General features: G+C 41.2%; 3 protein-coding genes and 1 long non-coding RNA gene across 7 annotated transcripts; 3 read left to right on the forward strand and 1 right to left on the reverse strand.

The window, feature by feature from the left end:
* The first annotated feature begins 16,982 nt into the window (after positions 1-16,982).
* LOC116334537 (GTPase IMAP family member 8-like) lies at positions 16,983-37,584 on the forward strand. Its single transcript, XM_039621085.1, has 5 exons — positions 16,983-17,132; positions 18,405-18,478; positions 18,600-18,646; positions 33,560-34,726; positions 34,846-37,584. Exons 3-5 carry the CDS (start codon positions 18,628-18,630, stop codon positions 36,402-36,404), a joined length of 2,745 nt encoding a protein of 914 aa, XP_039477019.1. The 5' UTR covers positions 16,983-17,132; positions 18,405-18,478; positions 18,600-18,627; the 3' UTR covers positions 36,405-37,584.
* Positions 37,585-63,222: 25,638 nt separating this feature from the next.
* Positions 63,223-83,570, reverse strand: LOC120443064. Of its 2 annotated transcripts, none has more exons than XR_005615113.1 (6): positions 80,321-83,570; positions 79,175-79,948; positions 78,818-79,036; positions 65,363-65,520; positions 64,870-64,925; positions 63,223-63,917 (listed from the first exon to the last, which is right to left on the reverse strand). It is a non-coding gene; the product is annotated as an uncharacterized LOC120443064 (long non-coding RNA). The 2 variants fall into 2 exon arrangements; XR_005615112.1 differs by having other exon boundaries at positions 64,870-64,928.
* A 179-nt stretch (positions 83,571-83,749) lies between these two features.
* On the forward strand, positions 83,750-96,575 carry LOC116314360 (GTPase IMAP family member 8-like). Of its 2 annotated transcripts, none has more exons than XM_039620765.1 (7): positions 83,750-83,864; positions 85,158-85,231; positions 85,353-85,399; positions 87,999-88,040; positions 88,364-88,957; positions 93,239-94,411; positions 94,531-96,575. In XM_039620765.1, the coding sequence occupies exons 3-7, from the start codon at positions 85,381-85,383 to the stop codon at positions 96,102-96,104; spliced, it is 3,402 nt and encodes a 1,133-aa protein (XP_039476699.1). In that variant the 5' UTR covers positions 83,750-83,864; positions 85,158-85,231; positions 85,353-85,380; the 3' UTR covers positions 96,105-96,575. The 2 variants fall into 2 exon arrangements, with proteins under 2 accessions (XP_039476699.1, XP_039476700.1); XM_039620766.1 differs by having other exon boundaries at positions 87,999-88,031.
* A 16,215-nt stretch (positions 96,576-112,790) lies between these two features.
* Positions 112,791-123,051, forward strand: LOC116314362 (GTPase IMAP family member 8-like). 2 transcript variants are annotated; one of them, XM_031732348.2, is made up of 6 exons: positions 112,791-112,832; positions 114,559-114,611; positions 116,236-116,283; positions 117,108-117,722; positions 120,063-121,223; positions 121,312-123,051. In XM_031732348.2, the coding sequence occupies exons 2-6, from the start codon at positions 114,593-114,595 to the stop codon at positions 122,871-122,873; spliced, it is 3,405 nt and encodes a 1,134-aa protein (XP_031588208.2). In that variant the 5' UTR covers positions 112,791-112,832; positions 114,559-114,592; the 3' UTR covers positions 122,874-123,051. The 2 variants fall into 2 exon arrangements, with proteins under 2 accessions (XP_031588208.2, XP_039476358.1); XM_039620424.1 differs by having other exon boundaries at positions 112,815-112,832; positions 114,559-114,632.
* Positions 123,052-131,131: the final 8,080 nt, after the last annotated feature.

Here is a 131,131-nt window from a genome sequence, read left to right on the forward strand (position 1 = left end):
CTTAGTTTTGTTATTTTCAGGAGCAAAGCAGACCCGGACCAACTCTCCAGATCCAGCAGTCGGAAGGAAATTGTAGGTTAACATCAATGGATATGTTAAGGCAAGTTTCTGGTTGAATTGTTCACACCTGAAAAGCAAGCCCTAACTCCTGGCTGAAGACCAGGAGTGATTTTATTCAAGGTGGGAAATTAAAAGTTTGGGCTAGTAATTCGGGGAAACAGAAAACTGATTGCTTAACTGGGGAGTTGGGAAGGAGTCTGAGAGACTGCGAAGCCATAGATGCAAAATACCACACACAAACAGAATGCATTAACCTTACAAAGACAAGCTCATGAAGCTTAATGCATAGAGATTGAAAACCTGGCTAAGAACACAAGCATATGCAATGAAGATCAGCTTGCTGCTTGTATGAGTGAGAGAATGGTGTGAATGTTTAATATAATAGATGGGAAAAAAACAAAAGAAAAGTGATTAAAGTAGTGTTTATAAGAGTGACTTAGGAGTGCTCTCGTACTGAGTGATCAAACCAGTGATTAGTATAGAAAGAAAATGAAAATAATTCAATAATGTGATAAGGTTTAAACATGTATTTCTCTTGTCAAGTTGGCTGTTGAGCTGTGAGTCACTATGCAAATTAGCTGGAGTGAGTGAGCGACAAAGACACTTCCCGTGTGTGTGTCTCGGAGGCTTTCAGCTTAAGAGAGCGGTGGTGTGGAGGATCATTTGGCAAAATATATAATGGTAAAGTATCAGGATATTTGATTACGGTGGTCAGGTCTGTTCAGAGGTGCAGATTTGGACAGGAAATTTATAATTTAGTGATGGTACGTTGTTGAAATCGGTTTATATTTTATGCTGAATGAAAACATGGCAAAGTGAGGAAGGGTGACATTGTGCAAACGGTCTTTGATCTTTTGACGAGGTTTTTGGTGTGTTGAAAGGGTGAACTTTGAGATTGTTTCAGATTTTGGAGGCTGTTGTTTTATTGTAAGAGAGGGAGTTTGATTAAGACATGGATATGTCTGAGAGGGGCCCCAAAATTTTTTGTAATAGTGCACTCAGGAAAAACCTGTCAGGTGATTTTGTTTTGTACTTTGAGGAGCTAATAATCAGCTCTCTTTTTTTTTTTCATTTTTGTTCTAAGCAGGCCTGGAAGAGAGTGAACTGACGGCGCTGACAAAATTACCAAGTACGAAAATCAGGTGGGCTTTACAGATTATAATTGATTACAATCAGAGACTGATTGGCGGCGAGTCTCTGTCTACAAGGATTGCAGCGAGTCAATCCAGTCAAAAGTATAGAGAACTATTTTCCGAAAAAGGAAAACGAAATAAAATAAATGATTGAGCTCTGCTTGCACTCTTATTCTCTCCTGCCCCTGATCAACTTTAGGCTCGCTGATACTTTGGTGTGATTAACCTCAAGCATGAGTGTTCTCAAGTGGGAGCGGGCCTTTTATTATTAAGACCATCTAGATGACATGGGGTTGTCTGGTTCGCTAAGTCACAGAATGCCAAGAGAGGGTCAGAGCTAAGAACAGTGATCCTAATGTCCATGACGTCAGGGGTGGACAGGGAGGCAGCTGAATGGGCCAAGGAGTGACCCAACATAATGTATGGCGACCTCTGGTGTGCCAGAGGTCGAGAGTGGGAGTATCGAGAATAGAAATATTTCACTGCTATTATTTGCTGCTATTTTTATAATCATCATTACCATTTCATGTTAATAGTGATTCAGCAGGAGCATTCAGATGTTCAAATATATGGTTATAGTCTTTATTACAGGTTCAGTTATAACCACTTCAAACTATGGAGTTGAATCTATAATTTAAAGGTTTTTGAATGTTTTTGTATTCTTATACTGAAGTCTTCAGTGGGTGAGAAACTGACTGCAGGGACAGGAAATACACGCTGTGCCAAAATGAGACAGGAAACACGTCTGCAGGGCATGCTTTTGCAGAAGTGAAACCGAAAGCGGAGTGAGTGCAAGCCAAAGAGTAGGGTGTTTATTATGCATTTATCTTTGATTTAAGCTTTAAGTAGTTGTATTAGATTGAAACATTTGTTTTATACATTTTACATAGAAGTTAAGATCATTACACACAGGATGGCTTTAGCCTGGTTGCTTGAGTTGAGGTCAACTAAGGTGCAGAGAGCATCTGCGCACAGACAGACGAGACATACACACACATACAGACACATATAGTAAGAGAGGTCATGACATGTACGCAGTACACAGCACGCACGCGCCCCCGCACGTGCACGCACACACAAATTAGATAGACTCATTTAGTAGGCAAGAGTTGAAATACGTTTTGCTTATGGCTGCAAAGTCGAGGCATATGTGGTAGTCTGTTCCAGGAAGTGCACCAGATGTCCCAGAGAGAAGCGACAGCGAAGACGAGCTGAGGGGAAGCACCGACCCGAAGACAATGTTCTTTTAAAACTATGTTAAAGGTTGTTGACAGAACATTTGTGGTTTTGAGTTGACGTATGCTGTATTGTGTCTGAGAGGGGGGGGGAGCAGTATCACCCCCAACCCTATAAAACCTTTGTTTGACGATTGTAAGGTAGTTCGACGCTGAAATCTGCACAGCGGTCGGACTCACACGTGTTCATTAAAATCCCGTCTAATTGCACCCGGCTGGATCTGTGCTTAATTTTGAATTCCTCCTCAACATTTTTGAACCTTGACATGGTATATATGTATCAATCTAATAAACTCAAACCTACACCATCCTCTCTATTCCGGTATTCTAAACAGTACTTACCCAAACCCAAAGACTGCTTGGTCGAGTTAACCTCCTGAACTATCTACAGCACATGGTGGAAACCTGAAATCAAGACAGAGAAGACTAGAGGTGAGATATGATCATTACTAAATATTAAAAATAATAAATGACAGATTTAGTGATATTTTCATAAACGATTTATCTACCACATCAATTAATAGCATGGCAGGGCAAAATATTTTTTCTAACATGGAAAAAGTGAAAGGAGACAGAAAGACAGGTGAGACTTAAATAGTCTCTTGGCTCTCGGAGGAGACACATCTTTCACCCTCTCCTTCCCTTATCTTCCCTGCTTGCTGCTTCTATCTCCTTATCTGGTCTCGTCTGACTCTAACCCTGAGAAAGCCTCTATCTCCCTCTTGTTCTCTAAAACCTAAAGAAGAATTATGGATAATATCAACTGGTCCCTTAATGCAATTGACACTCTATTCTTGACGAGAAGCCGAGGTTTGGGGGAGTGTCCTGGAGGGACGTTCCGTGCTGGATACACGATGGACAGGTGGCAGAAGTGCCACGTCGTGTGCCTTGCAGGACTGTCTACTGAGGACATTAAGGACATCTACCTTTGGAACCATAATAACGGGGCTCTTGCTGATCGTAGCTGGCTCGGCCCTGGCTTATCTGAAATTGGAGAAAGCGGTGACTGCTGTTCAAAGCTGGCAGGTATGATCGAAACTGTGGGAAGAGCTGTGAGTACTCAGACTGTTCTTACTGAACGCAATATGGAAAACATCTTGGACGAGCTCACGGCTCTTAAACAGATGATACAACAGGAGACCAGTGATGACATTAAGAAAAACTGTAAAACTGAGGCAGTTTTAAACAACATTTACAGCATCTCTCATGCGGCTACCCCCACACCTGCGTAGGCTGCGGACTGTTGATCTTCGCCTAATAGGCGAAAGGACACTCTCTCAGGCTGAACACAGGATATACATCCCGACACGCATGTACACTGATACTGATACGGCCACACCACCACCCTCCCTTGCCCGAATCCAACGCCTCCTTCCATGCTTTCCTCCCATCCAATATGGACAGCGGCTCAGCCGGAAGCGCAATCACGAGATTGCACTGCCCCAGATGCAGCTGTTCCACCATACCCTTCATCATGACACTATTGTGCTATGGTATCATGATGAAGGGTATGGTGGCGCATGTGTTTGGCTCTGCCGCTGCCGGGTGCAGTTTGCTCCACTACTTTTGTGTTATTTTTTTCTGCTCTGCTGTTGTCATTTAGTTTTAATGATGTATTGGCTGCCTTGGTGTATGATCGTCTGGCTTTGCTATCTAGCCGATCTTCTATGATGCCTCATGATGTCTCTTCGTCCTGGTAAGTGACTGGTAAGTCCTTTGACTGGTAAGTGACATCAAGGGTGCCTTGTCTCCTGTGCTCAGAGAAGCTCCATGGAGGGGGACTTGTTTTCCACGTCCCTGTTTGGATACGCTGGGCCCAGCTCTTTGAGACCGGCCTGCCTGAGGAGGGTTTATCCAGACTCTTCTGCTGGCTGGCTTTTTCTTCCATCGGATTCTAAGAGCATGATGGTTCAAACCCTGAGTATCTATGTCCTTTAACTCGAGCCTCCGCAAATACAGAGGCTTCTACTTTGCTGAATATGGCGCTTTTTAACGCTCAATCTCTGTCTAATAAATCATTCTTGAATGATTTTATATTATCTAAAAAACTGGATTTTTTATTCCTGACTGAGACCTGGCAGCGGGATGTAGACTGTCATTTGTTGAACTCTGCCCGGATGGCTATACTTTTATTACCCAGCCTAGGGTTTTTGGTTATTCAACCAATCTGTTGAATAATTATTGCCTTTCTATTTTAGATCAAATTTGTCCGGTTAAAACGAGGATTCCTGCCTCCAAATCTCCTCCTTGGCTAAATGACAGTATTTGTTGTCTAAAACGTGATTGTCGTAAAGCAGAGCGCAGGTGGAGGAAAAACTCACCTAAATGTTCATCTCCTCTATCTAAAGGACCTTTTAGCTTCTTTTAATAATGCTATCAGAGATGCGAGGGCTGCCTATTTCTCACACTTGGTTACAGAGAGCAGAAGTAATCCTAAGGTGCTATTTAACACCATTAGTGGCATTGTTACTCCTGCTCTACCTGTGGCCCCTATTTCATCTAATGAGGACTGTGACAGTTTTCTTTCTTTTCTGCTTGCAAAGATTAATAACATAAGAATGAATTTTTCTCATTTAGCACCTGTTATATCAATCTTCACTCCATCTTGCCCTGTCATTTTGGATACTTTCTCTCCCGTTTCACTACCTGAGCTGGTAAAACTAGTGAATTCAGAGAAAGCATCCTATTGTATGGGCTCAAAATGTGGTCATAAATATTTTGTACTTGTAAATCAGTTTTGTACTTGTAAATCAGGATTTGTATGTGTAAAAAGAATTTGTGCGTGCGTAAAAAAGATTTGTATGTGTAAAAAAGATTTGTGTGTGTGTAAAAAAGATTTGTATGCGTAAAAAGAATTTGTGCGTGCGTAACAAAGATTTGTATGTGTAAAAAGAATTTGTGCGTGCGTAAAAAAGATTTGTATGTGTAAAAAAGATTTGTGCGTGCGTAAAAAAGATTTGTATGTGTAAAAAAAGAATTTGTGCGTGCGTAAAAAAGATTGTATGTGTAAAAAGATTTTGTGTGTGTAAAAAGATTTGTATGCGTAAAAAGAATTTGTGCGTATGTAACAAAGATTTGTATGTGTAAAAAGAATTTGTGCGTGCGTAAAAAAAGATTTGTATGTGTAAAAAGATTTGTGCGTGCGTAAAAAGATTTGTATGTGTAAAAAGATTTGTGTGTGGACTTAGCCAAAAACCCCCTGCAAGTTACAAGTACAATTTTGACCCTATTTTTCTTCCTGTCATCTGATTGGTCAATGTCATGTCAATCACAAATGTAACAATCCAATCAGAGAACAGATGGGTTTGGCTGTCGGAGGGCACTTTTTGAACTGCAGGTCCTTGAAGGGTAATACAGTTTGAAGCTGGAGGATCTCTATATAAATATCCGATAGCAGCTAGGTCCCCTTACTTTCAGCAGCTGTTGAAAGGATAAAGTTGTGGTATATCAGTGGTTAGAAATACCATTATTACTTTAGGATTAGTTTAACACAAAGTCAGGGCTGACCGGGACCATTGCTGTGAGTCACAGTGCGCAGCATAAAGGTCCTTTCACATCGGACGCAGGATGTGCTGCTAATGCTAACTGCTAACTAAAAGCCAAGGATCCAGAATTTGTTGCGCTGGCTGCTGAGCTCTGTGGGTTTTGCAGCAGCTCTACCTGTACTAGATGCACCTGCTCCTTGTCGTTTCTATCTCTGACTTTATGTCCTCTACAACAGTTTCTGTTTTTTTGCTAGTTCTTCAAATGTTCAATAAAAACATGTATGCTAATTCATAACGAAGAAAGCTTTGTAATGAAGACTGTCATTTCCAAAACACTGCCCCCCGCGGTCCGCAGCGCTGTTGAAAAGGCTGTGGAAGTCCCTGTATAAAGCACGTAGACCTGTGACACAAAAATCACCAAACTCAGGCGACCACAGACTGTTTTCCTTCGTGGTGATGAAGGAAAAGCGCTGGGTTGGCATATAAAGGGCATTTATTCCCTTCAAGGGAATGCAGTTCAAAAAGTGCCCTCCGACAGCCAAACCCATCTGTTCTCTGATTGGATTGTTACATTTGTGATTGACATGACATTGACCAATCAGATGACAGGAAGAAAAATAGGGTCAAAATTCGTACTTGTAACTTGCAGGGGGTTTTTGGCTAAGTCCACACACAAATCTTTTTACACATACAAATTTTTTTACGCACGCACAAATCTTTTTACACATACAAATCTTTTTTACGCACGCACAAATTTTTTTTACACATACAAATCTTTTTTACGCACGCACAAATCTTTTTTACACATACAAATCTTTTTTACGCACGCACAAATTCTTTTTACACATACAAATCTTTGTTACGCACGCACAAATTCTTTTTACGCATACAAATCTTTTTTACACACACACAAATCTTTTTTACACATACAAATCTTTTTTACGCACGCACAAATTCTTTTTACACATACAAATCCTGATTTACAAGTACAAAATATTTATGACCACATTTTGAGCCCATACTATTGTCCTCTTGACATTGTACCTGCATCATTATTCAAAAATGTCTTCCAGTCTATTGGCCCATGTGTGCTCACTCTAATCAAGTCTTCACTGGCGTCTGGTATAGTTCCGGTTTATTTTAAAAATGCTGCTATTCTCCCACTTTTAAAAACACCTCAGCTAGACTCCTCTTTTTGGAGCAGCTACAGACCTATCTCTAAATTACCGTTAATTGCTAAGCTTCTAGAAAAGGTTGTGGCTAAGCAACTTATGGCAGCTCTGGAAAAACATAGCATTTGCGATAAGTTTCAGTCCAGCTTTCACAGAGCTCACTCCACAGAAACAGCCCTTCTTAGGGTCTCAAGGGACATTTTGATGAGTAATGATCCAGGAAAATGCTCTATCCTCCTTATGTTGGACCTCACATCGGCTTTTGACACTGTTGACCACCGCATCCTCCTCGAAAGGCTTAAAGACTGGGTTGGTGTATCGGGTACTGCCTTACAGTGGTTCTCCTCACATCTACATCACCATTACTTATGGTGTCCCTCAAGGTTCGGTTTTGGGGCCTTTATTGTTCTTAATATATCTTCTCCCCCTCCAGCATATAATGGGCTCTTTTGAGGACATTTCTTATCACTGTTATGCTGATGATATTCAGTTGTACATCTCTTTTAAGCCCCAGGATTTATCTAAGCTTCAGCTTCTGAATGACTGCTTAGATTCCATCAAACGTTGGATGGCTGTAAATTTCCTCCAACTCAATGAGGGCAAAACCAAAGTCCTCATATGCGCTCCGGACAGATTTTTATCCCAGATAGTGAAAGCCCTTGGTCCTCTCTCAGTGTATGTTAAATTCTCTATCAGGAATTTAGGTGTCACTTTTGACTTGACTCACACATTGGATGGGCATGTGAAATCTCTGGTTTGGTCTTGTTTTTATTATTTAAGAAATGTGGCTAAGTTAAGCCCTATTTTATCTCGCCCTGAGCTGGAGATAGCTATGCATGCATTTATTTCCTCACGCTTGGACTATTGTAACTCTTTGTTTATGTGTCTAAGCAAAGGTTCTGTGGATCGTCTGCAGGTTGTGCAAAACGCTGAAGCTAGATGTTGACAAAATCCTCCAAGTACTCACATGTGACACCATTGCTATTTCAGGTACACTGGCTTCCTGTTGAATTTAGAGTGCATTTTAAGATCCTGGTCTTGACATTTAGAGCCTTGCATGGACTGACACCACCCTACATCTCCGATCTGCTACAGCCCTATGTCCCTAGCAGGTCCTTGAGGTCATCTGATCAGGGCTTACTTGCTATAAAACAGACTAAGATGAGAACTAAGGGTGACAGAGCTTTTGCCACTGTGGCCCTGAGACTGTGGAACTCTCTCCCTCATACATTAAGAACTTTGGACTCAGTCGTTGTTTTTAAAAAACAACTCAAAACTCACCTTTTTAAAACTGTTTTTGGTTTAATGTCTGCCTGTTTTATATTGTCTGTTTTACCCTTTTATTATTTGTTATCTTATTCAGATTCACATTCAGATTCAGAAGACTTTATTTATCCCCAAGGGGCAGTTAAGAGACTTATGTGCAGCACTTTGTGATTCTGTCTAGAAAGGTGCTATATAAATAAATTTTTATTTATTTATGATAACTGTGCTTTCTTTATGTGCTCTGGAGTTTTTGTTTTTCTCCTCGTACTGACTCCCTTTTGGGGACCAGTATGAGTGGAATTTCTTTTTTTCTCCTAGATTGCCCTTCTGTGTTACACATTTAATTTGTTTTTCCTTTTTGCTACCTAGCCTGACCTGTTTCCCCAATGTGATGTTTGTGTATTATATTTAGGGGCAGCTGGGTCTATCAGCTCAGTTGTGGGCAACTGCAACTGACAAATAAAAGCACTTCTCAATCTCAATCAATCAATCAATCAATCAATCAATCAATCAATCAATCAATAAGTGTCACCAATTTAGAAGATCATCGTCTAGCCTGAAGAAATAGTTGCTGCTTTCTAAAAAAAACCCCTGCATGAAGCCAAATGAAAGAAAATATGAACAACCCCAGGTTTCTCTTCTGTAGCCAGGCTCAAGGTCTTTATGTCTTTAAGACATTCCTGCAGTTTAACTAATTGGTGTGTGTTACCTGGCTTCATGGACAGATAGAGTTGGGTGTCATCTGCATAGCAGTGAAAATTTATGCTATGTCTTCTAATGATGCTGCCTAAGGGAAGCATGTATAATGTAAATAGAATTGATCCTAGCACTGAACCCTGTGGAACTCCATAATTGACCTTAGTGGGTGAAGAGGACTCTCCATTTACAAAAAATTAAATTAAATAATTAATGGCAGGACTTCTTTGAGCAGTCTTGAAGGAATGGGGTCTAAAAGTCACATTGATGGTTCGGAGGAAGTCATTACTGAAGCTAACTCAGAAAGATCAATTACCCCCTTTGGTGGTCCTCCTTGGGTCCTCATACTCTGGGGCCTCTGGATGTCTGGGGCCTGGATCTCCTCCATACCTGCTTCATGCCCTGGGGGACGGGGCTATGGCTCCCCTCACTCCCTAGCAGATCGTTACATGGAGAAACCTTTGGAATACAAGCATGCTTATCCACACAGGTGTGCACACGGGTGTTCACAGACACAAGCTACACCTTTCTTGGCTGCTACCTCAAAGCACATTGTGCGCTGTCTATCTTGCGTGCTGCACAATAACATTTAATATTTAGTATCTACTGTTATCTACTGCTAGCTAGTTTATTGTGATGGTGCTGTATTTATTATGTTGCTGTTTTTTTTTTTTTTGTTTGTTTTCTCTTCTGTTTTTTTTCTCCATACAGGTGATCCAGGTGTTTTGTTTGTTTTCTTTCTTTCTTCTCCCCTTTCTCACCATCTCTTCTCCCCTCCATTTTTCTTTCTCTTCCTCTCTTTCTTTCATTCTTTCTCCCTGTCCTATTCACCAATCATGTCTGTCCCGACTGTAACAACTGAAAATAAAATAAATACATAATTATAATAAAGGTCAATCAAATGACACCAGCCTATTAATCAACGAAAGACCCAGACAGACTTTTAATTCATTTGAAAGCCTGATGCTTAGCCTCGTCCACCCCAGCTGTAAAACTCAGAAACCAGTCTTACTTGTTATCATCTATCGTCCACCTGGGCCTTACACAGAGTTTCTCTCTGATTTCTCAGACTTTTTATCTGATTTAGTGCTCAGCTCAGATAAAATAATTATTGTGGGTGATTTTAACATCCATGTAGATGCTAAAAATGACAGCCTCAACATGGCATTTAATCTGTTATTAGACTCAATTGGCTTCTCTCAAAATGTAAAAGAACCCACCCACCACTTTAATCACACTCTAGATCTTGTTTTAACGTATGGCATAGAAACTGAACATTTAACAGTGTTTCCTGAAAACCCTCTGCTGTCTGATCATTTCCTGATAACATTTACATTTACAATAATTGATTACACAGCAGCGGAGGGTAGACTTTATCAAAGTAGATGTCTTTCTGAAAGTGCTGTAACTAAGTTTAAGAATATAATCCACCCACTGTTATCATCTTCAATGCCCTGTACCAACATAGAGCACAGCAGCTATCTGAACGCTACTCCAACAGAGGTCGATTATCTTGTTAATAATTTTACCTCCTCTCACTACGTGCGACTCTGGATACTGTAGCTCCTGTGAAAACTAAAGCCTCAAATCCAAGTACCTGACTCTGTGGTATAATTCTCAAACACGTAGCCCAAAGCAGATAACTCGTAAGCTGGAGAGGAAATGGCGTGTCACAAATTTAGAGGATCATCATTTAGCCTGGAGAAATAGTTTGCTGCTTTATAAGAAAGCCCTCCCGCAAAGCCAGAACATCTTACTATTCGTCACTGATTGAAGAAAATAAGAACAACCCCAGGTTTCTCTTCAGCACTGTAGCCAGGCTGACAAAAGTCAGAGCTCTACTGAGCCAACAATCCCTTTAACGTTAACTAGTAATGACTTCATGAACTTCTTCACAAATAAAATTTTTATCATTAGAGAAAAAATTACCAATAATCATCCCACAGATGTAATATTATCTACAGCTACTTTTAGTACCATTGATGTTAAGTTAGACTCTTTTCTCCAATTGATCTTTCTGAGTTAACTTCAATAATTAATTCCTCCAAACCATCAACGTGTCTTTTAGACCCCATTCCTACAAAACTGCTCAAAGAAGTCCTGCCATTAATTAATTCTTCGATCTTAAATATGATCAACCTATCTCTAATAATCGGCTATGTACCACAGGCCTTCAAGGTGGCTGTAGTTAAACCTTTACTTAAAAAGCATCTCTAGACCCAGCTGTCTTAGCTAATTATAGGCCAATCTCCAACCTTCCTTTCATATCAAACATCCTTGAAAGAGTAGTTGTCAAACAGCTAACAGATCATCTGCAGAGGAATGGCTTATTTGAAGAGTTTCAGTCAGGTTTCAGAGCTCATCACAGCACAGAAACAGCTTTAGTGAAGGTTACAAATGATCTTCTTATGGCCTCTGACAGTGGACTCATCTCTGTGCTTGTCCTGCTAGACCTCAGTGCTGCGTTCGATACTGTTGACCATAATATCCTATTAGAGCGATTAGAACATGCTGTAGGTATTACAGGTACTGCACTGCAGTGGTTTGTATCATATCTATCTAATAGACTCCAATTTGCTCAAGTAAATGGAGAGTCCTCTTCACACACTAAGGTTAAATATGGTGTTCCACAGGGTTCAGTGCTAGGACCAATTCTATTTACATTATACATGCTTCCCTTAGGCAGCATCATTAGAAGACATAGCATAAATTTTCACTGCTATGCAGATGACACGCAGCTCTATCTATCCATGAAGCCAGGTAACACACACCAATTAGTTAAACTGCAGGAATGTCTTAAAGACATAAAGACCTGGATGGCCGCTAACTTTCTGCTTCTTAATTCAGATCAAACTGAGGTTATTGTACTCGGCCCTGAAAATCTTAGAAATATGGTATCTAAGCAGATTCTTACTCTGGATGGCATTACCTTGGCCTCCAGTAACACTGTGAGGAACCTTGGAGTCATTTTTGACCAGGACATGTCCTTCAACGCACATATTAAACAAATATGTAAGACTGCTTTCTTCCATTTGTGCAACATCTCTAAAATTAGAAATATCCTGTCTCAGAGTGATGCTGAAGAACTAGTTCATGCATTTATTACTTCCAGGCTGGACTACTGTAATTCTTTATTACCAGGATGTCCTAAAAACTCACTGAAAAGTCTTCAGCTGATCCAAAATGCTGCAGCAAGGGTACTGACAGGGACTAGAAAGAGAGAGCATATTTCTCCTGTTTTGGCTTCCCTTCATTGGCTTCCTGTTAAATCCAGAATTGAATTCAAAATCCTGCTCCTCACATACAAAGTCTTAAATAATCAGGCCCCATCTTATCTTAATGACCTTGTAATACCATATCACCCCATTAGAGCACTTCGCTCTCGCTCTGCAGGCTTACTTGTTGTTCCTAGAGTATTTAAAAGTAGAATGGGAGGCAGAGCCTTCAGTTTTCAGGCCCCTCTTCTGTGGAACCAGCTTCCAGTTTGGATTCGGGAGACAGACACTATCTCTACTTTCAAGATTAGGCTTAAAACTTTCCTTTTTGCTAAAGCATATAGTTAGGGCTGGACCAGGTGACCCTGAATCCTCCCTTAGTTATGCTGCAATAGACGTAGGCTGCCGGGGATTCCCATGATGCATTGAGTTTTTCCTTTCCAGTCACCTTTCTCACTCACTATGTGTTAATAGACCTCTCTGCATCGAATCATATCTGTTATTAATCTCTGTCTCTCTTCCACAGCATGTCTTTATCCTGTTTTTTTTCTTTCACCCCAACCGGTTGCAGCAGATGGCCCCGCCCCTCCCTGAGCCTGGTTCTGCTGGAGGTTTCTTCCTGTTAAAAGGGAGTTTTTCCTTCCCACTGTCGCCAAAGTGCTTGCTCATAGGGGGTCATATGATTGTCGGGTTTTTCTCCGTATTTATTATTGTGCTATCTACTGTACAATATAAAGCGCCTTGAGGCGACTTTTGTTGTGATTTGGCGCTATATAAATAAAATTGAATTGAATTGAATTGAATTGAATTGAAATGGACCAATATGGCAAGGCCATGATGATCCACTTGGTACAGTAAATCCGCTTGGCATCTCTCTTAGCCTTAAGACAACAATTCTGATGGCTAAAGATCCAAACGGGACAGGGGAAAAAGAAAAAAAAAGAAAAAAGAAAAAAAAGAAAGATCAATTAAAGAGAAAGAGCCCAAGGAAATATTAATAGTATTGAAAGTAGCTGTACATAATGTTTCATCTGTGAGATTGTTATGAGTATCGTTTTTGGCAAGAAGAAGAAGAAGGATGTCCTTGGTTTGAAGCCAGTGTGGGCCTTTTTGTTTGGAGTTTGCATGTTCTGCCCAAGTCCACATAGGTTCTCTCTAGGTATGCTGGGATATTCATACATACCAAAGACATGCTGGTGAGTGTGAATGGTTGTCTGTCTCTATGTGTCTGGGATAGGCTCCAGCCCACAGTATGGCACATCCCCATGACGTTGAAGTGGACAAGTGGAAGGAATTGGCTGGATGGATATTATATAAAACATTTCTGTGACCACCACCAGAACTTATTATTCCAGGTTGATTTTTGGATGTTTTGACCTTCAGTCTTTATTGCTTCCAAGCAGTACACATGTTGTGTGCCCATCTACAGGTGTACAATGGACAGCCCTGGCATTCTGTTTGATTTAGTGAAGATTGTATTGCCTGATATGCTCATGTCATATTTTGCATAAGAGGAAGAGTCTCACTTCTAACAAAATCACAAATGCATGTTGCATCCAAGTAAAGTGAACAAGCTTTTTAGTTTTTTAACAAAAATGTCCAAATTTTGAGTAACATTTGAGCAACACATCAAGACATCATACAGAACAACACAGCCAAATGAGAGGAAGTGGAATAAGATTCAAGATACTGTTCTTGATGCATGAAACAGGCCTGTTTCATGCATTTGTTTTTAAAATAATTCAGTTGAAGCATGGTTGAAAAGCAATGTCTGACTTTCATTGGTTAAGATTTATAGAATTTTTATTTATTATTACTTTTGTCAGATGAAAGTTATTTCTGTGACCATTGTGGGTTTTTCTTTCATTGACCAAAGGGTACCAACAATTTTGTCCACGTCTGTATACATAGTTAGAATACATATACAAAGAAGTTGCCCACCTGTGGTAAACAGGAAGCTGTGGGTGGAAAGATTGCTGTATGTATGTACCACATGTATTATGTTCTGTCTGCAGAGTGTGCTGCCTGCAGGAAATGAGACATAGTCAGACGTGGGAACGGTGGGTGAAGCAAGCAGTCTAGCTTTCAAAAATTCTGTTTCTGGCTCATTCTGTGTGATGTGCACTTTGTTTTCTAGATAGATTTAAATAAACAAAATTCAACAGCACTGTGTTTTAGTGTTAGTTAAGCTGGATCATTTTAACATTTTCAACTGTACACAGTGGAGAGAACTGACTTTAAAATAGTTGTAAATGTGTACTGCATGATCAGTGGAGGAATAACAAAAACTGTATGTAAATGAAACTCACAAATCCATGTTCCCCTTCACACAAACATTAAACTTTTTGGACACAAATGTGCACAAGTTGAATACATTTTGATTCATACACAGATTTAGAAAGTCACTGATCCAGAAAACCACAACAACATGAAACATGACTGTGAGGATTACTCAGATGAGCTTTTCAACAGTAATGTGAAAATGGCAGGTGCTCTATCAGTCATACACACCAACAGTAGAAGGATGCAGAAACTGCACAAAACAGGAATATTTATATCAGTTCACAGAGTTGAATGTTTGTGCTGTATCTGAGACTAATAACAAAGACTATGATGTGGGACTAGATGGATTTGAGTAGTTTAAAGTAGAGATGGACCGATCCGATATTAGGTATCGGTATCGGTCCGATACTGACGTAAATTACTGGATCGGATATCGGCGAGAAATAAAAAATATAATCCGATCCATTAAATATCAAAAAAGCACCTCACAAAACTTGCGACACGGTGTAACTCGGCTCATAACCGTAGCAGTCGGAGCAGTGTGCATCACGTGATTGAGCGGCTGTGTGTATTTGTAGCATGGCTAGCAATCCAGCATTTCATCTCCGAGGAAGTTATCCCAGAGAGAAGTAAAGCAAGTGTGTAAGTTCATCTCTGAATGTTTGTAAAGCGTACCTGCGTTAAGCTTAACCACCGATATGTGGAGCGTCTGCCTCTTCTCTCTCCCTCTCCTGCCTACTTCATGAAACTCCTTAATGATCAGCTGATCGGCTTTTCTGTTGCAAGTCCGTCTCTCTTCTTTGTTTTTGGCCCACTTTGCACCACAAGGAGGAAAACAGCAGCTGAACAACAGCAGCACGTTTAACCTTGATAAGCTGTTGTTAGAATTTATTTAATATTACTTTCTACACCAGGATCCTTTTCTACGTAGCTGACGGCTGGTAACTGTGCAGGGGCGGATCTAGCAAAGTGTAGCCAGGGGGGCCGATAGGGCATGAACAGGGAAAAGGGGGCACAAAGACATACTTTTCTTTCTTATTCTCATTTAAAATGTCGAGCTTTTAATAAATAATTATCTGAATCTTACACCCAAAGTTTTAATCTGATGTAAAATGTATAGAAGTCCATTGCTGTATATAGTAACTGTTAAATGTCTAATATACCCCAGTAAGCTATAGTACTTTTTCCTTTGGGAAGGTACCATCTGTGCAGTCTGCAATTCTGTAGAAGAAAGATGTTGAATCTATTTAATTATTCTTGAAAAATAATTTATTTCTGTGCATTTTTTTTACACACTGCATCAAATTAAAGTTGATTATGTCGATTAAGCATCATGAGGTGGAGGGTGGGGGTGGTTCCTTTTTTTTTTTTTTTTTTTGCTGGGGTTTGCAACCCTATTAGTTTGGTTGTTGCTTAATATTTCTGCTAAGTACTCTTTAAAATACCAGAATAGGGAGGATGGAGTAGGTTTAAGTTTATTAGATTGATCAGTGTTGCTGAACTATGAAATATTTTGGGTGCAGTGTATTTTTTTACATACAGGTATAACAGAATAGCTTTAGCGTTGTTGTTTATTTAAACTTGAGTATGAACTTATACAAAATGCAGCAAGATATTAAAAAAACAGTTTTATTGGTTAAAAAACACACAATATCGGATTAATATCGGTATCGGCAGATATCCAAATTTATGATATCGGTATCGGTATCGGACATAAAAAAGTGGTATCGTGCCATCTCTAGTTTAAAGTTAAAAGGACCAATAGAAATGGAGAAGGAGTTGCCCTGTCTGTTGGTGGAAAGCATGCCTCGCACCACAGAAAACATGTTTTTAACTTCAGAAACTGTGACCTTTAGTTAGTTTAATGTTTTCTCTGCGTTGTTTGGGTCCTTATTCTTATCCGGGCGCCGGGACAAGGAGCCCAGACCTTCCTCTCCCTGCCCACCTCCTTGAGGTTATCTGGCTCCTTACATTTTAAATATGATGATCCTAGCAAAACACATTAGGCTTTAAAATGAACAATGCTTTGTAATAAAAACAGTACAAACTATACAATTAAGTATAGGTTCTACCTTACAATATAAAGCACTTTCAGGCGACTGTTGTTGTGATTTCGCACTGTATAAATAATATTGAATTTAATTAACAAAACTCTGAAGAGGGTAATTAGATGCAGTACATATAAAAGGGGAGATAATCATCTGTGATCCAGTTACAGACCAATGTTTCTGCTTTCCCATAATAAAGAAAATCATTATCATTTAAAGCTTCATCTTTCTTTCAGAAAGCTTCCTGTTTATTGCTTTCTTGCTGTAGTCATGTGCAGGGGCAGGCTAACACCACCCACACAGAACATCAAACCCACCAAAAGTTGTTATGTTTTGTTCGTTTAGGTAGTGGAAGCACAGAAAACACATGCACAATTTCTAAGTTCTGATTGGGCAGGCAGCTTACAGCCCACCTACAAATTGTCCCCCTCTCTCACCCACCAACATGATCAGAGACACAAACAGACAAAGGAAGAAGCCGTGCTGTCTGTCCGAGCGTGCAGAGTTGTTCAGCTGCGAACTCAGAGCAAAGCAAACAGGTAACACACACAATCATCAGCTGCTGCAAAGGAATCACTCGAACTATAACCTGCTTAAACTTGTACACATCAGTCAGTATGTTGTTCATGTCTGACTTACACCAACCTCACACTGGGATGACACTCTGACACTTTTTGTCTAATTTACATTTAACATTATCTGGTTTTAGTCTTCATTAACTTTAATCCATGCAAGATGCCATGGTCCTGAATCTGACGACTCAGTGTTTTGGGTTTCTTTATATTATTCTGTGTTCTTGTTTATTATGTCTTTTGTTTAGGTTTGCTATGTGTTTGCGTTTTATTTTATGCCTGCCTGTGTTCCCTCTGTCTGTCCGCGGTGTCACTGTGGCTGCTTGTGAGTCTGTCTGTCAAGTTAAGTGTCTGTTAGTTTCCTGTTTTATTCTGAAGGTCCTTGTCTCATGTGAGTGTGTTCACTTTATGTTTCCCCTGTCTCGTCAGCTGTGATTTCTACCAGGTGTGTTCCCCTCCCATCTCTCCCGTCTCCCATCCCTTGATTACTGCTGTGTGTATTTAAGCCCTGTGTGTTCTCCTGCCTGTTGCTGGTTCGTCTGTGTTATTCCTCTCTGTCATCATGAGTGGTTTCCCTGCATCTGTCTGAGTCTCTCTGCCCTTCACCCCAGTTGGTTATCATTTCAGCTTTGCTCTTTAATTTTCCCAGTTTATCTTTCCTCAGTTGCTTCTCATGCCCCCATTGCCTGTTTGTGTCATTCTGCCATTTTGAAAATAAACGTTTACTCATATCATCTGTCCTTTGCCTGCGTTTTGGGTCCTTTAATAATTTCATCCCGTGAGCCGTGACACAAGAGCGCCAAAGACAAACTGTTAAAAGTGTCAAACCAATTTTTTGGAGCAGAAATACAAATTTTTTAAAACCAGTGTAAAACTTTCATTTGGTTTGAATTTTCTCTTTATGTGAGGAGTTTATTGAGATGGAAGTGATGTCCTTTGTGTTTTTAACCAAGCTGAACACCAAGAGAATTTTTTTCAATTAACCAAAAAGACAGTTCATCTCTCTTTGAGAGGTCAGGTAAAAACATACTACAGGTAAGATCTAGGTCTCTAAACATTTCTGCCACAATTCTGTTCATATACTCCTGTATCCACAAAACATTAATATATTCCAACAGTATCCACGACAAATTCAATATTTCAATAATTGAGGTTATTCTGCAGAAAAGATTTGTTAATGAATGAATTATGAACAAAAGCCAAAATGCTGATACTATCTGAATTATTTCTGCACTACAGCATCCTCCAACTCCAAAATAGTCATCCGAGTTGCAAAGATCTTTTTCAGCACAAATCTGAGGACACAGTAAAAAGTAAGTATTGAGTATTCACTGCTTGTCCAAAACCGTACTGCATGCTTCCACATGTTTGGAGAATCTGTCTTTATAAGCAAGTTTGTCACAGAAAAACCTAATATCTTTTTTTTCTCTCCAGTCTTTGGTATTTTTAACAGAGTGATATTATGGCGGCAGCAGCACCTGGTGAGTTCAACCAGACTTCAGTGGTCTGCATGACACATTGTCTAATCATATTGTAGCATGGTGAGATCAGACTCGTTATTGTCATGTTGAGGCAATGCAATACTGGTTCTGTTGTTGGAAGAGAATATATGGAACAGGATACTAATATCTCTGTGTTGTAAAGAGAAAAAAAGTTGATGAACATTTTCATATTGCATTTGATTATTTTTTTTTTCTAACAAACAAACAAATCTTATGTTCAGGTCAGAACTGAATGAAATTTTCTTTTCTTTTAATCAAACAAAACATCACATTCAGCAAAAATTGGAACTTCAAGAACAGAAAGAAAATTCTGTCTATTTAATGCATGTTCTTTGTGTTCACACACTTTACATGCACTTAATCTACAGGGTGGGCCATTTATATGGATACACCGTAATAAAATGGGAATGGTTGGTGATATTAAAGTCCTGTTTGTGGCACATTAGTATATGTGAGGGGGCAAACTCCTCAAGATGGGTGGTGACCATGGTGGGCATTTAGAAGTCGGCCATCTTGGATACAACTTTTGTTTTTTCAATAGGAAGAGGGCCATGTGACACATCAAACTTATTGGTAATGTCAGAAGAAAAACAATGGTGTGCTTGGTTTCAACGTAACTTTATTCTGTCATGAGTTATTTACAAGTTTCTGACCACTTATAAAATGTGTTCAATGTGCTGCCCATTGTGTTGGATTGTCAATGCAACCCTCTTCTCCCACTCTTCACACACTGATAGCAACACCGCAGGAGAAATGCCAGCACAGGCATCCAGTATCCGTAGTTTCAGGTGCTGCACATCTCGTATCTTCACACCATAGACAATTGCCTTCAGATGACCCCAAAGATAAAAGTCTAAGGGGGTCAGATCGGGAGACCTTGGGGGCCATTCCACTGGCCCACGACGACCAATCCACTTTCCAGGAAACTGTTCATCTAGGAATGCTCGGACCTGGCACCCATAATGTGGTGGTGCACCATCTTGCTGGAAAAACTCAGGGAACGTGCCAGCTTCAGTGCATAAAGAGGGAAACACATCATCATGTAGCAATTTCAAATATCCAGTGGCCTTGAGGTTTCCATTGATGAAGAATGGACCCACTATCGTTGTACCCCATATACCACACCAAACCATCACTTTTGTTGTTCCAACAGTCTTGGAGGGATCCATCCAATGTGGGTTAGTGTCAGACCAAGAGCGGTGGTTTTGTTTGTTAACTTCACCATTCACATAAAAGTTTGCCTCATCACTCAACAAAATCTTCTGCGTGAACTGAGGGTCCTGTTCCAATTTTTGTTTTGCCCATTCTGCAAATTCTGTGCGCCGATCTGGGTCATCCTCGTTGAGATGCTGCAGTAGCTGCAGTTTGTAAGGTTGCCATTTGTGAGTAGCTAATATCCGCCGAAGGGATGTTCGACTAATGCCACTCTCCAGTGACAGAGTGCTACGCTGTGGGCTCTTGCTGAATGAAGCTAGGACAGCCACTGATGTTTCTTCATTAGTGACATCTTGATGCATTCTCAATCATCCAGGAAAGTAAATCTCCAAAAGTTGATTCTGTTCATCTGGACGTAGCGTTTTGTGGGAGAAACGTTTCGTCACTCATCCAAGTGACTTCTTCAGTCTCAGCTGACTGCAGGTTTCCCCAAACCTTATAAACAGTACATTTGCATAACGACCGAAACCAGCCCACTGAAGGAACAATGGGCTGGGAGGTCAGTTCCTTGCGCTTTATATTGTACAGTATATTGTACAGTAGATAGCACAATAATAAATACAGAGAAAAACCCAACAATCATATGACCCCCTATCAGCAAGCACTTTGGCGACAGTGGGAAGGAAAAACTCCCTTTTAACAGGAAGAAACCTCCGGCAGAACCAGGCTCAGGGAGGGGCGGGGCCATCTGCTGCGACCGGTTGGGGTGAGAGAAGGAAGACAGGATAAAGACATGCTGTGGAAGAGAGACAGAGGTTAATAACAGATATGATTCGATGCAGAGAGGTCTATTAACACATAGTGAGTGAGAAAGGTGACTGGAAGGGAAAAACTCAATGCATCATGGGAATCCCCGGCAGCCTACGTCTATTGCAGCATAACTAAGGGAGGATTCAGGGTCACCTGGTCCAGCCCTAACTATATGCTTTAGCAAAAAGGAAAGTTTGAAGCCTAATCTTGAAAGTAGAGATAGTGTCTGTCTCCTGAATCCAAACTGGAAGCTGGTTCCACAGAAGAGGGGCCTGAAAACTGAAGGCTCTGCCTCCCATTCTACTTTTAAATACTCTAGGAACAACAAGTAGGCCTGCAGTGTGAGAGCGAAGTGCTCTAATAGGGTGATATGGTACTACAAGGTGTGAATGTGTGAGTGAATGTGAGCGTGAATGGTTGTCTGTCCCTGTGTGTTGGCCCTGCGACAGACTGGCGACCTGTCCAGGGTGTACCCCGCCTTTCGCCCTATGACAGCTGGGATAGGCTCCAGCGCCCCCCGCGACCCTGGAAAGGATAAGCGGAAGTGAATGGATGGATGGATGGCTGGTACTACAAGGTCATTAAGATAAGATGGGGCCTGATTATTTAAGACCTTGTATGTGAGGAGCAGGATTTTGAATTCTGGATTTAACAGGAAGCCAATGAAGGGAAGCCAAAACAGGAGAAATCTGCTCCCTCTTTCTAGTCCCTGTCAGGACTCTTGCTGCAGCATTTTGGATCAGCTGAAGGCTTTTCAGGGAGTTTTTAGGACATCCTGATAATAAAGAATTACAGTAGTCCAGCCTGGAAGTAATAAATGCATGAACTAGTTTTTCAGCATCACTCTGAGACAGGATATTTCTAACTTTAGAGATGTTGCGCAAATGGAAGAAAGCAGTCTTACATATTTGTTTAATATGTGAGTTGAAGGACATGTCCTGGTCAAAAATGACTCCAAGGTTCCTCACAGCATTACTGGAGGCCAAGGTAATGCCATCCAGAGTAAGAATCTGCTTAGATACCATATTTCTAAGATTTTCAGGGCCGAGTACAATAACCTCAGTTTGATCTGAATTAAGAAGCAGAAAGTTAGCGGCCATCCAGGTCTTTATGTCTTCAAGACATTCCTGCAGTTTAACTAATTGGTGTGTGTTACCTGGCTTCATGGATAGATAGAGCTGCGTGTCATCTGCATAGCAGTGAAAATTTATGCTATGTCTTCTAATGATGCTGCCTAAGGAAGCATGTATAATGTAAACAGAATTGGTCCTAGCACTGAACCCTGTGGAACACCATAATTGACCTTAGTGTCTGAAGAGGACTCTCCATTTACATGTACAAATTGGAGTCTATTAGATAGATATGATACAAACCACTGCAGTGCAGTACCTGTAATACCTACAGCATGTTCTAATCGCTCTAATAGGATATTATGGTCAACAGTATCGAACGCAGCACTGAGGTCTAGCAGGACAAGCACAGAGATGAGTCCACTGTCAGAGGCCATAAGAAGATCATTTGTAACCTTCACTAAAGCTGTTTCTGTGCTGTGATGAGCTCTGAAACCTGACTGAAACTCTTCAAATAAGCCATTCCTCTGCAGATGATCTGTTAGCTGTTTGACAACTACTCTTTCAAGGATGTTTGATATGAAAGGAAGGTTGGAGATTGGCCTATAATTAGCTAAGACAGCTGGGTCTAGTGATGCTTTTTGAGTAAAGGTTTAACTACAGCCAGCTTGAAGGCCTGTGGTACATAGCCGATTATTAGAGATAGGTTGATCATATTTAAGATTGAAGAATTAATTAATGGCAGGACTTCTTTGAGCAGTTTTGTAGGAATGGGGTCTAAAAGACACGTTGATGGTTTGGAGGAAGTAATTATTGAAGTTAACTCAGCAAGATCAATTGGAGAAAAAGAGTCTAACTTAACATCAATGGTACTAAAAGTAGCTGTAGATAATATTACATCTGTGGGATGATTATTGGTAATTTTTTCTCTAATGATAAAAATTTTATTTGTGAAGAAGTTCATGAAGTCATTACTAGTTAACGTTAAAGGGATGGTTGGCTCAGTAGAGCTCTGACTGTTTGTCAGCCTGGCTACAGTGCTGAAGAGAAACCTGGGGTTGTTCTTATTTTCTTCAATCAGTGACGAATAGTAAGATGTTCTGGCTTTGCGGAGGGCTTTCTTATAAAGCAGCAAACTATTTCTCCAGGCTAAATGATGATCCTCTAAATTTGTGACACGCCATTTCCTCTCCAGCTTACGAGTTATCTGCTTTAGGCTACGTGTTTGAGAATTATACCACGGAGTCAGGTACTTCGGATTTGAGGCCTTAGTTTTCACAGGAGCTACAGTATCCAGAGTCGTACGTAATACGTAAAATTATTAACAAGATGATCGACCTCTGTTGGAGTAGTGTTCAGACAGCTGCTCTGCTCTGTGTTGGTACAGGGCATTGAAGATGATAACAGTGGGTTCTGTACAGCAGCGGTCCGTGAGTCGTTTGGTCAAGGCTCCGGTGTGAAATTTATGGTTTTCAGGGGTTTTATCGTTAACTCGGTTTCCCTGAGTCTTTCCCTTGTTGTAGTTGTGTGTCTTATTTTGAAAGAAATATTTACACGTTACCATAGCAGGAGGACGCTGCTAATAAAGTTACACAATTACACAGTACATTCACGTTTATTATTATATTTACAAAATACCACAGTTTTTGTCTTGGTCGGATCATTTTATGTGGTTGTATTTATCCACAATACCTTAAAGGCTCCGTGTCTGACATAAACCGATCTGTGGCGCAAAAAGGTTGGGGACCACTGCTGTACAGCATGAGGGTTAATAGGACCGCACTCATATGAATATGATGTGTAAATTGGTGCTGTTGATGTCTCAACAGCACCTGAAAAACTTAGTCCATGCATTCATCTTTAGTAGGCTTGATTACTGTAACAGCATCTTTACAGGTCTACCTAAAAAATCATACAACTACAGCTCTGACCACGTTAAGGTGGCAATGCCTCAGGCAGAAAACAGAAAATCAAAAAACAAAAAAATCTCAACTTCTAAAAAATGCGTGTGTGGCCCAGGCTCATAGGAAACAGGTCTGGCCCAGATCCGGCATCAAGCTAGCACTTCTAACGGACTGGTGTCATGGCAGGGTGTATGTCAACCAGATGCGGGCCAGGTCTGGCAATGATGGCACTATTTATGTTCCTGTTTTTCTATTTTAGTTAGAAGACCCAAAGACCCATGTTGCAATACTATACTGATATGTAGGGATGGGTATCGTTTAGGTTTTATCTGATACCAGAACCAAACCGGTACTTTTGAAACGGTGCCGGTGCTTAAACAGTGCTCGAACCGGTGGTTAAAGAATGGAAAACACAAACTTTGTCCAAAAACCTCACAAGTTTAGCTGTTTTTTTTAATAAAAAGATAACAATGTTAGCCTTCTGCAGCTAGAGGGCATATATTGTATCACTCTTGGCTGGAAGCAGTGCTTAATCAATGGAAAAAACACCAACTTTGTCCAAAAACCTCTCATGTTTAACTGTTTCCCACTTTTTCTTTGGTCATTTTAGCCTTTTTGGCCAGGGTGAAGGGAGTATCTGCCATCAAACAAGAAGACAGCCGCATGTAACTTAGAAGGTGTTTGCTAGTTCACCTTACGTGCATTAATTTAATAATGTGGTTAGCCTACTCAACGTTAATTACACACCAACAACATGAAGCTACTCACGCAGAGGAGAACGGCTGCTGCTGCCATCATCATCGGTCATCATTTCTGCTACACTGACAGGGCTAGGGGCCAGGACTCCACTCTTCAGGTTTTTGGGGGATGTTGCTAACTCCGGGTCCGATAACAGGCACCACACCCGCAGTAGATGTGCTCGGTGTGAGGTCTCGCAGCAAGCTATCAAACACGGCGCATTTCTCAGCTTTTAAAAAAATGCTATGCGTCGCCATGAGTTTCATCAGATTCGAGGTGTTACCTCCTTTGCACAGTATCACCTTAAAGCATGTTAGGGTTCAATGTTGAGAGAAGAATCCATAAAAACCACAGATCCAGGCGTGTGCAATTCAGACGGCATTTTAATGAACACATGTGTGAGTTCAACAACCCAATCAGTGTTGAACTGAACTTACAATCATGAGACAAGGTTTTATATGGGTACAATAACAAAGCCCCCCTCTTTTACAAAAATAGACAATAGTACAGCTTACGTCAATCCAAACCACAAAATGTTCCATGACCTTTAACATTGCTCTAAAAAACATTGTCTTCGGGTCGGTGCTTCCCCTCTTCGCTGTCGCTCGTCGGGTGCACTTCCTCTAAGTACTTCGGCACACTTCTGCATTTCTGCCCTACCAAAATAGATCTGTTATGGTGTGTGTGTGAGTGCGTACACGTGCGAGGCGGCGTGCATGCTGTGTCTGGCGACGTGTCATGACCTCTCACTATTTGTCTGTCTGTACGTGCATCTGCTTTTCTGAACCTTAGTTGACCTTAACTTAAGCAACTTGAATTTTCCCCTATCAGTGATTCCTATAGATGTACTCTACTGAATTAATGTTTTGATCAAAAGCCTCTACTAAAAGCTTAAATCAAAGATAAATGCATACTAACTCTTTGGCTCTTCGGCTTGCACTCGCTCTGCTTTCGGTTTCACTTCTGCAAAACATGCTCTGCAGACGCGTTTCGTTTCCTGTCTCATTTTGGCACAGAGAGTATTTTCCTGTCTCTGCCCTCTACACAGAGATCATAAAAGCATTAATAACTTTTAAATTATAGATTCAACTCAACCCTTTAAAATGGTTCTTCTTTGGACCTGTAATAAAGACTAATATAATACCAATATATTTGAACATCTGAATGCATCTGAATGCAACATCACATGAAATGGTAATGATGATTATAAAATAGCAGCAAATAATAGCAATAAAATATTTCTATTCCCCACAAGCACTTGTTGCAGGCTGCTGAGTTTGCATCTTTTGCTGTGAAGTACAACCAGACTTTTGACCGCTTCACCTTGGGCATTTTTTTTATCTGTAGCTCTGCTCTAAAAGAACGTACGTACCTGGGCCCGCCTACTATGCTTGCAAAGGTAAAATGATTGGCTAGAATCCAAAAAATAAAGCACCGAAATAAAGCACCAAAATGTGTGCTGCATTTCGGTCTGGTACCATAATGGCACCGGATACCGGTACCCATCCCTACTGATATGGTAGCCAATGTTTCAAATGCAGGTTTGTGAGTGTACACTTAGTTAGGGTTTACTCATGTTTACCACTGGGTGGCTGTAGCTCAAGAGGTAGAGCACGTCATTTCCCACATAGCAAGCAGGTCTGGCCCGGATCTGGTATCAAGCCAGCAGTGCTGGCTGACTTCTGGCATGATAAGACGTATGTCATCCAGATATGGGCCACGTCTGGCAGAGATGGCACTGTCTGTGTGATGGCATGCCACATCTGGCTCGAATGTGGTTTGGTTTATGTGGCCCAGGCTCATAGAAAACAGGCCTGGCCCAGATCTGGCATCAAGCTGGCACTTCTGACTGACTGGTGTCATGGCAGGGTGTATGTCAACCAGATGTGGGCCAGGTCTGGCAATGAGACACTATTTATGTTCCTATTTTCCTGTTCTAGATAGAACACCCAAATGCCATGTTGCAATACTATACTGCTATGGTAGCCAACGTTTCAAATGCAAGTTTGACAGGTTTGTGAGTGTACACTTTATCTAAAACCTAGTAAGGGTTTACTCATCTTTGCCAGTGGGTGGCTGTAGCTCAGGTCACCTATTGATCGGAAGGTTAGTTGTTCAATCCCTGGCTTCTCTAGTCTGCATGTCCTGAGTGTGAATGTGTATGAATGTAGTTAGGAAGCAATCAGTTAAGAGAAAGTGTGTGGTTGGGTGAATGTGGCATGTTGTATAGAGCACTCTGAGTAATCTGCGAGGTTTGAAAAATGCTATATAAGAATCTGTCCATTCACTGTCTGAACAGAGTTTCCTCATATTACTTTTGCACTATTATGCACATGTTGTTATTACATGGCTTTATTAAGGTACACATTACGCTGACATCTGGGGTCAGAGCTGAAACTGTTCTGGGCCAGCAGTGTGTCTGCAACTGGCCCGTGGCTGCACACCACCTACAGATGGCCCACATACCGCAAAGAATGACGGCCTTTGGTGGCCCAGACCAGGTTTGCCAGAGGTAATCCACACATGGGCCATCAAAGGACCACCAGTGCGTCTGCAACTGGTCTTGTGCTGGCCCATGTGTGGGCCACCTTTGGGAAACCAGATAGGGTCCATCAAAGAGCCGTCATTCTTTGCGGTATGTGGGCCATGTGTAAGCACATTGTGTGGGCCAGATCCGGGCCATACCAATTTTGCTATGTGGAAGGGTGTTCACTGTTCATAGACACAAACCACACCTTTCTTGGCTGCTACCTCATGTACCTCGGTGTACCTAACACATTGTGCACTGTCAGTCCTGCATGCTGCACAACAACATTTAATATTTAGTATTTAATGTTATTTACTGCTTTTTTTTTTTGGTGCCTGTCCCATTTGGTTCTTTAGCCGTCAGAATTGTTGTCTGAAGACCAACAACGATACCCAATGGATTTACTTTGCCAAATGGATCATCACGGCCTTGCCGTATTGGTCCATTTGATCGACCTTTGTTGTTATTATTTATTTTATTTTACCTTCAGTTGTTACAGATGGGACAGACATGACTGAGGGATAGGAAAGGGAGAAAGAAAGATGAAGGAAAAGAAAAACAGAAGGGAAGAGGGACAGTGAGAAAGGGCACTTAAAAAGAGAAAGAAATTTCTGGATCACCTGTTAAGAGAAAAAGAAGAGAAAACAAGCAAAAAAAAAACAGAGCAACATACTAAACACAACACCATCGCATTAATCTAGCTAAGTGTAAACAGCAGTAAATACTAAATATTGAATGTTGTTGTGCAGCACGCAGGACAGACAGCGTACAATGTGCTTGGAAGTAGCAGCCAATAAAGGTGTAGTTTATATCTATGAACAGTGAACACCCGTGTGCACACCTGTGTGGATCAGCGGGCTTGTATTCAAAAGGTTTCCCCATGTAATGGTCTGCTAGAGGATGTAGAGAGCCATAGCCCCATCCCCCAGGGCATGAAGCAGGCATGGAGGAGATCCAGGCTGCAGACATCCAGAGGCCTCAGTGTGCGAGAGCCCAAGGAGGACCACCGGAGGGGCATCCGTGCCACCATCCTGGGAAGAGCTGAGGAGAGCCCCAGATGAGGGGTCACCCAGTAGCCACAGAGCAGAAGCCAGAGGGGGCTGCACTGGCGTGCCCGCCGGCTCTGCCAGCAGCCAGCTGTGCCAGAGTGAACCGAGCCACAGGCCCAGAGGCCGGAGGCCCGAGGGCCCCCTTTGCCCCGGAAGAGGCCTGACCAGGCAACAGGCGCCAGGCCCCGCCAAGTAGCCACTGGGAGTGAGCTGGTACATACCTGAGCGCCCAGCCCTGGACACCAAGAACCACTAACGCACCGACCCCTGAGGGCATCAGTCACCAGCAGGGAGTGTGGTGAGGGGAGATAGGCCTCCATACTTTGGAGGGCCTGAGAGTTCCCAGAGAGGTGGAGTCTAAGACCCGACCTGACATATAGAGACAGGCAAACAGGCACACACAGACACAAACATGCATTCCCAACCTCATGCACACACATACAAATACTTAGTAGTCACCCAACGTAGGGATAGACATACATACTCTCCCCCCGCTTCAGGACACCTACACCAGAAGATGCCGGACTAGAGCAGTGCGGATACTGAAGGACCCGTCCCATCCTGGCAACAAACTGTTCCAACTTCTACAATCTGGTAGAAGGTTGCGCATCATCCAGGCAAGGACAGAGCGACTCAAGAGGAGCTTCTATCCCCAAGCCATCCGGGCCCTAAACCAACCCGCCACCCCCTCCCCACACACATACACACACCCGCCCTCTCACATCATCTATAACTGACTGAGACAGGACTCTCTTCCAGACACTCTAAACCCAGGCACAATGTACATTTCAAATTCCTTTAACTTTTTCTGTAAAATAGTCAGATGTCTATTCTTATTAATGTACAGAATTCACCTGCTTGCTGCTACTACTGCACATTCACCCAATGTATATACTATATACTATATATATATATAATGTTATTCCTCTACCCCCCCCTTTTGCACATGTTGAGGAGCGTGTCAGGATACATTTCACTGTGTGTTATGCATGTGACAAATCAAGAACCTTGAACCTTGAACATGGACATGTACACACAATCACACTCCCCAAACATACTCTATACCCCGGGTCCAGGTACCCTCGCCCCTAGAGGCGGAAACGGCACCTAGACCCAGGAGATGCTACCCTTTCCCCCAGGGTGGAGGCAAGCAGACTGCCCCAGGCTGCACAGCAGCAGGGAGGCCCCGCATCCCAGATCCCAATCGGAAGGCCAACACCTCCACCCAGCCCCCCCCCCCCCCCGCCCCGATGGCCAGCAGAGAACGGGGGTGTGTGAAGACCCCAAACCTCCCTCCTCTCGCTCATGTGTAGTGTTGCTGCGTGCTGTTCTAAAGTGCATTTAAAACAAGGGAGGGCATGGTGCTGCTGCCAGAGAGCAGCAGGTGTTAGCACGACCCCTCCCAAGAACCCTCAATGTCTTCATGGATTTAAAATTGAGAGGTGGGCACCGGCACCGGTGCCAGAGGTGGGGTTGAATACACAGACTGTCCACTAGACGCCGTTAACGTGCCCACCCTCAAGGCCCTATATGTATGTGTTATGAGAGTGTGAGTGATGTGGATGTCTAAGTTGTGGAATAAAATTGAGGCACAGGTGGCCAGAAGGGGACCGGGGGTGGGTGGAATACCTCCCCTGCACCCTGGTGACACACCCGCACCCCAACGCCCTACTTGGCAAGATGCCCCTCCCTGGGGCCAGCTCCCGTCCTTCGGCACCCACCAAGGCAAGGGAGCCCAGGCCCATTCAGACCGGGGCCTACGGCAGCAGCACCGCCAAACCCCACAGGACCCGGGGCAGCCCACCCGACCCCACCGCAGAGGAAACTGTACCCACCCCAACATTCAATCATCTCCCAGACTACACAAGACAATAGACACCCAGGTTAGGTTTATTCTCCACCTCTCCTATGTCTCTCCCCCACCTGCAGAGTGGACTGCAAGGATGGAATAACCTCCCTGCCAGTTGAAGAGCCCCCCAGTTAGGCCGATGCACCAAAGGCCCCCTGCGCCAGGGCTGAGCCCCCGTGCACCCACCCGCCCACAACCTCGGCGACACACCAACAAGGATCGAAGCCCCCAAGGCTCAGACAGAGCCCTAGCACGGAGGCGAAGCACCCCCGAACCCCAAGCCCCCACACCTGCCCTGGATCCACTCAGGGGCAGCCAGGCTACCAGGCCAGTAACCTACGTCTGCCAGCACAGACCCTCCCCCAGCCCTGCTACACGCAGTCACGAGGAGAACACCCTCTAAGAGCAACCAGAGCCACTAACCAGGTTATGACCACAACCCCTGGGTTAAGCCCTCCAGGGATAACGTCCCTAGGGATTCTCCAGACGCCCTAAGCCCGTCCCAACCTCCACATCAACCACAATAGCTAAGGCGGGACCAAACCACGACTCCCCACCATGATGGAGCCGATCAAAGGAGCCCAGAGGGATTGATCTAATGTGGTGGCAGAGGCTATCTCGATACTAATGTAATCTATTACATGGTTTCTATATTGACTAGAATTAAGATTATTTTTATTTTTCCAGTTCATGAGGACCATTTTCTTGGCAATGCATAGGGCAGTGAAAACCATGTGGACTGTATTAGTTTCTGTAGTGACATCATCCAATTGCCCCAACAAGCACACTAAAGGGGAAGTTGGAATGTTACATTTCAGACACTTCGATAAGTTTTCACACATCTTGCACCAAAACTTCTGCACTGGTGGACAGAACCAAAGAGCATGGATGTAATTGTCTGATGTATTGCCTTGACAGCGTGAGCAGTTGTTGGAAGATGTAAAGCCCATCTGGAACATCCGATGACCTGTATAGTGCACTCTATGTAGTATTTTGTATTGTATTAATTGCAGACTGGAATTTCTAATCAATTTAAAGGTTTTTAAGCATATCTGAGACCAAAAATTTTAGTCTAAGCTGACAGATAAATCCGCTTCCCACTTTGCAATAGGAAGGGATATTGATTCATCTATTTTAGAAAGCATTCTGTATATTTTAGACAATAATTTGGGGGATTTAAGAGAAAGAAAATGTACCGCGCTTGGTGGTGTTTGTAATTCAACTTGACCCGGTTTAAATTTCTTTTTTACTATGGATTTAATTTGTTGATATTCTAAAAATCTTTTCTTGTTGATCCCATATTGTATAACTAGTCTGTCAAATGGAATAAATTCTGTTCCTTCTAATATATGTTCTAAGTATTTAATTCCTTTACAACTCCAATCTGGAAAATTAATCATATTATTGTTTTATAATATGTCAGGGTTGTTCCAGATAGGTGTACGTTTGCATGGGATTAATGAAGACTCCGTTATTTTTAGAAACTCCCACCACGCTGTCAGAGAAGAGCTGATGTTGATGCTTTTAAAGCATTCATGTCTTTTGATGTTTGAGCTGATAAATGGTAGATCTGAAATCTCTCGATTATTGCAAAGTGCCTGTTCAACATCTAGCCACAGCTCATCTAAGAAGGTATGTTTTAACCATCCTGCGATGAACTGAAGCCTGTTGGCTAAGAAGTATTGTTGAAAATTAGGCAGATCTAGTCCTCCTTTATCCTTGGTTCTTTGAAGCGTTTTTAAGCTGATACGCGGGGGTTTATCTTTCCAAAGGAATTTAGAAATATACGAATCCAGAGATCTGAACCAATCTTGTGATGGTTTGTTCGGGATCATTAAAAATAAGTAATTTATTTTTGCCAAGATCATCATTTTTATAGTGGCGACCCTTCCCATGAGTGACATGGGTAGAGATTTCCATCTAGTCAGATCACTTTCTACTTTCTGTGTGGGATGTTAAGTTAATTTGGTTAAGTCTGAAGGCTTCTTCTCCACGAGAAGTCTGGGCTCGGGAGAGCCCGAGTGCCCTGGAGGGACCTTCCCTGCCGGCTACACGATGGACGGGTGGCAGACATGGAGGATCGTGTGCCTGGCGGGACTGTCGATCGAGGACGCTGAAGATATCTACCTATTCGGAACCATGATAACAGGGTTCTTGCTGATCGGAGCTGGCCTGGCCCTGGCTTATCAGAGAATTAAGAAAGCGGAACCGGCTGTCCAAACCGCCACAAAGCTGCCCGCTGAGATTGAATTGACAGGACGAGGTGCGGGTTTTGAGAAAGGGCTCACAGACAGGGACATGGTCAAGAGCTTGGAGGCAATTGCGGCTGCAGTGAATACTCAGAATAACATCTCTGAGCGGATATTGGGACACATCAGGGAAGAATCCGCTCAAATCAACAACTATGGGCGGAAGTTGGAATACATCACGGATCAGTTGGCTGCGGTCGTGAGGTCTCAGAATCTGCTCTGTGAGCAAAAGAGTGACAAGATCTCGGATTCGAAGGTAAATAACATCATGGAAAAACTCGCAGCTATCCAACGGATGATGGAGGGACCAGTGTCGGAGTGCTAAAAGAAACAGCTCGAAATTCTCATGAGTTGGTTGGAAGACAATTGCTATCATAATCTGGCTACCCCTCCGGCGCCAGCTGCGGGCTCAAGGCTGGAGCCGATCAAAACAATCCCTGATAACGACTATGTTGAGACTGTTCCTTCCCATGCAAGGCCAACTGGGTTGGCTGGAAGACTGTTTACTTAGCCTGGCAGGGCGAAGGACACTGTCTCAGCTGAACTCTGGACACGCACACACATACATATACTGATACTGATAAGCACTCACCGACGCATCACCCTCCCTACCCCGGATCCAACGCCACCTCCAACGCTTACCTCCCCTCTGATGTGGACATCAGGTCAGCTGGAGGCGCAGTCGAAAGATTGCAGCGGTCCCAGATCAGATGTACACACTGGAACTCTTTCCCATGTTGCTCGTCTGTGTTTTATTGTGCTACGGTGTGTTGATATCTGTGCATTCCTGTATTATCCTTTTGTGTTACACATTTCGATGTTTTTTTTCCTCGCTACCTAGCCTGACTTGTCTCCCCAATGTGATGTTGTGTAATGTATGTACGGTCGGCAAGGTCTGTCATCTCGGTTGCGGGCAAAAGACCTGCAACTGACAAATAAAGGCTATCTCATCTCTCATCTCATCTGTTATTTACTGTTAACTAGATTAATGCGATGGTGTTGCATTTATTATGTTGCTCTCTTTTTTTGCTTGTTTTCTCTCATTTTTCTCTCAACAGGTGATCCGGGAGATTTCTTTTTCTTTTTAGGTGCCCTTTCTCACTGTCCCTCTTCCCCTTTGCTTTTCTTTTCCTTTATCTTTCTTTCTCCCTTACCTATCTCCCAGCCTTGTCTGTCCCGTTTGTAACAACTGTAAATAAAAATAACATAAAATAAAAAATAGTAATGACAACAAAAGCCCATCAAATGGACCAATATGGCAAAGCCGTGATGATCCACTTAGTAAAGAAATCCATTGGGTATTTTTGTTGTCCTGCAGACAACAATTCTGACGGCTAAAGAACCAAATGGGCCAGGCGCCAAAAACGCCCCAAAACAAAACAAAAAACAACACAAAGACAAATTGTAAATGATTATTTCTCAAGTGATTTGATTAACAATTGCAAGCTATGGAATAGAATGGGATGTAAATATGTGTTTCATAATTTTGGAGGTAATTTACCTTTTTTTTTTTTTTTTTTTTTTTTTTTTTTTTTTTGCAGCACGTGAACTCAGGATAATGCTGTTTGGAAAAAGTGAGAAGAAGAAATCAGCCCTGGAAAAGCTCCTCGTTGGGAAGAAAGAGTCTAAAGGTTTTGGAGGAAAGCAATCTGGTGCTGCCTCTGGAGAGTGGAACAGGAAACCTCCCACAGTTGTAAAAACTCCCGACATCTTCAGTCTGCCTGTGGAAGCGCTGTTTAAAGTGATGAAGAGCTGTGTGAGTCTCTGTCCTCCTGGACCAAACGTTCTGCTGCTGTTAGTGAAACCTTCTGACTTCACTGAGAAGAACAGACAAACTCTGAATTTGGTCTTGAGCTTGTTTGGTCAAGATGCTTTTAATCACTCCATCGTCATCCGAACACATAATGAGGAAGGGAATAACTCAGTGGATAAACTCATTGAAGAATCCAAACAAAGGCAGCACTTCGTTAATTTTGACAGAAAAGACTCCTTCTCAGATTCCTCAGAGTTGATGGAAGAAATGAATGAGATGGTGAGTAAAAACTGTGGAAAATATCTAACGTTAAAAGAAGAGGTTAAACCCAATCTGAAGTCCAGTCTGAACCTGGTTCTGTGTGGGAGGAGAGGAGCAGGGAAGACGTCAGCAGCCAAGGCCATTTTAGGTCAGACTGAGCTTCATTCAGTCTCCAACTCATCAGAGTGTGTTAAACATCAGGGAGAGGTGTGTGGACGTTGGGTTTCCCTGGTGGAGCTGCCTGCCCTGTATGGAAAACCTCAGGAGGCAGTGATGGAGGAATCACTCAGGTGTATCTCCCTCTGTGATCCTGAGGGTGTCCATGCCTTCATCCTGGTCCTACCTGTGGCTCCCCTCACTGGTGAAGACAAGAGAGAGTTAAAGACCATCCAGGACACATTCAGCTCTCGAGTCAATGACTTCACCATGATTCTGTTCACTGTGGACTCAGATCCTACAGATCCAGCTGTTGTTAACTTTGTAAAGGAAGACAAGAACATCCAGCAGCTCCATCAGACCTGTGGAGGAAGAGCTGTTGTTCTCAACATCAAGGACAAAAAGCAGGTTCCAAAGTTGTTCAAGGTTGTAGATAAAATTAGTGAGGCCACGGACAAACCACACAGTTATACAGCTACAACGTTTTTACATGCACAAATGGAAAATGTTGTACAACTTAAGAAGAACATGACCACTGGTAAGTATTTTAGACTTTAGTAGCTTTCCTGTGTTCAGTGACCCAAAGAGTTTTAATCCAGCATTGTACAAGTGTCAATCTTTAAGCTAACTCCAGTTTTCATGTTTTTGGTCATGAAGGTGGAGAACAGGACTCAGACTGTCTCAGGATTGTGCTGATTGGGAAGACCGGCTGTGGAAAGAGCTCTACAGGAAACACCATTTTAGGAAGAGACGAGTTTACAGCTGCATCAAGTCAAATGTCGGTCACAGCATATTGTAAGAAGGCAAAGGGTGAGGTGGACGGTCGTCCTGTTGTTGTGGTCGACACTCCAGGTCTGTTTGACACAGCTCTGTCAAATGATGAAGTTCAAGAAGAGATGGTGAAATGTATCAGCCAGCTGGCTCCAGGACCACATGTCTTCTTGGTGGTGATACAGGTTGGCAGATTCACAGAAGAGGAGAGAGAAACGACCAGACTCATCAAGAAATTCTTTGGGAAGAATTCAGGAAAGTTCACCATCATCCTTTTCACCAGAGGAGACGATCTGGAGCGTCAGGGAGAGTCTATTGATGATTACATCAAGAACAAATGTCATGATTACTTTAAGAAGCTGATCTCTAACTGTGGAGGAAGATACCATGTGTTCAATAACTCTGAGAAACAAAACCGCACACAAGTCAGTAATCTGATAAAAAAGATTGACACCATGGTGAAGGACAATGGAGGAAGCTTCTACACCAATGAGATGCTGCAAGAGGCTGAAGCAGCAATAAAGAAGGAGATGCAGAGGATCCTGAAGGAGAAGGAAGAAGAGATGCAGAAGGAAAAGGAAGAGATTGAAAGAAAACATAAGCAAGAAATGAAAGCAATGAAAATAAGAATGGAAGAAGAGAGAGATAAAATAGAAAATGAGAGAAAACGGAAAGCTGAAGAACTCGAGGAAATGATGGATAAAATTAAGGAAGAACAAGAGAAGAGAAAAAAAGAAGAAGAAATGAGAGAAGAGGAGGAAAAGAAAAAGGACACTGGAGAAGAAACATATCGACAACAATTCAAAGAAGAACTTGAAAAGTTGGACAGACAAATTCAGTTGGAAAAAGAGGCAAAGAAAAGTGTCGACAGACAGCTGGAAGAGACCAGAGAAGAGATGCAACGAAAACAAGAAGCCTGGGAGAAAGAACGAAGAGAAGAGCGAGAGAAACAAAGACAAGAAGATGAAAAGAGACGACAAGAGGAGGAAGAAAGAATAGAAAAACTGCTGGAAAGTTACAAACAAGAAAAAATAAAATATGAAAACAACAAATTACAAGAGGAACAAATAAGAAGAGAAATGGAAATAATAGAGAACAATCATCAGAAAACACTGGAGGACCTAAAGAAGAGCTATGAAAGAAAAGCCAGACAGAAAGCAGAAGAGTTCAACGAATCCCAAAAGAAACACATGGACGAATTAAATGCTCAGCGGGAAGAACATGTGAAGGAAATGAACGACTTAATGAAACGTGTGACCAAGAAGAGCGAAAACCTGAGAAAGATCAAACATCTAGTGGAAAAACATGAAAAAGAAATGAGGAATGGAAAAACTGAGGAAGACAAGGAAGAACTAGAGGAAGAACATGAAAAACAATTAAGTGAATTGATGCAAAAAATCTTAAGTGATGAGGTCAGTGACGCGTCAGCCTGCAGCATTTTATGACGAGAAATGAATGATTACAGTTTTTTTCAGTCATTTGTTCTGAGAAAAACATTTAAAGAGGCACTGATTTGTTGTTCTGCGTGCTTTAAATGTTTGGGATTTCCTCACAACAGAAAATAATTCTGATTGGATGTCGTCTAATCTGCCTTAAACACGGTGTCGGACTCCAGTCTCACCATTAAACCACAAGTCACTATCCCAACATTAGCAATGATTCTGACTGGTTAAACTTTCTCCTCACTTTGAATAAGTATTAGTTACTAAAAGACCCACCTGGAACCAGCATCTCCTGTCTCAGCTCATTAATCTGCCACCTGGCAGAGTGGAAGCAATGGTCAGTGTTTTTCCAGCAAATAAATGTTTTTAGCATAATTTACTTCAAAATAGAAACAGAGGATAAGTTGCAATGATGCAGGAAAAACAAATTATAGTCAAATATGTAAAGAACAGAACAGTTATCAGGGTGGCTTTGTCATTCTAATGTTATCATTGTGTGTTTGGTGTGTGTGTTTGTGTGGGCGGGGGTATTAAATGTTTGATCACAAAGAAAGACGACACACATTTGGTGATCAGGTACCTTTATTCTTGTCTTTTTTTGAAGTTATGAATCAAATAATTTTTCCCGGCCTGAGCTCTGTAAGTACCAGGATGTTCATTTAAGTTTGTTAGTTTTGCTCTGTACTGTACTGTAAGTTGAATCAGTCATTTGAATCTTTTCTGATTTGTTGTTTTCTGTAATGTTTGGTAAAAATCTGGAGAGTGTGTGATATGATTTCTTGTATTTTATCGGGAATAGTTCTATTTTTATTGTGTTTATTTGTTTTGGGTTTTTTCATACATTTTGTGTAATCAGTAATTATCGAGTTTTATTATAAAATCTCTCATTTTTTATTAAATAGTCAGGTATATGACTGTAAAGTTTAGATATTATTTATGCCTCTGCAATATCTAAATATAACAACATTTACTCAATTATCATTGAAAATATTCAGATACGGTAGATAAAATTTGACTTTATTTTGATAAATGACAAATATAAATTCTTTGCTTCATAATTAGTGACATAACTAAGAATAACAGTCGTTTATGCATCTGTTGATTTTCAAAAGAATAAATGAGTGTTTCCCTGTGATTCGTGTGGATGGTACTTAAATGATGAAACAAAGCATCTTCATTCAGATTTTGATTTCATGTTTTCTTTCATTTCATTGAAGATCCTGTCAAATCAAACTGAGCTTCCTAATCCCCACACCCACTCTGACACATGTGTTTAGCAGCAGTTTAATTTCTGTCTGTCTGCAGCATTAGCATGGAATGTAGTGCCGAACAGGAAGAGAAAGGAAGATTGCAGTTATCACAGATCAGGGCCGTGCAGAGACGTTTAAGGGGGCGGGTGCTCAAAGTTAAAAAGGGACACAGTGAACCAGGCTGAATAACAACAACACACATTAGTTAAGAATCTAGAATGGGATGGCATCGTAGTATATCACTGTCATCAGGTGGGGACAAGGCAAAGCAAACGTAGCCTGTGTTTTACCTGATGGGTACAATGTAGCTATTGAGGGGTTTCTGCGGCTTATAGTGCTGGAGGGCAGGGCTGTGTTGATCTGAGACTGTAGACATTAAAAAGTCCATAGGAGAGATGGTAGCTGAATCAACAAGTGTTATGAGATAATAACAAAATGCAAAAGTAGGTGACAGCGCTTGGAACCATAAGGCAACAAAAAACTGTGAGAAATAAACTCGGCTCTGCCTGTGAATCACTCTTTGCTTCTCTTCCTCCTTCCATCTCCTCATCTCATCTATCACTCTCCACTTGCTGTCCATCTGAGAACAAGGCACAACTTGCTATTGCAATAAACTATTATTTACAACTAACAACTCTTGCACTTAATCTATAATGACATTTTAGACCTTCTTCAGAATACTGTATATACTGTATATACTGCGCGCATAAGTCTGCATCATGGTGCTGATCCAGAATCCTTCCCTTGGTATTTTCTAGTGCTATAATAATAAAGTAAAAAGAATACAAAAATAAATAATAAATATAAAATAATGTATGTTTAACTATCCAATCTGTACAGGCAGAAAATTTATTAAACGGTTAAATTTGTTTAAACGGTAGAGACACATTAATTTTGCTGCTGGAAAATCAGCATTTTTCATGTGTAAAATATAAATCTAATATAATCTATTTCTTAATGTAAGTTCTTTAAAATACAGTGTGTGTTTAAATATCATAATTATAATAATCCATAATTATGTGGACATTAATATTAGATAGTTTTTAGTTAAATATAAGCCCTTCAGAAAGGCAGAAAAAGCCCTGTAACTTACTTTAAAACTAAATATGTTCCCTAAAACGGTGACAGAGCTACAGACCCATGACAGCCTTACCCAGTGAGCCAGCAGCTATGACCAGCACTACTTGTGCAGTTAATAGTAGTAATAAGGGGGCACTAGTTCAAAATGGCGGCCAACCAAACCGGTTTGACCGGTTTCGTGCGTGTGTGCATGCGCGTTCAGGTCCTGGGGTTATGTGAGTTCATGTGTGGAAACACACAGGGCGTCTGTGGGGTCATATGAGTTCATGTGTTTCAATTTAATCAAACCATAGGGTTTTTAATTAAACTATTTTTTCTCACTTTGGCGTGTCTCAACATTCATTTATGCAGACATATGTGTCCTTAAGAGCAATTCTTTGTTTTTGCGTGTAGGGGTGGAAGGCGTTTTGTTCACAGTGCGCCTTAACAAAGCGCGAATGCTTTTTATTTACATCTAGTCAAAAGTGTTGGTAATAGTGTTTTAATCACACTAATTTTGTGATTCTGACAATGTCTCAGCAGGCAGTGATGCAAACATTTTATTTTAAAAACGGCACAAATGGGAATTTCTTCTGAATGGGTAATTTCATCCTGTTCACAAGCGTTTTATTTAATCAAACCACTAGTTTTAATTTAACTAGTTTTACGCATCTACTGGGGTTTCTTTCACTGTTTGATGTGATCATTTTATTTAAAAATCGGGATTTCAGAATGTTGATCCAAGAGGGAGATGGAGCCAGCTAGTTTTTTCAACACCGTAAATGGTCACAAATAACATAAAGTCCCTTTAGAAAATAAATGCTATAAGTAGGCAGTATCACTCTTTCAAACTAATTGTGTTTTAATCACACTCATTTTGTGATTCTGACAATGTCTCCTTATGCAGTGATGCATGCCTTTTATTTTAAAAACGGTATAAACGGGAGTTTCTTCTGTATGGGTAATTTCAGCCTGTTCACAAGCGTTTCATTTAATCAAACCACTAGTTTTAATTTAACTAGTTTTACGCATGTACTGGGGTTTCTTTGACGGGTTGATGCGATCATTTTATTTAAAAATCGGGATTTCGGAATGTTGAACTAAGAGGGAGACAGAGGCTACTAGTTTTAACGCAATAGGTGGTCACAAATAACATTCACCACCCCTTTAGAAATAAATGCTGCAGTGATACTTCTAAAAGCAGTCGCACAGACCCGCTCCGTCTTTTCAACAGCCGGTTAATTGTTTGAAATTGTTCAGGATTGCAAAAGCCCACCGCAGGTACCATTTAATTGTTGTGATTCCTTAGGAAGACAAAAGATAAGTGTATCACTTAGTTGTTGAGAGTACCATGCGAACAAGGGCCCAACCTATTGTCTGAAGTAGGAGGTATCGTTTCTTTTGAAATTCCTTAGGAAAAGGTAAAAGCCGACAGGTGTACCAGTCGAGCGGGGACCCGACCTATTGTTTAAAGTGGCTGGTATCGGCTCTTTTTGTAATTCCTCGAGAAGGTAAAAGCCCCGCAGATGTACCAGTCGAGCAGGGTCTCGCCTATTTTCTGAAGTAGCCAGCAACAGCGGACCCTTAGGCCTATCTTGGCCAGTTACACCGGAGCTCAGCACCTGCGTGCCCCACCCTCATTGTTTTAAACTTGCACAGCAAGGTGATGCCCTGCAGCTGTATCGACCCCAGATTTATAGGCCCCCCATCTATTGTTTTTGGAAGCACCCGGTCCTATATGAACCGCTTCTCAGAGCGTGAGACCCTCGACATTTCGCGTCAGGACCAGCGCCGGTGCAGACCATTTTCTACCCACACAGAGCGTTTCTGACCAGCCGGCGTTGCTTATGCATAAGAGAAAAGCAACAATACAACGCGGTTCTCTGCTCCAAGACATCCGTGGTCCTTTCACACGGTAAGCATGTGTGTTATAGCCGGCGCTTCATAAATGTCAGTCTGTCAGATTTTTAAATAAAATGATTGCATCATTTCGTGAAATAAACCCTGCTAGATCCGTAAAACTAGTTAAATTAAACTATTGGTTTGATTAAATGAAACACTTGTGAACAGGATGAAATTACCCATACAGAAGAAATTCCCGCTTGTGCCGTTTTTAAAATAACAGGCATGCATCGCTGCACGCTGTGACATCAGAATCACAAAATGACTGTGATTAAAACAGGATTAGTTTGAAAAGAGCGATACTGGTTGCTTTGGGGGAAAAGGTGACATCATGTGCAACGTGTTTTAGAAGTAGGCCTATAGCATTTATTTTCTAAAGGGCTGAATGTTATTTGCGACCATCTGTTGTGTTAAAAACTAGCTGGCTCTGTCTCCCTCTTAGTTCAACATTCCGAAATCCCGATTTTTAAATAAAATGATCGCATCAAACAGTGAAAGAAACCCCACCCAGATAGCAAGACGACATTGAATCTATGTTGATTTTTCATCCGAATCGTCGTATATGGTCGGGGTTGAAATGCCAATGTTGTAACAACATTGAAATACTGTGGTAGACCGACGGTCTTACTATAGAGACGTTGTAACGATGTTGATTCACCGTTGTTTTTTTGTCATTGATATTTGATCTATTTATAGTCGACCAGGTGACAACAACAACGTCGAGAAAACGTCTATTTATAGTTGACGATCATTCGGCTCCGGTCACCATCAAAAACCATCGATTTGTAGTTGAGCATTAAATTGCATTGCAACTGATCGGGTATAAAGCACCAGAGAAAGTAGATTTATTGTTCATTTGTTATCAATGACTTGGTCTAGTTCACCAGCTTTAAAAATCGTGTCTACGTGCAATTTATGTATAGTTGACCGGAAATTAAAGCAGCGATCACTTGGACTATTCCGCAGCACCCCTCTCACATTGGTACATCCCCCCAGGTATTCATTGTCTTCTACAGTAGAGCGGGACATTTGATTTACTCTCAGCGGAATTGACTGGAGAAGGCATCAGTTCATGCACTGCACTGGCCTGCACCACGATTAGTATAAGGTAAGAATGAATGATTTTTTTTCCTACTCGTTATTTCCATGTTTGCATGTGAATAACAGTAAAAACTCGTTAATGTTGTACATTAACGAGTTTTTTACTGTTATTTACGTTAACTCCCACAAAATGTGGGAGCCCGAAATTGTGTCTACTTCTTACAATCCGGCAACAAATAAATTGCACTGCGAACAAAGTATATCAACAAAGAAAACATTTTCGTTTCATAATTTCTTCGTTATATTCCCTTACAAAGCTAGCTTTAACGCTTCGAGGTTTCCTTTGTTCTTGCCGTCGCCTCGGCGCTTGACCCAGACTTTCGCTCTGTAGTTGCTTAGTACTACAAAAAATTCTAAATCTGTGATATATGATTGATAAACGTAAAGTTAACTGTATAAACGTGTTCAATGACTTTGTTACTTTTGATGATTGGAGAGCACTCGCTTCAATTCGCACACGAAAACTTTAGACTCAGTTTGAATGCTCACGCAGCATGCCCACGTGACTGTACGTTGCACGCTCACCTAACTTTACGTTGCACGCGTACATGACTTTCCGTTTGTGCCTTGAATAATGAATAAGGCTACGTCCACACGTACCAGCGTATTTTTGAAACCGCTGATTTTTCTATGCATTTGCACCTTTTGTCCACACGTAATGTATGTCTGGCCGTACATTGTGTTTGTATTTCCAGGCACATTTCACGAAGCAGAACGCAGTCTTCAGAGATATCCACGTGAACGCTGTGATACTGACCTTCAGTCCGAAGAAGAAACCCAGACCAGTCTTAAAAGAAAGCACAAGTAAAACCTTTTTATTCACAAACATATCTTTGATTGTTAAGAATTTATGATCTTGTCTTTTATACATATCTGTGGTGCATGCATACTGCAATATCACCACATAATATAGTCAAAAAGTGGAAGTTTGTAAACTTTTAAAAATGCAAAGCCGTGTACACTTGTGCACTTCAAAAATTCATTGTATACTGTACCTTCTTGCACGTCTCTGTTTCCTGTGTGTGTTGTTAGAAATCAAACTAACTTTAGGAAATAATATGCCAAAAGCATATTTACAATTACTTAAGACCGTTTTAATTTCTTTTCTTTAGAGCAAATCCCTGTACATATATACGGACTCAGAGGATGAGCAACCTACAAAAAACGGTTCCCCAGGCCCCTCGAGTGAAAATACCAGGTAATAAAATACTGTCTAGTGTCTGTGTACATATCTGTGTCTGACACGAGGAAACTTTTTTGACAAGTTGTCTGTATTCTTAAATACTTAAAAAATTATCTTTTTCTAAACAGCCCTCATCACTCCGCAGTCTGCCCCCCAGCCCACTGATAGCAACCATCATAATGCCCCACCCAGCTTCCGGCACCTTTCGCCACTCCGGCACAAACCGACACAGCTTTGCGATCTCGCCAGCATGCAGAGTCTGATGTCTTCCCTATAGATGGTATGCTTTTAAAAAGCTTTAAAGCTGCATCACAATGTCATTGTACTCTTATCTAAAAAAAAAAAACAATTTATGCTCCTGAATGTCATCTTGTTGTGATTTTTTTTTTTTTTCTGTAGATTCCAGAGACTCTGTGAGGCCACTATTACAAGGCAAGTTTGAAAATCTTGGAATTTCACAGTTTACATGGTATAACAAATATATGTGACAGGCAAAAACTAGTAAACACTTTTAGCAGTTACAAGAACTAACAAATGAATATCCAACAAAAGGGAATAGAAATACATTGTACTGCCAATACTTTGGTTTATTCTTTGTATGACTTGAAAATCAGGCTTTAGGGAAAACTAAATGACATGTTTCTATCATCAATTACATGAAGTAAACACACAAGCACTTGCATACACATTTAAGACATGAGACACGCTAATTCCATCTCATAAAATGTATCTATAGGTGAGACGCTTTGCGTTGATTGGTGCTGCTGGACCACACTGGAGGTCTTGAGTCTGCCGTGTAATGGTTTATGCCATTACAAAGGAGCTGGCCTCTGTACTCAACTGGGCAGGGAAAAAAACCAAGGACCAGACAAAGCAAAAAGGGCATTTAAAGAGACAGCGCTGTGCAGATGCATATTTGGTAAGTTTTAACATTTATTGTAGTTTTAGGAGCCTAAAGTGAACAATAAAGGGATCAATTGATGTGCTGGGTGCGTTTCACATTTCCTATGTCTGTTTTTTTTGCTATATTACTTTGTCTTTCTTAATAACAAGACTTTCATGTCCGGTTAATCTGGAGAGAGTCTTTGGTCTTGACTTGTTTTGTCCTCGGGTTGTACACTTTGTACAGCCCGAGGACCCTATATTTTTTTTTTTTTTTAAAGGATACACGGCACACCATGCTAAGACATATCACATTTTCAGCTTATAGCTCTTTGGGAATCAAATGCGGCAGTTTGCTGATTTCCGCCTGGTGACTTTCATGTTTATCAGCCTAGGAGTTTACATACTTTCTCCCTGCTGAAGACAATTAACAAGAGCTTATTCATGTGCTCTAATTCCCTTTTTTGTCTTTTTTTTTTGTGTGTGTGTGTGTCTATTTTTGTCCTAGATGGCCTGGCGCAGCAGGTGAGGGCGAACTCTATGTCTGAGTTGGTCTTTGCTCAAGCAGTCCAGAAATGGCTCAGATATGCTCCAGATCGTGACGGGTGGGCGCAGGACGCACATCATCCATCCCCATCCCGGAGTAAATAATAAAAAGTGACATGAAACATAGAAATGTAAATAGGAAACTTTGTCTTTTAATAAAGTATTTTGCAAATGATACATGTCTGTTGACCTTTTTTTTTTTTTTTTTTTTTCAATAAAAAGCAACTGTAACGAAGAGGTGGAAAATCAATACCATAGCTCAACAGTGTTTCAATATCAGAATCTGACATTGTTTCAATGTCAACAGTGTTAGAAAATATAACGTCGAATCAATGTCAGGTTTCAACATTGATTCAACATCAAAACCTGACGTTGTTTCAACGTTAAAAATGGGTGCAAGAGTGACGTTGGGTCAACGTCACACTTCAACGTTGATTCAATGACGTCGCCTGATATTGACTCAGCATTGTTTCAATGTTTCCTTCCTATCTGGGCAGTAGATGCGTAAAACTAGTTAAATTAAAACTAGTGGTTTGATTAAATGAAACACTTGTGAACAGGATGAAATTACCCATACAGAAGAAATTCCCATTTGTGCCGTTTTTAAAATAAAATGTTTGCATCACTGCCTGCTGAGACATTGTCAGAATCACAAAATTAGTGTGATTAAAACACTATTACCAACACTTTTGACTAGATGTAAATAAAAAGCATTCGCGCTTTGTTAAGGCGCACTGTGAACAAAACGCCTTCCACCCCTACACGCAAAAACAAAGAATTGCTCTTAAGGACACATATGTCTGCATAAATGAATGTTGAGACACGCCAAAGTGAGAAAAAATAGTTTAATTAAAAACCCTATGGTTTGATTAAATTGAAACACATGAACTCATATGACCCCACAGACGCCCTGTGTGTTTCCACACATGAACTCACATAACCCCAGGACCTGAACGCGCATGCACACACGCACGAAACCGGTCAAACCGGTTTGGTTGGCCGCCATTTTGAACTAGTGCCCCCTTATTACTACTGTTAATAAAAGGACAGGTAATGTTTGTCGCGCTGTTGCACACACAGCATGCTCGTTTATTTCAATTCGTCAGTTACCACAAGACAGCTTACCAATGTGTACGTAATGAGCTAATACTCCTGTGTGCTGTAGACTGCAGTGCTGTACACCTACTTACTGGTTTTGTCGCATCAGTCTGTGTCTCTGAGTTAATTTGTGTTTCTCCTACAGCTCCGGAACGCAAAACATGCGCGTGCTCTTTGGGAGCTCGTTCCCGGCTCATAACCAGCGCGTTCTGCCTTCAAGGGCGATCATTGGTTAATGGCGACCATGTGATTGACGCAAGCCAGATACTTTTATTTAGCAAAACTGGGATTAATAGTTAAATATTATTGTTTAGGGGCACAGACCGGACTCCGCACGCACACAGACATTTAAAAAAATTTTAAAAATTAGAGAAACATTGCCTCAATAAAAGGGCACTTTGGGCACCCACCAGGAAAGGGGTGGGTGCTCAAGCCCCTCCCGCTTCCCCCTCTGCATGTGCCTGTCACAGATCCATAAAACTTGTTTGTAGAATTTGTAACTGGTGCTCTGGACTTGGTGGGAAATGTGCTCTCTGAGTGGCCTTTTTTTTTTGAACAGTTACAAAGCGAGTGTCAGACCCAAAACTATTTGAAATGCTTTGAATGTGTAGCTCCATTAGCAGCCTGATGCTCTCAGTAATCAGCCTCTCTACAGTAATGATTCAACGCTAAATGACTGCAGCACTAAATGAGTGAACAGCTCTCCACTTAATCTACGCTGGCAGTAGTGCTAGATGGTAACATAGAGGTAGCATTAAGGCTATGAGCTGTACAATGTCAAGTTCTATATAAAACATAGAGGTGGTGCAGGAATATCAATATAAACACTGACATTGACTTGTGTGATATTTTAAATCTTTTTGAAACTATAATTTCATTCAGTGTCTTGATCTTCATCATATTCATGTGAGTCTTTGATTATTACCAAAGTCCTTCTAGCAACAATCCCAAACACTTAGCAGCCATCTTTAATCACCCCTGAACAACTTTTTAAAATTGTAAATGGCCTGTATTTGTATAGCGATTTACTAGTCCCTAAGGACTCCAAAGTGGTTTACACATTCAGTCATCCACCCATTCACACACACATTCACACACTGGTGATGGCAAGCTACATTGTAGCTACAGCCACCCTGGGGCGCACTGACAGAGGCGAGGCTGCTGGACACTGGTGCCACCTGGCCCTCTGACCACCACCAGTAGGCAACGGGTGAAGTGTCTTCACCGAGACTTTAAAATATTAAAATCTATTTAAACACCAGGACATAAAAACTGCAAAGGCATTTCTCCCTTAAGTTCGACTTCTACCAGCTTTGCCATTCTTCCATACATTTCAATAGGGATGCAACAATACAAATTTTTTCAAACCGATACGATACCGATCCTTGGATCTGAGTACTTGCCGATACCGAGTACAAAAACCGATATGTCTACCCAACACGTTCTCACTCCCAATTCGTCAAATGTGTGACGCATGGTCAGGCTCCCTCTGCTTCACTTATCGACGCGCAGGGTACCCCCCTCGCGTCGAGAATTGACGTGCAGGGTCCTCCTATTGAATACTATACAGGGAGTGCAGAATTATTAGGCAAATGAGTATTTTGTCCACATCATCCTCTTCATGCATGTTGTCTTACTCCAAGCTGTATAGGCTCGAAAGCCTACTACCAATTAAGCATATTAGGTGATGTGCATCTCTGTAATGAGAAGGGGTGTGGTCTAATGACATCAACACCCTATATCAGGTGTGCATAATTATTAGGCAACTTCCTTTCCTTTGGCAAAATGGGTCAAAAGAAGGACTTGACAGGCTCAGAAAAGTCAAAAATAGTGAGATATCTTGCAGAGGGATGCAGCAGTCTTAAAATTGCAAAGCTTCTGAAGCGTGATCATCGAACAATCAAGCGTTTCATTCAAAATAGTCAACAGGGTCGCAAGAAGCGTGTGGAAAAACCAAGGCGCAAAATAACTGCCCATGAACTGAGAAAAGTCAAGCGTGCAGCTGCCAAGATGCCACTTGCCACCAGTTTGGCCATATTTCAGAGCTGCAACATCACTGGAGTGCCCAAAACCACAAGGTGTGCAATACTCAGAGACATGGCCAAGGTAAGAAAGGCTGAAAGACGACCACCACTGAACAAGACACACAAGCTGAAACGTCAAGACTGGGCCAAGAAATATCTCAAGACTGATTTTTCTAAGGTTTTATGGACTGATGAAATGAGAGTGAGTCTTGATGGGCCAGATGGATGGGCCCGTGGCTGGATTGGTAAAGGGCAGAGAGCTCCAGTCCCACTCAGGCGCCAGCAAGGTGGAGGTGGAGTACTGGTTTGGGCTGGTATCATCAAAGATGAGCTTGTGGGGCCTTTTCGGGTTGAGGATGGAGTCAAGCTCAACTCCCAGTCCTACTGCCAGTTTCTGGAAGACACCTTCTTCAAGCAGTGGTACAGGAAGAAGTCTGCATCCTTCAAGAAAAACATGATTTTCATGCAGGACAATGCTCCATCACACGCGTCCAAGTACTCCACAGCGTGGCTGGCAAGAAAGGGTATAAAAGAAGAAAAACTAATGACATGGCCTCCTTGTTCACCTGATCTGAACCCCATTGAGAACCTGTGGTCCATCATCAAATGTGAGATTTACAAGGGGGGAAAACAGTACACCTCTCTGAACAGTGTCTGGGAGGCTGTGGTTGCTGCTGCACTAATGTTGATGGTGAACAGATCAAAACACTGACAGAATCCATGGATGGCAGGCTTTTGAGTGTCCTTGCAAAGAAAGGTGGCTATATTGGTCGCTGATTTGTTTTTGTTTTGTTTTTGAATGTCAGAAATGTATATTTGTGAATGTGGAGATGTTATATTGGTTTCACTGGTAAAAATAAATAATTGAAATGGGTATATATTTGTTTTTTGTTAAGTTGCCTAATAATTATGCACAGTAATAGTCACCTGCACACACAGATATCCCCCTAAAATAGCTAAAACTAAAAACAAACTAAAAACTACTTCCACAAACATTCAGCTTTGATATTAATGAGTTTTTTGGGTTCATTGAGAACATGGTTGTTGTTGTTCAATAATAAAATGATTCCTCAAAAATACAACTTGCCTAATAATTCTGCACTCCCTGTAGAGCTCCCTAAACATTGTTTATTGACGACAAGAGATTGCCACGGAAGAGCTTGTTGTCCGTATATTTATATATTTCCGAAATCACATTGTAGTGACGTGTACTGAACACAATATATTATATAATGTAAACAACTACCTGAGAAACATCAGATACAGCAGATAAATTAATTATGGGCCATTACTTTTGTATCGTTTATTGCATTTATGGAGGGAGAGGTGTATGCTGGGTAATGGCACAGCTAGCGACCGGGTGACCCGCTTCGGATGTTCAGTCCATCAGGCGTTATTAGCAGAAATCAGTCCCATAGATGTGGGCCATCCACCTGCTAGATTGTTCAGAAGGTTGTTATCATCCATCCAGATGGAGGATCACTAACTGGAGCGTGGGAAGACTCCAGAATCCACTCTGGCTGGAATCCGGTGGATACAGCAGTGTTACAGGTGAGGCCATTTAAACGGACAGCATTTATAGAATGACTATTAAAAGTCAGCGAGTGTCAATAATGTTAATGTGGTTATGTTAGTAATACACCGAGTGCTAATATAACAGCTTTAAGATGCATTTGTAGATATTATTACGTGTTTTACCGTCTTTATGGTGCTAGCTTAAAGTTACGGTGTAAACGTTAGCTTATATTGTAGTAAAGCTGTTACTGTTTAAACGATGTTAGCACAGAAATATTAGCTTCTGTCATGACTGATGAAGTTACTAGTTAATAAAGTTTCCAGTAAAGTGATTAATCGCAGCCACAGATTGACAGTAAATGTCTCGATTAGCTTCAATGCATCTGTAATAAATATGTGCAAGTTTCAGTGCTTCGTTTAAACTGTATGATACTTATACTGACCCAGGGTCAGTGTAAATACAATCCTAGCTGTGTGAACAAAGCCTGGCTCCTTTAATCCTGCATGATAAACCTCAGGATGCAGGTTATTATTACTCTTTCCTGCTGGCACACCTGTCACACCTGAGAGTCAGCTAGAAGCTTACAGTGACGTGGACATCATGCAAAGACTGCCAGACTCTGTAATACTGTAAATGATCAGTGACTCAGGTTAACACTAAACTTTAAACAGTCCCTCTGTGTCTCTGTGTGTGCTGAACATTTAGGATTGAGTCAGGCTGCATCAGCTGAATGTGTTATATGTAAATATCAATATTTTTTAATTCAGGTGTGGGGAAAATACGTAAGATTACAGTGAAGAGATGTACCAGATTAATCCCTGGCCAAAGGTATCGTACTTAAATCAGACTACTGATCCAGCCACATCAGCCTTTTGTGAGGTCTGTTTAAAGTAGACTTAAAATGAACTGCAGGTTCCTGAGAGGTGGACTGTGAGCACAGAAACACCAGCTGCAGCAAGCTTACATTAATTTTAAATAGATTTGTTACTCTGATGTCTGTCTCTCTGTTAGTCCTCTGACAGACTGGTACCTGTCCAGGTGTGCTCTACCTATGACTACTGGGACAGGCTCTAATAGAAAGTTTCTATTATTCTCATTTAAGGTATTTAAGTGCTTATGCATATGCTTAGTTCTCCAAAAGTTGATTCTGTTCATCTGGACGTAGCGTTTTGTGGGAGAAACGTTTCGTCACTCATCCAAGTGACTTCTTCAGTCTCAGCTGACTGCAGGTTTCCCCAAACCTTATAAACAGTACATTTGCATAATGACTGAAACCAAAAAACTCAAACCACTTAGTTGTGACACTGTTATAGACTGTTCAGTGAAAGTTTCTAAAACTAGATGAACTTACTTCAGCATCAGCAGTTTGAGAAAACAACTCCCTTTACAGGTGCTGATAAGGCCAAGGGCACAAAACAGCTTAACCATTGATCTGTTAGGTTTCATAGCGAGACGCGTGAAGTGTGGTATGATCAGTTTGTAACTTCCTCCCTCTTCCTTGGAATGCAAAGAGGAGTGTGAGCACCACTTCTGTGGCAGAGCTGACATGACTGTAAACTTAGATGTTTGATGTGTGTTGGCTCTCCTGCACGCAGTAATAAATAGCTTGATCACAGCAGATTTTATTTACAAAATTCCACAACACCCCCCCACCCTCCCACTGTGAACCTGAATTGAATATTCAGAAGACATTTGTTTAAATACTTCTAGAAATCTGAGCTGTTGGTGTGTCCTTGGATTGTGTGGTAATAATATTAGAGCTGGCAATCTTTCCTACTGAATCTCTACTGTGAGTCATGTTACCTGAGATTAATTCTATGTTTACCTGACAGCCTGGAGAAATGTGCTGTGTGAAGGATGTAAATGAAATCAGATCTTAACGGCTTACATTTAAGGAGCCTGGTCATATTTAATTGTAATATGAACCAATGATTTTCTGATTGCTGATTCCAAGAGAGTCTTTGTGGAAATCCTCTTTGGCTTTTTGTCATTTTAATTCTCTTTTCCGTTTGCCAGAACAGTTCTCCACAGTCACTGTCCACATGGGTCAGTGGGACCAAGCAGCACTCTGCTAATGTGTGGACTCTGATCAGCAACATCCAGCAACATCCAGCAAGACCCAGGCAGCGTTTTCTATCTCCCAGCTGGAGTTTTTTGTTTGTCTGTGACTGGAGAGTCCGATTTTTGTTGAGGCTGGAGGAACAGCCTCACACTTGCAGAAGTAAGTCAGTTTGTAGAGATCCCTCCCACCCTGGCTTTTATGTGGCAGATTTCATATCTGAAACAGTAATATAGAATAGAATAGAATAGAATGCCTTTATTGTCACTATACAGTTGTACAATGAGATACAGAGCATCTCCTACTCAGTGTAAACATGCTGGGGGGGTACAGTTCTGCAGCGCTATATACATATGGACAGTATTAACATATGGAAGAAGATGTGTATATATATATATAAAATGTACAATTTACAAGCCGTAAGTGATATGTAATAAATAGTGTTATGTATGTACAGTTGAGTTATTGCACATAGAATTGGTATAAATAGTGGTGGTCCATAGAGGAAGTGGGAAGTGGGGGGCTGTGTTATCGGTGCATGTGTGAGTTCAGGGTGGTTATCGCTTTGGGGAAGAAACTGTTTTTGAGTCTGTGGGTTTTTGTGCTGATGCACCTGTAGCGCTTCCCTGAGGGAAGCAGGCTGAACATGTTGAAACCAGGGTGGGAGCTGTCCTTGATAATGTTTGCTGCTCTGCTGAGGCAGCGGGAGGAATAAATGTCCATCAGGGAGGGGAGAGGGCAGCCGATGATCTTTTGTGCTGTCTTGACCACACTCTGAAGCCTCACTCTATCCGCCTTGGTGCAGCTGCCGTACCATACCGTGATGCAGTAGGTTAGCAGGCTCTCAATGGACGAGCGGTAGAAGGTCAGCAGCAAGTTGGAGTTCAGCTTGTACTTCCTGAGGACTCTCAGGAAGTGCAGCCGCTGTTGGGCCTTCTTGACGACCGCTGAGATGTTTTCTGTCCAGGAGATGTCAGCAGAGATGAGGACACCAAGAAACCGGAAAGTGTGGACCCTCTCCACACACTCCCCGTTGATGTAGAGGGGGGCCAAGTCAGTGCTGTGTCTCCTGAAGTCAACAATGAGCTCTTTGGTTTTCTTGGTGTTCAGTGCCAGGTTGTTTTCTGAACACCATGCTGCCAACTTCAGGACTTCCTCTCTGTAGTCTGCCTCGTCTCCCTTTGAGATGAGTCCGACTACCGTGGTGTCATCAGCAAACTTGATGATGAGAGTGTTGTTGTGGGTCGGACTGCAGTTGTGGGTGTAGAGAGAATACAGGAGGGGGCTCAGCACACAGCCCTGTGGGGAGCCGGTGCTCAGTGTGCGAGTGGAGGAGAGATGAGGGCGGAGTCTTACAGTCTGGGGCCGGTCCTTTATCCAGGCACATGTGAGAGGAGGGAGGCCAAGAGTGACCAGTTTGGTGATGAGGATGTCCGGGATGATTGTATTAAAGGCTGAGCTGTAGTCCACAAAGAGCATTTGGACGTAGCTCTGCCGCTGCTCTAGGTGACTCAGCACAGCGTGGAGGGCTGTGGTGATGGCGTCTTCTTTTTTTTTTTTTCTTCTTTTTTTTTTTATACCTGTCCCGTTTGGTTCTTTTGCCATCAGAATTATTGTCTAAAGGCGAAGAAAGATGCCCAACGGATTTACTTTACCAAATTGACCATCCCAGCCTTGCTGTAATGGTCTATTTGATTCACCTTTTATTGTTTATTTTATTTTCACTTGCTGAATACGGGACAGACTTGACTGGTGGAAAGAAAGGGGAGAAAGAAAGAGGGAAAGAAAAACAGCGGGGAAGAGGGACGGGAAAAAGGGCAAAAACCAAAACCAACAGAATAAGCAAAAAAAAATACATATATCGATCACCTGGATCACCTGTTGAGAAAGAAAGAAGAAAGCAAGCAGAAGAAAACGAGAGTAATAAACATCATCACAATGATCTATGGGAATACGACAGTAAATACTAAATGGGCAAATGAACTGAATCATTTCTTCAACAGATTTGATTCAGCCATGAGGCAGTCTCCAACATTGGCTGCAGACTCACCCACCCCCACTGCTGCTGTTCCACCTCTGACACCTCAGACACTTCACACCTCCTCTATTCACCCTGCTCACTCCTCCCCACCCCCAACAACAGCATCCAATACACACTCAACACAAGGCTCCAGCCTGTCTCTCTCAACCACCCAGGTTAGGAGGGAACTGAGGAGGATTAAAGCCAAGAAGGCAGCGGGTCCAGATGGCATCACCTCGAGGGTCGTCAGGTCCTGCGCGGACCAACTGTGTGGTGTGATGGAGCACCTCTTCAACCTGAGCCTGAGGCTGGGGAGAGTCCCACAGCTCTGGAAAACCTCCTGTGTTGTACCAGTGCCAAAGACTTCACGCCCCAAGGACCTCAACAGCTACAGGCCGGTGGCTCTGACATCCCACCTGATGAAGACCCTGGAGCGGTTGGTCCTGGCTCAGCTTCGGCGCCTGGTGAGCCAGGAGCGGTTGGTCCTGGCTCAGCTTCGGCGCCTGGTGAGCTCATCACTGGACCCACTTCAGTTTGCCTACCAGCCTGGCATTGGAGCGGATGATGCTGTCATTCACCTCCTACATCGTTCCCTCGCTCACCTGGAGACCGCTGGGAGCACTGTGAGAATCATGTTCTTTGATTTCTCCAGTGCCTTCAACACTATTCTTCCCTCGGTTCTGAAGGACAAGCTGGAGAACTCTGGAGTGGACCATCACCTCACTACCTGGATTTTGGACTACCTCACCGACCGACCACAGTATGTGAGGACTCAGGGCTGTGTGTCGGACAGGGTCGTCTGCAGCATGGGGCCCCACAGGGAACGGTTCTGGCTCCGTTCCTCTTCACCATCTACACTGCAGACTTCTCCCACAACTCCACCCAGTGCTTCCTGCAGAAGTTCTCTGATGACTCTGCAATAGTCGGCCTCATCACTGATGGGGACGACAAGGAGTACAGAGGACTGACTCAGGACTTTGTGGACTGGTGCCAGCTGAACTACCTCCAGATCAATGCCAGTAAAACAAAGGAGCTGGTGGTAGACTTCCACAGGCACAAACATCCTCCACTGCAACCACTGAACATCCAAGGTATGGACATTGAGGCTGTGGACAGCTACAGGTACCTTGGTGTTCATCTGAACAGCAAACTGGACTGGACTCATAACTCAGACGCCCTCTACAGGAAAGGGCAGAGCAGACTGTACCTGCTGCGGAGACTCAGGTCGTTTGGAGTGGAGGGCCCACTCCTGAAGACCTTCTATGACTCTGTGGTGGCCTCAGCCATCTTTTATGGTGTGGTCTGCTGGGGCGGCAACATCTCTGCCGGGGACAGGAAGAGACTGAACAGGCTAATCCGCAGGGCCAGCTCTGTTCTAGGATGCCCTCTGGACCCAGTGGAGGTGGTGAGTGACAGGAGAATGGTGGCTAAGCTGTCATCCCTGTTGGACAACATCTCCCACCCCATGCAGGAGACTCTGACAGCACTGAGCAGCTCCTTCAGTGGCTGCGGCACCCACGGTGTGGGACGGAGAGATTTCGCAGGTCGTTCCTCCCCACTGCTGTCAGACTCCACAACAAAGACTTCAACTGATCAAACACACACATCCACAAATATGCAATAACCCTAATGTGCAATAATCTTTTCTGGCATCGTATTTTTACTGAGTTGTATATAACATTTGTATTCTATTTTTATCTTATTGTATATTTTATTCTACTGTATATAGTATTTTATTTTATTCTATTCTGTACAGTTGTGTACTGTATTTATTCTTATTTTATTTTATTCTAATTTTTGCTTCATAACTTTTGCACTGTCCACTTCCTGCTGTGACAAAACAAATTTCCCACGTGTGGGACTAATAAAGGTTATCTTATCTTATCTTAAACATTATTGTGCAGCATGTAAGATCGACAGCGCACAGTGTGCTTTGAGGTACGAGCCAAAAAGGGTGTAGTTTGTGTGTGTACACCTGTGAGCATGGACGCGCTTGTTTTTTTTTTTTTTTTTTTTTTTTTTTTTTAAAGGTTCCTTCATGTAATGATCTGCTAGAGGGTGTGGGGGGGCCACTGCCCCGTCCTCCAGGGCATGACGCAGGTATGGAGGAGATCAAAACTCCAGACGTCCAGAGGCCCCCAGAACACAAGAGACCAAGGAAGACCAACAGAGGGGCAGCTGCGTCACTATCCCAGAAAGAGCTGAGGAGAGTCCCAGATGAGGGGTCACTCAGCAGCCGCGGAGCAGAAGCCAGGGGGGGTTGCAGTGACGTGCCCGTGAGCTCCGCCGGCAGCCAGCTGTGCCTGAGTGACCGAGGCCCGGGCCGAGGCCGAGGGCACCCGCCTCCAGTGGCCCGAGCGAGCCCCAGGCTCCAGGCCCCGATAAGCAGCCACCAAGGAGTGAGCGGTGTGTACCTGGGCGCCCACCCCCGGACACAGAGAACCACCAACGCACCGATGTCTGAGGGCGTCCGCCACCGGCTGGGGAAGTGGTGGGGGGAGATAGGCCTCCAAACCTTGGAGGGCCTGAGATGTCCCCAGAGAGGTGGCGTCTGATACCCAACCTGACATATAGACACAGACATACAGGCACACACAGATACAAACATCCATTCCCACCCTCATGCTGTCATAAGCAATTATTCCACACTCAACCAACGTGGAGACAGACATAAAGAGACGCTGTACACACAATCACTCTCCCCAAGCGTACTCTAAGAACCGGGTCTGGGTACCCTTGCTCTGGAGGGGGAAACTGCGCCCAGACCCAGGTGGTGTTACCCTTTTCCCTGCGGTGGGGAGAAGCAGACCGCCCCGACTCCGCAGCAGCAGGGAGGCCCCACATTCCAGACCCCAGTCGGACGGCCAACTCCTCCTCCTAGCCCCCCGCTCCAGCAGGCCGCAGAGAACGGGGTGTGTGAAGACTCAAACCTCCCTCCACCCGCTCATATGTAGTGTTGATGTATGTGTGTTCTAAGGTGCATTTAAAACCCAGGAGGGCATGGAGCTACCTGCCAGAGCAGCAGGTAAGCGCATAGCCCCTCCTGCTAGCCCTCAATGTCTACGTGTATTTAAAATTGAGAGGTGGGCAACGCGCGCCAGGGGTGAGGTGTACACCCTGATGGTAATTTTGATTCTGTGTGGCGTGCCCACCCCAAGATCCTATATGTATGTGTAATGAGAGTGTGAGTAATGTGAATGTCTAAGTTGTGGGATAAAATTGAGGCACAGGCAGCCAGAAGGGGACAGAGGGGGGGGATGCCTCCTCTGCACCCTGGTGACACACCCCTACCCCAAGGCCCTGCATGTGTGGGTGACTGTGGTGGAGCGAGAAGAGGGAGGCAGCTGGAGATGGGGAGGGAAGGAAGGGAGGGGCAAGTGACCCCTCCCTGGGGCCAGCTCCCCGGCTGACTCCAGTAGGCACCCCCCATACTCTGCAACCCGCCAGGGAAAGGGGGGCCCAGGCCCATCCGGACCGGGGCCCAGTGCAGCAGCGCCGCCCGGCCCCACAGAGCCCGGGACAGTCCACCCGACCCCACCACAGAGAAAACTACACCCACCCCATCATCCACTCATCTTCCAGACTACACAAGACAATAGACGCCCAGGCTGAGATCTTCCTCCACCTCTCCTGTATCTCCCCCTCCTGCAGAGAGAGTTCCCGAAGAGAGGAAAGCTCCTGCAAGATGTGACAACCTCCCCCACCAGTTGAAGAGCCCCCCAGGTGGCTCGATGCACCGGCTGCACCCTGCGCCAGGACCGGGCCCCCATACACCCACCCGCCCACAACCCCGGCAACACACCAACCAGGACCCAGGCCCCTGAGGCCCGGCCAGGGCCCCAGCCCAGAGACGGAATGCCCCCAGAACCTCACGCCCATCCCGGACCCACCCAGGGGCAGCCAGGCTACCAGGTCAGTAACCCACGTCCGTCAGCACAGACCCTCCCCTAGCCCTGCTGCACGCAGCCACGAGGAAACTCTCCAAACGCAATTTCATTGTTTTTTGACAATGACAATAAATATTTGAATTGAATTGAATTGAATTGAGGAAACCGTCACCCAAGAGCCAACAGAGCCCCTAATTGGCCATGACCGCTACCCCGGGTTGAGCCCCCCAAGGAAGATGCTCCTGGGGAACCCCCCCGATGCCCTAAGCCTGTCCCTACCCCCACACCCATCACAACAGTGAAGGTGGGACCAAACTATGACCCCCCACCCCCACTAGGTGATGGAGCTGATCAAAGGAGCCCAGAGAAATTGATCTGATGTGGTGGCAGAGGCTGTATCAAGACTAATGTAATCTAATAGATAATTTCTATATTGGTTAGAATTAAGATTATTTTTATTTTTCCAGTTCATGAGGACTGTTTTCTTGGCTATGCATAGGGCAGTGAAAACCATATGGGCTATATTCTTTTCTGAAGTGACATTATCTAAGCTGCCCAACAAACACACTAAAGGCGAAGTTGGAAGGTTACATTTCAGACACTTTGATAAGTCTTCACATATCTCGCGCCAAAACTTCTGAACTGGTGGACAGAACCAAAGAGCGTGGATATAATCTTTCAAACTCTCAGATGGGAAGGATATCAGTCTTGGACTGTCTAACCTGCCGGAGCAGCACTGAATGACCACCACACATGAGCATGTTCCTGCAACATTCAGCAGCTTTGCTTTTGGTAAGTAGAGTTACCTAACTACAGTAACTCTAAACACATGCCATCCATTTCTAACGGCCTGGTTACTTCCTGTCAGTTATTTTAGAAACCATGTGGTCACCTGACCTAACACTGTTTCTTCTTCTTCCCCTTAATGTTGAAGTGTCAAATGTCAACCAGCTGGAGAGGAAACTACACCAGTGTACTGGGATGTTTCAGCAACACGTGCCAGATGCTGTTCCTTCATTGTGACATCACCAGAGACAGCCCCGCCCACCTCAGGACCTCGCCATTGATCATGATGATTATAATGATGACAGCGAGCGGAACTAAGACTGTAAAAATCCACGACCAGAATGTTTAGATGCTTTCTAATTATTAATGAATACTGAGAGCCTCTTTCTGTGTTTTGTCTGTTTTGGTTTTTTTTACCTCATTTGTTACTAACAAAGTTCACCAAACTCACACAGTTTACATTCTGTATGTTTCCATCTTTACCAGCCACACTCTTAACTGCAATTAAGAAAACAAACCGTAGAAATCGTTGTTTTTCTCTTTTGTAATTGATGATAATTCAGTGAATATACTGCGCTGCTTCCTTTTGTTTCGTCTCACATTGCTTTAAGTTTTTCAGTGTTCAGTTATTTTTTACTGTTGTTTGAATTCTCTGTATGTTTGACCCTGTAGACCAGAGGTTCCCAAAGTGTGGGGCCCGCCCCCTAGGGAGGGCGCAGAGCCATTGCAGGGGGGGCGCGGTATGGAAAAAAAAAAAAGAGCGCTTGGACACTGTGGACAGGTTTTTGACGGGGCTCCCACATAAACGCAAAGCAGGAGATGAAGCATCGCCAAATATGTTTCCAAACCAACTTCCTTCCAAGCCAAAGACTAGAAAATATGGTGAAGCATATCTTCCCTTTGGCTTCACCTGCACAAGTGCCAAGGTAGGTCTCCCCTGCAAAATTAGTTTCCCTGCGTCGGGAGCAGCGCTGGGCTCTCCAAATCACGGACAAACAGTATCCAACATTCTTGATTTTTAGTTCACAAACACTTCTTGTAATCACTAACTACTCCTGACATTTTGGACATGTTAGCTCTTTATGCAGTAAAGTTACAGCGCGAACATTTTTCTTGTAAAAAAGGGGGGCCTGGCAAAAAAAGTTTGGGAACCACTGCTGTAGACTGTTTAATGGACTGCTTGTCTTCCTGTTTGTAACCGCCGCCTGTTTTTGACTAAAGATTTGGATTTCTGACTTTAACACAGCCTCTGCGTGTCCTCCCTTTGTGTCCTCTTCCTCTGTGAATGTGTTGCATGTGTCACAGATTCATTTTATTAACAGCTTTCCCACAGTCAGTTGCATCAGCATTCATTCACAGCACATTTCAGAAGGATTCAGATTAATACAGTGATCTTATAGTCAGAATTATCCTGACAGACTGCCACTGTAAATTATCTTTCATCAGGTCAATTTTAAAGTTCAGTATTTCAAAGCAGGCGTTATGAAGAATCATACTGGCATTAGGACTGTAACAATATGTACTTACAAAGTCAAAGTTTTTTAATTATGCTAGAATATTGGAAGACAATCAGCTTTTAGTGTTTTCTGCATATTAATTATACTGAAATAGAGATGGTGACCATAACTGTACAGAAGCACTAAACAACTGACAATCTAACAAACATTACTGGCCTGAGCCATCATGCACAGTGAGTCTGATCCTGTGCTGTGAGAGTCTGACAAGCATGTTTCTGGTCAGTTTGGAAGAAATAATATCACAATGTTGATCTTTTTTTCAATATTCCTTCTCTTTTACAACATAAACTGTGATCAAAGCTACTTATGTTCACAGCATGTAATAATAGTGACAGTCCAGGGCATTGTGGTCTGTTGAGCTAGGGTTAGGGTTAGCAATTCAGACATATGTAATCAATGTTACTCTTGCTGGAACAAACGCCTAGGAATTTGTATTATAATTCATGAAATATTCAAATTCAGTATCAGTCATTTTATATTATAACCACGTATCCACCCAGGCTCATGGTGGGGCAGGGCTCTGTCCTGGGATGCTTGAGTGAAAGGTAATGTACACCCTGACCAGGTATCCAGTCAGTCACAGTTGTTTTCAGTATTTGGTTAAAAAATATGAGTGAAAACAAAAATCCAACTAGGATTCTTGCATATGATGAATGAAGTCTGTCTTTGACTGTATTGTCCAGCTGATCCATCAAACCCCCAGCAGGTGAACCTTATTCATGACATAACACAGTAACAATGTAAAAAATTAAACAGCAACAGTCTAAATGTAAAGTGCATTCTAAACTCCTCTTCAATAAATGATATGGATGTGCAGTGAGTCATTCAGGACTGTAAAACGTGAACTACAGAACCCAGAGTCTTCATCATTAAATCTCTGGTTGCTTCAGTTTTCTATCCTATCTCAGATACTTTAAAGCAGGGGTAGGCAACCTTTTTGATGGCGAGTGCCATCTAAAATTTCCTCAAAGGTCAAAGTGCCATATCAACCGTTGCATTAACAAGAAATTTATTTACAACAATAACAATTGCATTAACAATATGTAACAGCATATCAACAGTTACACACCATAGAATAACTTTATAGAACTATATTTGCTGACAGATGTTGGCAAAGTGCAGATCAGCTATTTTCAAAAAACACTTTTTATACATAACAAAAACACCATAACAGCAAAGGAACTGTACAACAGAAAATGCAAATCCTGTTTATGGTCTCCTCACAACAGTGAAAAGAAAAAATAAACTGGGCTAATATGACATTTGTTAATACAGGGATATGCATGTTAATGTGATCCCTGTCCCTGCTTTGTATTTGCCAGTTGTGTTATCTGGGGATCACATTTTGTAACTTTAAGGAGCACACAGGTCTCTGAGTGTCCAGCAGTCAGACGGCAACGGGAGGCGCTAAGGACACTCTTCATGTGAGAGAAAATTTGCTCACAGAGATAGGTAGAGCCAAATACTGTCAATAGGGCCTGTGCAATGTTCTTAAGACAGTTAAACTTGTCTGGTAGTGATGTCCAGCAAGTGTAGATGCAAGCTCCATGATCACGCGCAGCTGTGGATTCTAGCTGCGTTCGTAGTTCTGCGAACTTTGTCACCCACAGAGTCGAGCTTTTCAGTTCAATCAGCTGCATTTCCATGTCATCTGTGTCCAGCCATTTAAAAAGAGACAAATCCAGCTGCTGATTAAAGCTTTCTGGCTTGATAAGAAAAGAAAACATCGGACCATACACCTGAAAGTCCCGAAAACGCGTTCTGAATTCTTTCTCGAGTCTTTGGACGTACCCGTGTATTTCCGTGGTGCTGATGCTGCGCTGTGCGGACAGCTCCCTGAGGCGTTTGAAGTAGCGGAACGTGGAAGTTTCAACATCGCTGGAAAAAACTGCCAGTTTTTGAACGAAAGCTTCCCACGTGTCGCGCATATCTAAAACAGTTTGTCCGGATCCCTGCAGTTTGAGATTAAGCTCGTTGAGGTGTCCCGTTATATCAGCGAGAAAGAAAAGTTTTTCAACCCACTTCTCGTCTTCGAGTTCGGGATGGCTTTGCCCCTTTTCTGCCAGAAATTTTTTACCACATCAAAACAATCCACAAATCGTTCCAGAACCTTTCCACAGCTAAGCCATCTGACCGCACAGTGGAGCGGGATGTCTTTGCATGAGCTATCCATCTCCTCAAGCAGAGACTGGAATTGGCGGTGAGTCAAAGGAGATCGCTTAACTATAAAGTTCACGACTTTTGCCACTGTGGCCATGACTTCATGAAGATCTGAATTTGATATCTTGGCACACAGGTTTTCTTGGTGTATTATACAGTGTAGTTTCATGATGGGATGGCCAACTTGTTCCTCAATTAAGGTAACAGCGCCCCTGTGTTTCCCAACCATAGCGGGCGCACCATCAGTTGTCACAGCAAAAATCTTTGTAATGTCAATGCCTCGCTCATCAAAACACTCCTTAAAAACTTTGGCAATATCCTCACCTCGCGTTGTTTCAGGCATCGGGGTTAAACAGAAGAGTTCCTCTTGTACTGCCACATCACAGTATCTTACCATAACAGCCAAACGTGGAACGTCATTGATATCAACGCTTTCGTCCAAAGCTACACTAAACACCTGGTCTTCTTTCAAACCAGCTGTTTGTTGGGCTTTGACATTGTCACCCATTTCCTGGATGCGTCGTTCCACAGTTCTGGCTGATGCAGGTATGTCTTGTATCCTTTCTTTAATTGCATCTTTGTTTGGAAGCCCAGTAAATAACACTTCTGAGCTTGAGAGAAAAGCCTCCTTAACAAATTCTCCGTCTGTAAACGGCTTTCCATGTTTAGCAATACAGTGTGCAATACGATAACTTGCTTCAGTTCCATGATGTTTTGCAGCTGTAAAAATTTTTAGAGTACTTGCTTGTTTAGCATATCTTGACACAGCACGTGTAATTGATTCAACTTTCTCTGCCTCATCCTTGAAGGATTTTTGATGTTTCGTCTCAAAATGTCGTTTAACACTGGAAGTCCGGCAAACAACACTCTCGAGGCAAAGGGCACATACAGCACGATCTTTCTGTTGCACAAATCCCCAGTCGTCCGTCCAAATTGGCATAAAAGACCGGGAATCATCTTTTTTGGCTCGCTTCGAGGCCATAATTCACAGGACTGGCTAGCTAGCTACATCCCTCTCGTCTGTGTAATTTTTAGCCAGTTACAAGTAAAACAAGGAGGTGGGGCTTTACCGTTACCAAAAAAAAAAAAAAAAAAATCATCGGGCCACCGAGCAAATGCCCGATGGCCAGTCCAGCTATGGTCGTACGTGCCATCAGTTAACCCTTCGCGTGCCAACGGTGGCACGCGTGCCTAGGGTTGCCGACCCCTGCTTTAAAGGTTTTAGTAAAGTTGCATTCTCATGGTGAGGCAAAGTGCTTTATGTGTGTGTGCGTGCGTGTCATGAACGGCTATAAAAGCCCTTTAATTACAGAACAAAGCGGGGTTTGAGTTCAAGTTACGGCAGACTGGCGCTACTTCTAAACGGAACGCAGCCTTCCTACGGCGGACAGCTAATAACAGGAATCGGGACGCGGTCCACCCTAGTCCACAGCAACCACCATAGCAACCGCCTAGCATGTCTTTAAAAACATATTCTGTCTTCATAACTATCAAAAACGTGAAATGATTTGCAAAGCGTGAAAGTGTTACAGCTGCAGAGAGCTATGGCGGTATCTTTGGAAGCTGTTTACATAGCTAATAATATACGATGTAACCATGGAGACAGTCAGTCACGTGAGCTAGCGGTGCACGTTTACTACAGGGAATAAGGTGATTGTGTGCACAGCGTCCACACGCTGCAGAGGGTAAAGACATTACTTCAATATTGTTTTATATTTATATATATTTGCCTTCTGCTGACCATCACCTCAGGCTCACCATTACAGTTTCAGCATACAAATGCACACTGTTAAATATCAAAAAAATCATGTCTCCAAAATAACCACAGCTGTTCATGTTTGTCATTATAGTTTTAATTGTAAGAAAATTGTGAACTTCATATTGTGTATCAAATCAAAGAACATTTGACAAGTCTGAGTCATTTCTTTGCCCTATGAGAGCTGGAATAAATATATATCCTGACAGTTACAGTTGAAACAGCAGAAACAGGTAGAAATGGGCTCAGATTAATCTTTGCTTAGTCAGATACCTCCTGTGTTCAGTCCATCATATTAAAAAACAAACAATAGCACGATCTGTGTGATTTTGCATCCATTTCCAAATCGTAGTCAAGCAGCCCAGTCTCATACATAGGTAACAGAAATGTCTCTAACGTAGACGTGTACAGTGTAGTGTAAGCATTAAAAGATCATAAAGGAAACACTAACATTTATGTGAAACTAATTGTAATAAAAAATGAACAGGTGCTTTATAGATTTAAAAAGAAAGAATCTGAAAACAACACTTTTTTTGGTCTAAGTGGTCAAAGTAGAAAACAGAACTGATGTTCAAGAACAAACCGTAGCTGCACTAATATTACACATCTCCATTGTTGTGGTGAACAATGTTGCTTTTAAAACCACATGCAGTGTGTGACCATGACTGTCCACTGAGACCATGAACGCCACTTCGCTGAAGCATTCTTCTCCTTCTTCTTCTTCTTCCCATCAGAATGGAAGCAGACAGAGCACGAGCTGCTTTGATCTACTGAAAGGAAAAAGCAGAACATCTGAGCTGAAACCATTAAGATAGAAACAATCGTTCAATGCAGTCTCTCAGGTAGCTTAGCCTGTTACAACTGTTGATACAAGCTAAATATAGTTAACACACAGTGTTAGGGAACTCCAGTGTGGGAACTAGCAGCTTTAGGTTTGTAGTCATTTAACTTTCATCCATCTATCCATTTAATTCAGGAGGAAGAAATGTCAGGTTGGTGCAGGCTGGCATTTGCTCCCATGCTGTCTTTAACCAAATGACTTGGTTCACTTTATGGCTGGGCTGTATGTGGGGTTATATCATGTTATTTGGGCAGGAGTACCTGTCCCCTGTTAGGCTTAGAAAGTTTCTCCATAAGCAGAGCTTCTAACTCTTATAGCTTCTAGCACATCTGTAGCTGTGCAGGCTGACAGGTTTTTGGTGGCTCTTTTTACCCCACACTGGTTGTGAGTGTGTAAATAGACCCACTAGTTCTTTTGGGTTGCAGTTTACTTGGGAGGAAGGGGTGGGTCTGCCAGGACTAGATGAATAACAATTATCTGGGATACATAAATTTCATAATGCATGCAGACATCTCTATCAATTAAACCTGGCCTGAGGGCTGCCATTTTTTACATTCAGTTATTTCTCTTAGAAATGTTGGATCTAAATAATGAATGTGTTACAGTTAAACTGAACTGGTCAGTGTAAATGGCTCATTGGGACAAAGAAACCTTTAAATTAAATACCATCACCTGATATCGAGTGTCAAACAATATCAAAGCTGTAAAAGCTGTTTACAGTCAGAATTTATAAAAACTATGATTGTAAATAAATTCAAACTAGTGAGCTTTTCTCTTTGTGCTGAATATCAACACTGTGACTTCTTAGGCTGTAAGCTTTACTTCAGCACAGTTGTAGAAGCCGTCACTCCAAATGTCTTTTGATAACAAGAAAAAAATACCTTTTCAGTCCACGGCCAGAAGTTCTTCTCCAAACACCTTCTGCCATCAGCTTTGTCTGCTGGTTTGAAGACAATAAACCACAAAAAGATGATTTAGTCACTTTGTCTGCATCATGCAGCTCGAATGTGTCGTGTAACAATGTTGAATAGCCGTCGTTATCCCTCTGCTGTGTCAGTAGGATTGTACTGTACAGCATCTCATTGATATGTGAGGAATGCTAATGTAACACGATAACAGACGTCTGGTCTTACATCATTAAAATATAAAGGGCAGGAGATATTTAGATATTTTTATATTTATATTTATATTTTATAGCTAACAGATATTACTAAATAGATAGAATTTACTAAATAGCTGGATGAACATGAAAAATATGTCCATAATCACAAATGACCATGAGAGCCAGTAGAATTAATTCAATTGGACACTCAAAAGACGTCCTTAAATGCTCTTTAAGTGGCAGAACAAACAAACAAACAGTTAATCGCTTACTTGAGATGAAATCTGCTCAGCTACTTTGAAAACAGCTTCTAACTGGTTCCTCCTTTAACAGGATGACCTCTCAGGGGTAAGGCCATCATGCAGTCCAGCAACCTTTATGGTTCTGCTTTGATTCACCAGGAACTATTAGGGAAACCTTTCAGCGCCTCCTGTGAAAGACAGGCATAAACACAAACATTTATTAACATGTTCCACAGTCTTCCAGTTTGATTTTCTCATCCTGTGGACAACAACGTACAGAGATGCAGGTTTATGTTAACTTTTGTAAGGTTTCTTTACTGAACACATCCAGCTGCAGCTCCACTGTGATCCTGCAGGGCTCGCAAAATCGCTAGCCCGACGTCCCGGGGCAGCGATTTTTCCAGTCGGGCTACCAAAATCTATCTCAGCCCTGCCCGTCGGGCTATCATAGGAAGGGAAAATATGTGTCAATGCTTTTGCATTCTTTAGAAAATGTAGCTGAGTAATTATGTCATTGGCATCGATGAGCCACTGCCAATATGTGACATATCGAAATCGTGTTTGAATTTGTGCTTGTTTTTTGCTTTCACTTTGCGATCGTGTGAACTGTGTGTAGAGAGCGGCAGCACTGATTGGTGAGTGACGATTAATTGCGCACCAATTCCTCTGACATCGTCTTATCACTCATTAGCTTACTATTCAAACCTGACAAGTGAAATCTCCCACAGCAAGCTTAAACATGTGAGAGGTTGACTGCGCAGAGAATCGCTGACCGTTATGTAAGTACGTGTGTAAAAGCAGCAGGATTTACGCAGGTATTTTAGTTCTGCTGAGCCAAATAAGACAGGTCAGGGTGAAGAAGGGGCAGCCAAATAAAAGCCGACCACAAAACGGAAAAGTTATGACAAATCAGATTATGAGGCAAAAAGAAAGCTCAGCTTTTTTGGTTTCATGGACAAAAGAATTTCTGTAGCTGGAATATGATGAGCTAAATAACATCATGTTCTGCCGGGTGTGTCGTGAGTTTCATTTCATTTGAGTCGACAAGCGCCTTTGTAACTGGGACCAGTAATTTTAAGAAAGACCCCATCAGAACCCATGAGAAACGCAAGAAATGCATTATACTGCAAATGAGGCTAATCAAAAGCAGCTGTGTCCTGGGGAGAGAGGAGAGTGAGAGAAACAGAGGGGGTAGGAGTGGCAAGAGAGGAGGAGGCGGGGAAAAACACCACGCCCACACAAGGGCAGTTTCAGGAGGCCCAGCTAGGGCCGTAACACCCAGTCTGCAATATCTTTCCCAGAACAAACAGCAATTACAAAAAACATACTAAAAATAAACCAAGCACAAGCAGAAGTCCTGAAAAATCTTTCAAAAGCGTACTATGTTGCAAAGAGTGAACTACCATTGGCCAAATTTAGCAGTTTTGCAAACTTCAAAAAGCAAATGGCCTCGATCTTGGTTCCACTTACCTCTTACCCGTGACTTCAGTGGAATTTTCAGATTCAGGATCTGACACAGACTGATTCACACAGTTCTTACAAGTTCATAGAAATTTCTGTTCAATTAGAACCAAGTATTTGAGTTGCTGATTGTAATTTTTATACAGTTGTTGTGATTTGTATTTAACAATTTTCTGATTAATTTTTGTTTCCGTTACAATATTATACTTTAATGTATAATATTGTAAAGGAAACAAAACATTAAAAAATTGCTCTCTTTTTTATTCGGGCTACTTAAATTTATTTTGGGTTACCAAAAACTGAAGAGTGCCTGCCCGAAGGGCTACCAGAGATTTTGAAATTTTGCGAGCCCTGTCCTGAACTGGATAAGCACTTAAGAAAATGTGTCAATAAATGGACAAACATCAACTTACTATATTTATCCAAACAGACTGGACCAATAATGCTTCACTGAGTTAGAGACTTTAACAGTCTCTTCTATGTAAGAATGTCTCGTGCTGATAGACCTGCAAACTTGACAACAAAGGTTTTTCAGACTACATGTAGCTGTCCTCTATGTCAGCTAACACATTTACATTCATGTCACACTTATTTCTGCTTTCCCATTTTTATCATTATTACTTACATTTTGATTGGATACCTTGAGTTTGTAAATGATCAGATTACATAATTGGAATACAATTCAATACAATTCATGTATCCAATTCAAGGTCGCGGGAGGATGAAGCCTATCCCAGCTGATACAGGACAAAGACAGGCTGCCAGTTATCGCAGGGCTAAGACAATACGTGTAACAGAAAATCCACTTAAATGTTTGATATTGTTAGATTTGTATTGTTTATTGCCATTTATGCTTAGAAATATTTACTCATATATGCTTAGAAGTATATAATTGATTGTGTAGTGATAGGAGGTTTGATCCTTAATAGTCTGTAACAACTCTGTGTAGCATGAAGAGAGGAGTGTGTTCACTCCTCTTCAGAGTGTTCTGGCATAGATCACACACCTCCTAGGAGAGGTCGTATCTTCTCTTGCTGATATATAGTATAACAAACACACGTATATCTGTTTGAGTCTAAGAGCCTTTTGTTTAGATGGACCGCTAGACTCCTGGCACCAGCTTTGGGGAGTCACATTCCACACACACACACACACACACACACACACACACACACACACACACACACACACTCACACACACACAGGGTATTCTTTGTTCACATGCATACCTATATAAGATGTCATATGTTAATGACCCTATGCATATTCATGTAACCACAATAAAAGGAGTGCTATGGGGAACCTGGCTGAGAGTCAAGTGGGTGGAACGACACTTGGCTCCAGGCAGGCTTCCCTCATGCATGAGTACTACAAAGAACTTTGGCTACTTGTGTCTTGTTTTTGCTGTGTAGCAAATTGTCCTGAACGTTCCAGCGAATAGGTTTATGCTACAAACCTATCATTAATTGGTCCTTCGAGAGCCGGATCCTTGGAATTGACATTCACCAAGGGGAGAAAGAGACACACCGAAAGACGTCAGCCAGGATTTATAGAGGTCCTGCAGCAAAGACCCGAGACGTGAGAATTCGTCATCGGGCCAGTGGATTAGCCGTCTGTTTTTCTCCTCGATGGATGACGATTGACAGGATCTGACGGGACTGATGCTGCACGCAATAAGCAACACCAAGTAAGTCTGTGAAGATTCTCAGTCATCCAGGTCATCGTAGTCAAAGGAGTTTGCAAAGAAAAAAGCGTCTGGACTTCTTTAAGTTGCTTGAAGACGTTTCACCTCTCATCCGAGAAGCTTCTTCAGTTCTAAGGTCAAATGGCCGAGAGTCCCAGATTTAAACCCAGTGGGAGTATCCCCCCCAAGGAGGGACAAAGGACCCCCTGGTGATCCTCTAATCACATGCGCCAAGGTGTGAAAGTGGGTGTGGGACCTAATCAGCCAGGGTTTCGGGTGAGCCCATTGTGAAACCTGGCCCCACCTCTTCATGTGAATTCCTGAGAATTTACTCCCGGCAGTGCGAGGTATTTATATGCTCATAACTGTAATCACCGTAAACCAGTCGTTGGAGAATGTCAAATGTTAGAAGTTGTCAGAAAACACAGCAGCCTTGAAGAGCGTGCAGAGAAGGCCAGCCCACATCAGCAGCAGTTAAGCTATGCTCTGGTGAATGGCTTTCACCCACCCATTGCTGATTTCATCGGAAAACAAAAATGTTAATCATAACTCTGACGGGTCCGCTGAATGTATGAACTGGACCCGCCATGTACAAGAAGCAATTAAGGAAACACAGAAGAAGTCACAAAGCTCTGCGGCCGCTGCCTTCTTAGTAGACGAGATCTTTTTCCAGGGGCAAAACAGAGAGCAGAATAGAGGCAAGAATGGAGGAAGTAGAGATAGGCGGAGACCTAGGGGCGGACAAAAGCGAAGGAATGAAAAGTGTTACAGGTGTGGGGACATAGGTCACTATGCTAGAGAGTGTCCTAAGCGCAAGCCTGAGTAACCCCACCTGTAATAAATGATTAGTACCCATCAAAACTGCCAATACACACACATGTTTAGATTATTTTTTTTTAGCTTGCCCTGATCAACAACAGCCGTGCTCCAGACCACAGATTTAATTGAGGTGGATAAGTGTTAAAAGCAATCTGCATTAAGCTTAAGGTTGCTCAAATTCAGTACAATGACATATGAGATGAAGTAAAATAGGCAAATATTTTACCTAATTACGTGCATAGAGGCACTTGACCTGTTTGAAAACTGTCATCCTAATATGAGCCATTGTTGAGATATAGAGCACACCTGTGAAAACAACTATTATGCTGAACCCTGTGTGAAACAGCTGAAAACTACATGATGGAGAAGCTGAGTTGAATATGAAAATGTAAGTCTTTGCCACTGTGGGCAAAGCACGCAACCACGGTGTGAGGTTGTCTTGCTGTCTCTTCTGAGCTGATGAGCAAGCTACACATTATCAGATCAGGAGCTGGCTGAGAACTCATCAAAGAAAGGGGAAGAGAACTATGATAACTCGAGTATGTAGCGTATCCGTGAGTTCAGCTTCTTTCAGATGCGCAGCAGTTTTCCTGCATCTTGACTCATGTGTGTAGAGTGTTCATAGCATCAGCATCATGTTTTTGTTTATTTGTTTTGTTGGGTTGAAAAATAATTAAATAAACTTGTGATCATACTTATGGATCACCATGGCACATATCATCAGCCATATGGTCTATTTATGCAGATGAAAAAAGTGAGTGTGAATGTGCCTGACGTCGCAGTGTGTGTGCGTTGTGTAAACGTAATTGTCACAAATTGTGAGAGCGGTCATTCTGCAGGTCACCAGCTAGTGTAAAGAAAAAAAGAGTAAAAAAGAGACAAAATCTACATTGTAGATGGAAAATCATAGGAAAAAGGTTTTGTGTTTATTAGCCAAGAATAACTACAATCTCATTTTCTGCTTTTAAGAGGGGAGAGTTCTGTGTGTTGGTTAAGCAGTGATAATAATAATGGAAATGTCTTAGTTTTGTCACTTTCAGATGAAAAGCAGACCTGGATCGATTTTCCACATGCAGCAGTCGGAATAAAGTTATAGTTTAACACTATTGGAAATGTTCAGGCCAATTTTTGGCTAACTTATGTACAGCACCATGTGTTCCTCATCCTCATAAGCGAGCTCTCACTCCTCCCTGAAGACAAGGAATGCAGTTCCAAGAGCAATAACATGGCAGATAAAGAGAAAGCAGCAAATCCTGAGCAAAGAGACCCAGCAAGCAGCAGCAGTGTGGACAAACAGCATCGGAGAAGAAGAGCAAACCATCATCCTGACTGGATGAATGGCACTGTGTTTCCAGCAAGCTGCAAAGTCACTGTGCTTGTGAAAAGAACGTTTGAGGAGAACTGAGGAGACTGTTGGAGGTTGACATTTGCCACTTTCGGAGTAAAATGGCAAGAAGAGACAGTGAAACAGGACAAAGCTGAAGAAGAACTGCCGGCTATTGGACTGTTGAAGTGGGAGAGGACAACAGAGTGGGAGCAGTAGGTGAGAACACAGAGGAATGCTGGTGTTTAATGTGGGAAATCAAAATTTGGGTTAGCAAACCTGGGGAAAAGAAAACTGACTGCTTAAGTGGAAAATTGTGAAGGAATCTGAACCACTGCAAAAAGAAACATATACAAAATCACACACACAAGCAGAACATGCATTAACCCTACTAACACAAACACAAGAGAGCCCATGAAGATTAGGCAGCATCTTGAGCATGTGAGTCTGTTTATCACCTGGTGTGATGCAAAGACCAGTGGACTCATAGCACGTTAGTTAAGAAAGGATCAAATAATAGCAGAGGAGTGTGTAGGAAAGGCAGCTTTAAGAACATGCCCTGCTGGAGATGCAGCTCCACAGACATCGATTAAACCTGCCTAATAACACAAACACACATGCAATGAAGATCAGCTTGTTATCTCTCATCAGTGTTAAAATAGTGTAAATTTAACAGACACTTGTTATCAAATGCTGAATTTATCCAATGCTGACAGTTAACTCTCTAGGTTGCAGGACAACAGTTTAATTTTTGTGGGAAAAAAGATTCTGGTTTGACCAACCAGTGATCAGACAATAAATTTAGTTGTTAATATAGTAAATTGGGAGATGCTTTCTGCCTGACTGATGCAGCACAAGTAATTTACTGTATGAGGGAAATTCTATTTTTGTGATAATATTTTGAACATGCATTTCTGTTGTTCTGTCATCTTAGTGGGTTAATAGCTGAGATGCAAATTAGTTGATGGTTCTTAGATTAATGAAAGGTGATTGAATTCTAGCACGAGTGAATGGGATGTGTTGGAGTTTGTTAGAGTGGAGACTCTAAAACACTGAGTTTCCTGTTGTGATGTGCGAGTGAATCCTGCACCCAGATACACAACTCTGAATACATGAGAACAAACTTCTTTTGCGAAATGCATGACAACATGTCACATGTTTTATGATGACGGGAAAAAGGAAAACTAAATAAAATTTGTGGCCTAAATGAGTGAAGAGCACAGACATAGGGATTAAATTCATAGCTAATAAGACATGAGGCTTATGTTGTGTGTTGTGCGGCTGATGGTTGGTTTGGAGTTTATCTAGCTGATGATTTTTCTTTTGTTGTGAAGTTGAGCCTGCCAATTAGTATGATGGTATGATAAGATGAGGAGCATGTGTCATGACTTAACGAGGCCTTTTTATTTTGATACTTTCACAGCGCACTGAAAGTTTTGTTTGATCATCTCTGTTTGAGCAGATCTGCACGATTACAACTGAAGCGCTATACGACATGTCGAGAAAATTGTTGCAAGTGAGTTTCTCCAAAAGATTACAATGGGCTCTGGAGAAAGTCACTTATATGGGACAATTAGAAAATAGGTCCCTACCCAAAAAAGGATTAAGCGAGATAATCCAATATAAAGTTCTTCTTTTCTTTTTGAAATGACATCATTTTGCTGAGAAGTGGAAATGAAAATGCGACAATAATTTCCACTGTCAGCAAAGAACGAATGAATGAATGCATGAATGAGTGAGAGAAAATAAAACTGACTGACTGGTAAAAGCGGACAGAAGCTGACAGACTGACTGACATCACTGTGCGAAGTTAACCCCCACCTGACAAAGGTGCAGATGAATCTATGTGTGTTTCTTTTTACAGGAGCAGAAAAATGACAACAACATTCGAGGTTGCGTGACGATTTAACCTTTTAAATGCCACTCTCTGTGTCTGTGCATCTACCAGGGGTGTTATTCACTACCTTGTGTTGTTCACAGAGGTAACTGTGAGAAAGTGTGTATACACCTGCGCAGCGCTAACTTTTCTACAGCATTACAGTTTTTCATGTGATTTGATCATGTGATTTATACCAGGATAGCTGGTTGATGTTTTCTACTACAGGATTACTGGGTTTATGAGTGAAGGGAACTGTGTTTACAGGTTATGAGTTGGTGATGCTGTTACACTGTGTTTTTGGGAAAATGTGAAGGTTACTTTGACGATGTGAATAACGTGAAACATTTCCTGTGTTGAAACTAGTGTCACTTCTTTCCGCAGCTATGGATGGCTAACTTTATGGTCTTTTTATAGCACCTCTGGAACCTGTCAACTTCTGCCTGACCTCCAGGATTGTCCATGTGTGTTGCTGATGTTTGTTTTTTCTAAGAGTGCATGTAGAGGATTCAGCAGAGACGGACAAGTAACATGAGAAAGCCACTAAGAGATGCAGTGTTTATGGAATAGTTTAATATGGGGCTCATTAGCTGGCCACTACTGAGCTCCTAGTGATAGCTGAGTGGATTACATTAATGTTAACGGAGTACATGGGATGATCCATGTTTGGGGCGAATTATGGTAATAATTGTAGTTTACTGATTTGAGAAAACCTGCACATGATACTTGTCCTGTTGATGCTGAGTGCTTTATTACTCTTATGATACAATTGTTTATAAGTGTGAAGTTTGATTTCACTTCCAGATCTTGTTTTCCAGGCCATGATGGTGTGTATGCAGGCTCCAGGCGGAGCCAGATGTGAAGCAAACTTATTATGCAAAACACACTAACATCTTTTACTGCAGGGTTATAGGTCCGGGGTGGTGCTGCTCCAGAGGGGGAGTGTTGGGAAGGAAGTATTATTTTTTGTTATTTTTATTATTTCCATTTATTATTTTATTTTTATTAATTCTATTTTTATTATTTTGTTATTACTGTCATTACTGTTGCATCATAATCATATAGCAAGCCTTTGCATTGACACATTTATTGAAGTATTGATACTGCATTCATAGGTTTAAATATATTAGCCTTTAGTACAGGTCTAGTAAGAATCACTTTAAATTGCTGAGCTGCAGGGACAGGAAATATACTCTGTGCCAAAATGAGACAGGAAACACTTCTGCAAGGCTTGCAGAAGTGAAACTAAAAGCAGTCTGAGTTGGTTTGTCATTTTATTATGCATTTATATCTCTGATTAAGCTTTGATTAAGTTTTAAGTAGTGGTATTAGATTGAAACATTTGTTTTATACATTTTACATAGAAGTTAAGATCATCACAACACAGGATGGCCTTAGCCTGGTTGCCTAAGTTGAGGTCAACTAAGGTGCAGAGAGCATATGCAAACTCTGTGCACGCACAGACAGACATACACCCACATACACACACACACTGTTAGGGTGTAGGTGAAAGTTGACTGATGAAGCAGTAGATGCACGATGCGAGAGCTGAGCTGGCTTACGGGAAACCACCGGGGAGAAGATGGAAGCCAGTGTCCTTTTAATTGTGTCACAAGTTGTCAAATAGAACATTTGTGGTTTTGAAACTGATGTATGTGATGACGCAATGAGGGGGCGTCACTCTGATGCATATAAAACTGTATTTTGATGTTTGGAGGATGAGATTTTGGGGCTGTCTGCTCATAGAGTCCGCTCATTCTCCCACGCGTGTCATTTCATTAAAATCATCGTCTTTACCCTTTGGACCAGTGTGGTTACTTGCATTCTGCCTGTATTTACTTCCCTATATTTTTGAACCTTAACAGGAGACGCCCTGATGTTGCCTGGGATATGATCTAGCTAACCTTTTTCTTTCAGACAGGAATCTAGGTTTGATGAGTTGACTCATGGGAGTGTCCATGCGTCAAGAGGAGGGGTCCAGAATTACAGAGTTACATGAAACTATGTTTTCTATGTTTTCTAAACTATGTTTTTATGATTTTTGTGTGATTAACAGTTAGTCAGCGGGTATTAAACCTATGTAAGTGGTGCATCTGTGTTCAGATGAGGCTTTGATGGTCCATAAATGAAGCTCACTGAACTAAAGAATGTGGTTTGATGATGATTGACATGCTTTCCAAATAGAAGTTTTTCCTCCTAGCAAGGAAATACAGGTGCAGCAGTTAAAGTATTGCTGAAAGGATCTCCTGAGAAATCTTCAGAGGCCCAGTGAGAAGCAAGAACGCATTCCAGGCAGAGCTGACAGCCCAGGCAGTGGTTGAGGTCAAAGGTCGAGCTGTTTGGGGCCCATCATGAGATCAGACTTTGGAGCCACAGCAAGGACCACGAAGCTGCGAAGGATGAGAGCTGTGCCAAGGGGGCTTTCCAGAGGCCAACAGAGAAGATTGTGGACGACAGACGGGCACCTGAAGGATGAGGGGAGCGTGCCAAGCTCCATCGACAGCGCAGGCGGAGTTCGAGGATGGCATCATGATTCTGTGAAAAGCACAGGAACCAGACGCTATGGTGGTGATGACAGCAGTTTCCTATGAACATCACCTAATGCTGTGTCACTATACTGTGCATACGATTACACACTGAAGACTGCTGGGATCATAACAGCAGTAAGATAACTGGATCCAGCACCCTTTCCACAGAGGGTTTTCCTGTAGAGGATGGACAATGGAGGAGTCATAAATATCCCCCACAGGACAGAGGCCTGAAGTGAGGTGATGGGGTTGGCAGAGGCCATAAAACTAGAGTGCTGAAGAGGTCTGCAGCTTTCAAGATAGCTGAGACCCATGTTGACAAACGGCAAACTCAACTGGTATGTTTGAATGTCTATTCTACATACATTTGGACTCTGGTCCTATGAACAGTGATGGAAACAACTGGAAGACACATTTATGACGCCCTGCAGAACTTAAACCACTCTGCAGAGAGACGTGTGACTTACATGTCTTGCAGAGGAGCACAACCAAGCTGGAGTGATCTTGAAAATGTTAATTTCTCTTTTGACCATTAGCAATTCATTTGTTTGCTTGTAGGATTCAGTTTACCATTGAATGAGATTAATAAGAACTTGGATAACTGCCAATACAATTGTCAAACTGTACGTTTACATATGCTGAGTATAAAAATGTTTGCATTAACACTGACAGACATGAGGTATTCATAACTGGGTACTTTTCTAGCATAATTGCCAAAAGGGGGGAATGTTAGATTTGTATTGTTTATTGCCATTTATGCTTAGAAATATTTACTCATATATGCTTAGAAGTATATAATTGATTGTGTAGTGATAGGAGGTTTGATCCTTAATAGTCTGTAACAACTCTGTGTAGCATGAAGAGGGGAGTGTGTTCACTCCTCTTCAGAGTGTTCTGGCATAGATCACACACCTCCTAGGAGAGGTCGTATCTTCTCTTGCTGATATATAGTATAACAAACACACGTATATCTGTTTGAGTCTAAGAGCCTTTTGTTTAGATGGACCGCTAGACTCCTGGCACCAGCTTTGGGGAGTCACACACACACACACACACACACACACACACACACACACACACACACACAGGGTATTCTTTGTTCACATGCATACCTATATAAGATGTCATATGTTAATGACCCTATGCATATTCATGTAACCACAATAAAAGGAATGCTATGGGGAACCTGGCTGAGAGTCTGACGGAGGTCAAGTGGGTGGAACGACACTTGGCTCCAGGCAGGCCTCCCTCACGCATGAGTAACACAAAGAACTTTGCCTACTTGTGTCTTGTTTTTGCTGTGTAGCAAATTGTCCTGAACGTTCCAGCGAATAGGTTTATGCTACAAACCTATCAGATATTTCTAATAATAGTCATAATTATGACTATTAATTAAAATATTATTTAAAGGTTTCTTTATAAATACATTTTGATTTTTTTTATAACCCCTAGAATATAAACCTGAGCTGAAAACAGAATTGGTCCTAGCACCGAACCCTGTGGAACTCCATAATTAACCTCAGTGTGTGAAGAGGACTCTCCATTTGCATGTACAAATTGGAGTCTATTAGATAGATATGATACAAACCACTGCAGTGCAGTACCTGTAATACCTACAGCATGTTCTAATCGCTCTAATAGGATATTATGGTCGACAGTATCGAACGCAGCACTGAGGTCTAGCAGGACAAGCACAGAGATGAGTCCACTGTCAGAGGCCATAAGAAGATCATTTGTAACCTTCACTAAAGCTGTTTCTGTGCTGTGATGAGCTCTGACACCTGACTGAAACTCTTCAAATAAGCCATTCCTCTGCAGATGATCTGTTAGCTGTTTGACAACTACTCTTTCAAGGATGTTTGATATGAAAGGAAGGTTGGAGATTGGCCTATAATTAGCTAAGACAGCTGGGTCTAGAGATGCTTTTAAGTAAAGGTTTAACTACAGCCAGCTTGAAGGCCTGTGGTACATAGCCGATTATTAGAGATAGGTTGATCATATTTAAGATTGAAGCATTAATTAATGGCAGGACTTCTTTGAGCAGTTTTGTAGGAATGGGGTCTAAAAGACACGTTGATGGTTTGGAGGAAGTAATTATTGAAGTTAACTCAGAAAGATCAATTGGAGAAAAAGAGTCTAACTTAACATCAATGGTACTGAAAGTAGCTGTAGATAATATTACATCTGTGGGATGATTATTGGTAATTTTTCTCTAATGATAAAAATTTTATTTGTGAAGAAGTTCATGAAGTCATTACTAGTTAACGTTAAAGGGATTGTTGGCTCAGTAGAGCTCTGACTTTTGTCAGCCTGGCTACAGTGCTGAAGAGAAACCTGGGGTTGTCCTTATTTTCTTCAATCAGTGATGAATAGTAAGATGTTCTGGCTTTGCGGAGGGCTTTCTTATAAAGCAGCAAACTATTTCTCCAGGCTAAATGATGATCCTCTAAATTTGTGACACGCCATTTCCTCTCCAGCTTACGAGTTATCTGCTTTAGGCTACGTGTTTGAGAGTTATACCACGGAGTCAGGTACTTGGATTTGAGACCTTAGTTTTCACAGGAGCTACAGTATCCAGAGTCGTACGTAGTGAGGAGGTAAAATTATTAACAAGATAATCGACCTCTGTTGGAGTAGCGTTCAGATAGCTGCTCTGCTCTATGTTGGTACAGGGCATTGAAGATGATAACAGTGGGTGGATTATATTCTTAAACTTAGTTACAGCGCTTTCAGAAAGACATCTACTGTGATAAAGTCTACTCTCCACTGCTGTGTAATCAATTATTGTAAATGTAAATGTTATCAGGAAATGATCAGACAGCAGAGGGTTTTCAGGAAACACTGTTAAATGTTCAGTTTCTATGCCATATGTTAAAACAAGATCTAGAGTGTGATTAAAGTGGTGGGTGGGTTCTTTTACATTTTGAGAGAAGCCAATTGAGTCTAATAACAGATTAAATGCCATGTTGAGGCTGTCATTTTAGCATCTACATGGATGTTAAAATCACCCACAATAATTATTTTATCTGAGCTGAGCACTAAATCAGATAAAAAGTCTGAGAAATCAGAGAGAAACTCTGTGTAAGGCCCAGGTGGACGATAGATAATAACAAGTAAGACTGGTTTCTGAGTTTTACAGCTGGGGTGGACGAGGCTAAGCATCAGGCTTTCAAATGAATTAAAAGTCTGTCTGGGTCTTTGGTTGATTAATAGGCTGGTGTGAAAAATTGCTGCCACACTGCCCCCTCGGCCTGTGCTTCGAGGTTTCTGGTAGTTAGAATGACTCGGGGGTGTTGATTCATTTAAACTAACATACTCATCCTGCTGCAACCAGGTTTCTGTAAGGCAGAGTAAATCGATTTGTTGATCAATTATTAAGTCATGTACTAACAGAGACTTGGAGGAGAGAGACCTAATATTTAATAATCCACATTTCACTGTTTTACTCTTTGGTTCAGATGTGGATACTGTATTGTTCTTTCTTTGTGATTTTTATGTTTAAGTTGTTTGTTGCTGGTTTTGGTTTGTTTTTGTCTGTTTGGGAGCTGACACAGTCTCTATGGAGATGGGTTTTTGGGGGGGTAGCAGGAGGAGAGAAGCTGCAGAGAAGCGTGTAAGACTGCAACTCTGCTTCCTGGTCCCAACTCTGGATAGTCATATTTTGGGGGGGTTTAATAAATTTAGCCAGGTTTGGGAACCGCACTTTATTAACCATCCAGTATTGTAGTGGTTTGTCTTCTCGTAAAATTGCGGCCTCTCCAAGATATGTCTCTAACTCTACACTAGAACCTACCGCAGCACTGCCCACCGATGCTGATGCCTGCTCATCTGCAATTTCATCAAACATGCTGTCCAGACTAGTTGTGGGCTGGTCACTGCGTGCTTTTCTTGAAGGTGGTTCATTCAGGTGTTGATCCTCCTGCTTGTCTCCAGGCAACCTTAGCAGCTCAAGTTTTAGCATCTCCTTGGCATTTGCAGCAGTTGTGGTGCTGGAGAAAAATGGTTTTTATATCTAAAACAGAGAAAGAAAAAAGTTAGCTGACAATTGTCTTGCTTACCATTTTTTTTTTTTTTTTTTGCAGTAACACAGTTACATACACAGTCACATTCACATACAGTCAAACAGTTACACACACAGGCACACACTCACCTGGGATCGAGTAGCGTGGCGATGCTATAGAGTGGGTTTTCCTCCACGTCAGTGAACCGCGTCCTGACAACTGCAGCCAAGGTTCCCTTCATTGCTTTGATCCCATGGTCGTCATCAGTCTCCCTTGTTAGAAATCTGTGGAGCACAGTGACGGCTGGAATGACGTCTGCAGCCATGGCATCTGAAGAGCTGACTTTTTGAGTTAACTCCTCGAATGGACCTAGAACAGATATCACCTTCTCCAGCAGTGTCCACTGGTGAGCTGTGAGAGTATCAGGGAGTCCATATTCAGACACAAATATTCCCAGAGCCCGTTTCTGCTCGATCAATGACTGTATCATATAAAAGGTGCTGTTCCAGCGGGTCTGAACGCCTTGCTGGAGCTGCTTCACGGGCTGGTTGATCTGTAATTGAATGTCCTCGAGACGGGAGATGGCTAGAGCAGAATGTTTAAAATGTCCAACTATTTTGCAGCCAACTGCCACTGCATCAGCAACACTCTTCAGTGACAGAAGGCCCTCATGAACAACCAACTGGAGAGTGTGAGCAGTACAAGGTAGGCTGGGCAGCTCAGCATCACTCATGGCCTTTATCATATTTCTTGCGTTGTCCCGGAGCACTATGTGGACGGACATCTTTGGTATATCCCAGGTTTGAAGCATGGTATCGAAAGCAGTTGCGATGGTTTGGCTGGTGTGCGAGCCCCTGAACGACTTTGCATGTAGTGTTACTTGATGACAAACAAACTCCTCATCAATCCACTGCGCCGTTAAACTGAGGAGCGACATCGTTAGTTACAATAATTCACTCATTCTATCATTTACTGAACAGAAACAATGAACAGTTACATGCAGAGATGGGCAGTAATGCGTTACATGTTACTGTAATCCAATTACTTTTTTTCAAGTAACGAGTAAAGTAAGGGATTGCTATCGCAAAAAAGGTAATTAGATTACTATTACTTTCCCGTAAGCACGCTGCGTTACTGCGTTACTAAAACAGTGATTTTTTTTGTGAGTGTCTCATGACAGTGACGTAAGCGAGTGCGACGTTCAAGACAACAGCTGTGTGCAGATCAACAATGGATAATATATTGAGTGTGGAGAGAGTATGAGCGTGCAGAGTTTAAAGCGTGGAAGTACTGACCTTACTTTGAGTTTGATTCTGTAAAAAGTGACAAAAACATTAGCGTCCGCCGTTCACTGCGTGGGAAGAAAACTTCTTTTTACAGCGAAAAAACCCCCCCTAAACGTCCGAGCAAGGACCGAGTAGCTACCAGGGAAATTCCCAGAACTCCAGTTCAGTGACATCTACATGTATCTTGGAGAGAATCGCTCGCTTTACACTGCTGCCAGGATGAGAGCTTACATAGTACAGACAGCTATGTGTATTTTTACATCTGGATGAGAACAAGAAGAAGAATAGTTAAAACAACGGTAGCTAGCTTGAACAAACTACCATAAGTAATTCTTGAACTATGTTGATTTGGACAAATACTACATGAAAAACAGGGCACTTGGTTTGATTTGGCCTGTAAGCTGGGGTTAGGAAAGCTGTGTTCACATGTTGGTGCTGTACTCTGAGCTTTTCTGTCACCTGTAAAAAAACACAACTAAGAGCAAGACAGCTTTCTGGAAGTTAAGCTCAAAGATGTTTAAAGGAAGGCTGGAGGGCAAATGGCCACATTACTGTTTTTGCCCACCAGATGGGCGGGTCCCAGTAGTTCTGCCATCATGTGAATATAATGGATAATTATAACTTCCACCTTAAAATTATGTAGTATGTAGTCCATTAATAGAAATAGATTAATTAATTAATGGCAGGACTTCTTTGGGCAGTCTTGTAGGAATGGGGTCTAAAAGTCACATTGATGGCTTGGAGGAAGTCATTATTGAAGTTAACTCAAAAAGATCAATTAAAGAGAAAGAGCCTAAGGAAATATTAATAGTATTGAAAGTAGCTGAACATAATGTTTCATCTGTGTTTTTAAGAAGAAGAAGAAGAATGTCCTTGGCACCACGATGTCAGAGCCTTCCCTTCATCCATGTAGGCTGCCTTGTTGGAGATGGTGCCCAACACCACTGTGTCGTCAGTGTTTGGCATCCCTCACTACATGACGCAAGCTGTATGAAGCAGCTTTGGCGCGCATATGGCCAGTGGCGAGACCGGCATTGTAGGTGGTCCTGGTGTCCACTGGAGCGCAGATTGATCTGTCCACCCACTGTTTCAGGTTCAGGAATGTCACAACTCGTGCAGTGGGGATTGTTGGAGATTAGACAGTTTAGGCCTCAAATACTTCGGGCCATATTTAAGTATTTTGCTATGATCTTTAATTTGAGTTTCTATTCATAATCTTGATTGTTTTATGTTGTAATGTAAAATAATATGCTCCACAAATTTGTCCTGCTTTGTTAATCTATTGGCTTGTTGTAAAGTGTTGGTAGGTGTTGTAAAGGGGGTGTGTTAGGTACGATGAAAGGTTAAGCAAGTAAGCAGGACGTGGAGCAATGGTTTTCTGATCGTTGTTGGTTATTGTTGTTTAGTTATAACAGAACAGAAATGTAAAAGGAGCCCCCGCTGGAGGCATTTGTTTTGTTCTTTCGGTTTGTATGGAGCAAATAAATGTTTTCCTTTTTTATATTCGCCTTCTTTTTGCGACCGAAAGGTATACAAGCCATCTAAGAAAGGCACGAGTCAGAAACCTTATGTCCTGTAGAAGCGGCAAAGAAGGACCGAAGATTGCAGCTACAGGGATGATATTATGACAGACACTAATGTAAAAAAACATGTAAAAAAATTAAAATGTCCTGTTTATAAGATTGGGGAAACCTGCAGTCAGCTGAGACTGAAGACGTCACTTGGATGAGTGACGAAACGTTTCTCCCACTGAAAACGCTACGTCCAGATGAACAGATTCAATTTTTGGAGATTTACTTACCTGGATGATTGAGCATCCATCAAGACAAACAGTGAAGACAGTTTGCTGCTGTTGAATGCTCAGTAAGGCTTCTACCATCTATGAACAGATCTGAAATGTTGTATGTCATATTATGTTTTAATTTTCTTTTTAGGTTTTATGTCTTATGTTGTCTTATGTTTATGCTGCCCCAGATTAAATGTATACATAGAAGAGCTGAAGTTGCCCACCTGTGGTAAACAGGAAGCTGTGGGTGGAAATATTACTGTATGTATGTACCACATGTATTATGTTCTGTCTGCAGAGTGTGCTGCCTGCAGGAAATGAGACATAGTCAGACGTGGGAACGGTGGGTGAAGCAAGCAGTCTAGCTTTTAAAAATTCTGTTTCTGGCTCATTCTGTGTGATGTGCACTTTGTTTTCTAGATAGATTTAAATAAACAAGATTCAACAGCACTGTGTTTTAGTGTTAGTTAAGCTGGATCATTTTAACATTTTCAACTGTACACAGTGGAGAGAACTGACTTTAAAATAGTTGTAAATGTGTAATGCATGATCAGTGGAGGAATAGCAAAAACTGTATGTAAATGAAACTCACAAATCCATGTTCCCCTTCACACAAACATGAAACTATTTGGACAGAAATGTGCACAACATGAATACATTTTGATTCATACACAGATTTAGAAAGTCACTGATCCAGAAAACCACAACAACATGAAACATGACTTTGAGTATTACTCAGATGAGCTTTTCAACAGTAATGTGGAAATGGCAGGTGCTCTATCAGTCATACACACCAACAGTAGAAGGATGCAGAAACTGCACAAAACAGGAATATTTATATCAGTTCACAGAGTTGAATGTTTGTGCTGTATCTGAGACTAATAACAAAGACTATGATGTGGGACTAGATGGATTTGAGTAGTTTAAAGTTAAAAGGACCAATAGAAATGGAGAAGGAGTTGCCCTGTCTGTTGGTGGAAAGCATCCCTCGCACCACAGAAAACATGTTTTTAACTTCAGAAACTGTGACCTTTAGTTAGTTTAATGTTTTCTCTGCGTTGTTTGGGTCCTTATTCTTATCCGGGCGCCGGGACAAGGAGCTCAGACCTTCCTCTCCCTGCCCACCTCCTTGAGGTTATCTGGCTCCTTACATTTTAAATATGATGATCCTAGCAAAACACATTAGGCTTTAAAATGAACAATGCTTTGTAATAAAAACAATACAAACTATACAATTAAGTATAGGTTCTACCTTACAATATAAAGCACTTTGAGGCGACTGTTGTTGTGATTTCGCACTGTATAAATAAAATTGAATTTAATTAACAAAACTCTGAAGAGGGTAATTAGATGCAGTAAATATAAAAGGGGAGATAATCATCTGTGATCCAGTTACAGACCAATTTTTCTGCTTTCCCACAATAAAGAAAATCATTATCATTTAAAGCTTCATCTTTCTTTCAGAAAGCTTCCTGTTTATTGCTTTCTTGCTGTAGTCATGTGCAGGGGCAGGCTAACACCACCCACACAGAACATCAAACCCACCAAAAGTTGTTATGTTTTGTTCGTTTAGGTAGTGGAAGCACAGAAAACATATGCACAATTTCTAAGTTCTGATTGGGCAGGCAGCTTACAGCCCACCTACAAATTGTCCCCCTCTCTCATCCACCAACATGATCAGAGACACAAACAGACAAAGGAAGAAGCCGTGCTGTCTGTCCGAGCGTGCAGAGTTGTTCAGCTGCGAACTCAGAGCAAAGCAAACAGGTAACACACACAATCATCAGCTGCTGCAAAGGAATCACTCGAACTATAACCTGCTTAAACTTGTACACATCAGTCAGTATGTTGTTCATGTCTGACTTACACCAACCTCACACTGGGATGACACTCTGACACTTTTTTGTCTAATTTACATTTAACATTATCTGGTTTTTAGTCTTCATTAACTTTAATCCATGCAAGATGCCATGGTCCTGAATCTGACGACTCAGTGTTTTGGGTTTCTTTATATTATTCTGTGTTCTTGTTTATTATGTCTTTTGTTTAGGTTTGCTATGTGTTTGGGTTTTATTTTATGCCTGCCTGTGTTCCCTCTGTCTGTCCACGGTGTCACTGTGTCTGCTTGTGAGTCTGTCTGTCAAGTTAAGTGTCTGTTAGTTTCCTGTTTTATTCTGAAGGTCCTTGTCTCATGTGAGTGTGTTCACTTTACGTTTCCCCTGTCTCGTCAGCTGTGACTTCTCCCAGGTGTGTTCCCCTCCCATCTCTCCTGTCTCCCATCCCTTGATTACTGCTGTGTGTATTTAAGCCCTGTGTGTTCTCCTGCCTGTTGCTGGTTCGTCTGTGTTATTCCCCTCTGTCATCCTGAGTGGTTTCCCTGTGTCTGTCTGGGTCTCTCTGCCCTTCACCCCAGTTGGTTATCATTTCAGGTTTGCTCTTTAATTTTCCTGGTTTAGGTTTCCTCAGTTGCTTCTCATGCCCCCATTGCCTGTTTGTGTCATTCTGCCATTTTTAAAAAATAATCGTTCACTCATATCATCTGTCCTTTGCCTGCGTTTTAATAATTAAAATAATAATTATAAAATAATAATTTCATCCCGTGAGCCGTGACACAAGAGCGCCAAAGACAAACTGTTAAAAGTGTCAAACCAATTTTTTGGAGCAGAAATACAAATTTTTTAAAACCAGTGTAAAACTTTCATTTGGTTTGAATTTTCTCTTTATGTGAGGAGTTTATTGAGATGGAAGTGATGTCCTTTGTGTTTTTAACCAAGCTGAACACCCAGAGAATTTTTTTCAATTAACCAAAAAGACAGTTCATCTCTCTTTGAGAGGTCAGGTAAAAACATACTACAGGTAAGATCTAGGTCTCTAAACATTTCTGCCACAATTCTGTTCATATACTCCTGTATCCACAAAACATTAATATATTCCAACAGTATCCACGACAAATTCAATATTTCAATAATTGAGGTTATTCTGCACAAAAGATTTGTTAATGAATGAATTATGAACAAAAGCCAAAATGCTGATACTATCTGAATTATTTCTGCACTACAGCATCTTCCAACTCCAAAATAGTCATCCGAGTTGCAAAGCTCTTTTTCAGCACAAATCTGAGGACACAGTAAAAAGTAAGTATTGAGTATTCACTGCTTGTCCAAAACCGTACTGCATGCTTCCACATGTTTGGAGAATCTGTCTTTATAAGCAAGTTTGTCACAGAAAAACCTAATATCTTTTTTTTCTCTCCAGTCTTTGGTATTTTTAACAGAGTGATATTATGGCGGCAGCAGCACCTGGTGAGTTCAACCAGACTTCAGTGGTCTGCATGACACATTTAATTTTAATTTATAACCTTTTTCCCAACTTGTAATTACAACATTATGCATTTAACATGTATCTTATCATATAAACACAATTTGACTGAGAGAACTTTGACTGCTCACATTTAAACTTAGTTTATGTCCATTCTTTGCAGATTTCGGTATAAACAATAGACTCTGCTTACCTTTATTTTGAAGGCCTTTTGTGAGTCTGACTCAGTTGTCTCCAGCTCTGGCGTCTGACAGCAACTCCGTCATGAGCCTTTTCAATTGTCTTTCCTCCTTTCTTCCAAAAAAAAAAAAAAAAAATTCACGCTGGGTCACCAATTTGTCATTTTCAACCCTTTCACGCATAATGGAGTGGTCTCTAAGTGGACAGCTATTCAAAGGCTGTTTTCTTGTATTTGCATCAGTTTTGACGATATACTTGCACATAAACATAAAACACCTGGATGACTGAGAACCTTCACAGACATAACACACAGTTTATATTATGTATTTGTTTGTCATACATTGTTTGTCATACATCAAAACGTGCGTTGTCCACCTAAGTGGATGTGTACAAAACTCTTTGAAAAGTACATGTTTAAAAATGAAGTTCAAAAATCTTTTTTTCATGCCTAAAGATGAATACATAGAAGAATAGAATGGGGGGAAATTTGGTTGTATCAGCAGCAAAAACACACATATACAAACAGAACAGGACACAGAACAGAAACACATTTTTTACATACTTACATGATTGACAATAGTTACCAAAGCAGAGGACTGTACAGTTATTAAAAATTAGAGTACAGATAAATGGCAAACCCAGGTTGTAGTGTGCAAACAGAGCAGGATACTGAAAGATGTTTAAATAGTTAAGAATATTTAGAATAATTAGAAAAGTGCAGATTAGGGTGATATGACCTAAAATCCATATCGCGGTATAATTTAAAGCACGAAAACAGAATTTATTACATTTGAGTTAGAAGTTAGCTCGCTAGTTTCCACCTAAACATGACATACCATATTCTGACTGAGAGTTTTCTGACAAAATACAAACGTACAGCTCTGCTATCACTTCCAACATAAATGAAGACAGAAAACTAAACAGCAGTGACGTTTGTAGGGTTACTGAAGTTGGGCTAGCTGGTATATAATGATGTGCTACGTGATCGCTAGCTACACAGCTATGTTAGCATAACATTAGCACAGTGAAGCTGGAGGATGAACTTTTTTCCACAGGTTAAAAGTTAACGTGAGGGTTCCCGATGGTTAGGGACAAATTCAATCGCATAGCAGGATGCTGTAAACAGACCAAACTTCAGTCAGGAGAACAACTAAGATAATTCATCCACAATACGAGGTTAGTCATTAATAAACTGTAACAACATGGGAACAGAGCAGCTGCGAGAGAATTCAACATTAATGAATCAATGGTACGAAAGTGGAGGAAGCGCAGTTCTTGGCTTTTCCCATATTTCAAAAGTGCTTCGTCTCTTTGCTATTACTGTCGCCCGGCATAATTTGCAGATGATAATGCTTGTAGCCACTGCCATGCTTTCGACCAAAACAGGCGCAGCTTGATGACATCATCAACACCTCCTCTTCGTCCACGTCTGCTCACTCCTGTCGACCTCCTATCTGCTCCCGTTTGTACTTCCTTGCCCCGAGAATATCCTTATAACCATTATGAAGTGTGATGTGTAAGCATGCAGCAAAAAGGACCCTTAAGTGCTCTACATCACTGTCAATATTTCAATCCAGACATACCACTGGACGAGGCTTTTGACCCTCAAAGCAAGGAGCTTTCTTTAGACACCTTTCCAGCTTTGACAAAAGCCCAGCTGGGATAACCACATTTACTCAGAGCCTTCTTGATGTGATGTTCTTCTGCCTCCCTGGCCACTGTGTCAGTGGAGATGGTGTTCGCTCTGTGTTGTAGCATCCTGATGACACCCAGTTTGAGCTACAGTGAATGATGAGAGTCAAACCTTAAGTACTGATCCGTATACGTAGGTTTACGGTACACATCAGCTTTTAGATGTCCCCCATTACTGATGGAAATCTCACAGTCTAAGAAGGCCAAGTTGTCATTTCTATATCGTCCCTGATGAATTGTGAATTGTGGAATGTCCTGAGAAACCTGAGAAAGACGTAATCTGATAAGCTAACAAGATATACTTGTAGATATACTGTAGCATGTTAGCAGTGCACACACACATACATACATTCACACAGTACATATACTCATGCAAATGGAGGCAAGTGTCATGGGTGTTATGTGAGCACACTGTCAGATTCTCTAAATCCTATTTTAAGCTGTTTTTCACTTGGGTAGTGCGGTCTAGGAATAATTATATTTTATTAACTGTAAATATGTTTTGAAATAGTTAAAAATGTTTATCCCAACTTTCCTGCATATCCGGCAGCTTCTTGTCTATTTACACAGGCTTAGGAACATAATCTGTTTAATTACATTGATATGAAATCTGTTCATTACATAAAGTGAATGTGATTTTTCATTTCAGAAAGCAAAAATGGTGGCTGGTAAAGTGTTAGAATGCTGATTTGTGTTTTTCTATTTTTGCAGATGAAGATAAGCCAGAACACATCAGCACTGAGTGTGAGGACTGTAAGAGAAATTAACAACACATAATGAATAAAATAAGATAAACCAATAAATGTGTGGTACAAAATATTATGCCACGAACTTTATAATTTCAAAATATCAATCCAGTAGTAACATATCACAATCTTTAACAAATGAAATCAAAATAAGAGGTTAAATGTAAGTGTTTAAATTCACATTTTCTGTTTTGAATAAACTGAATCGTTTGATTTCTTGTACAAAGGATGTGGCGCAACAACTACAAATATTATTGACTAATAATAACTACAAAATATTAAATGAAAAATGAAAGTTAACTCAGTACTCACTTAAAGTCTCTTTTTCAGTGTCTGAGCTGAGGGTCGTTCTGCTGGGGAACAGCTGGTCTAAGAGGAGCTCAGTGGGGAACTTCATACTGGGAGCGACTGTGTTCAGCCCTGAGGATAAAGCAGACCTCTGTCTGAGAGTCAAAAGAGAGCTGAAGGGGAAAGAAATCGATCTCATCAACACTCCAGATCTGCTGTCACCTAAAATCTCCCCAGAAGATCTGACGAAACAAGTTGAGAACTGTGTGAGACTCTCTGCTCCTGGACCTCATGTGTTTCTGCTGGTCCTCCAGCCTGCAGACTTCACTGAGGATCACAGACAGAGGCTACAAATGGTCCTTGAACTCTTTGGTGATCCATCCTTTGATCGTTCACTGGTTCTGATAATGCCCAAAGACAAGAGTTCAAGTTCCATTGAAAAGTATCTGCAGCATCCACAGTTAGGAGACATAATCAAGAAATGTAGAGAAAAATTGTTGTGGCAGAAGAACCTGGAACGAGAGCAGCTGTTAGCAGCCATAGATACAGTGGTGAAGAAGAGCACGAGGGAGGAAGTTTCCAGTGAGGAACCACCTGTTTCACCCGGTCAAGATGACTTGGATCCTATAAGGGGTGGTGAGTACAGTAAAAATATTTGTTGTATGGCAGAATGTGATGATTTAATGATTAAATTCAGGCCTTTCAATAAATGTCTGTCTATTAAACACCCTGCAATCCAAGGGGTCTAGGTTGGCCTCCAAACAGACACATCTTTTAAAGATAAAACATTTTATTAATCCTCAGCTCAGGTTGAACAGCTTGGAGAGAAAATGAAAGAGGTTGAGATGATCTGGACATGTGAACAGGAGGGGTATAAAGGATGTTGAGGATGGAGCTGCCAGGCAGGAAAAAAGGAAGACTCCAATAAGCTACATAGAAGGACAAGATCCAAAGGGTTGGTGTGACAGGAGTATGCTAGAGACAGTGAAATGCCGGCCTGTGATCTGTCAACCCCTAACCCCCAAAAAGAAAGAAACACTTAAATGTCCCATTCAGACATAAGCCCTTTTAAAAGCTAAAATGATTATTTCAAACTTGAGGAGAATAAAAGTTCTAAATGTCATATTCCCATTTTAAGTGGAATTGTTAATAGCTGAAAATTGCCACTACAGTACTTATTGCAGGAGGTGAATCCACAAAAGAGAAGTCTGTCATAACCCAGCAGAATGATGGACTCACTTGCAATACACTGGGGAAAGATTTAACATGTTTATTTGCAGATAGTAATGAATTTAGAATTAACACTGACTGTGATGCTGTGAGATCAAGGAGACATGGCAAGGGTAGTGTAGTTAGTCTGAGAGCACGTGGACACTGTCACAAAAGCTCACCAGATTCTAACAATGTATAGTGGTTTGTGCAGAAGCAGAGATGAATTCAGAGCTAAATCTGACACAAAACATGGCACGACTGAGGCCTGCCACATACCCTGGCTGATGCAACGATCTAGCAATGGCAAAAGCCTGTCCATAAGATGCTGGTTTATGAGACACTCCTCAATACCTGGCTCCAAGGAAAGGGCTTCAGTCCCCATATTCCTATATCTATATCTTCTGTGAATTATTGCCTTATAATGGTTGAGGGGTTTGTGCGTCCCAGGGATCCCAGGGGCAATGTTGTTGGGTGTTTTTGGCCCCCTGGCAGGATCTCTGATGACAAATTGGTTCTGGGTGAGGGACTAGGCGATTCAAAACTCCTATTAATGAAAAATCTGGGGAACCTTTCTTGATGCATGTTCAATCAATGAGGTAAGTAAATCCCAAACCTGCAGCCAGCCGAGACTGAAGAAGCCACTTGTATGAGTGACAAAACGTTTCTCCCACTGAAAGCTCTACTTCCAGATGAACAGAATCAACTTTTTGTGATCTAGGCAACATTTCACCCTGCCAGGGGTAGGTGCCTGGGGGCAAGTGCCTGGTAGCTGGGCCTTAGTCCATGAGGCCGGCCGGGACACAGCCTGAAAAAGGGACATGGGCTCACCCTCTTGTAGGTCCACCACTCTAGTTACACTAGTATCCCCTCGGCTTGGTGTCTGCACGTTGGAGTTTATCTTGGTGGACAAGAGGGTTTGTTCTCTGTGCCTTATGGTAGGGGAATGGGTCCTGACTGTTTCTTGCACTTGCCATATGATAGTTCAGAGTACCCGGCCTTCCTGCAGCCCCTGGGTGAGTGCTTGGGCGTGCTCCACCTAGGGACCCTGTTGTCTTACTGGGAGCTTTCAACGCACATGTGAGCAAAGACAGTGAGACCTGGCTGGGCGTGACTGGGAGGAATGGCCTGCAAGATCTCAACCCAAGCGATGTTCTTTTACTGGACTTCTGTGCAATCCACAGTTTGTTCATAACAAACACCACATTTGAACATAAGCGTCCCCATAAGTGCACGTGACACCCTAGGCCAAAGGTCGATGATCAATTTTGTTATTGTATCATCAGATTTGGGAACGTATGTTCTGGACACTTAAATGACGAGAGGTGCTGAGCTGTCAACTGATCACCACCTGGTTGTGAGTTGGATCAAGTGGTGGGGGAGGATGCTGAACAGACCTAGGTCACCTAAACATATAGTGAAGATGCAAGATCTTCAACTCCTACCTCTGGCAGAGTTTTGACAGCTTTCTGAGAGAGACTGGGGACATTGAATCTTAATGGACCATGTTGAGCAACCTCTGTTACTGAAGCTGCTGCACTGAAGAAGGACTCTTATCATGCTTGGTTAGCCTGTGGGACTTCGGAGACAGCCGATAGGTACTGACAGGCGAAGCAGATTGCGGCTCAGGCTGTGGCTGAAGCAACAACTTGTGGGGGGAGGAGTTTGGAGAGGCAATGGAAAAAGACTTTTGGACTGCCTCAAAAAGATTCTGGGAAAATGTCAGGCATCTCAGGAGGGAAAAGTGGTGCTCTACCTACACTGTGTATAGTGTGGACAGCACACTATACACAGCTGAGTTTCACTAGGATATTGTCAAGAAAGGAATACTTCGAGGACCTTCTTAATCCCACTGACACATCTTCTGAAGAGGAAGCAGAGTCTGGAGATGAGGCACGATGATGACGACTTGTCCATCACTGGGGGTGAGTTCACTGAGTTAACCAACTCGTTGGTGGTAGGGCCCCTGGGGTGGATGAGGCTCGCTCTGAGTTCCTGAAGGCTCTGGATGTTGTAGGGCTATCTTGGTTGATACATCTCTACAATGTTGCTTGGACATCAGGGATGGTACCTCTAGATTGGCAGACCAGGATGGGGGTTCCTATCTTCAAGAATGAGGACAGAGGGGCGTGTTCCAACTACAGGGGGGTTACACTGTATTTCTTCTTCACTCACTATGTGATTATACACCTCTCTGCATTTCATCATGACAGCAAGTCTTTTGTCCGTTTCCCTTGTCTCACCCCAAGCGGTCATAGCAGATGGCCCCGCCCCTCCCAGAGTTTGATTCTGCTGGGGGTTTCTTCCTGTTAAAAGGGATTTTTCCTTCTCACTATTGCCAAAGCACTTGCTGATAGGGGGTCAAATGATTTTTCAGTTTTTCTCTGTATGTATTATTGTAGGGTCTACCTTGCAATATAAAGCACCTATAAATTGTTCATGAGTGAGTGGAGCGGGAGATCGGCAGATGGATTGGTGCTGCGGATACTGTACCAGTCTGTCGTGGTAAAAAGAGATCTGACCATAAGAGCGAAGCTCTCAGTTTATTGGTTAATCTACATACGTACCCTCAACTATGGTCAAGAGCTTTGGATGGTGACCAAAAGAATGAGACTGCAGCTAGACGCTTTCTCAAATGATGGCTGGCCTTTCCCTTAACAAAGCGTGAGGAATTCGGCCATCCAGGAGGGGCTCAGAGTACAGCCACTATTCCTCCACATCAAAAAAAACCAGTTGAGGTGCTTTGGGCATCTGACTAGGATGCTTCATTGTGGGCGTCTCCTCGTAAGGTGTTCTGGGCATCTCCCACTGGTAGGAGGCCCCAGGGCAGATCCTTGACACACTGGAGAGATCATATTTCTCGCCTTAACCTTCACCTAGAACCTAGGATAATATTCAAAGATGGTACTGGTTGCACATTGTGAGTAGAAGTTGCATCTCTTCCTCCCAATACATCTGTTGCTAACTAAGTGTTTTAAAATAGAATTGTCATTTTACATGTACAACAAATTTATGGAAACTCCACACCAACTGTGCAAAAGTAAAAAAAAATAAAAATAAAATAAGGAACAAATCAAGAATATATAGCAACAGAAGAGATATGTGCAGTTTAGAAGAATATACACAAACTGGAAGAATATATACAAAACAAGAGAAAGGCACACAATGGAGAGCAAAGGTCATGGTCTGTGTGTGACTGGCCTGAATGGTGAGGGTTACTCAGACCATGACTCAGATCGGTGAGGTGGGCAGGGTTGGGCTGTGGGGGGATAGTGTTTGTTAAAAGTCCCAATGGCCCAGGGGAAGAAGCTGTTAGTGAGTCTGGAGGTGTGGGACCTGATTGACCTGAGGCGTCAACCAGAGGGCAGCGGGTCAAATAGGTGGTGATAGGGGTGCGAGGGGTCACCTGTGATGGACCTGGTTTTTCTGAAAGGGAAGATCTGGCGATGGCCTCCAGGGTTGGCGGTGGTATTTACACACTCCGCAGACTTCACGTTCTCAGTAGAAGCCCCTACATGCCAAACACCGAGGCAGAAGGAGAGCACGCTCTCCTACTTAGGAAAGAGAAAGAAATATGAAAATTAGTGTTTAAATAAAGAGCTGATCAACAGGTCCAAGCTATTTAATGGGATGTAGTAAAACTATGGTGAGGAAAATGCGTGTTTCATAATTTTGAAATAGATTTAAGTTTTATCTTTTGTTTTTCAGCACATGAACTCAGGATAATGCTGTTTGGAAAAAGTGAGGATAAAAAATCATCCCTGGAAAAGCTCATCATTCAAAAAAAAGAGTTTAATATTCCCAAAGTTCTTGGAGGAAAGCAATGTCGTGCTGCCTCTGGAGAGTGGAACGGGAAACCTCTCACCGTAGTCAAAACCCCCGACATCTTCAGTCTGTCTGTGAAAACATTGTTAGAAGAGATGAAGAGCTGTGTGAGTCTCTGTCCTCCTGGACCAAACGTTCTGCTGCTGTTAGTGAAACCTTCTGATTTCACTGAGAAGAACAGAAAAAATCTGAATTTGGTCCTGCGTGTATTTGGTCAAGATGTCTTTAAGCACTCAATGGTCATTATAACACATAATGAGAAATGGAGCAACTCAGTAGAAAAACTAATTGAAGACTGCAATCAAAGGCAGCATTTAGTTAATTTTGACAAAAAAGATTCTTCTAAAATTTACTCAGAGTTGATGCTAAAAATAAATAACATAGTGAGTGAAAACTGGGGAGAGTATCTCATGTTAAAAGAAGAGGCTAAACCCAATCTGAAGTCCAGTCTGAACCTGGTTCTGTGTGGGAGGAGAGCAGCAGGGAAGACGTCAGCAGCCAAGGCCATTTTAGGTCAGACTGAGCTTCATTCAGTCTCCAACTCATCAGAGTGTGTTAAACATCAGGGAGAGGTGTGTGGACGTTGGGTTTCCCTGGTGGAGCTGCCTGCCTTGTATGGAAAACCTCAGGAGGCAGTGATGGAGGAATCATTCAAGTGTATCTCCCTCTGTGATCCTGAGGGTGTCCACGCCTTCATCCTGGTCCTACCTGCAGCTGCCATCACTGATGAAGACAAGAGAGAGTTAGAGACCATCCAGGACACATTCAGCTCTCGAGTCAATGACTTCACCATGATTCTGTTCACTGTTGAGTCACATCCTACAGTTTCAACTGTTCTTAACATTGTAAGACAAGACAAGGACATCCAGCAGCTCCTTCAGACCTTCAGACAAAGACATGTGGTCCTCAACATCAAAGACAAAAAGATTTCAGAGATGTTTGAGGTGGTGGACAAAATCGTTGAGGCAACGGACAAACCACACAGTTATACAGCTACAACATTTTTACATGCACAAATGGAGAAAGTCTTACAACTAAAGATGAACATGGTCACTGGTAAGTACTGTAGACATCCATATTTTTCCTGTGTTCAGTGATCCAAATAGTTTTAAGCCAGCAGTATACAAGTGTCAGCGTTTAAGCTAACTCTGGTTGTTTTCATGTTTTTGGTGAAGGTGGAGAACAGGACTCAGACTGTCTCAGGATTGTGGTGATTGGGAAGACTGGCTGTGGAAAGAGCTCTACAGGAAACACCATTTTAGGAAGAGATGAGTTTAAGGCTGAATCAAGTCAAATATCAGTCACAACATGGTGTCAGAAGGCAAAGAGTGAGGTGGACGGTCGTCCTGTTGTTGTAGTTGACACTCCTGGTCTGTTTGACACAACTCTGACCAATGATGAAGTTCATGAGGAGATGGTGAAATGTGTCAGTCTCCTGGCTCCAGGACCACATGTCTTCTTGCTGGTATTGCAGGTTGGCAGATTCACAGCAGAGGAGAAAGAGACCCTTACACTCATCAAGAAAGCCTTTGGGAAGAATTCTGAAAAGTTCACCATCGTTCTTTTAACCAGAGGAGATGATCTGGAACGTCAGGGAGAGTCTATTGATGATTACATCAAGAACAAATGTCACAGTTCCTTTCAGAAGCTGATCCATAACTGCGGAGGAAGATACCACGTGTTCAATAACTCTGAGAAACAAAACCGCACACAAGTCAGTGAGCTGATAGCAAAGATTGACACCATGGTGAAGGACAATGGAGGAAGCTTCTACACCAATGAGATGTTGCAAGAGGCTGAAGCAGCAATAAAGAAGGAGATGCAGAGGATCCTGAAGGAGAAGGAAGAAGAGATTCAGAAGGAAAAGGAAGAGATTGAAAGAAGATATAAAGAGAAAATGGAAACCATGAAGAAAAGATTGGATGAAGAGAGAGAAAAAATGGAAAAAGAGAGAAAAAAGAAAGCCAACGAACTCGAGGAAATGGAAGGGAAAATCAAGTTGGAACAAGAAAAGAGAAAGAAAGAAGAGGAAATCAGAGAACAAGAGAGAAAGGAAAAGGAAGCTGAAGAAGAAAAACTTCGAGAGAACTTTATAAAGCAACTTCAAAAGTTGGACAATGAAATTCAGTTAGAAAAAGAGGAGAAGAAAAGTGTTGACAGAAAGCTGGAAGAGACCAGAGAAGAGATGAGAAGAAAACAAGAGGCCTGGGAGAAGACATTGAAAGAAGAGCGTGAGAAACAAAGGCAAGAAGATGAAGAGAGATGGCAGTCCGAGAAGCAGAGAATAGAAAAACTGCAGCAAGATTACAATCAAGAAAAACTATTATATGAACAAAACAAACAAAAAGAGGATCAGCGTCGAAGAGAACAGGAGGAAGAAAAGTTAAAAGAATTGGAGAAAGGTTACAAGAAATCTCTGGAAGATCTAAAGAAGAATTATGAAGAAGAAGCCAGAAAGAAAGCAGAAGAGTTCAATGAATCCCAAAAGAAATACATGGAGGAAATAGCAGCTCAGAAGGAAGAACACGAGAAGGAAATGAATGACTTAGTGAAACGTGTGACCAAAAAGAGTGAAAACCTGAAAAAGATCAAGAATTTAGTGGAAAAACATGAGAAACAAATGAAGAATGCCAAAAATGAGGAGGATAAGGAAGAACTACAGGAAAAACATGAAAAACAATTAAGTGAACTGATGCAAGAAATCTTGAACCAAGGGACCAATGACTCATCAGCCTGCAGCATTTTATGAAGACCTGATGTGGTGATCAGTTACTTTTTACTGAACAAAGAGTTTTTCCTGAGTTGAGCTTTTTATGTACAAAGATGTTCATTTAAGTTGTTTCTTCCTGTAAACGTTATTAGTTTTGCTCTATACTGAACTGTAAGTAAAATGAGTCATTTAATGTTTAAAATCTTGACTGATTTGTTGTTTTTTATAATGTTTGGTAAAAATCTGCATTTTTAAAAATCATACATTGTTGTTATAAATGTAGTCTCCTATTGACAGAAAAACTAAATTAGGTGCATTATTTTATTTCTTATGTTTATTGGGAGTAGTTAGGGAGTAATAGGGAAGTGTTTTTATGTAGTTTCTTTGGGGTTTTTTGTTTTAAAAAAAATGTAGTTGTGATTAGTAATTATAACATTTTATTGTAAATAAAATTCTAAATGTATAAGAATAAAATGGATAAATGAATAAACGGTTTTGACTTGGATGGCATTATTAAATGTTAGGTCATTGATGAACAAGACCTTTATCGTGAATGACTTTCAGTCACTGTCTGGATTTACTGCTCCTGACTGAAATCTGAATTTGTCCTGGTGGCTGCTTTCCCTTTTTTGAGCTCAAGTGGAAAAAAGATGGGCTGCAGGTGTCCTTTCTCATGTTGAGAGACAGTCTGTACAGGTATCAGGACATTGTTAAAAAGGAAAAGTCAAGATTTCTTTCTAATGTTATTGAGAATAGCTCCAATAATTCTCGGGTTCTGTTTTCAATTATTGATTCTGCCCTGAATATTTCCCCAGCTTCTTGTATTAATAGTTCCTCAGACACCTGGGAAAGGTTCTTGCAGTTTTTTATCAATAAGATAAAACAGCTTCGATCTATGATCGCCCTGCCTTCACATGATGTGTCTAAAATATTCACCTGCTCTGCTGTTTTTGATCAGTTTGAGCCTGTGTGTCTTGATCAGGTGGAGGAAGTATGTAATGGCACAAAGACATCATCATGTCCAAATGACATTATTCCAACACATCTCCTAAAAAAGATTTTTAATGTTGTCAGTTCTGACATTTTAGCTATTTTTAATAGCAGCCTTAGCTCAGGTGTTGTGCCAGCCTGTTTTAAACATGCTGTTGTACAGCCTGTACTTAAAAAACCTAATCTTGACTCCTCCGTCCTCACTAACTTCAGGCCTATTTCAAAGCTCCCCTTCCTGTCGAAAATTTTGGAAAAGATTGTGTTCGTTCAGCTGCAATCTTTTCTAAATGGACACAATGTTCTTGAGAGGTTTCAGTCTGGCTTTAAAACTCTTCATAGCACAGAAACTGCACTTTTAAAAGTTCTTAATGATCTTTTATTAGCCACTGACTCAGGTGACTCAGCTGTGCTTCTGCTTTTAGATCTGACCGCTGCCTTCGATACTGTTGACCACAGCATTCTAATCTCACGGTTGGAGCATTGTGGCGTAAAGGGCACTCCATTAGAGTGGTTCAGGTCATACCTGTCTGACAGGACTTTCTCTGTGAGCTTTGGTGATTTTATCTCTTCTTCAGCTCCCCTTACTTGTGGTGTTCCCCAGGGATCTATACTGGGGCCAATATTGTTCTCCATTTATATGCTGCCTTTAGGTCTAATTTTTAGAAAATATAACATTTGTTTTCATTCATATGCCGATGATACCCAGATCTATCTTCAACTGAAGGGAAACAGTCCTGCCTCACTAGAACCCTTACTTCAGTGTCTCGGTGAAGTTAAATCCTGGTTGGCCTCTAATTTCCTTAACTTCAATGAGAACAAAACCGAAGTGATAATTTTTGGACCAAGCGGCAATCTCAACACTTCTAATTTTAACCTGCACAGTCTTGAGCCTTTTGTCAAATCGCATGCCAAAAATTTGGGGGTTATATTTGACAGCAATTTCACCTTTGAAAAACAAATTAGCTCAGTCGTACAGCGGTCTTTCTTCAAACTGAGGCTTTTATCTAAGGTGAGATCATTTTAATCTTTTAAAAACTTTGAACGGGCGATTCATGCTTTCATTATATCCCAGCTGGACTACTGTAACTCCTTATATGCTGGAGTTAGCCAGACCTGCCTGGCAAGGCTGCAGTTGGTCCAGAATGCTGCAGCTCACCTTCTGACACGTACTAAGAGATGTGAACACATTTCCCCGGTGCTTGCCTCCCTTCATTGGCTCCCTGTCCGCTTCAGAATTAATTTTAAAATTTTATTGTTGACTTACAAAGCCCTGAATGGACAGGCTCCCGGGTATTTGTCTGACCTCTTGCAGACTTATACCCCCCTTAGATCTCTTAGATCAAGTGATCTTTTGCTTTTAGCTGTACCAAGGTCGAGGCTGGTTCATAGAGGTGATCGAGCATTTGCAGTCGTAGCGCCTAAGCTGTGGAATAATTTACCCCTACACATCAGACAGGCTCGTACTGTCAGTCTTTTTAAATCATATCTTAAAACACATTTTTATTTACTGGCTTTTAATACAGCATGAGAGTTATTTGTTATTTGTTAATTCATATTTGGTGTTTGCTTTTAATACTCTAAGTTGTTTTATTATGTATGTTCTATTCTTGTACAGCACTTTGGTCAACGCTCCTGTTGTAATTAAATGTGCTATATAAATAATTAAACTATTAAACTATTAACTATTAAACTATATAAACAATTACAGCAACATGATGCAACAAACACAGCAGTGCTACTAATCCAAAATACTCAAAGCTTCATAGAACTGAAACAAACATTTATTTTTAGCTCCATTCTGCTGCTGATACATACTTTAGGTTTCTGAATATTAAACTTGTTGCTGCCTTTCATAGTGTGTAACTTGAAGGCCCTGAGTACTTTCTCCCACACTGAAAACACTGGGATGATCACATTATTTGAACATTACCTAATAAGACTGATTCAGGACAGACAATTAGTGATTTTAAACTACACACAGCCGCTCTATCACGTGACGCATACTGCTCCAACGTGCTACGGTTATGAGCCAAGTTACGCCGTGTCACAAGTTTTGTGAGGTGCTTTTGTGATATTTAATGGATCGGATTACATTTTTTATTTCTCTCCGATGTCCGATCCAGTAATTTAGGTCAGTATCGGACCGATACTTTAAGTTGCTTGAAGACGTTTCATCTCTCATCTGAGAAGCTTCTTCAGTAGGGTCAAATGGAGAATCCCAAATTTAAACCTTGTGGGAGTGTCCCACCGAGAGGGACCCCCTATTGATCCTCTACCTAATCACATGAACCAAGGCGTGAAAACGGGTGTAGGTCACAATCAGCCAGGGTTTCGGGTGAGCTCATTGTGAAACCTGGCCCCACCCTATCATTTCACAATGAATCCACTGTCAACGACCATCTTTGAACAGATCGGTGGCTTACGACACCAACTGTCTTCCATCTACAATCTGGTTTTGAGATCCCTTCCCAGACGTCTTAACACCCACTCACATGCTGGGCCATCTGACCTCAGGAAATCACATGAAGTGAACAAGTTTTAATTTTTCAACTTAAATTTTCAAACCAACATGGAGAGGTTTCAAACAGCACATCAAGACATCGCACAGAACAAGACAGCTGAATGACAGGAAGTGGAGAAAGATGACAGAAGGTATAAGGAAAAAAAGTTAAAAAAAAAAAAAAGTAACTTCTGCTTCCACAAACATAAATCAAAGGACATCGTCTTCATCACAGGCACCAATTACCAGACACGTCAACTTAATAAAGTTTATTTGACACCTAACAAGTTTTTCAAAGCTTTAGAGAACAGACACTTCTCAGAGGAAGATCATTTCTGATTCTTCTACCTGCGACGTCGTTCTTTCAAAACCACAAAACCCTGGTTTGACTTCCTGCCAACAGTGAAGGAGGCTTGATGCTGGTGCACGCTCAGTAAGGCTGCTACTGTCTAAGAACAGATCTGAACTGGTCCTGTTTTTAATCTGTTAATCAGGAGGGAAATTATAGAGTTAGGACAAATGCACCAAATGCAAAGTTTTGCTATTTAAACCTGGAAAACATTCTGTTTGAGTACATTACCACGAATCAATGGTCACGAGACCTGGGTGATAAAAAAATACCAATCAAACCAAAAAACTCCAAAAACAACACAGACTAGAAAACCAAATAAAAACTGAGTAATCTGAGCTCATGAAATCTTTATTTTCTGTTCTGAGACTGTGATGGGAGCAACAGTAATCGCAGTGATTGTGGTGACAAATTCAGGTTTTTGAATACTTGGTTTTCAAAATTCAATTTCTAATATTTCTTATGTTGTGTTTTCTTTATGTTTTATGTTTTTTCTGTACTGTTCTTGAATGCCCTCACCCAGATTTAACAGAGAACAGCTGAAGCTGCATACCTGTGGTAAACAGGAAACTGTGGGTGGAAAGATTACTGTGAGAAAGAAGCTGAAGAGGTGCCAGTTGCAGGGTATGCTGCCTGGCAGGAAACGAGTCAGCCAGACTGTTTTCTGTCTGTGATGCTCCTGCAGTGTGATGTGCATCGCCTGTTCAAGATGAAGTCTGTTTTCTTTTCCTTTCAGTAACTAACACAAATTCATTCTTTTATGAATATTTATTATTTCTTCTCACTCAAAAAGATTTACCATCACAACTGTGAGCTGAGCTCTCCAGAGGAGGTGGTGACTGTTAAGCGTGCATGTGTCAGTATTGCAGGTTCGTTTTAGTTGTAAAATTTTGATAAATGTCAATTGCATGATCTACAGATGAAGATTTACATGTGTTCAAACATTTGTGTATAACTGAATATTAAAAGTTAACGTTCCACCCTAACACGCCCTAACACCAAGCTATGTGAAAAAACGTGCAAATATAAACCTGTAAAATTAACATTTTTGTTTGGTTCAGTACTTTACAGTCGAATATGTATTATTTAGAAAATGTTGATGTAAATTAGACATTGCTTTGTTGTTTTTCTATTTACACTTTTTTGATTACAAGATTTTACACAATTTTACTGTTAATTTCACAAACATTTTTTACAGTGTATATCAGGTAGGGAGAGATGAGGTGCGGGTGGACATTGGATAATTAAATGTCAGCGACTTGATTGGATGGCTGAAATGCGGAGATGTGACATCCATCCATCTAAGAGTCTGTTGTGGTCAGTGCTATCCTCTATGCTGTTGCATGCTGGGGTAGCGGGCTAAGGGTCGCAGATGCCAACCGACTCAATAAACTGATCTAGAAGGCTAGTGATGTTGTGGGGACGGAGCTGGACTCTCTTAAGTTGGTGTTGGAGAGGTGAAGGTGAAGTGAAGGTCTGAGCTGGTATTAAATACTGCCGCACCGTTTGTTGTCAATGAGCTGCAGGTGTTATGGGAAATGCGGGTGGACTCAGAGAGCAGAACGCACGGAGGCACAGAGCTGCTATGAAGGAAATTTATTTAGAGTGAAGGGCGAATTTTCATGGACAGTTTATTTAGAACAGAATGTGAATGGGAACGCGGAGCCGGGACGTGCAGGTGAAGAAACACACTGGCAGAGAAGAGGAACATGAGAATTAGGAGGGTCTTGCCCAAAAACCAAGAAAGACATAAACAAGACTTTACCGAGAGTTGAAGAGCTTGGTACTGTTTGCCAAAACCTCCGGAAGGTAACGAACCACATGAGGCGACCTGGAGAAACAGAAAGACTAAATCCTGGGGAGGAAACAAAACTCTGTACAGTCACCAGCGAAAATAATCCACAGGCTCCAGTAGGCAGGCGGGCAGGTTTACAGGTACTCAATACAGGACAATACTCCAACACCAGACCTCTGTCGGCAGCTCCTAAAGAACGCTTCTGAAGAAAGCGTCTGATGAGTAACAGGTGTGCCAGGTTCAGTGAATCGCTTCCCCGCCTACCTATGCCAACAAAGAAGACACAAAACACACACAGACAAAACACCACACAACCATGACCCGGCTCCTAACAGCAGGTGAGGAGAAAGTGGACCTGGAGTCCGATGCTCCACTTAGAGGTGGAGTTAGCATCTTGGGAGGCAAGGCTCAAGCCTGCCATGAACTGGAAACTGCTGGTCAATCATTCCACCCTGGAATGGAGTGCTATTGCCTTTTTCTCTGTTTTATTGCTCCTGTTTGCTGGAACCCAGGGTGTCTGTGCCTTGCAAACAAAGCAGCAGTATGCTTTCTGTAAGCAATGACTTAGACTGAGCCCATCTGGATTTATAGGTCTAAATGTTTGTGTCATATTTGTAAATACTTGTGTATCAATGAATGACCAAAGTCAGACATATTCAGATTCTGCTCTTCTATGTGTCAAATCAAGCTGGCTAAACGAAAGCACCAGATTTTATCACCATAAAATCTTTCTGAACAAGATACAGTGAACTGTACAAATTTTCCTTTGCACACAATTTTCTGACTGTATTTTGTAGCCATAGCAGGTAGATAACTTGTCTCTATAAATGATTTTATGCCTGTTATTTGTCTAAGTAAAATGCCAAACGGCTGCTGCTGTGCTCTGTATTGTTGTTTGACCCCTTTGAAAATGAACCTACAAAGACAACTTTGTGTGCACATCAATTTATTTCATATTTCCAACACACTCCAAAATTAGCATCTACGTTTTAACATGGTGAGTCTTACTGAAACAGTTCAAAACAATTCTCTGTACACTTTCAATGTCACGTCCGCTGAGGCAGATGTGTGGGGTTGTAGGACCCAAGATGCAGGCAGCTGAGATGCGAGTGATTTTATTCATGAAGTGGAATATAAACGGAAATGGGAAAGGAGTAGACGGACACTAAACAAAACCTAAACTGGAGAAAGCTAACAAAACGCAGACCTGAAATGGCAAAGCGGGGAGATGCAGGCTGTAGACACAGAATGAAGCAGGGAATGAACACAGATGCCGGAGAGCGACAACGCAGACAAACCAGCAACTAACAGAGGAAAACACAAGGCTTAAATACACTGAGGGATAACGAGGGCATGAGACACAGAAGGAGAGCACAGCTGGGAGTAATCAGACATGACGACACACACCAATACATAGACTGAACTTGGAGGTACAATATAACAGAACCGAAAAACGTAAGAATAAACAAAGATACATCATGAAATCAAAGATTAACAATACAAAACAGAAAACACTGGGTCACAGACCCAGGACCGTGACATTCAAAGCCCGCTACCCATTGTTAACTCTTCATTAGCCAAGATAACCACAGCTGTATAGATCGTCTTATTGCCCTATTTATGGGCACAAACGGAATGCAAAGCAAGCTTTAATATTGATTTTCCAGGTGATATAAAACCAGTTACAGAAAACAGGGAATTCAGGGAAATGCTTAGAATTATAAACACAAGGACTACAAACACTACGAAGGGTATCTTGGAGCTAGAAGGATGAGAAGAGACCGAGACAATAGATACAAGCGGTAATGCAGGAAACAGGTGGGGAACACATCTGAAATTAATGATGGCAGTTCAGACAAAATATATAATACAAAGCACAAGAGACAAAAGGCTACCAAAATAATAATAAGGACAGAGAAGTAAAGAAGAGAGAGGATAAAAGAAGAAGATTTTACCAAAAATCCTGCTGCTGGATACTAACAGAAATAACAATTACTTGAAATAAATGAGCTAAGGTTGCTGAAATAACCATTAAACATACAGAGGAAACTGGAGATGATGATCATTGAAATTTAATACAATTTACATAAAATAAGTGCTCAGAGGTTTTTGGGATGACCTGACTGCCAAGACTTGCTGCCAGAAGGACTTTAGACCTTGAGAATATCATATTCATAATGGTGGACTCAGTGTTTATATATTAATATTCCTACACCGCCCCCTGGTGGTTAGAAACACCCTGTGACATGCTTTTACAGCACAAAGCCTTTATGTTGCAACAACCTTTGTGTGATTGCCCAGCACTACTGCCAATGTTACGGTAAGTGGAGCCAGGTAAGGAAGATAACCTGGGCGTTCTGCTTCTGTACAGGAAAGTGGCACATTAATGCTCACTAAAGCTGTTCACTGTTATAGTACTGACCTGAACCATTACTTTAGAAATTACTGAGAGCATCAGGCTACAAAGTTTTTAAAGTATTTTCAGACAAAATAGATTTGTTGAAATGTAAAATATATTGAGTTGCATTAGTTAAACCAGAAGAGCCCTCAAAGAACACATCTTCCAACAAGACCTGAGCTCTGACTCCAGATTATAAAGACAGACACTACATGTACCTGTGATAATGGACTGTAGTTTTCTTATTTGAATATCTGAGCTCTTCACTAGGCTCTATGAAACTTGACTGAAGTTTTTGTGTAATGTTACTGGAGAGGAAAACATACATCAGTGTAGATGGAGTTATTATTCTAAGCTACACTTTGACAGTGTCCCCCAGTAACATGAAGAAACACATAAATTCAAATGTGGATTAACATGGTTTATTTTATTTAACAACAGCCACACTACTACAAGTAAAATCAGCCTTAGTTATGCCATTAATTATAAAACAAAAATTCTTCTTCTACAATTAATAAACAGAGTAAATAAAAGCTGTAAAGCATTTTTTTTATACAATATATAATCGGTTTAAATAATAAAAAATGAGTAAATGCTGTTATACTTGTTAATAAGAGGTTGCTTCCTGACCCTGTAAGACCCAACCCATCAAAAATAGCCAGAAAATTCTGTTTTTGGAGCTGATTTATGTTTATTAATAATGGATTGGATTTATATAGCGCTTTTCAAGGCACCCAAAGCGCTTTACAATGCCATTATTCATTCACGCTCACATTCATACACTGGTGGAGGCAAGCTACGGTTGTAGCCACAGCTGCCCTGGGGCATTAACCCTTCTAACAAAATCCACATTTCCTTGTGATATCATGTTGTTTATTACATATGTTATTTATTGCATTTGATACATTGGGCGTTTTTGGTAACCCAACCTTATAAACAGTAAATTTGCACAATAAATGAAATCAGCAGCAGGACCACTCTCAGCATCGACCGAGTGTGTTTGCTTTTGGAACTGTGTCTTAATTCTACCTATTTCACATACAAGGGTCAGTTCTACAGGCAGAAACATGGGTGTGCCACTGGTTCCCCAGTTTCACCCACTGTGGCCAGCTTCTACATGGAAAAAGAGGAAAAGAGGGCTTTGCTATCCTACCCTGGAACACCACCAAGTCATTGGTTCAGATATGGGTGAAAATCAAATCTGCACTACAAAATCAGTAGTGTTAAATTGACACTAGAAAAGTGTCTATGTGTGTCCAGCCTTCTGACTGTTAAATGTTCACTTTTGACAGTGTTATATTTTTAACTGTATCTTAGTGTTAAACATTAACAACGACTCACACTTAGCATTGTTGATTTTCTAACACCGGAAAATAACTAAAAATGCTAGTAATTTTTCAGTTTTAGAAATCAACACTGGAGACTGAATGAAGCTCAGTCTGACCTAAAATGGCCTTGGCTGCTGACGTCTTCTCTGCTGCTCTCCTCCCACACAGAACCAGGTTCAGACTGGACTTCAGTGTCTTGGGTTTAGCCTCTTCTTCTAACATTAGATACTGTCCCCAGTTTTCACTCACAGTCTTTGCATCAACTGATAAATTTTTAGAATACTTTTTGCCAAACGTAATTAAGTGCAGCTTTTGTTTGTCGTGATTGAGGAGGTTTTTTTTGTTTTTACTGTTATATCTTCTTTTATTAAGTGTTAGGATAACTATTGAAAATTAAAGGCATCTTGTCCAGACAAGACAAGACCAGTTACCTGGATGGGATCTGAAGAAATTTCAGTCTGGAGTTGGTGTTGGTGAGGGGTGTTGAGCAGGGCCCAGTGTATTTATTTGTTTATGTAGAGATGGTGTTCAAGTATGACCAAAAGGGGCAGTATTGGGTGTCTCTTCATATTCTCTTTTTGGGTGGTATTTTAGCCTTTTAGCCCTCTGTGGGCCCTAAAACCTATTGAAGTTTTTCAGTAAATCATCTACACCCAAACAAACAACATAAATAAAAGAACAGGAACAGACAGAATTCCATTTGTCATGGAGTAATATTGAAGCAGTATGATTTTTAGTTGAGACTGTTAAGCCACAGTGCAGTTACCTTCAAGTTCAATAGCAGTGCTAATAAAGCACATCGTTTCTTTCAGTAAGTGAAAAGGTCATTAAGTGCATAATGGACAAAGGACCAAATTTACAAAAGAAGGTAAAAGCATATGAGTGCAATCCCCACAGTGTTGAACGTGAGGTTTGGTTGGCTTTATGGGTGATTTACAAAAGTTGTGTAGTTTTCTACAGCTTTTAACATCCATGTAGAATACTAAAAATGACACCTTCAACACAGCATTCAACTTCTTATTGGACTGTGGTGGGCGTGGTCTGTGGTGCTTTGCAGGGAGGGCGGACACACCTGCCCGGCATCCACAATTACCCCCGCTGACCTACACAAGGGCAATTGGGGTTGTTGTGAGTTAGTTTTTGTGGTGTGACGTGTGGCTGACAGCCGAGAGCTGCAGCCAGAATAAATAAAATGACTCTAACACAGAATCTGTGGTTCCGCCGTGTTTCAGTCACACCACATGGACTTAACTGGCTTAAATATAAACAATATAATATGATCAACTTATCTCTAATAATCGGCTATGTACCACAGGCCTTCAAGCTGGCTGTAGTTACCAAAACTGTTACTCAAAAAGCATCTCTAGACCCAGCTGTCTTAGCTAATTATAGGCCAATCTCCAACCTTCCTTTCATATCAAACATCCTTGAAAGAGTAGTTGTCAAACAGCTAACAGATCATCTGCAGAGGAATGGCTTATTTGAAGAGTTTCAGTCAATACTGGCTTCCTGTTAAATCCAGAATTCAAAATCCTGCTCCTCACATACAAGGTCTTAAATAATCAGGCCCCATCTTATCTTAATGACCTTGTAGTACCATATCACCCTATTAGAGCACTTCGCTCTCGCACTGCAGGCCTACTTGTTGTTCCTAGAGTATTTAAAAGTAGAATGGGAGGCAGAGCCTTCAGTTTTCAGGCCCCTCTTCTGTGGAACCAGCTTCCAGTTTGGATTCAGGAGACAGACACTATCTCTACTTTCAAGATTAGGCTTCAAACTTTCCTTTTTGCTAAAGCATATAGTTAGGGCTGGACCAGGTGACCCTGAATCCTCCCTTAGTTATGCTGCAATAGACGTAGGCTGCCGGGGATTCCCATGATGCATTGAGTTTTTCCTTTCCAGTCACCTTTCTCACTCACTATGTGTTAATAGACCTCTCTGCATTGAATCATATCTGTTATTAATCTCTGTCTCTCTTCCACAGCATGTCTGTAACCATTGTTGGGAAGGTTACTTTTAAAATGTATTCCACTACAGATTACAGATTACATGCCCCAAAATGTATTCTGTAACGTATTCCATTACGTTACTCAATGACAGTAACGTATTCTGAATACTTTGGATTACTTAATATATTATCATGCTTTTTACAAATACATGAATGCACTATTGCTGTGTGATTTATTACTGTTACTGAAGGTCACTCTCCATACCAATACCAGCTAGATGTTTAAATCTTAATATAAATGAGGAACAGTAGGTGGACATTAGGTAAGGCTGCACTTTTTGCAGTGATCTCGTATAGAAAACTATACCGCGTGTATATAAAACAGGTCCGAACCGTAGTAAAGGGACCTCTGGCTAATACATCGGGTTCGTGTCGGGCTCGTAGCTGAAAACTAGCTTTACTTTGTTGTCTGGGTCAACTTTGCTAGCGAGAGACAGAGAGAGGCGTTGAAAGGCTGCTCCAACTGAGCTTATTGTTTCAGAGGAAAACACGAACACAGTGTACAGTCGAGTCTTAATAGCTTACTTACAACTGGGCTCGTCAGGCTGCTGTGGTTATTATTATATTTACATGCTTCCAGCTCCCGTTTCTGCTCGGTGACAGCTCGGACTTTTCCACTCTCCTTTTTCTCCCTCCCTCGCTCACAGACACATACCGCGTATGGCAGTCCATTCACCCTGCAGCACGGACTACACTGCCCATGAGTAGGGATGGGTATTGATAAGATTTTCACGATTCCGATTCCATTTTCGATTCTGTTTAACAATTCGATTCTTTATCGATTCTCTTATCGATTCTTTTTAAAAAAGGAGAACACTAAGGTCGATTAGCTTAGAACTTTGTTTTATATCTTCTCTTTGAACAAGATAGAAATTTAGGAGTAACATGGCCTTACAAACCCAACAGTGAGATCTTAAGAGATCCACAGCCTACGGCTCTTTAATGGGGTGTCACAGGGTCCCCAGGAAAAAAAATTGTAAATGTAAAATAATAAAATAAATATTCTTCTGTAGCAATAACAAAGTATAACATAAATTATTCTGTAGCAATTACACAAGAATATCCAGTAATGTCCCTGCCTACAATTAAACACATTCACTTACCGAAAATCGGGGGCATCTGCTGTGGCAAATGGGTGCAAGCCTTTGACCACAAACTTAGTCACTGCTCGGTGACATTCATCCTGGCCTGAAAGGAGACGCTACCGGTAGACTGCAGCGAGAACTGCCAGCATCTGAGCCAGCCAGACTCTGTCTGTCTCATCATGGTCACCTAAATGCACAGTAATGGCAGGTTTTGTAATAAGGCAGATCGCGCTAACATAACATGCGCTGTTAGTTGATTATTTACCTGCCGCATTAACGGGAGAGGACGTGCAAACGTTACCGCTGCTGCTGGGTTGAGATTCACGAGTCCGGAGCAAAATTAAAAACACGACATTCATTTAAAGTCATCGCGTGTTTTGTGAGCAAATGCTTTTGCATATTCGTAGTGTTTCCTCCCTTAAATGAAACATCTACTTTGCAAGTTGTCATCCGTTCTCGTAAAGTATGACCAAACTTTTGAGCGTTTGAGCCGCCATGTTTCCTGCCAGGTAAACGACGCTCCGCAACATGGTGACGTCTTTCGGGGCGACTGGAATCGATAAGGGAAGCGTTTGTAAAAATGTCAAACGATTCCAAGGAATTGAAACAGTGGGAACCGGTTCTCAACAAGAACCGGGTTTCCATACCCATCCCTACCCATGAGGCTACATTCTTTAGGGCTATGCCTGTAACACTCTGCCTATTGCCTTCATAAATTCATAAATCATTTTTTGAATAATAATTATTAAAAAAACATAAAAAAAAAGCCTAACATATGAAACAGGAAAATACCACCGTGTAATCCATGTATTTCAACAAAGTAACTGTATTCTGAATACCACCTTTTTAAACGGTAACTGTAACGGAATACAGTTACTCATATTTTGTATTTTAAATACGTAACGGCGGTACATGTATTCTGTTACTCCCCAACACTGCCTGTTATCCTGTCTTCCTTCTCTCACCCCAACCAATCGCAGCAGATGGCCCCGCCCCTCCCTGAGCCTGGTTCTGCCGGAGGTTTCTTCCCGTTAAAAGGGAGTTTTTCCTTCCCACTGTCATCAAAGTGCTTGCTCATAGGGGGTCATATGATTGTTGGGTTTTGTCAGTGTGCTTTTTATTATTGTAGGGTCTACCTTACAATATAAAGCGCCTTTAGGTGACTGTTTTTGTGATTTTGCGCAGTATTAAAGAGAATCAAGGATCAGAGCATTTTATCAGTGCTCAGTTCAAAGCCCGCATCTCTGATGGTATGAGGGGGAGTCTGCGTCTATGGGATTGGTAGCGTACACGTCTGGAAAGTCACCGTCAATACTGAAAGGTATCTACAGCTTTTAGAGCAGTATATGCTCCCATCTAGAAAAGTATTTTAAGGGAAGTCCTTCATGTTTCAGCAGGATGATGCTAAACTGCATTAGACAAGGATGGGACAACAATCCTCTCCCAGAAGTTGAGCTGCTGCTCTCCTCAGCTCAAAGACGTTTATGCACTGTTGTTGCTGCACAGTAGAAACAATGGGTTTTATGTCTTTTGTATTGTGTTGTAGACTAAACATGTACACAAAACATTTGACATTTCATACCTGTGTTAAACAGGAAGCTGTGGGTGAAAACATTACTGTAAGAAAGAAACCACTTCTGTTGTGTGGTGCACGCTGTGATCATGAGGACATGAGCCATAGCCACATGTGGGATGGGTGTGTGAAGGAAGTAGCCTGGCTTTGATAAGATGCACTTAGAGTTGGATGTGCACTGCTTTTCTTTTGTTTTTAATCATTGTGCTCCCAAAGAGAAATTCAATTAATTTAATTTAGAAAGCTCCAATTCACAGCAACAGTCACCTCAAAACACTTTATCTTGTAAGAAAAAAATCCAAGAATCAGATGATCACATTTGAGCAATCAGTTGGTGACAGTGGGAAGGAAAACCTCACTTTTAGGAGGAGGAAACCTCTGGCAGAACCAGGCTGCGAGAGGGGCGGGCATCTGCTACGACCAGCTGGGGATGCAAAGAACAAGAAAGGAGGGTATAAATCACTGGCCATCGTTCCCCTTTAATTAGAGGAGTTAATAGAAATGAAATACATGACATGGTTAAATAACATAAGAGTCTGCAGTCAGTCCTTCAAACACAGGCATATTTATAAGAATAATATAGACCATAAGTAAATAACAGTATATAAATAAGACAGAAAACTTATATACAAATATGGAAATAAAATGTATTCAATTACAGAGCAGTGTCTCTGCTTTCTTAGTTTTTGAAGATTTTAAAACTACTTGGTTTTACAAAGACTTGATACTACAGAAGGAAGTTGGAGCAGAGATTACAGGGACGTGAGGAAAGGGCTGAGAAAAATCACTGAAGGTGGGGGTGAAACTGTGGGGGATATGCATAGAGCAAACGAGTTAAAACAACAGGTTTAACTCCGCCTCCTCCTGCTCAAACATCATCAGATCACACCATCTGTACTCCTGTGAGACCTCCAAATTCCTCCAGCAAACCCCCATCACTCTGACCTCCATCCCCCTCCATGCCACCCTGTATCACAGCCCCAAATACCACCACGCCCCCGGTTAGTCAGACCAGCCAGCACGCCCACTCAGGTGAGAAGATAGTTGAAAAGCTCAAAAAGGGCAAACCAGCTAAACCTGACGACATCGGCCCCAGAGTGCTGAAGGCTGTGTGGAGAACTACAGCACCACCTCTACAACCTGAGGCTACGTCCACACTAATGTGTTTTCATTTGAAAACACATCGTTTTCTCCCGTCCACACCAAGATGGCGTTTTCACTGATGGAAAACGCATACATTTGAAAACGGTGCTTTCGCGTCGCGGTCTGGACAGCGAAAATGGAGACTTTCTGAAACGATGATGCATGTTAGTCATATGATGCAGTCATGTGACCAATTAAACTCAGATAGCGGAGGGTATTATACCGGCTAGTGTGGATGTAGCCTGAGCCTGCTCCTCACTGCCTGAGACCCACCCAGTGGCACTGAATGACTGCAGGCCTGTAGCACTGATCTCTGGTATCATGAAGGTCATGACCCTCTGTGGTTCGCATACCAGCCTCATTTGGGGTGGATGATGCAGTTATACATCTGCTGCATGCTGAGAGTTTATTCCTCCCTGCATTGATCCAGCACCACAGTTTGTATATTGATCTTTGACTTCTCAAGTTCCTTTAACACGATCCAGCCTGCTGAGTGTTAGGGATGAAGGTGGAGGCTACATGTTTCTATTTCTATGCTTCATTTTATAAATTTGCTTTGTTGTCAGGAATATTATTGCTGTTATGACAACTACATTTCCCTCCAGGATTAATATAGTTTCTCTGTGATATTGTTTTTTATTAGGTTTGATGTATTTTGTTTACTGTAACATACCTGTGGTAAAGAGGAAGTTGTAGGTGGAAACATTACGGTAAGAAAGAAACCACTTCTATTATTTGGTGAAAAGTCAGCGGACTGTTCACCACATACGGTGTGTCATCTGTCAACAGGAGGAAGTGAGACGTATCCAGACGTGCGGGTGACAGAAGTGCTGTAGCACTGTTTCTGCTTCAGTCTTTGTTGAGTCTGATATGATGCACTTTTATATATTGATGATTTTGATTTGTTTGCTTTCAATAAATAACAAAAGGAAAACTTTGATTTGCTGATGATCATTTGAAGATTTTCCATCACAAATGTCAGGTGAGCTCTTCAGAGGAGGCGGTGAGCAGCCTGCTGCTGCCCCTGAAACCCAGTGGGTGGATGTGCTGTGAAAAGCATTTAATACATCATGATTTGTGATGTTTGTCACACTTGGACAAATAAAATATTGGACAAAGACGACCAGAGTAAAACCAAAGTACACTTTAAAAATAATGATTTCATTTCTTAAAGGAAAACACCCTCACAATGCTACCTGCTTTAATATGTACGTGTACAAACATATTCAGGTCTCAAGTATAGATCATTATTGTTTGAAATATTCTTTATTATTTCCTCTGATCTTTGTTTTAGTCGATTCTATTTAGAAAAGTGTTTCTTCAGCTTCGGCCTCATTAATGTTCTTCATGATCAATTATTCTTTCTATGAACATTTCTCATTTGCTGTTTTGTTTTCAAAACAAAAAAATAATTACTAACATTTACAGAGAAAAAAGGTTTTTATTTAGGCAACAGTACAGAAAACATGATCACCATTACTACCCCCCACCGCACGCACACCATGTGATCAGACACACAATCACACAAAAGAAGAAGCACTGCTGTGTCTCAGAGCGTGCAGAGGTGTTCAGCTGTGAAGTTGGATCGAGGCAAACAGGTAACACACACACACACACACACACACACACACACACACACACACACACACACACACACACACACACACACAACCTCCTTAAACTCATAGAGATCAGTCAGTTTGTAGTTTATCTTCTTTATTCTCATAGAATCTAAATTATTTGCCTTTTTTAGTGTTTCTGCTGCAAACACTGCTGCTGCTGTGACTCTCTCGCTTCCTCCTCTTTAGTTAAATTAAAATATTTGTGACATTAAATTTGTTTCTGTCATTTCTTCATTTTATTTGGATCAGGTTTTCCACCTCATTTGCATTTTTCCTGACTGGCTGAGAGATGTGGACACACTCAAAAATAATATTTATGCCCCAAACTCTGACTTTGGGTAATTAATCAATGTAAATTTGTTACATAAGAACATTATAAAAAGTTAAATCTGGTGAAATGTACTAGATTGATATACATTCACCTTATACCAGGATTATTGTCCTTAATATTTAATATTTATTAAATCAATAAACCTTTGACTTTACATATTTCAGCTGCATTTTACTCAGAATTATTGCTGCATGTTTGTGAGGGATAAGAATCCATTTTTGAGTGTACAAATTTTTTTGCAGCTGTCCTTATTGTGGCTCTGATTGGTTCACTCTGCTGCTTAGATAAACAGCTCTGCTTGCAAATGTTTATTAAACCTTAAACTGTCCTTGAACATTTTGTGTATTTTTATGGAATGACTGACTTAATGAGTGGCAACATGAAAACAAACTAATAAAGTCCACTTTTGAAGTGGATAAGAATCTCTTTACTGTGAAGAGATCCTTAAATTTACATGTTACATGTACGCTGGTACGGTGACCTGTGACATTAACAAAGGTCTTAGTTTGAGTCCAGAAGAGCGTTTCAGTGAGCTAATACAATGCTGTTCACTTTTGATTTTTGAGAAAACGCCAATATTGTTTAGTAATAACATGTTTTTAAGTTTGAGTCAGTCTGAATTTTCATTTTTAGCTCATAAAATCAATTATTGTGATAATTCTGAGTCCTCTCTAAATGGCTCTTTGATGGTCTCACTCTGTGTAGGTGTGTTAATAACCTTCTGAATCCACTTAAAATACAAACATTTATCTTTTAAACTTTGTCCGAAATCAGATCGTTCACGTCAGAGTTACTTTGCTCTTGCTGTCTTGCTGCATTTCTCTTCACTTTCAGTGATTTCTGTTATGTAGTTTTTCAGCTCCACCTCTAAAGTTTTGGACAAGGTCATTTTAGTTCATCGTTTTAACAGACTGTGAAACTACTCACATCAAATTTCTTGTTCACGATCACACAAACAAAAGCAGAAGAAAAGTTCAGTGATACTCAAAAATGAAACAAATGACAGGAAACCTAAAATACACAATGACTGCTTAGAAGCTCATTTTGATTTCAGAGGAGAGTTTTAGCATGAATGTTTTCAGTGCTTGTGAAGAATAACTTTCGTTTGCTAACTGTCTGCATCATTCTGAACAACAGACCAAAGAAACACATCAAAGATGCAAAATAATAATTAAATAATTGATGCACAACAGCTTACTGTGTTCTTGGCATCTGAGCTGTGCAGACCATTGTTTTTCTGGAGTTGTGGGGACACAGTCTAAAGTATTTAGTATTCACTGCTCATCCAAAGGCATACTGTATGATAGTGCATGTGTCTGTATAAGCAAGTTTAGCACAAGAGAGCTTAAAATCATCTTTTCCTCTCTCCAGGTCAGTCAGTCGGTGGACTTTCAGCAGTGACGTGATGGCAGCAGCAGCACCTGGTGAGTCCAGACAGACTGTAGGTGAGACCTGCAGCCTGCTGACAGGAGTGAGAAACTTGGTTGGCACTGTTGGCTTTTGGTAACTTACTGTGATTCTAACACCCGTTCACCTGTTGGAAGAAAAAATACACATCATGATAATAATAATAATTCTCTGTTTTGTAAACAGAAAAATTAATGTGTTGAGTGTTTTTCCACTTTCTGTTGAATTAATTTTCTCTGAAAAACAAACATAAAAAACATTTATGTTCAGCACAAACATCAGCGCCAAATGAAACTTTATGATTTCAAGGTTTCATTTCAATCAAACAGAACATTAACTTCTTAGTCAGCCTGATGTGTTAGATGCCTTCAGGCGACTTTTGTTGTGATTTGATGATAAAAAAAAAAGTTTCTCTTGGCTTGAACTCTAAATGTGTTCACAGGGTGTCCCAAGAGTCTCTATATACTCTAATAAGTTCCTACAAATTACACAACAAACTGAGTTTATTCATGATTTTATCATCAACAAAGAAGTTGTTGCAGTTTTACTTGCTAGGTTTGCCGTCACATTCCAACACCATGAAGATTAGCTGTATACCTCCTCATGAGCTCAGCTTTCAGCCATCTTGGGACATGAACCTCTCAGAGGTTTTACAGCATCCCTTCCCTGACCTCGCTGCAGGCCAGTCTGCACACTAAACCACCAGCTTCGACCAGAGAGAAGAGAATCATCACTGAACTTTTCCGGGATGGAGGTTGCAGGAGTGATTCACACATTTACACTCAGCATTATAATTTTATGCTTTCAGTTTTCGAACAACCTGAAGCTGGTACAGGCAGAGCTTTATCCTCTCTGAAGCATCTGCTGAATCGAGCTTTTGTTGATGCTGAGTTAGAGTGCAGCCCTCCGGATGAACCTTTGATGGCTTTGCATGAACGCCTGCTCCAGGAGCTTGGTGCTTTCATCAGTAACAGCCTTCTGCTGCTTCATTTGTCAAAAACAAATCCTGTTTTAAGAAACTTACTATGGATTCTGTTAATTGTGTTATGCACTGCAGCAATGTGACGTCAATAAATTTCTCAAACTCACATTGAACTGCAGTCAGGGACTGAAAAACAACACTTCAGTGTTGGCGAGCCAGGCGAGTGATCGTCTTACAAGAACTGTAAAGTCTAAGCTTTCACACGCTGATGCCCAAGCAACGAAAGAAGGAAGTGAACGGGGAGTTTTGGGACACGCGGTATATGATTATGTACACACACACACACACACACACACACACACACACACACACACACAGTGTGTATTTACTTATCTTCACGGAACATAAATGATTTTAGGGAGAAATAACATTTAATGATTTGATTGAAATATGATGATTGATGATTTAATTTGAATCATTTTTCGTTTTGTACTGATGTAAGCAGTGTCTGACAGCTTGGGTTAAATATTGATCCGTATGTGTTGAAACTGTCGGTGTAAAGGAGATGCCAGAGCAGCTAACACACTAAACTTATTTTTCTTAGACTGTGAAATTTTTATATTTAAAAACTTTATTCACGTAGCATTCATAAATTCTTGTGTTTTCAGGCTGAAATTGTAAATTGGAGCACACTGATTCATGTTTCTGTATTTTTGCAGATGATGATTTCAACAAACCAGAACACAGCAGCTCAGAGTTTGAGGACTGTAAGTCAAACTAACAACATTTCATATCATGAATAAAATAAGAGAAACTGGTGGATTAGAGGTATGAAATGTTATGCCAGGAACTTTCTGATTTAAAAAGAGAACGAATCATCTATTAAATCCTGCAGCCTGATTTCCTGCTCATGAGTCCAGTAGTTACAGGTCAAAATCTTTAATGGATTGAATGGAAAAAAGTGATTAAATGAAGATTAAATGAAGGTGTATATTTCTGTTTTGTTCACATATTATATTTTAAATATTATATATATATTATATTTTATGAAGAAACTGAGTAAAAATGGTCAGTGACCGTGGAAATCACTAGTTGGTAGTGAATCTGCACACGAGTCCATTTACAGTTGAAATAATCCATCCAAATAATCTATTTACAGCCTCCACACTGCAGCGGTCCGACTGCCCACCATGGGCTTTATTACAGTGGATTAAAGCAACAGCAGAAACTAATTAAGTAGGAAAACACTAATTAACCATGAAAATTACACTAAAATGTGATTTTGAAGTAAAGTGAAATTCCCCATTATTTTAAGTGTTTCCTTATCAGTAACAATTGAAATCTAAATTATTAGCAATATATACATCTAATTAGACATTAACGGACAAACGTTTGTTTCCTACATGTTTAAAAAGCTGTTTTGGACTGAAGAGCATAATCGTTTCATTTCTTTTAAAAAAGAAGAAGAAAATGTGGTTAAAAAGACCACAGAATGAGACATGAATATTATGTTTCTACGAAAAATACATGAATAAATTAAAAACGTTTTTAAAATAAACTCAGTGTTTCAGTAACTGAACTTATTTTTCAGTGTCTGAGCTGAGGGTCGTTCTGCTGGGGAACAGCTGGTCTAAGAGGAGCTCAGTGGGGAACTTCATACTCGGAGCGACTGTGTTCACCTCTGACGATAAAGCAGACCTCTGTCTGCGAGTCAAAAGAGAGCTGAAGGGGAAAGAAATCGATCTCATCAACACTCCAGATCTGCTGTCTCCTAAAATCTCCCCAGAAGATCTGACGAAACAAGTTGAAAACTGTGTGAGACTCTCTGCTCCTGGACCTCATGTGTTTCTGCTGGTCCTCCAGCCTGCAGACTTCACTGAGGATCACAGACAGAGGCTACAAATGGTCCTTGAACTCTTTGGTGATCCATCATTTGATCGTTCACTGGTTCTGATAATGCCCAAAGACAAGAGTTCAAGTTCCATTGAAAAGTATCTGCAGCATCCACAGTTAGGAGACATAATCAAGAAATGTAGAGAAAAATTGTTGTGGCAGAAGAACCTGGAACGAGAGCAGCTGTTAGCAGCCATAGATACAGTGGTGAAGAAGAGCATGAGGGAGGATGTTTCCAGTGAGGAAACATCGGTTTCACCCAGTCAAGATGAGGAAGAAAAAGTCCCTGCCAACTTGGATCCTATAAGGGGTGGTGAGTCTAGGAACAGTATTTTTTGTACAGTATAATGTGATGGTCAGGTTTAAGTTCAGATCATCTGCATCTAGCTGTGAACTTTCCAACTTCAGTTCAGGTTTGAAGGATTCCAGTTTGAAAGAAGGTGGAGACCCTCTTCCAACTGAGGACCATGGCCTTTGATTTAGAGGTGCTGATTTTCATTCTCGCCACTTCACACTTGGCTGTGAACTGTTGCAGTGTGAGCTGGAGGACACCACCTGATGAGCCAAACTGATGAGAAACACATCATCTGAAAAAAAAATAAGCAGAGACGAATTTCTGACGCCAACAAAGTGGAAGCCTTCCACCACTGTCTGCACCTAGAAATTCTGTCCATAAAAATAATGAACAGAATTAGTGACAATGGGCAGTCCTGCTGGAGTCCAACACCCACCAGGAGTCTGACTTGTTGCCAGCAGTGTGGACCCAGCTCTAGCAATGGTTGTAGAAGAATCAAATGGCTTGCTGCAACAGGTGAAACACTCCATACCTGTAAAGAACTTCTCACAGAATACTCTGAGGGACACGGTCAAATCCACAAAACACATGTAGACTAGTTGGGCAAACTTCCATGGACCCTCAAATATCTCTGTTAGCTAAAGAGCTGGTCCAGTGTTCCACAATTTGGACTACAACCACATTGTTCCTTCTGTATCCGAGTTTTGACTAAAGCATGGACTTTCCTTTCCATCCTCGTGGAATAGACTTTCCTGGAGAGGTTGAGGAATGTGATCCCCGTGTAGTTGGAGCACCCTCTTGTGTCCACCTTCTTGAGGATAAGAACCGCCAGGGCAGGGATAGCTCAGTAGGTAGAGTGTCTGCCCCATGATCGGAAGGTCGGGGGTTCGACTCCACTGAACGGCTACCCTGAGGTACCCCTGAGCAAGGTACCGTCCCTACACACTGCTCCCCGGGCGCTGCATTGGTGGCTGCCCACTGCTTCACTGGGTGAATGGGTTAAATGCAGAGGAGTAATTTCCCTTCGGGGACTAACACAACACACTTTACACACTTTACACTTTTACGCCACCCTGGCTTACCAATCTAAAGGCTCTTAATGAGATCCTGTAGAGGTGTGTCAACCAAGACAGCCCTACAACACCCAGAGCCTTCACGAACTCAGGGCAAACCTCATCCACCCTGTCAGGCATCCAACCGGATGCCTGACAGGGTAAACTGTTCCCTTCTGGTACTCATAAGGGCCTTCTAAATTGCTTAGTGTCTGGTCCCTCGCCCAGGACCAATTTGTGATGGGACACACAACCAGGTGGCAAAAGCCCCCCAACAACATAGCCCCTGGGATCCCTGGAACACACAAGCCCCTCCACCACAATAAGGCAGCGATTCACAGAGGGGCAGATTGTCACGGTCTGTGTTGGCAGACCGTGGGGAGGTGGGGAAACAGGACCCAAACGCCGGACTCTTCAGTGCAACAGTGTTTATTTACAGAGGTGGTGAAGTAAACAACAATAAATTCCCCAGTTTCCCAGACTCCCGTGTTGTGTCTTCCTCCCAGAAAAGTCCTAGTGTAGTGCTCTCTGCTCCAGTGTCCCTGCACTCCCTGTGCTCACTGCTCCTTCTCGTCCCACATTCCTCCTGGGGGAAAACAATAGAGGCAGTCGTTACACACCTTATCCCAGCAGGCATACACTCACACTCTCTGACTATGTTTGAAGACTGACGTGAAGTCAAACACAATAATCCAGCGTCGGTGGAAGCGCCATCACTCCTCTAAATAGCTCCCCCAACGAGCCCAGATGAGGAGCAGGTGTGTGGCAAGGGCTTCGGGTGTGGCCAGTCCTCAAGCCAGGCCACGCCCCTCAGGCCTGAAGATGCCTGTAACTTGGCCACAGAAAACAGCAACACACAAACACACACAAACCTGCCTACATACAGATGAGGACAGAGATCAGAGGCAGTGCAGACGACACACCAAATAATAATAATAAAGACAATAATCCTAATAATGATAATACTACTACTAATAATAATAGTCATCGTCCCCACTGCCCACGGACCCCGAGTCCCCAGAACCGGATCCGTGACACAGATAATATTAAAAGGTGATACTGGTTGTGCACTGTGAGTAGAGAGTGCATCTGCAGTTTTCTTGTTATCGTGAGCAATCATCAGCTGTTTTAAGAAAAAGAAGTAAATGGTGGTGGTGTAAACATTGGTATTTAACCAATCAGGTGATCTTATTAATATTTCAAACACTGTAACAGAATGTAGTAAAACTGGGGTGATAAAAATGTGTGTGTCACAATCTTAAAGGTAATTGACAAGTTTTATCTTTTGTCATTTTTTGTTTTACAGCACATGAACTCAGGATAATGCTGTTTGGAAAAAGTGAGGACAAAAAATCATCCCTGGAAAAGATCATCATTAGAAAGAAAGAGTTTAATATTCCTAAAGTTCTTGGAGGAAAGCAATGTCGCGCTGCCTCTGGAGAGTGGAAAGGGAAACTGTTAACAGTGGTCAAAACCCCCGACATCTTCAGTCTGTCTGTGAAAACTCTGTTAGAAGTGATGAAGAGCTGTGTGAGTCTCTGTCCTCCTGGACCAAACGTTCTGCTGCTGTTAGTGAAACCTTCTGATTTCACTGAAGAGGACAGACAAACTCTGAATTTGGTCCTGAGCTTGTTTGGTCAAGATGCCCTTAAACACTCAATGGTCATTATAACACAGAAACAAGAGAAAGGCAATAACTCAGTGGAAAAACTCATTGAAGACTGCAATCAAAGACAGAACTGGTTTGAAAAAAATTGTTCTGCTACAGAATATTCAGAGTTGATGGAAGAAATGAATGAGATAGTGAGTGAAAACTGGGGGAAATATCTCATGTTAAAAGAAGAGGCTAAACCCAATCTGAAGTCCAGTCTGAACCTGGTTCTGTGTGGGAGGAGAGGAGCAGGGAAGACGTCAGCAGCCAAGGCCATTTTAGGTCAGACTGAGCTTCATCCAGTCTCCAACTCATCAGAGTGTGTTAAACATCAGGGAGAGGTGTGTGGACGTTGGGTTTCCCTGGTGGAGCTGCCTGCCCTGTATGGAAAACCTCAGGAGGCAGTGATGGAGGAATCATTCAAGTGTATCTCCCTCTGTGATCCTGAGGGTGTCCATGCCTTCATCCTGGTCCTACCTGTGGCTCCCCTCACTGATGAAGACAAGGGAGAGTTAGAGACCATCCAGAACACATTCAGCTCTCGAGTCAATGACTTCACCATGATTCTGTTCACTGTGGACTCAGATCCTACAGATCCAACTGTTGTTAACTTTCTAAAGGACAATGAAGACATCCAAGAGCTCTGTGAGAGCTGTGGAGGAAGATCTGTTGTTCTTAACGTTAAGAACAAAGAGCAGCTCCCAGAGATGTTTGAGATTGTTGACAAAATTAGTCAGTCTACAGGACAACTGTGCTGTTATACAACTACAACATTTTTACACGCACAAATGGAGAAAGTCTTAAAACTTGTCACTGGTAAGCAGTTTAGATTGTGATATTTTCCAATGACCCAGAGTTTTAATCCAGTATACAAGTGTTAACTCTGATTGTTTTCATGTTTTAGTTGATGAAGTTGGAGAACAGGACTCAGACTGTCTCAGGATTGTGCTGATTGGGAAGACCGGCTGTGGAAAGAGCTCTACAGGAAACACCATTTTAGGAAGAGATGAGTTTAAAGCTGAATCAAGTCAAATGTCGGTCACACAATGCTGTCAGAAAGCAAAGAGTGAGGTGGACGGTCGTTCTGTTGTTGTGGTCGACACTCCTGGTCTGTTTGACACAACTTTGACCAATGATGAAGTTCAAGAAGAGCTGGTGAAATGTGTCAGTCTTTTGGCTCCAGGACCACATGTCTTCTTGGTGGTGATACAGGTTGGCAGATTCACAGCAGAGGAGAAGGAGACACTGAAACTAATCAAAAAATTCTTTGGGAAGAATTCTGAAAAGTTCACCATCGTTCTTTTAACCAGAGGAGACGATCTGGAGCGTCAGGGAGAGTCTATTGATGATTACATCAAGAACAAATGTCACAGTTCCTTTAAGAAGCTGATCTCTGACTGTGGAGGAAGATACCATGTGTTCAATAACTCTGAGAAACAAAACCGCACACAAGTCAGTGAGCTGATAAAAAAGATTGACACCATGGTGAAGGACAATGGAGGAAGCTTCTACACCAATGAGATGCTGCAAGAGGCTGAAACTGCGATAAGGAAGGAGATGCAAAAGATTTTAAAGAAGAAGGAAGAACAGATTCAGGAACAAAAGGCAGAATTTGAAAGAAAACGTAAGGAAGAAATCGAGGCTATGAAGAAAAGAATGGATGAAGAGAGAGAAAAGGAGAGAATACAGAGAGAAAAAGATCTAGAAAAAATGATGAATAATATTAGAGAAGAAGAAGAGAAGAGAAAGCAGGAACAGGAAATCAGGGAAAAGGAGAAAAGGGAAAAAGAAGCTGAAGAAGAAAGACGTCGACAAGAATTTGAAAAAGAACTTGAAAAGCTGGACAAACAAATTCAGTCAGAAAAAGAGGCAAAAGAAAATGTCGACAGAAAACTGGAAGAAGCCAGAGAAGAGATGAGAAGAAAACAAGAGGAGTGGGAGAAAGAACAGAAAGAATGGTGGGACAAACAACGACAAGATGAAGACAAAAGACGAGAGGAAGAGAAAGAAAAAATTGAAAAACTACAGGAAGATTATAACGAAAAGCTGAAATGTGAAAAAATCAATAAAGAGGAGGATCAAAGAAGACGTGAACAGGAAATAAAAGAATTGGAGGAAATTCATAAGAAAACTCTGGATGATCTAAAGAAGAAACATGAAGAGGAAGCCAGAAAGCAGGCTGAAGAGTTTAATGAATTCCAGAAGAAACACATGGAGAAATTAATGGCTCAGAGGGAGGAACACGAAAAGGAAATGTATGACTTAGTGAGACGTGTGACGAAAAAGACTGAAAACCTGAAAAAGATCAAGAATTTAATGCAAAAACATGAAAAAGAAATGAGATCTGTGACAAATGAAGAGGAGATTGAAGACCTCCAGGAAATGCATAAAGATCAACTAAATGAGTTAATGCAAGAAATCTTGAATGAAGAGATCAGGGACGCGTCGGCCTGCAGCATTTTATGAGGTGAAATCCACTTTTACAGCTGTTCTTTAACTGTTAGAGGACAGAAACATCAAAAATGTGCAGACTTGTTGTTCTGCATGTTTTACACATGCTTTTTCATCACGGCCAATGTTGGTCAAGTTACTTGAAAAAAGTAATCAGTAACTAATTACTGATTACTTCCCCGCAAAAAGTAATCCCGTGACTTTACTGATTACTTATTTTCAAAAGTAATTAGTTACTTAGTTGCTTTTTAAAAACATGATTTACAACCTGAATAGGTGATAAAGCGATAGATCTTTCAGCCCAATTCTACTTTTTCTGCATAATCCATCATACAAAATGTAATCAAATGGAAACGTCTCTTTTTAAAACTTATTTTATTAGTTTTAATCTTTTAACTTTATGCATCAAGCAAAAATTTAATTATATGCAACATTCTCTGACTGGAAGAAATTTGTTTAACATTTAAACCTATTTTCTGCACATTCCAGCACATAAAATAAAATATTTTTTTGTGTTTACACTCACTCTTTCAAATAGATGCAAGTAAAACACAGCAGAAAATAAATAAAATCAAAGACTAGCGGCCCTGTTGCTCTATTTTCACCTGTAAAGCAGGACTGGGGTAGGCGGAGGTTTACCCTGGTGCAGGTGTGCCGCAGCCATCATGTCAGTGGAAGAATCCGCGAGTTTGTCTGTGAATTATGTCGTAGCGCACTCTGTGCTTGCTCAGAAGTTTAGGGTTTTTTTCGCTGTAAAAAGAAGTTTTCTTCCCACGCAGTGAACAGCGGACGCTAATGTTTTTGTCACTTTTTACGGAATCAAACTCAAAGTAAGGTCAGTACTTCCACGCTTTAAACGCTGCACGCTCATACTCTGCTGCACTGATATATTATCCATTGTTGATCTGCACACAGCTGTTGTCACAAACGCCGCACACGCTTACGTCACTGTCATGAGACACTCTCGCAAAAAAATCACAATTTTAGTAATGCAGTAGTGCAGCATTCCTACGGGAAAGTAACGGTAATCTAATTACCTTTTTTTGCAATAGTAATCCCTTACTTTAAACGTTACTTGAAAAAAGTAATCGGATTACAGTATTACGTTACAAGCAATGTTCCCTCTAATTTTTCATGCACACTGTTGGCACGGTCTCTGCGCAGAGAAAATCTGCGTTGCGCACAAAAAAAATTCTAACCTGAATTGAAATTAAAGTAAATATGTGCCGACACCGGTGTTTTAGCTAGCAAAGCAGCGTGGCTGACATGGTTGAAGCCACGTCAATGACAACGTGTCCAACCATTGGAGATGTGAGCAGGACAGACGGAACAACTGACGGAAAAAAGTGTGGACTTTATACCAGTTTTTAAATTGTGTTGATCGGCCACGTAAAACCAGAGTTATGATAAAAATATCTGCAATGTTTGGTTTTCTTTCTGAATACTATCGTTGTTTATATTTACTGCAGGAAGAAACGGTAAAAAGCGCTCTCCGCCTGTGAGCAAAGACGAAACCAAAACGCTCCCACCCTTTCCCATTGGTCAAAAAATGTACCCTGTCGACCAATCAAAACATGGCATTTAGTTGTTTAGGAAGGGGGAAGTTTTAGGAGTGATGGCGGCGTTTTGAGATGTGAGAGATTTGCGACGTTTAGCGCAAATCTTGTGTAGTTAGTGTGTAGTTAGTGTGTAGTGTCGTCAATAGTTTTGTTGTGTGTGTCAGAACAATGAGGCGGCTGCTGAATGTTACAGGTGTTACAGCAGTGATACATCTCCTGTTGTCAGGCCTGCAGGTATCAGGCTGTTGTTCTCCTTTATCTCATAGTGGACAGAAATTATTTTTTGGAGTGGCACAAATAATTTGTGTGGCATCAAATTTGATGCAGAACAGCTGATTGTTCTGTAAATAGTTTGAAATGTTTATTTAAAAACACCTTGGCTTCATTTTCAGGTAAACAGCTGCAAAAAACTTTGTTGTTTGCAAAACTCAGTAAATTTTTGAAGAAGTAACTATATAATTAATTGCCCAACATTGGTCATTATATACTATATTTGGCAGACAGAGTTACAGACTCTCTCCCAGACCACAGACTCATAATACAAGTCGAGTTTTATTTTTTTTAAAAAAGAAAGTTGTGTTTTCAAAATTGGAGTTCAAGTTATTTTTACTTCCAATAGTGTTAACATACTACACAGGTCATGAACAAGAGTTTTTTTAAATTTTCATTGTAAGTGGGCTAAAGCAGTTAATTAAAAGTAGTCTAACATAAATGTAAATGCTGTAATTTGATTATTTTAATAAACCATGTAACTTGGATGGATTAGACGCTGGCGTGACCACAGTGCACACGTCTGATGTTGCTCACAGTGGTCCAAGGGACGCTCAGGGAGTCTGTGTGTTCGCTCAGACATTAGAGGGAAGATTGGCTACAAGTAATGCGTTACTGCCCATCTCTGATCACGACCACAGAAAAATCTGCTGATTGGATATCATCTAAAATACTTCAGTTCAGTTTTATTTATATATAGCACCAAATCACAACAACAGTCACCTCAAGGGGCTTTATATGGTAACGTAAAGACGCTACAACAATACAGAGAAACCTTACAATCAGATGACCCCCACGATCTAACACTTTGGTGACAGTGGGAAGGAAAAACTCCCTTTTACAGGAAGAAACTTCCAGCAGAACCAATCTCAGAGAGGGACGGGCCATTGCTCACTAACTCCACTCATAACCAATAATAATCATTGTAATTTACACATTTAACCTGCACTATGTAAGTAAAATTACTCATTTGAATGATTTGGCAAAAATCACCATTTGACCAAAATGTTTTTTTCTTTTTTAATATTAAACTGTTGTTAAAAGGAATCTTGATGTTATGTGTTATTTCATATATTGTTCTGTTGTGAATATTTGTGGTTTGATTATGATTGTTATTATTTTTTGTTTTTTGCATAAATGTGTCATGAATAATAAACACAAGATGAATAAATAAACAAGTGAAAAAAAACTTAATTATTTTTCTTTCACTTATGATTAATAAATCATTTAAAAACAATTATAATTGAACCTATTCTCTCCAAATATCACAGCATTTATTCGTTATAAAAACATATCTGTATATCATTTACACCAGTTTAATGAAATAACTAAGATTGTATCCTTGTTTTCTTTAATTATTATTGTAAAAAGTTTTTCCCTGTAATCAGCTCTGATTATTGTTAAATGATGAAGTCAAACATCTCCATTCACCTCTGAATTTATGTGTTTTTATATTACTGAACTTACCAAATTACATTAACTGCTCCATCTATGCTGACATATTTGATTTCCATAAGTTTTTTTTCTATAAGGAAAAATGTGTAAAACCTGCAGCATTATGGTAATTAGTAATTGTAATGTGCACAGCAAAGTCCTGATAAAGAAATTGTTGCTAATAAAAACAATGGTACTGGAATTTTAAGCAAAGTTTGAACTTGTTTCTTGAGTCTTACTGTGGCAGGATGAGTCAATTTATGTTTTTGGTGCCTTTTCATTCTCAGCACTGTTGCAGGTAAATGCAGGATCCCTCGGCTACAGAGCTCTCAAAAAACATTTGTTTTTTTTCTTAATCTGATTTTAGTCTGGACTTTGACTCAGCCATTCAAAAACTTTTTTTAAAGAGAACTTGCTGGTGAGTTTTGGATCATTGTGCTGCTGAAATTACCCAAGTGCTCTTTAGCTGCAGAGCAGGAAGTGACGGTCGAAGCTCTTTAGGTTCTCCTTCAGGTTTTTCTGGTGGAGACATTCAGGAGCAGAATTCAGCAGCAGCCCAGCCCATCACACTACCATCGACATGTCTGACTGTTGTTGTGATCTTTTTATGAACTGCTGTTAGTTTGATCCAGATGTAACGCGAATCAAAGTTCAGCTTTTGTCTTGTCAGACCACAAAAAGTTTCCCCAGATGTCTCGGGGATCATCCAGATGTTTTTTGGCAAATGAGCAATTAAAGGAGAGACGATCGTGGCTCAAAGAGTTGGCAGTTCGTCTTGTAACCAGAAGGTTTCCGGTTCGAGCCCCGGCTCGGACAGTCTCGGTTGTTGTGTCCTTGGGCAAGACACTTCACCTACTGGTGATGGTCAGAGGGGCCGATGGCGCGACATGACAGCCTCACTTCTGTCAGTCTGCCCCAGGGCAGCTGTGGCTACAACTGTAGCTGCCTCCACCAGTGTGTGAATGTGAGAGTGAATGAATAGTGGAATTGTAAAGCGCTTTGAGGGCCCTGATAAGTGCTATATAAATGCAATCCTTTGTTATTATTATTAAGTCCTTTAAAGACCAACACCTGAGTGTGAGAGCTGGACTCAAAAATATCCTATTGGTTACTGGCTGGCTGGTTACTTGGCCCAGCCAGCAGGCCACAACCAGGCTCCATCAAGAGCTAGTGAAACTACAGGAAAATGCAGGCCCGGAGTTAGCAAGCCTCAGGATTGATTGAGGCTGCAGTAAAAAAGGGGCACAAGTATTTAGAAGATGCCGCCTAAAAGAAGTAATATCAATGAGGAGGAACTGGAGGACATAAAGAAATCTTGGAACTTTATTTCAGAAGAAATTACAACCACTGCAAAACAACAAAAGCTGATAATCAACTTAATTGAGGATATTAAAGAATTAAGAAGGCAAAGTGAGGAAAAGGACAAGAAGATTGCTATGTTGGAAGTACAAGTTGTAAGGTTGGAACAATATTCGAGAATAACAGATGTAATAGTAACGGGTCTGGAAACCAAGCACCAGACATATGCACGAGCAGCAGCAGAAGAGAGAGGGGAGCCGACTGAGCAAGCGTTGCGCTCCCTGGAAGAACAGGTAATGGCCTTTTTCAATAGTAAAGGCATTGAAATGGATAGCAAGGACATTGAGGGGTGCCATACTCTTCCAAGGAAAAACAAGAATCAAAAACCTGCCATTATTATAAGATTTGTTAATAGGAAGCAGAAAAAAGAGCTACTGAAGCAAGGAAGAAAGTTGAAAGGAACGAATGTGTATGTTAATGAACACCTAATCAAGAAAAACACAGATATTGCAAGACAAGCAAGATTATTAAGAAAGCAGAAGAAAATACAGTCAACGTGGACATCAGATTGTAAGGTGTTCATTAAGTTAAATGGAACACCGGAGCAGGCAAAGGTCTTAGTCATTAAAGAACTGACAGAATTAGAAAAATACGGCTGATAAAATGTAAGGCAAAGCATTGGGATGGTCGATGGTACTTTCAGTGAATTGTCAAATTGGTTGGTACTTGGCTTAGACAAAGTATTGTTAAAGATGATGGTGTGTGGATAAGATATATAATAAAGTCACATGTCTGACAGATTTCAAGTAACGAACCAAATGGATGTTGAAACTGGGACACTGGGGTATGATAGCAATGTAGATCCTGACTGTAATTTTTTTTTTAACCAAAATGTTAAAGGACTGTAATTATTATACGATGGAACAATTTAATAGGAACATAGAGCGAAGTAAGAATATAACCATGGTTCATTTTAAAAGTAGAAGTTTATATAAAAACTTTCAATTTATTAAAGAATATATAGCACAGTTTAATCAACCATTTGATGTGATAATATCAGAGACTTGGATAAACACTGGAAAAGAAGAGGATTTTGAGATAGAGGGATATGAATTCCTCCACTTGGGGTGGCACTCTATGTTGATAAAAATTTAAGGTTTGAAAAAAGGAGAAGAATGACGGGGGTGGTAGATGGAGTGATGGAATGTATAACAGTGGAAATAAATATGAAAAAACAGAAAAATATGATTGTCAGTTGCATTTGTAGAACACCAGGGTCAAAGATTGAGACTTTTAAGGACATTATGGAGGACTTATATACAAATCTGAATCAAAAAAAGAAAGTTTATTTGTGGAGACTTTAATATTGATTTATTGAACCCAAATCATAAAAAGAGTATTGAAGAATTTATTGATTCAATGTATTGTATGGGATTATTTCCCCGGATAACAAGACCGATGAGAATAACCACTCATGGTGCAACTCTATTAGATAATACTTTTACAAATGTAATGGAAGAAAATATAAAAGGGGGGATTTTGATAAATGATCTAAGTGACCACTTACCAGTTTTTGTAACTTATGACTGTTGTTATAAAGTTCATAGAAATGAATGTAAGATGATTTATATAATAATTAGAACAGAAAAGACAATACGGTGTCTCAAAAATGAGTTAATAAAACAAGATTGAACTATTGTATATAAACACAAGGATGTCAATAAAGCCTATGAGGCATTCTTAAGCATATTCATGGTCTTATTAGAGAAAAACAGCCTACTCGTTGATGTCAACAGGAAAGATAAGTATGCAGGAAGACCATGGATGACAAAGGGACTGCAAAATGCCTGTAAAAAAAAAAAAGAACACCTTATATAGAGAATTCATTAAAAAGAGAACTATAGAATCTGAAAAGAAATATAAAAAGTATAAAAATAAATTAACTAATATAATGAGAACTTGTAAAAAAGAATACTTCATCAAAAAGTTAGAAGATAATAAAGGAAAGGGATATGGAAATATTAAATAGTATAATAAAAAATGGACCAAGGACTAATAACTACCCTGGGTATTTTACGGTAGGGACAAATACTATTAGTAAAATGAACGAAACAGTAAATGGATTCAATGAATTTTTTGTAAATATAGGGCCAAAACTGGCAGCGGAAATAAAGGTTGATATGATAGAAAGGGAGACTGGAGGAAACATTGAAAGGAATGCAAGTTCAATGTTTTTAAGAGCAGTGGAAGAGAAGGAGATATATGATATCGTCAGTGGACTTAAGAACAAAACGAGTACTGACTGTCATGATATTGATATGGTAACGGTAAAGAGAGTAATTGGTGGTATTGTAAAACCACTACAATATATTTTTAATTTGTCTTTCCAGGAAGGGGTTTTTCCACAAAAAAAGAAAGTTGCAAAAATTATTCCCATTTATAAATCAGGTGAAAAGCATTGTTTTACAAATTATAGACCAGTGTCGGTACTACCCCAGTTTTCTAAGATACTGGAAAAACTATTTCTACAAAGATTTGATAGCTTTGTGGATAAACATGAATTGATGGTGAATTGCCAGAATGGGTTTAGAAATAACAGATCAACAGTTTTGGCATTAATGGATTTAATGGAAGAAATAACAGAATGTATGGATAAGAAGAAGTATGCACTTGGAGTCTTTCTAGATCTAAAAAAAGCATTTGATACTGTTGACCACAGAATTCTAATAATCAAACTAGAAAAATATGGGTTTAGGGGTGTGGTATTGGATTGGATAAAAAGCTATGTGATGAATCGACAGCAATATGTACAAATAAATGAGTTTAAATCTAAATTGATGGATATTGAATGTGGAGTACCTCAAGGATCAGTATTGGGTCTGAAAATGTTTATTATGTATATAAATGATATTTGTAAAGTATCAAAGATACTAAAGTTAGTAATTTTTGCAGATGATACCAATATACTTTGTTCAGGTGTGGAATTTCAACAGGTTTTGGAGGTGATCACACAGGAGTTAAAGATATTAAAGAAGTGGTTTGATAGAAACAAATTGTCCTTAAATTTAAATAAAACAAAATGTTATTCGGAAACTATAAGAAAAACATTAACATTGAAATTTGTGTTGATAATGTATATCTAGAAAGGGTTAATACCATAAAATTTCTTGGTGTGATCACTGATCATAAGGCCTGTTGGAAATCACACATCACTTATGTGAGGGGAAAGTTAGCTCGGGGCATTGCTGTCTTGGGGAAAGTAAAACAATTTCTGGATAGGAAAACATTGTATATGTTATATTGTGCTTTACTATTACCATACATGAGTTATTGTGTAGAGGTTTGGGGAAATACATATAAAAGTAATATTCAGACTATAATCATAATGCAGAAAAGGGCTATTAGACTAATAAATCAGGAGGGGTATAGGGCTCACACAAACGCACTCTTTATTAAGACGCAAGCTATAAAATTCCAGGATCTGGTGAAGTTTAAAACAGTGCAAATAATATATAAGGCAAGGAAAGAGATGCTCCCAATCGAAATAAGTAAATGGTTCTTAGAAAGAGAAGGGAGGTATAATTTTAGAGGGAAGTGGAATTTAAAATTACAAAGCGTAAGAACAACATTGAAAAGGATGTTTATTTCAATAGCGGGAGTTAAATTCTGGAATGAGTTAAAAAAAGAAATAAAGGTGAGTAGTGATATAAA

This window comes from Oreochromis aureus, linkage group 12 (genome assembly GCF_013358895.1).
Source record: "Oreochromis aureus strain Israel breed Guangdong linkage group 12, ZZ_aureus, whole genome shotgun sequence".
Classification (NCBI taxonomy): domain Eukaryota; kingdom Metazoa; phylum Chordata; class Actinopteri; order Cichliformes; family Cichlidae; genus Oreochromis; species Oreochromis aureus.

Coding starts and splice junctions, on each gene's coding strand:
- LOC116334537 (XM_039621085.1), top strand. Junction 34,727..34,845: donor TAAGAAGAACATGACCACTG/GTAAGTATTTTA, acceptor TTGGTCATGAAG/GTGGAGAACAGGACTCAGAC.
- LOC116314360 (XM_039620765.1), top strand. Junction 88,958..93,238: donor CTTGGATCCTATAAGGGGTG/GTGAGTACAGTA, acceptor TTTGTTTTTCAG/CACATGAACTCAGGATAATG. Junction 94,412..94,530: donor AAAGATGAACATGGTCACTG/GTAAGTACTGTA, acceptor TTTTTGGTGAAG/GTGGAGAACAGGACTCAGAC.
- LOC116314362 (XM_039620424.1), top strand. CDS start 114,593: ATGGCAGCAGCAGCACCTGGTGAGTCCAGACAGACTGTAG. Junction 114,633..116,235: donor TGAGTCCAGACAGACTGTAG/GTGAGACCTGCA, acceptor GTATTTTTGCAG/ATGATGATTTCAACAAACCA. Junction 117,723..120,062: donor CTTGGATCCTATAAGGGGTG/GTGAGTCTAGGA, acceptor TTTGTTTTACAG/CACATGAACTCAGGATAATG.